The sequence below is a fragment of the Gopherus evgoodei genome, chromosome 1 (assembly GCF_007399415.2).
Source record: "Gopherus evgoodei ecotype Sinaloan lineage chromosome 1, rGopEvg1_v1.p, whole genome shotgun sequence".
NCBI classification, from domain to species: Eukaryota; Metazoa; Chordata; order Testudines; family Testudinidae; genus Gopherus; species Gopherus evgoodei.
The window spans coordinates 38848143-38992321 of record NC_044322.1 but is presented as its reverse complement, the minus strand read 5'-3'; the positions used below and the strand labels follow the sequence as shown (position 1 = coordinate 38992321).

The window sequence follows — 144179 nt, the reverse complement described above, 5'->3', positions numbered from 1 at the left end:
AGAGAGCTCAGGATAGAAGACTGAGTTTTTTATGTTTTGCACCTTTGTTGCAATAACGAGGTGCTGAATCACACACTACACCTGTCCCCTCCCTGCCCATTAATCCATCCCCTAGGATATTATTCCAACCTGAGTGCAATGTCAGAAAGCTGCCATTTTAAACTTGACCTGCCTCCAAAACAGAGTTCTTTCTTTCCCCTCAACAGGGGAACCGCCCTCCACCCACTCATGTCCCACTCAGAAATAACAGAGGCCTGAGCCATGGTGCAGTGGTATATTCAGTCCAGGACCCAAAACATGATTAAAATTCCAATATGTTGCCACCCTGCAGAGTTAGAAATGGCAGCTTGATATGCTCAAAAATTCACAGTGGGAGGCACAGTACTTGCTCTGTCCCTGGAAGCCGTTCACATATTGGATTTTAAAAGCATAATAGCTTTATGTATAGAAAAACTTGTGTATGTCACTTTTATTTAATTGGTTATTGTTTTTCTTCCCTGTAGCTTTGGGCTACTGCTCACTAAGGCAACCAACTTTATAGGCAGAGATATATTAAAAAAATCAAATATTTAATGCTCCAAAAATAGATTTTTGGTAATCTGTGGCATATGCAGAATAAGTGTTTGTTTGGCATAAAGGTTTTATCAGCACATGACTTGTGTTAATTGCATGCGGTTTCACTACTCAGAGGCAATGTGATAACGTCAAACTGACACTGATAAAACTGCACCCTGTTAGCTTGTACTCACTTATTCTTCATTTATTTTAATTTTATTTAGCATGTGTAGGTGTGTGGGTATTTATATATACATTATATATACATTATATGTACAAAACAAAAGTCCACATATATAGAGAGAGAAAGAGAGCAAGATTCTAGATAAAATCTAAAACCAATTGTATATTTCCACTAGTTTACATTGGCCTTGAGCAAATATGAGCAGTGATTTCTTCACTTCCAAGGGCCTGATTTTCCTAAACTTTTCTCCAGTGTTATTCCTTAAACTGTTGATTATATAAAACAGATTTCAAGATGTTATTTGCTACATATTAGAGAATAATTTGTTGTTGCCAATGAGATACAAAAATGTATACACTGCACCTGACTTGTCCAGCTGTGAACTGAAATTAGGAACTGGACACTATCCGGATAGAGGAAATAGACCACTTTATAAAGTAAGACTCAGGATAGGGGTAAGCATTTTCTAAAAGCGACATGTTTTTTAGTCTGTTTCAACCAGCGCTTTAGAAAAATGTCATTTACAAGTTTTTTAACAAGTTGATTCTCCCTTTGCAGGTCAACACAAACATTTCCAACTGTGATGGTGAACGATTTATAAAAATCAAATGATGTGAAAAATCTAAATCTGACCCTATTGGAGAAGTTGTGTCATTTGCTATGAGGCTTAGCATTCCCCAGATCAACTACCCCCCTTTGTCAAGACACTATTATGAACATTTCCCCTAATCCCATTTATTCACCACTGATGTGAATAACAGCAGGATCACTGGTAAATCCAGCCACTATTATTTTTATCTTATCGAAGGTACCGCATCACAGGACATAACCAAAATGGCTCACATGCACTGTGGAGGCCAAGAAGGTTTTGCCAACACTCATGCCTGAACTAAATATGGATTAAATTGCATCCTGCTAGCATAAAGTGTGCATTGTATAGCTTTGTTATGCAGTACACAACCCCTGCACTCTCTCAGATAAAGCGGCTCACATAAGCTTCAATAAGGAGTCTTTGTTTTGTCTTAAAAAAATAATAAAACAGTGTCTGAAATGGAATGTGCTGCAGGTAGTAAACTAAACTTCAGTTGCCAAAGTCAGCGAGAGAGAGAAAAAGGATTAATTTAATGCATGGGGATCGTTGCTTGGAGGGACTTCATAGGAATGCAAACCTAAGGCCCTCAAAGAGTTCACAACAAAGGGGAAATTTGTCCTATCTCAGACTCTTGCTAAAATGATTAGGATTGGATTAATAACCCAGTCTACCTTGCAGAAAAGATATGGACGTTGTTCTGCTTAAAAGCAACACAAGGAAGGAAAAGCATTTGGCTTTTTGTTTGGGTTTTGATGAGATTATTTTAGGTGGCTATCACAGAAACACTAATGACACGTTTCTGTTGTATTTGTGTTTGGGATTTGGAATGATCAAATAACTATGAAGTCTTTTACACTCAGACATTTTATCCTGTTTTGGGGATTTACTTCATTTTTACCTGCAAAAAGACAATATAAATACCTGCAAGAAAGCTGCTGCTGCTGCTGCTGCTTTTTTTTTCCTGGAGGAAAGTCTCTATTTTATTCTAGAACTGGTTAAAAAAAATCCCACTGCCACTGAGGCATTCAGCTTGCAAAAGCAAAGCTATCTTCTCAGCTGAAAGTAAAATGTTCAAAAGCAAACTAACATAACTAAATAAATAAACAGTGTGGCATGTGCTGCTTTGTGAACTTACAAGCTTCAAGTGATCTTTCAGTCCCCTCAACCCTGACCTTAGAAATACCCATACCTTTTAAATAGCCTTTTTAATCTGGCTTTTAAAAGAATTCGGATGATTTAGTTTGTGTTGGTTCTGCTTTGAACAGGGGATTGGACTAGATGACCTCCTGAGGTCTCTTCCTAATTGTCTATGATTCTAATGGAATTTAATGGAAGCATTGTATGCACACACTGAAGGAGACTTTTAGGTTCCTAGGGATGTAACTGTTCATCCTAGGGTGGCTGACTGTTTGTAGTTCATAGTCATGCATTTTGTTTTAATATCTATATTTTCAGACACTAAAGGCTAGCCAACCTCATCTAAGTTATGATCTTGCCTGCTGTAGCCTGCTATTTAAAATATTGTATTGACCATCTTAATATATACAAGAAAATAAGTGTTACACGGATGGCTGAAGCTGTGATATGATCTATACTGGCCACGATATGCAGAAGAGTTGTAACCAGTTAACCCTTTCCACTGCTGAAATCCAGAATGCTTTGTTGTTGGTTAATATTGAACAATCATTATTCTTCTGAAGGACAGGAAACAAAAAAATGTACTATGCCTGTACGCTCTTTTTGAAAATAATGGCCTGTCCTCTGACAATTGTTTTGTGTACAACGATGTGGCTATAATTCGTGCTTATTGAATTGCTTGTGTGTTTTCTATTTATATATTTTGATATGGCCTCCTCCCCCCATAGTATTTAAGTTAATCTTTGAGCACTGTAGTATCTTTCAGTATCTATGGAATTCTCAAAAAAAAGTGCCTTATGTCACCGGACCCACTATATTATTGTATTTCATTTTACCCTTTGAGCTCCTCTTCAGTTTCTCGTCCATCTCTCTCACTTCACCTTAAAGAATCCTCATCTTCTACCAGTTATTAATCCTTCTACACAAGACACCCAATCTACTGCGATGTGCCTTATTTTACCAAAGTCCCCTGACAGCTTCTCAACTCAACCTGCCTCTGGCCCCCTTCTAGCTACAGGATTTGTCTCTTTCCTTCCTCTCAGCTCCCAGCTTCTTCCTTCACTAACTACTCTACTGTTCTTGCCCATCCAACACAGAACTAGGGAGGACACAAGGTAGACACAAGACTAGAGAAGCACAGAGCAGAGGTTCCATCAGCAGGGAGGTAGATCAGGTTAAGACTTGTCCAGAATACATACCTACCGAGCCTGCCTCCTGTCACCACACACTGCATTGTGTTCTCTGTACCCAGCTCCTAGAAACAGTGAGTTTCCAGGTGTCATTTCTTTGGAAACTTGACAACAGGGCTCTATTATAAACGCTTTCTGTTTAAGTTGAGCTATTCCTGTCATAATTAGGAAGCATAGTGTGTGACTCACCTTAATCTCTGCCAGAAGCACTGATAATAAAAAGAGTCAAGTCTTCCAGCTCTAATGGTAAGATAAACATGGCACAATCTAGGTCTCTAGTGCTATTGAGCTTTCAGTTTTTTCTATTTGAAAATACATCCCAATAATTCCCTAATATAATTCCCTGAACCGGAGGCATTTAACAGCATATTACAATTCATATGTTTTAAGCCCAGAAGTGACTGTTTGATTATCTACTCTGACTTCTTCCATTTCACCAAGTGGTTTCTATAGTAAACCCATAACTTCTGGCTGAGCTAGAGCATCTCTTTTAGGCAGATATCCAGTCTTAACTTAAAGACTTCAAGTCACGGAGAATCTGCTACATCCCTTGGTAAATTGTTTCAGTATTTCATTACCCTCACTATTAATGCCATATTAGTGCCTCATTTCCTATCTGAATCTGTCTGAGTTCAACTTCCAGCCATTGGTTTTCACTGTGCCTTTGTCTGCTAGGTTAAAGAGCCCTCTAATATCGGGAATATTCTCCCCATGTAGCTACTGTTGGGCTGTGATCAAATTACTTCTTAACCTGCTCTTTGATAAGCTAAGCAGGTTGATTTTTTTAAGTCTTTCACAATAAGGCAGGTTTTCCAGATCTTGCTCTTTTCTGAAGTAGAAGAATGAGCTGAGGTCACGCTGGCTTGAGTAAGTCAGTTAATTGTGTTAGTCCAGTACCCCACAGACAAGAGTCCACCTAACAAAACACCCTATCATTCCTGGCACCCTTATTGGCATTCAGCTAAGAGAACAAGCATAGAGCTTAAACTCCACTCTGCAGGTCAGGAGTGAGGACACTAGCAGGGTAGCGTTGGGAAAACTTGCATTGTTACTGTCTTACTGTACCTGTTCCCTGGATAAATAGACTTTAACCTTCAACTCTGCCAAGCCCATGCTTTTCAAAAGCACATTTACAAAACTATATGTAAAAGTGTACTCCAGATAAATGGTCATTCACATGTCAATGCTTCATAGACTTAGAGAGTTCTAATCTGGCTTTATGATTTATGCATGACAGGTCTGCCAAGACAGGTGCATTGATAACAGGCTCTCTTAGTGAAAGAATTTCTTAAAACATGCAATTACAGAAGCCTCTGGGTAGGATTTGGGGTGTGTGAAGGAGATTTCCGATGAGACAGAGGGATTCACTTTTTAAACAGCCTATGCAAAAAACAGCGCAAGGACAAGTGTCCCCTGGGAAGTACATGTGAGCTAAAGTAGAAAAGTTCAGTGGATCTTCTTATCATCAGGGCCACTAACCTCATTCAACATTCTGCTCTTGTATTGTCCCTGACTCTGTTGCTCTGGAAGGTGTTATCATGTCTATCAAACTGGGGAGACGTTTAATTGTAATTATTTAACTATCAAGGATTGGCCAGTTCCTCCTAGAATGCTCACCATGCTCAAACATATCAAAGAGATCCATTTTTATTTTGTATATATTTAAAACAAACAAACAAACCACCAATAAGACATGTTCCTGAGTAACCAAAGCACTGCACGGATCTTGCTCTCAGCAATCTCGGTCCTGTCATGTCATTATTTGCTCCCTCACCCTCTGCCCCACTCCAAGACCACAGTTTAGACTGTAAACTCTTTGGGGCAGTCCATTCAAGTCCTGGCTTCTCTTCTGAGCCTGCTGAAAAGGATATATCATTTAGCTCAAAGCACCAATGGGATGAGGAGCTATGATATAACATGTCAACAGGGCTGTGAAAAACCTGCTGTTTTTGTTCAGCTTTGTTTTGTTTGTTTGTTTGTTTGTTTGTTTGTTTGTTTGTTTGTTTGTTTGTTTGTTTGTTTGTTTGTTTTTTAAACCAACCCAGAAGAGTTAATCTGGGACCTGGGGTTCCTTTCCACTTGCTCCAGTTTTTGAACCTATTTGTATGAACATATGAACATAATATGTATTTCAAAGATTTTTGGTGCTCAGAAGCATTAAGTTTCAATTTTTAATCTGTGAATGAAAACTTTAACTGTTCTAAAAACTTGTAAAGAAATTAATAAGACCAGCAAGTGTCTTTTATCCCTAATAAGATACAAACCGAAAAATTATAGAAATATTTAGGAAGTCAGAGAAGAGAAAGAGGTGGAACCATCTTTGAAGAGACCTTGGTGGATGAGTAGAATTGTGCACTATTAAGAAGGCTTGGTTTGCTAGCATCTAAAAAATTCTGGAAGGTGGGAAGGGCAGTTGAGCACATGTTTCTACATAAAACTAGTTAGTTTAACTTAACTTATTTTTCCACATCTTTCTGCACAGTGTTGAATTTAGTATGTTAATGTTTTTTATTTTGACTGCAGTAAATATGAAAGCTGCTGATCAAAACTGCAAGCAGGTAGCTGATGTTAAGTGAGCATCAAATATCACAGCAAATGTATCTAACTTAAGTTTTCTAAAACTGAAGGAAGTGGTAGGAAATATGGACTGAAAGAAAGCAAGAATTATTATCAAGTAAAATGTAAACAGCATCAAGAATTTTAGGCGACAAATTCCAAAGGTTTCATGCCAATGTCAAAAAGTGCAGGAACTTTGTTTCTTTGAATTCTTCAAGATCAAATGCATCTTTGGGTGATGTTGATGTGGAAGAGCAGAACTGTGATGGATTTGATGATCCAGTAAGAAGAACATTTTAGATTATGTGCACTTTGTATTTGAGGCATAAATATACTTGTGAAGTGATTAATATAATTTATATTTTATATTTCATTTAATAAAATCTTTGTGGGTTATGTGTGGGCGAATCAAAGGGGTTTTCCCTGGTGTATATCCAGTGTTCCCTCCTGTGATGTTGTGCTCCATATGTTTTATGGAAATATGTGTATAAGTGTGAATATGATGTAACTGGACTATGCTTCATTGCAAAAGGTCTTTTGTAAGGTATCATTACAAAGTTTCAAAGAGTCCTGTGCCACCATATAGACTAACAGACATATTGGAGCATAAGCTTTCGTGGGTGAACACCCACTTCGTCGGATGCATGAGGCATCCGACGAAGTGGGTATTCACCCACGAAAGCTTATGCTTCAATATTTTTGTTAGTCTATAAGGTGCCACAGGACTCTTTGTCACTTTTTACAGATTCAGACTAACACGGCTACCCCTCTGATACATTACAATGCTTATAATCTACTGAGTGTGTTCATCCTATTTGTATGAATGTATCATTCTCGTATCTGAAGCTAGAAATATGAAGTATTACTCTGAAGTCCTATTGTAATTATGCAAAGTGTGGGCCATTAATGGTGGTTTAGACTCTTGATGGCACCCATTGACCAGCACAATTGATTGTAAATGGCTCTGTTTACTTGTAAGTCTTCCTGTGTACATATGAGTTAGGGTGGAAAGAATGGAGGCTTGGGGTCTCACAGGACATGTGACCATGTCACCCGGTACTGGAATTCATCTTAAACCTGGTGCTTTTCCATTTAGAAGGAGGCTTGGGGAACCCAGAGAGACAAAAGATTCCTGCATTGTGCCAAAGCCCATAAAAGGGGGTGGAACAGAACAAAGGGGGCTGCCAGTCATGAGAAATCCCCTAATTACCATCTGAGCTGGAACTAACAAGAACTATACCAGGGGAAAGAGTTGGACCCAGACTAGGAAGGAGTCTAGTCTGTGAAAGAAGCTTATTGGAACATCTCTGAGGGTGAGATTTACCTGTATTCAGTTTCTTCATGTATTAGGCTTAGACTTGCATGTTTTATTTTGCTTGGTAACATACTTTGTTCTGTCTGTTATTACTTGAAATCACTTAAATCCTACTTTTTATACTTAATAAAATCACTTTTGTTTATTAATTAACCCAGAGTAAGTGATTAATACCTGGGGGAGCAAACAGCTGTGCATATCTCTCTATCAGTGTTATAGATGTCAGACACTTTATGAGTTTACCCTATATAAGCTTTACACAGAGTAAAACAGATTTATTTGGGCTTTGGATCCTATTGGGAGCTGGGTGTCTGGGTGCTGGAGATAGGTGACTTTCTGAGCAGTTTTTGGTTAAAATCTGCAGCTTTGGGGGTATGGACCAAACCTGGGTCTGTATTGCAGCAGACTAGCGTGCCTGGTTCAACAAGGCAGGGTTCTGGAGTCCCAAGCTGGCAGTGGAAAATGGGCTCAGAGGTAATTCCAGCATGTCAGGTGACAGCCTCAAGGGGGTTTCTGTGACTGAACCTGTCACACCTTTCTGAGTTCCACATCAATCTTGTGGCGGAACTTGGGGTGTAACCTGTTGGAAATCTTCTCTTTATGGAATACTGTATAAGGATGGTCTGCAGTCATGGCTCCTAGCTCACTGACCCCGAAGCGCTGGCCACTAAGAATGCCACTTTCATGGACAGGCGAGTCACAGCACATGTTGCCATAGGTTCAAAGAGTGGATCTGTGAGTGTTGAAAGGATAAAGTTGAGGTCTTATCAAGGTGTAGGTTTAATGACCAGTGGGAAAGTCCTGATCAAGTCCTTCATAAATTGCACTGTGTCTGGGTGTGTAAAGACGCAAAGGGAGTCTTTCTGCCAGAAAGAAGAAGTCACTAATCACTGCTAAGTGTATCCGCAGTGAACTAAGGACCAGACCTGACTTTTTAGGTAGACGAGATAGTTGAGGATAACTGAAATATCTACAGAATCTAGCACACGTTGGTGATGACATGCCCAGGCCAAGGAGCGCCACCACTTAGCCAGGCAGCAGGCTTTAGTAGAATCCTTTCTACTTTAGTTAAGGATTTCTTGAACAGGGGCGGAGCCTGAGCATTCTATTTTTGACACCCATTGAACTACAAGGCCGTGAGGGGGAGTGAGCCTAGATTGGGGGGCTTGATCTTTCCCCCCATCCTGAGTTAGAAGATCCTGAAATGGCTGGATCCTGATAGGTGGGCATGTGGACATCTTAGGACCCAGAGTTGTCTGGGTCAATCAAGTGCTAAGAGGAGGATGGATGGATCTTCCATAGCGCTTGCGATAGTAGGTGGATGGGAGGAAAGGCATATATGAGGCCATCTGTCCAGGGGAGCAGGAAAGTGTCATCCTGGGAACTGTGGCCTACAACTTCCCTGGAGCAATACGTGGGAAGCTTTTAATTTGTCTGGGATGCAAAAAGGTCCCATAGCAGAATTCCCCACTCTGTGAATATGTTGATTAGAACTGTGTTGTGGATCTCCCATTTGTAGTCTGCAGAGAAGCTTCTGTTTAACTTGTCTGCCAGGAAGTTGTGTACACCTGGGAAGTATGTGGCCTGTATCGTAAAGTGGTTTCTGGTGCAACAGTTCCAAAGTCTGACTGCTTCTAAGCAAAGGGGATGGGATCTCACTCCTCCCTGTTTGTTTATATACACCACTGTGGTGATATTGTTTGTTATTACTTGTACATGGAGGGAGTGTATGAGGAGAAGAAAGGCCTTGCAAGCAAGATGGGCTGCTGTCAGTTGAGCTTCCCACCCTGTAAGGGATGCTGGCCCTTGGTATGGGATGGGTGAAGAGAGTCCCCAACATGACTCTGTTTTGGTTGGACCACCAAGCAACTCCGATGAGAATTCTGGTGGGAACAGTCATGGTGGGAGTCGATGCAATTCCTGTTTGGTTGGTAGGTGAAGTGTAGCCAAGCTTAGAGGCACCACAAGTGAAGTCTGGTGAACAGCATCAGGCAGGTGCATGTGGCCTAACAGAGAGAGACACCCAGTGCACCGTAGTTCATGGTTTGCAGATGATGCAATAGATGAAATTGTACATCACATAAAATCTGTCTGTGGGAAGAAAGGCTCTCACAGAGACTGAGCCCAGCCATGCTCCTATAAAAATTATTATCCTTCTTGTTGACAAAATGGACTTTTCTGTATTTATGCAAACACCCAAGGTAACAAGAAGGTGCCGAAGACAATCTGTTGCTGATATGTCTTCCTGGTCAGAGTGGCCTACGAGGAGCCAGTTGTCCAGATATGGAAACACCATATAGCTTTGGCATTGCATCTGGGCTGCTACTACAATGAAAACTTTCATGAATAACCTGGGTGTCATAGAAGGCAGAGGAGAAAGTGGTCGGGCTCTTGGCCAACCATGATGTGCAAGAACTTCCTGTGAGCTGGGTGAATATTTATGTGGAAATTTGCATCCTTCATGTTGAGAGTCACGAACCACATGCCATCCTGAAGGGATGCATAATCATTCTGAACTTCATCTTTTGAAAAAAAATGTTAAGTTACTGAAGGTCAAGAATGGGTCTCCACCCTCCGTCTTATTGGGGAATTAGGAAATATGGGGAATAGAATCCTCTCCCTTGGTATTGAGGTGGGACTGTTTCTATCACCCTCTAGTGTAAAAGGTATTCCACCTCCTGTTGAAGAATCATTTGGTGAGAGTGGTTGCTGAAGGATAATTTCAAAGACCCAATTGCCTGTGGTGGTGTTATTCCAGATATGGGTGAAGAAAGTAAGATGGCCTCCAAAGGTGACAGGGGAAGAAGTAGGTGGCATCAGTGGCTGGTATACAGATCTTGACCTGCATGTCAAAAATGGCTCTTTGCCTACATTTGGGAGCAACTGGCAGTAGAGTTTGTAGCAGTAGAGGGAGCCAAGAAGCAGGACTTCTGAATTATCTGTCATTTGCACGGAGGCTCAGGTGGACGCTGGTAAAATGAGGAGTGTAAAAGATGTGGTTGTAGCTTAAAGGGCTGGCTCTGGTGTTTTCTCCTGGGGACTGGAGTGTAAATCCCCAGGGACTGCAGAGTGAATCTAGAGTCCTTAAGAGAGTGTAGGAACTCCTCTATCTTTTTATTAAAATGGTTGGACTTGTTGAAGGGGAGGTCATGGATGGCATTTTGGACCTTTCTAGGAAAGGCCAATCACTGGAGCCACGAGTCACTTTGCATGACCAGCTCTATGCCAGAGTTCTGGATGCTGTATCTGTGGACTCTACCACAGCCTGGAGAGTCACCTTTGCTACTAACTTCCCCTCGTCCATAAGGGACTGGAACTGGACTCAGTCTTCCATGAGAAGTTTGTCTCTAAAGTCCACAAGTCTGGCATATGTGTTAAAACTGTATGTTGTTATTAAAGCCTGGTAATTAGTTATGTGAAACTGAAGACCTGCTGAGGGGAAGACCTTCCTACCCAGGAGATCCAGTCTCTTTGAGCCCTTATTTGTTGGGGTGGATTTCTGGTAGTGCAACCAAGCTCTTTGCATTGTTGTCTATACCATCCAGTAGCTCCTTTGGCAGGAACAAAATAATGTCTTTCAGCTCTTTTTGGTGTAGGGCCACAAGATGCTGGTGTGTGCCAAACCACTCTGTCTGATTCTAATATGGCCTTTTTAATTGGGAGGGCCAAATTGCTTCATCCTAGCAGTTACAAAATGTCCAAGAACTGGTGTTGAGGGTCGTGGATCTCCTCTAATTGGATTCATAGATCATTAGTGACCCTTTGTAACAGCTTTCAGTACTGACAGTAATCATCTGGTGGAGAAGGTGATGAAGAAGTAACAGCGTCATCTGGAGATGACGAGGAAGCACCTATCGGAGCAGTTAATACCAGCAGAACCAGTTCCAGCTCTTCCTCCTTGTACATCAATGGTTCCAGCTGATGAGAGGGGGAGGAGCTGTAGGACTCCTGAAAGGGGTCCCAAGGGCCTCACTAAGGCCACAAGGAGGTATCCACTGGTAACAATGGTCCCCATGGGAATCGGTGCCAACAGTCCCTGGGGGCAGGATGGTTGTATGTGTAGGTACAGTAACTGTAGCCTCTTGGTTGTCTGTTGGGGCTTCTGTGGCTTCATGGAGATACTGGTGCTGCTCTGTCCTCTGACTCCTCCAATTGCAAGGACAGTCCCATTGGTAGTGGCAGTGTCATCAGTACCCGGGTGCTTCTTCCCGATGAGTTGTGATGGCACTTCTCTGAGACCTTGGTATGACAGCCTGTACCCCAGGGTCACCCCTTTTTACAAGACTAAGATAAACTTCATACAAAGTATGCCTTGTGAGGTATCATTTTAAAACTCATGATTTTCTGACCAATATTGTTCTGCTAAAATATGTGTGGCAACACTGAATGTAAGGTTATAGGATTCTGCTGTATATTACTAAAGAAATGTTCTGAGTCTGGGGAAGAGTCATAAACCAATTCCCCAGAGACAAAAATCTAGTCAACACCTCAGCCAGGTGTCAACAAAATCAAACAGACTAATAACCTGATTAAGTGGCCATTCTCTGGTAGGAAAGAGGATATAGGCAAAAATCTGCAGCTTGACAAAGAAACAACTGGGGCTTCCCATTCACATAGACTTTGTCTCCTGACTCTCAGCTAGCGATGATACTTAAAGAAGAGAAAGGACTATAAAAGGAATGAGGAGACACCCCAGATTATGCCTCCCTTTCTCTCTACCCATGACATCCACAATACCAGAAGAACAAAGGAAACAGCTTTGGACTGGAAGGGGGGATCCTGACTGAAAGGAATTCAGCCAGTAAGTCTGCTGTAATATGTAGCAAGAGAGGGTTGCTTTGAGCTTGTTAAGTTAAGTATTAGTTGCCCCCTTCTTTCATTTAATCAGTTCTGAATTTTATGCATCATTTACTTGTAATTACTTAAAATCTATTTTTATAGTTAATAAACTGGTTTTATTGTTTTATCTAAACCAGTGTGTTTGGACTGAAGTGTTTGGAAAACTCCATTTGAGATAACAGGATTTGTACAGATCATTTTCTATTAATAAAATGATAGACTTTATATATGATCTTGTATTGTCCAGGAGGAGAGATCTGAGCAGGACAAGACACGCATTTCTGGAGGGATGTCTGGAACTGGGAATTTGTTGGTGTCATTCTTCAGGGTAATTCATGAGTGGCTGGCTATGTCATGCATAACTGGAAGTAACTTACATGCTGGAGACTGTGTGTAAGGAGCCCAGAAGTGGTTATTCTCACAGCAAAAGACAGCCCCAAATTGGAGAACTGAAGGGACACAATTGTTCCTCAGTCCAGATTATACCCTGTGTACTGTCACAATCAGTAATGAGGCCTCCTCTGGAGTGAGGCTGTCCCAAAAGAGCCTAGGGGCAGAACAGAGTCGAAAGCGCAGATACAGGAGGAAAAAGTGGTTACTGACCTTTTTGTAACTGTTGTTCTTTGAGATGTGTTGTTCATTTCCATTCCAAGCAGGTGTGTGTGTACCACGTGCACGCCAGCTGGAAGATTTTCCCTTAGTAGCATCTGTAGGGTCGGCCCTGGTGTCCCCTGGAGTGGCGCCTCCATGGCGCCCTATATAGGTGCCCGCAGACCCTCCACCCTCTCAGCTCCTTCTTGACGGCACTCTGACAGGAGCTGGAGGGTGGGTATTGGAATTGACATGAACAACACATCTCGAAGAACAACAGTTACAAAAAGGTAAGTAACCGTTTTTTCTTCTTTGAGTGATTGTTCATGTGCACTCCAAGCAGGTGACTCACAAGCCTGAGTTTAGGTGATGGGGTTGGAGTTCACTGCAGATTGGAGCACCGCCCTGCCAAAGGCTGCATTGTTTCTGGCTGGTGCGTGATGGCATAGTGCAACATGAATGTGTGGATTGAGGACCACATGGCAGCCCTGCATATCTCTTGTGTCGGGATCTGAGCCAGGAATGCCGCAGAGGAGGTCTGTGCCCTTGTAGAGTGGGCGGGGCAGGCACCTTGGCCTGATTGTAGCATATGTGGATGCAAGCCGTGATCCATGAGGAGATACCCTGTGAAAAGAAGGGGAGCCTCTTCGTCCTGTCGGCCACAGCTACAAAGAGTTGGGTTGATTTCCTAAATGGTTTAGTTAGTTCAATATAGAATACTAGGGCCTGGTGAACATCCAGGGAATGCAGCCTAAGGTCTGCCTTGGAGGAATGTGGCTTAGGGTAGAATACAGGGAGAAAAATATCCTGACCCATGTGGAATTGGGAGACCACCTTCGGAAGGAACACTGGATGTGGCCTGAGTTGGACTTTGTCTTTGTGGAAGACAGTGTATGGAGGCTCAGATGTCAGCACTCTGAGCTCCAATACCCTCCTGGCTGAGGTGATAGCCACGAGGAATGTGACCTTATAGGAGAGAGATAGCAAAGAACACGTAGCCAGTAGCTCGAAAAGGGGCCCAATGAGGGTGGAGAAAACCAAATTAAGGTCCCAAGCCAGGACTGGTTATCGAGTATGTGGGAGCAACCTATCCAGGCCCTTGAGGAAGCGACAAACCAATGGGTTTGCGAAGACTGAACTACCTTCGACTCCTGGGTGGAATGCGGAGATGGCTGCCAAATGGACTCGAACCGAAGAGAGGGAAAGTCCCCACTGTCTCAGCTGGAGTAGGTAATCAAGGATGAGAGGGATTGGGGTGAGCAATGGAGCCTGTCCCTGCTGTTCAGCCCAGATGGAAAAACGTTTCCACTTGGCCATGTATGTGACCCTGGTGGAGGGTTTTCTGCTACTGAGGAGGACTTGCCTGACCTGCTGTGAGCATTGCATTTCCACCTGGTTTAGCCATTGAGCAACCAAGCTGTGAGATGGAGCAACTCCAGGTTCGGGTGGTGGAGGCGGCCCCGATCCTGCATGATCAGGTCCGGGAGTAGGAGCAACCTGAGGAGCGCCTGTATGGACATGTACAGCAGTGATGTGTACCAACACCAGCGTTATCAGTATGACTTGAGCGTGATCCCTGCATATCTTGAGGAGTGCCCTGTGGACCATGGAGATCGGAGGGAAGGCGTAAAGCAGGCCACCTTCCCATGAGAGGAGGAAGACATCCGTTAGAGACCCTGGACTGCGCCCCATGAGGGAACAGAACCGTCAACACCTCCTGTTGTCCCTCAAGGCAAACAGGTCTATCTGGCGATAACCCCAGAGATGAAAGATTGAGTGTGCCATGTCTCGGCGAAAGGACCACTCATGACCATGGAATGAGCAGCTGATGGCATTTTCCAGGCCGCTCTGCACCCCTGGGATGTAAGATGCCATTAAGTGAATTGCGTTCTGTATGCAAAAGTCCCATAACGAGAGGGCTTCCTGGCACAGGGGAGAGACACATGCACCCCCATTTTTGATATAGAACATCTCCGAGGTATTGTCCATGAGGACTGCAATGCACCTGCCTGCGAATTGATATTAGAAAGTGAGGCAGGCAAGGCGAGCAGACCATAGCTCCCTGATGTTGATGTGTAGGGAGAGGTCCTCTGGGGACCAAAGGCCTTGGGTCCTGAGATTCCGAGAAGCGCCCCCCATCCCAGATCCGATGCATCCGTCGCCAAGGAAAGGGATGGCTGAGGGCTGGCGAAGGGTACTCCCGCACAGATCACCTGCGGGTTGAGCCACCGCTGGAGGGAATCCAGCACCACTTCAGGAAGCATCACCACTGAGTCCAGCGCGGTCCTGGTTGGTCGGTACACAGTCACTAACCAAGACTAAAGAGGGCGCAGCCTGAGCCTGATGTGGCACACCATGTAGGTGCACACAGCCATATGTCCCAGCAACTTGAGGCAGTTCCTCACTGTGGTGGTCGGGAAACGGCAGAGACAGAGGAGGATGTTGGACATGGACCGAAACCTGGCTTCCAGTAGGTATGCTCTGGCCTGCGTCGAGTCCAGAACTGCCTCTATGAACTCTATCTGTTGGACAGGAAACAGGGTAGACTTGGCCTCCTTCAGCAGGAGACTGAGTTCAAGGAAGGTATCTCTGATAAAGACTACCTGAGCCTCCACCTGTGCCTTGGAGCGGCTCTTGATGAGCCAATCATCCAGGTAGGGAAACACCAGAATTCCGTGCTTGCGCAGGAAAGCTGCTACAACTGCCATGCACTTTGTGAAGACCCTTGGGGCCATTGACAGGCCAAAAGGCAGGACTGTGAACTGGAGATCGGTGTTGCCCACTACGAGCCTGAGATAACGTCTGTGCTGGGGAATGATTGCAATATGGAAGTACGCGTCCTTCAAGTCGAGGGCGGCGTACCAGTCTCCTGGATCCATGGAGGAGATGAGGGAGGACTGGGAGACCATACGGAACTTGAGCTTCTTTACAAACTTGTTCAGATGCCGCAAGTCCAGAATGGGTCTGAGGCCCCCTTTCAGCTTCAGTATTAGGAAATATCGGGAGTAAAACCCCCTGCCCCTGAGTTCCTGAGGAACTTCCTCCACTGCCCCCTACTATGAAGAGAGACTGCACTTCCTGAATTAAAAGTTGCTCATGAGAGGGGTCCCTGAAGAGGGACGGAGAGGGGGCCTGGTGGAGCAGGAGGGAGGAGAATTGGATAGAATATCCCCTCTCTACTATGTGGAGCACCCAACTGTCTGATGTGATTCAGAACCAGGCACGACAGAAGAGGGACAGATGTGACGAAAAGGTAGGGTTGGTAAGATCCAGAGTCTTGACTCGTAGGTCATCCTCAGCCGCACCATCAAATTTGGGGTCTAGGCCCCGACAGAGGCCGCGGCTGGCAGGACGACTGGCCGGAGGGCTGTTGTTGCCTCCTTCTGCCTTTTCTGCTTCACCTATGTGAGGGCCCCGGGCGTTTCTGGGGCTGGTACGGCCATGGAGCAGGCTGCGGCCTGAATTGCCTGCTTTGGGTAGCTGGGGTGTGCAGGCCTAGCGTGTGTAAGGTAGCCCTTGAGTACTTTAAGCTCTGGAGCCTCTTGTCTGTTTCTCGGAGAAGAGCATGGGCCCCTCAAAGGGGAGGTCTTGGATGGTCTGTTGGACCTCATGTGGAAGGCCTGAGACCTGAAGCCAGGCTCCTCGTCGCATGACCAGACCGGTTGCCAGCGTGCGGGAGGCTGTATCCACAGCATCCAGGGCCACTTGGAGGGATGCCCGGGAAATTAACTTCCCCTCCTCTATCAAAGTGGAAAATTCTGTTCGCGATTTCTGGGCACCTGATTGTTCTCTAGGGCCAGTGCCGCTGAAGTTCCTGCAACCTCCTCATCTGGAGAGGAAGAGGAGATCACCTGCAAAGGACCTTCCTCTGTACCCTCAGCCTCTGCAGGGTTCTGCGGCACACGGTACTCTGGTTGTGTCGCTGGTGCGGATGTAGGATGCGGCACCGCAGCCGGTACCGGGGTCAACACCGAACGATGAGGCGTGCTGGGTGGTGCCTGCGGCGTCAGAAACATGGTCCTTGTTGGTGCTGGAGTCTGACTAGGCAGTGCCAGGTTTTGTTGTGGCACACTCCTGTCGGACAGCAGTGGAGGCATTTGCGCAGGAGCCACCAACATCAAGGAGACTGATGCAGACCTGAAGCGCAGGCCGTGTGCCTGTCCCAGGGACTGATGGTAGGCTCAGGGAGTCCAGAACAGCCACTGGGAGGGAGGTTGCCACTGTTGCTGTCACTGTGCCAGGTAAGGTTGTTGGCTTGCCTGAGAAGCCAACCTCCTGCTCCTCGATTTACTGGAGTGGTAGGATTCCACCTCCGAGTCCGAGGTCTCCAAATAGGAGGACCCAGGGGGAGCAATACCCACTGTCACCGGGGAGCAGTGCCGCGAGGCCGGAGAGCGCACTCTCTGCGCCAGTGCTGCTGAAGCGGCATGGAGTGGGGACTGGGGCGACATCATGGCTGGCTTGCTCCTTGATTGGATCAGGGGTCGGGCTGTGTCTGGCGGCTCTTTTCACCGGTGTGGGGAGGCCGGCACCAGGAGGCTTAATAAGTCAGAGGCCACCTTGAATGCCTCTGGCGTCAATGGGGGACGCACATCCTTGCTGAGGTCCAGGGATCTAGACCGGTCTGGACTTGACTGCACCCCCAGCAGGGCGGGAGTCAATGGGACCTTGGGAGAGTGCAGTTGTAGCTCGGCTTGTCCCACTGCAGTTGTGGATGCCGCCGGCCTTTTAAGGTTCTGGTGAGGTGATCGGTCTCTTACCGGCATCTTCTTTTTCGCGGGCACCGGAGATGGTGATCAGTGCTGCATGGAGGCCAATTTTCTATGTCCCAAGTCTCTCCGGTGCTGGGACTTAGAGGTCTTAGACTGGGCCTCCTGTCTTGTTAGCAGTGCCGGAGCGCTGCGCACCGAGGATTAGGTGCTGGGCGCCACATTGGCAGGCTTAGGGTCCGAGTGTGGCCGTAAATCCGCCTCCATGAGGAGCACTCTGAGTCTCTGCTCTCTGTCCTTAAGAGTCCTGGGACGGAATCCCCTGCAGATACTGCACCGGTCTCTTTGATGGCTCTCCCCGAGGCACCTCAAGCAGGACGAATGTGGTGTCACTCTTCGGCATAAAATTCCCGCAGTCCTTGAAGAGTTTAAATGCTGGGGACCCGGGCATGTCTCACTGGGGTGATGAGTATTGTGATGGGGCAAGGCCAGATGGCTACAGTAAAGTACTGAGAAACAGGTATGTTAGCCCCAGGCTAAACAAATCCCTAGGACCCTGGTAACCAAATGGCAGTTGCTCCAGGTTAATCAAGGCACCTGGGGCCAATTAAGATCTTTCTAGAAGGCAGTAGAGATAGCTACTTTAATTAGAACACCTGCAGCCAATCAAGGCAGGCTAATCAGGGCACCTGGGTTTAAAAAGGAGCTAACTCCAGTCAGGCAGGGAGGAGCCAGAGGAGAAGGAGTGTGTGTGAGGAGCTGGGAGCAAGAAGGCAAGGAGCTGAGAGTGAGAGAGTGTACTGCTGGAGGATTGAGGAGGACAAGCGTTATCAGACACCAGGAGGAAGGTCCTGTGGTGAGGATAAAGAAGGTGTTTGGAGAAGGCCATGGGGAAGTAGCCCAGGGAGGTGTAGCTGTCACACAGCTGTTACAAGAGGCACTATAGACAGCTGAGATCCACAAGGCCCTGGGCTGGAACCCGGAGTAGAGGGCGGGCCCAGGTTCCTCCCAACTCCTGATCAGACACAGGAGGAGCTGACTCAGACTGTGGGTTCCACAAGAGGGGAAGATCACTGAAGTGAACAAATCCGCCAATAAGTGCAGGACCCGCTAAGGTAGAGGAGGAACTTTGCCACAGTATGTTGGGGGGGATGCCCCCCAACAACTATTAACTATCTACAACTAACACTAACTCTAAACTATGAGAGAGGAAACAACTATATACACTTAGATAAGACACTGCTAGGCTTACTGAAAGAGCGAGCAAAGTTCCAGCTAGCCGTCACCAGTGGTAAGAAGGAACTGAGGGGGTGGAGGGTCAGCGGGCCCCTATATAGGGCGCCATGGAGGCGCCACTCCAGGGGGTGCCAGGGCTGACACTACGGACACTGCTAAGGGAAAATCTTCTGGCTGGCATGCACGTGGCATGCACACACCTGCTTGGAATGCACATGAACAATCACTCGAAGAAGAATATATCCTTTGGTATTAGAAAGCTCTTCAAATGGTCTGGAGTACAGTGATTTCCAGCAGAAATGCCTGAAGGACTTGGCTTATCTGCCTCGGCCATATTCACACAGTCTCTGTGTGAATGAGGCAGTAAAGACAAAGAACCCAGCCCTGCACTCATGATGGTGCTGGTGAACATCACTCTCTCTGCTTCAGTACTGCAGTCATTGGAGGATCCCACTTTTAGTGTGCCTTGCCCTCCACTCTGGGGGTTCTCCTTTGGTTCCATCCAGGGTGTCTTAGTTGTTCTGAATCGGCTTGGGGAGAGAATACATTTCTTCTGGGCAGTCCTCTGTGGGGTTCTGCCCTGATGTCCATGAGCATGTCACTTACACTCATGGGGAGCACTGTGGGAAGAGTCCTTGGGCTTGGGTGTTTGAGGCTCTGAGCCAAGGCACGTGCTTGGAGGGCACTGCTGGTTGGCTCAGGTAGATGTACAGGTATGGGAAGGGGGGATGACTTTCCCCAGCAGGGCCTCATAGCTGCCTCCATCAGGAAACTTTTTCAATCAGAACTCTCAGGCCTCTTGCATTCTGGGAGGGAAGGATTTGGAAAGACTGCACTTTGCAGCGAGCTATGCCTCACCCAAACAGTACAGGCACTGTTGATGCTCGTTGCTGATGGAGAAGAAGCAAGGCAGGAGAGACAGTTTTTCAATCTGAAGACACGGGGCCTAGTCCCACGCCCCGGTGCACAGACACATGAGCAGGGAGCATGGGCCTCAATTGTCGGGGAGGGGAACACTTCTATACTATACACAATAACTACCCACCTAAGCTATAAAAAACTGTTTACCAAGATTTTACTTTACAGGTTATGCACAGAGAGAGGGAGGACATGCTTCTGACTCAGGCCTTGAAGCAGCGAGAAAGAACAGGAGAGGCCCCGCACTGCCTCTTATACCCACTGCCAGGAGGTGACTGTGCATGGGCTGGTCAATGGCCATGGCTTTGCAGCATGTCCAGACTCAGGTACAGGGGCGCATGCGCACCTACATGTGGAATACACGTAGGGACCAGCACTCAAAGAAGATCCCGTGGAGATTTTCAGATTGGGGAAAAAATCATAACCCTGTGTGGATGGCAAATGTAGCCAGGAACCTAGTGTCCAGCTCACCATTAGCAGCAGCAACTGTATCCAGGAGGGAGAAAAGGGCAAGATGAGGTCTCCTCCCTTTTATTTTAGTGTTAGTGGTGATGGAGGACTCAGGAATAGATAGCGGGGGGAGGAGATTGCAGCCCGGAGCTAGGGAGAGGACTGAATACAGGGGCAAACAAAAGGAGTGTAACAGGGTACTGGCCTTTTAGAGCCAGAGGAGGCAGTCTGGGAGGCCAGTTATCTTGCTTCAGGTGTCCAGAGAATGTGAATGAAGGCCAAGGGAGTACGCAGAATCGACATTGGCTGAGAGAAATATGGTCCAAGGAATAGTTAGTGTCTGGGAGGGTGAAGGGTTAGGAAAACCCAGGCCATTGTTCTGTTAAGGGCCCAAGACCAGTAACCTTGTAGACAGGACGGGTAAGGCTCCCTTCCCTCTCACAGTCCAGACAGCAGTTTTTGGTTATAGTCCCACCCAGGAAGTGTCAATGGAAGCAGATGATTGGATGGGTAAATTAAGAAGAAAACTCCAAGCCCAGTTATGGAGTGGCTTCTTAGCAGAAGAACTCAGCCGGGTCACAGTCCCCAGAAGGACTGTGAAACCCTTAAACTTAATGGGAGAGCTGCAGACTGGGGTGGACATGACTTGAATCGCCCAGCCTGGAGAAGGAAGGGCTGCGTGAACCCTGACTGTAAAGGAAAAGTTTGTAGGCTGAGAAAGTCAGGACTTGAATCATAGTCCCAAAAAGGAGGACTGTACAGCTCTGAATCTAATGGGGAGAGGCAAAGGGGAGGGAGAGGCTCTTTTTTTTTTTGGGAGATGGCAGCTGTGCAGTAAATTAGTTCCACAGTGGAGGGTCTGTTGTTCTGAAGATGTTGGGTGTGAGTAGATGTATTCCCAAAATGGAGACAGGGGACTGCAGTGGCACGTTATGACACAGAAGGGGCATATTCAGAAACTGAATCCTCAGGCCCTCTTAGAGGTCCAGAGATGCCTGGGCCACATCAAGCTTTTAAGGCCCCTAGCCATAATACAAATTAAAAATGATGACACATGTAAAGAAAATAAGGCACCAAAAAAAGAGAGATAATTTGAATAATTTTGTAGTTAACAAATGCTTTTCTGGTCTGATAGGGATGCACATAAAAAGAAGTCACAACTTATCAAATGCCAAAAAATTAACAAGGGTCTAAATTTGAGCCCTCCACCCCTACCCCCTTTGAGCACTGATTGGCCTTGTGCATCCTACACGGAGGAAGGGAACAGGACACTGGCAAAAGCAAAGGAAGGGGTCGGACAACAGCATGAGGAAAGGGAAGAACTGAAGAAAGAGGCACTGCTTTTCAAAGAAAGAAACGGAAATTCCGGGTAAGAGAGAGACAACTAGAGAAATGAGGGGGTAGAATGGTATTAAATGGCAGGAGAGGGGAGAAAAGGAATTAAAGACAAATATGCAAGTAAGCGCACACCTTTAGGGATGGTGGTTTGTGTGTATGCGCGTGCATGCTCATAAATGCTAATGCATTTCGTTTGCATCTTTTATAGACAACTCAGTCTGGCTGCAAGGGATGGCACAGCTCTGATGAGCACTTGGAATTTTGTTGGCTGCACTGGAGTACAGTTAAGTGACTGGAGAAAAATAACTGCAGTAAATGAGACAGGACTAAATTAAATTTACTAGAATTAAGAAATCACCCCTGAGGGTGAGGGAACATAGCCACTCCCAAATTATTTGGAGATTAGCCACTGAAAACAGCTTTAGCTATTGGCAACTCTAGATGGACCCGCCAACACAAGCAGGCTGGCTCTACTTTAGCGCTAATGCTTAGGCTTTTCAAGCTTATGAGCTCTCCTCACACCATGCTTTATTTAAGTTTAAAAATGAGGTTCACTTTTGAGCTTGGTTAGGGATCAAAAATCTCTCATTGGACTTCCCAATATCCCAATCCTTGACTCTACTATAAAGATGCTCATAAATTGGCAAGGGTATCACACCTGCAGGCTCATGTTCAGTTGGTCATCTAACATGACAGCTAAGTCCTTTTCTGAGTCACTACTTTCCAGAACAGTCCCTATGCCTCATGTAAATGTGTTGGGATTCCCTTAAATATCACACCAACTCTATGAAGTATTTGGATTTAAACAGATTACACTACAAAATCAATCTGTTAAGCTCACCAAATGATTCTCTCTCCACTTGGGACCAATACCCAATTTGAAGCATCATGCCTTCAATGGGTGATATCTTCAAGCTCCCACAACTTGAAGAATTAATAACTCTAATTTGAAGTAATATGTACTTCAAACTCTAATTTGAAGTAATATGTACTTCAAAATAATATTGGGCCAGATTATGCCATTTTCTAAAGCAGCACTCTACTCAAATCACTGGGGAAATCTGTTTAAAAGATTATTGCCTCATATGGTCCATCATTATAGTAATGAGTAATATTCACTGGTTGAAATCAACAAAGGAAGAACAATTCATGTAACAGTTTATTCACAAATAGAAAAAGTATTACAAAACAATTTATATAAGATTATAATTTACAGATTTTTTTTAAAAAAGTCCAATATGTAAAACAGGACTGAAAAAACTATGTGTTAGGCACACTGTCTAAATGTTTTGGTATTTGTTTTCTATTGGCATATACGTTGCTTGCATATACAATATAAACAAGACCAATTTGGTTAAATTAAGAAAAACTATTCAAAAATATATACACACTATACATATATATTTAAAGAGACTTATTCAGCAGTGTTTTGGTGTGGGGTGTTGGTTTTGGTTTTTTTGGGTTTTTTTTGTTTTTTACAATTTGCTCTTAAACGATAGGTCTCTCCATTAGAGGAACTAGTATATAGCTGCTAGCCAAAAATGATCAAAGTGTAAATTCCAATGGGAAACATACTTATTGGTGAACGATTCTGGCAAAGTTTCAGTACCATTTTAAAAGGAATTCCTGATGGCTAACATTTTAATCTCCACATCTATTCTAACAGTATTTTGCAATATAATGAAATGCATTTTGGATTTTTCTCTTTATGCAATATATACAAAAACAAATGTATGTTCATGCGGTAAATAGTAGAAAGTAATATTTTCATTTTCTCTAATGTATGAAAGTAACAAAAGGAATTTTGAACCACAGTTTTCTGATCTGAATAAATCTTTAGCAAATGTGTAGATTAACAATTGTACTGCAGGCACAACTGTGTAGCACAGTGAGACAGTGATCATATAGTAGCATTTACTGTATAAGTATTCATAAAAATGATTTCATCAGTAACCCTCCACCATCTTCTGGAACTCTTACTCATGATGAGTAGCTCTTACTCACACAAGTAGTCCCCTTGTCTTTTGCCAAAACATCTTGTTGCTTTGGCATTCAACACTGCATCTAATTATTCTTTTGCCAGTTCAAACTTCTGTTGGTGTGTGTCATCAGCAAGAGAGTTTTTCCTTTAAAGAAACTGAACGTTTGCATGGCAGTGAAGATACTGATAAATCCCCTTGCAGCAAGAAGGAACATTTATGGCAAATCTACAGCATTTTGCTGACTACTTTTATTGTGCCAAGACCACACGCAGTGGTTTATAGTACACTTATAAGAAGAGTTCAAAATCTCACAACTCAATCCTGCTGAATGTAGTTCTTAGTGCAGTTCACTGGAACTACAGGTAGTAAGCACAGTACCTGGTTAAACGCGTGTGCAGTTCAAACCCTAACATAAGATGCAAAGTTGGGGCTAAGTCATCTCTCTAGTATTTCAGGGAGAGGAACAACAGATGTTACACCAGTAAGATGATATGTTTAACTCCATTTAGTCATGTGCATAACTTGATGGTTCAATTAAGGTATATGTTTAAATAATTATTGTGAACTTGCTTCTCAGTGGGCTTTTTGGAAGAAGTGAATTTTTAAAAGATACTAAAATGAGGAGGGATAGTGGCTTAGATGAAATTTTAAAAATGAACCAGTAGAAGAAAAGGGACTAGGTCATCATGATATAACCCCTGAAACTCATCCATTACTATAGTAATAGTTTAGTTCTCACTCATGGTATGTTTACTGTAATTTGACATGACAATTTATTACAAAAATTATTTCAACATCTAAAAAGCATGTGTTATAACAAGTCCAATATGCTGACTCTTCCACATATTGAACATACCAAACAACAAATACAAAAAGGCCTATCTATGAGGCTGATTTTTATAAATCTAAAGCTAAATTAAGGCAAATCTTCTGGTTTAAAAAGAAGTGTGATGTTTTTAGGGCACTTCAATAACCCATATTATTGTAACATGCTAATTGCTTAGTTCCCATAGTTTTATTATGTATTACACTTTAGCTTAATGGCATCATTTTTATCAACAGATGATCATCACATAAATAGAAGTGTTATTTTTTTTACTCATTCTACAGAAGAAATTGTGAATGAACATTACATCTAGCCAGGGCAGATTCCTAACACATGATTAACTTTGCAAACAGAGTAACTGGCAAACTTCTGCTGCACATCTTCTGTCATTTGTAGCCATATTCAACAGATCAGTATAAAAACACTAATGTAATTCATTTTGTTATATTTACATAATCTTCTTAGGCTTTTCAAGCACCTTTGAGGCACAGAAGGTTGTTGTTTACAAGAGATGCAAAGTACAACAATAACAGATTCCAAGGCCAGAAGGGACCATTGTGATGATTTGGTCTGACCTCCTTTTTAACACAAGCCAGAGAACTTCCCCATAATAATTCCTATTGAACTACAGCAATTTTTTTGAATATCATGAATCCACCTCAGTCTTCTCTCAAGTTGCCCCTTGATGTTTCAGCTTACAGCTGCTATGGCTCAGATGCAACTTCCTGAAAGGTCCAAAATGCTGCCAATTTATTTCTGCTGTTTCTGAAATCATGTAACACTGAGGACCAGGCTGTGTTGAATTCACAAGTATTAACAGAGAGGCATTAGGGTAGCATTCAGTTCTAGTGCTGGCAGAAAAACTCCTTTTGGCTCCCTAAAAGAAAGTGACACAACAGTGGTTACACAAAATCACATAAAAACTGTATGTATTTCTCTACAAAATAAAACGTTAAAAACTTATCACTGATTTTACGGTCACCTACTGTAAAAACAACAAACAAAACAAATCACTAAGGCAGGCAAAAAACTGATGTGTCCTAAAAACAGTCACTTGTAAATTTAACCATACACTCACATAATTCCAAGCTCTGTTAAAAATCACTCTTCTTTGAAATGATTTTATTCTAATTATTATTTATTTGCATTGTAATAGTGCCGAGAGACCCACCCAAGATTGGAGCCCCATTTTGCTCAGTGCTCAAACACATACTAAAAAGCAGTCCCTCCTCAAAGAACATGCAGTGTAAATAGACTAGAATCACAGAATATCAGAGTTGGAAGGGACCTCAGGTTTCTGCCCCCATTGCTCCCCTTGGAAGGCTGTTCCAGAACTTCCCTCCTCTGATGGTTAGAAACTGTCATTAAATTTCTAGCTTAAACTTGATGTTCAGTTTATATCCATTTGTTCTTGTGTCTACATTGGTGCTTAACTTAAACAACTCCTCTCCCTCCGTGGTATTTATCCCTCTGATATATTTATAGAGCTATCGTGTCTCCCCTCAGCCTTTTTTGGGTTAGGCTAAACAAGCCAAGTATTTTTGGACATTGGAAACAATGTTATTCTTAGATATTATTCTTGAAGGGTTGGCACCAGAACTGGACAGTATTCCAGCAGCAGTCATACTGTGCAAAATATAGATGTAAAATAACCTCTCTATTCACACTCGAGATTCCCTAGTTTATGCATCCCAGGATCACATTAGCTCTTTTGGCCACAGTGTCACAATGGGAGCTCATATTCAGTTGCTTATCCACCATGAAAAGCAAATCTTCTTCAGAGTTACTGCTTCCCAGGACAGAGTCCCCTATCCTGTAAGTATAGCCTACTTTCTTTGTTCCTAGATATATAAATTTACATTTAAGCATATTAAAATGCATATTGTTTGTTTGCACCCAGTTTCCCAAGTGATCCAGATTATTCTGTATCAGTGACATGTCCTCTTCATTATTTATTACTCCCCCAATTTTTGTGTCATCTGCAAATTTGTCATTGATGGTTTTGTTTTTTTCCAGGTAACTGATAAAAATATTTAATAGTGTAAGGTCAAGAACCGATCCTTGCGGGACCCTTCTGGAAACACACCCACTCAGTGACGATTCACCATTTACAATTAGATTTTGAAACCTATCAGGTAGCCAGTTTTTAATCCATTTAATGTGTGTCATATCACTTTTATAATCAAAAAGTTGTGTAGTACCAAGTCAAACATCTCACAGAAGTCTAAATTTATTACATCAACACTATTACTTTTATCAATCAAACTTTTAATCTCATAAAAAAATATATCAAGTCAGTTTGACAGGATCTGTTTTCTATAAACCCATGTTGATTTGCACTAATTACATTAACAAAAAAGGAGGGTAATTGAGTTCTGGATCAGCTGCTCCATTATCCTGCCCAAGATCTACGTCAGGCTGACAGGCTATAATTATCCTGGTCATCCCACTGACTCTTTTAAAATACTGGCACAACATAAGCTTTTCTCCAGTCTTCTGGAACTTCCCCAGTGCTCCCAATGAAAATCAACATTAATGGTCCAGCGAGCTCCTAAGTCAGCTCTTTCAAAACTCTTGGATGCCAGTTTTCTGGACCTGCTAATTTAAAAATGTCTGACTTTAGTAGCTTCTGTTTAACATCCTTCAGAGATACTTGTGCAAAGGAAAGAGTGTTAGCATCACCATATGATGAGACTACATAATCTGTTTTTTCCACAAACACAGAACAGAAATATTTATTGAACAGTTCTGCTGTTTTTACATTATTATTGACAATTCTACCATTTCCATCTAGTAATGGACCAATACTATTGTCAGGATTCTTTTAGTTCCTAATACATTTAAAAAACTCCTTATTGTCCATAACTTTCCTGGCCAAAGAGTCCTCTTTGTTTCTCTTTGCTTCCCTTGTCAATTTTTTATAGTTCTGTCCAGCTTCAGGACATGTTTAAAATTATACTTAAATCTAAGTTTCTGAGACATAGGCTCTGATTTACAAAAGGTTTAAAAAACAGTTAAACAGACTTTGATAGGATTTGTTCTATACATTTCAAAAATATTCACATTCTTGTTAATTCCTAAACCTCTTTTATTTTTCTTTCAATAAATACAACAAATAAGTGTTCAGATTGAAGGGAAGAAGGTTAAAGAGAATCATTTTATAAGTGACGTGCAATTTTTAAAAGTAAGAGTAGGATTAGGTACTTTATGCTCCAAATGCCGTAAAATTGCTACTTTTCAGATACAGGGCACAGAGAGTATTCTAAAAGAAAAATGCCCATCCAGTGGTACTGTGAACTTTTGTGATCCTTACAATGCTCTAGCAGAGACAATAGTTTCTCCCCTCCCATCATTTTGACCTTGTTTACTACGTACATTACACAATATTAAAAGATGCAGATTAAATCAAATTGGTTAAATATTTTATTTGTCAACAGGGAGATGTGACTGGCATAAAAAGAAGTTTGATGATCTCATACCTTTGTTTCTTCTTTATGCAGTAGTGGATTCATAGACAAGGCTTTGTGTAGCCTTTCATACAGATGAACAATGACAAGTCTGCAATTCTTATTTCATAAGCAGGGGCTTCCTTTGAATTCCACCATACAATTATTAAACTAGTTTTTGCACGTAAATTTTCAAAACACTGAAAACTGTCAGTGCAACTTGTTCATGCTGTATACAAAGGCTCAAACCCTCCATTCTGATTCACACTATTGTTACGTTGTAGTATGGGGAAAATACCATACTTTTAAAATTCACATAATGCATTTAAATGTTTGAAGATTTTGCAGTTATATAATATAAATTACTCCACCAATTCTTCTACTTATATTTGCCTCAGTGTGGCTGGAGGTCTTATACATTCTTATCTTGGTCTCCCTCAGAATGTACCATTCTAACAACAGACAGGTTTTCTTATTATTATTTTTTTTTTACAGATATGTATCTTACCTTATTATCAGTCTGTGGGATGATTAACTGTTTCATCACACTCTGACACTGGCAGGTTTTCAGGAGCTGATGAGTTCTGAACTAATGAAACATCCACACATATGCTCTGTTTGGAAAGTTCAGTGGATTCTGCAAAGCTTCCAGCATGAAACTTAGCTGAAATAAGTACATCACTTAGATACTGGTCATTATCTGAATCTATATTGGCTGTATTTTCAACCTCTGGATCAAAGGAATTGATATCTCCTCCAGTCAGTTCTTGGTAAGATTCACAGAAAGAGATGCTGTCACAGCAAGCAGGGTTTTGCATAAGAGGCCAAGCATCTGAAAGGTCTCCACAGGCAGAGTGTGAAAGAGAACCGAGGAATGCAGGAATCATTTCTCCGACCGAATTTAAAGTCCTGCCAAGAGAAAAGAAACAGGTTTGAAAAAGTTTTCCAAAGACTATGACACTAGTAAGTGTTACATTATGAAAATTAAACAGGCTCACAGGGTGAGGGATAGCTCAGTGGTTTGAGCATTGGCCTTCTAAACCCAGGATTGTGAGTTCAATCCTTGAGGGGGCCATTTAGGGATCTGCGGCAAAAATCTGTCTGAGAATTGGTCCTGCTTTGAGAAGCGGGTTGGACTAGATGACCTCCTGAGGTCCCTTCCAACCCTGGTATTCTATGTTAAGCCAATACTCTGGAGGTAGCCATGTCCTGCTGGAGGAGAGGTCTGTTGGCCTGATCCTCAAATCTGAAGACAGCAGGGGCATTGGGAAGACAATGAAAGGTAGAGAGGATGTGCTGCTGGTTCCTCACACTCATTTGTACTCCTTAGTGACTCGCTTCTTCATTCCTTACAACCAACCTTCAAAATAGTATCTGATGTGACTAATAAGAAAGGTTTTGCTCTGATTTCTGTTTCTGCATTCAATATACATAATATTAGAGAACACTGATAGGTTATTTTTATTTTTAGAGGGACTACTTCCATCTTAGACAAAGAAAAAGAAACTGGAAGCAGTTTTCAGGTAAGTCACAGTCTAGGTCAGGTATTTTGAAGGTGACTATTACTGTGGTATCTAAGGGTACGCCTACACTGAAAACAAAACAAAACATGGCAATAAGTCTCAGAGTATGTCTACACTGTAATTAAAAACCCACAGCTGGCTCATGCCAACTGACTTGGGCTAATGGCGCTCGGGCTAAGGGGCTGCTTAATTGCCATGTAGACATTTGGGCTCAGGCTGCAGCCTGAGCTCTGTGACCCTCCCATCTCACAGGGTCCTAGAGCCCAGGCTCCAGTCCAAGCCTGAATGCCTACACTGCAATTAAACAGGAGCTTGGCCCAAGCCACACGAGCCCAAGTCAGTTGACACAGGCCAACTGAGGGTTTTTAATTACAGTGTAGACATACTGTCAGAACCCAGGTCAACTGACTCAAGTTTGTGGGACATGCATTACAGGACTGAAAAAAAGCCATGCAGACGTTCCTGCTCATGCAAGGCTGTAGGTTTCAGATCCCAGACTCCAGCTCAAGCAGGAATGTCTTCACAACTTTTATTAGCCCTGTAGCGTGAGCCTGAGTCAGCTGACCCGGACTCTGAGACTCTCTGCCACAGTTTTTCTTTTTGCAATGTAGTTGAAGGAAAGAGACTTTTCTGGGAAAAGAAATTGGGGCAAACCCCTACTCTTATGGAACCCACCAAGGGATCTTTTATATCCTGAGAGAGTAGACCGGACTTCTATTTTTAAAGTCTTAACCAAAGACCCCACACAAACTGCATGGAACTCAATTTGTCAGCAATGGAAGGATAAAGGGGCTGAGTCAACCTGGCACTTGAACATGTAGCTGCAGAATGCCTACATGTTTTAAATTTGATGCTTAGACTACTAAGCCATATTGTATCAAGGGCAGCTATTTAAAACCACCTCTAAATTTTTAGTCACATTTGACCACAGGAAAAAAACAGCTAAAGGTCGGTTAAAACCTCATATAGAAAACAATTCTGGTTAAAAAAATATTCAGTGTTAAAATCTACAGTTAGGAAATATCAGATGACATCAAAAGGTTTCTATTTTTCCTCACTGTATAGGATTTGTGATGCATAAATAACTGTACCACCACTGTATTTATATTTGGCCAGATGCAAAGTTGGCTAGGAGTAGATGAATAGTTAGTACTATGGGACTCATCAACATTACATTAATCCAGTACTGGACATTTGTACATAAATGATTAAACAAAATCTCATAGTAATCTCAAAAGTACTAGAACAGATCAGCCAATCTGGAGAGGAATTTAAAGTTTCTGAACCAAAAAAAATATAAACTGAGTTCATGGAGATTACAGGCCATACCACTGGCTTCCAGAATTCTGGTTCACTGTACTAACTGTTCCAGGCAAACCAGAGGCCTGAATGAGATTACACAACATCCTGCTAGCCCATCAGAGAATAGAGGGTCACCAAAAGGCTAAAGGCAGATTGGGAGAGGAGAGGAAAATCCATCTGGGGAGGAAATTAGGACACTCCCCCAGATAAGGTGTTACTTTATTTTATTTTATTAGTGTCCAAATTTAAGGCTTGGATCTTGTATAGTTTTTCTTCTGGGTGAAAATGCAGAATTTGTTTCACCATAATATGATTTTTTCATGAATCTGGCAAACAGGATTGCCAGCAGTTCAAAGTTTTTCATTAAGCTCCACTGGAACTTGTGCAGCCTGTATAAATATTAATTTGTCTAATGTGCAAAATAGTTAATACTCAACACACTCTAAAAAACTGTGTTACCTTTCATAAAGTGTAGTCTGAGAGTGGAAAGTGCAGCTGTGACTGCTGTGCTCCATGCTGCGGGTCTCGTCACAGCACAGTGATGGAATCAAATGAACTGGGCCTACACAAGAAAACGTTATTTTAATAGAGGTAAAACATGTCCTCAATTAATTCACAACAGGGCCATAAGTTTAAAGTCTGTATTATTGTAAACTTATCATTTTCCCCCAATTTTACATAAATTAATTCATGAAGATGTGAGATGTCATTGTAAAAAATGTGTTTTTTAATTATTCCAGTAAAACCCAATCTTTTAAAAGCTGAACCTCCCCTTCAGGAAAATGAAAGCATTTGTGTCCTCCTTCAGTCCCAAGGTGTGTTAGTAAGGGCCTACCACTACTTTAGTTCTTCATAATATGATACTTCCTCTCCTTTCTTACACGCTTTAATGAGGAGTAAAATAGCTAACAAATGCTGACATTTCAACTGTCAGCACTGGCATCTGAGTTAGCACCTCTTGAAAAGAATGGGTAGTCCTTTCCTCATAGCTATTGTTTTAGGTTTTATTTTGAGGTTTTTCTCCACAACAATAACATTAACAATAACTGAGAGACTTTACTTTCATTTCAGAAAAAAAAGAGTCTCTGGAGAAAAATTACAGGACTGCCCACGCACTCTCAGCTAGTCTTTTGTGCCTATCCTTTGGGAAACTGCACAAAATCATTAAAGACTGTTGCATTGCATAGAACCATCGGACTGGAAGAGCTCTCGAGAGGTCATCTGGTCCAGTCCTGAACTCATGGCAGGACTAAGTATTATCTAGACCATCCCTGACAGGTGTTTGTCAACCTGCTCTTAAAAATCTCCAATGATGGAGATTCCACAATCTTCCTAGGCAATTTACTTCAGCGTTTAACCATCCTGACAGTTAGGAATTTTTTCCTAATGTCCAACCTAAACAACACTCACGGCAATTTAAGCCCATTGCTTCTTGTAGTAGCCTCAGAGGTTAAGAAGAACAATTTTTCTCCTTTCTCCTTGTAATAATCTTTTATGTACTTGAAAACTGTTATCATGTCCCCTCTAAGTCTTTTCTTCTCTAGACTAAACAAACTCAATTTTTTCAATTTTCCCTCAGAGGTCATGTTTTCTAGGCCTTTAATCATTTTTTGTTGCTCTTCTCTGGACTTTCTCCAATTTGTCCACATCTTTCCTGAAATGTGGCACCCAGAACTGGACACAATACTCCAGTTGAGGCCTAATCAGCGCAGAGTAGAACAGAATTACTTCTCATGTCTTGCTTATAACACTACTGCCAATACAACCCAGAAAGATGTTTGCTTTTTTTGCAACTGTGTTACACTGTTGACACACATTTAACTTGTGATCCACTATGACCCCCCAAGATCCCTTTCAACAATACTCCTTCCTAGGCAGTCATTTCCCATTTTGAATCTGTGCAAGTGATTGTTCCTTCCTAAGTGGAATATTTTGCATTTGTTCTTATTGAATTTCATCCTATTTACTTCAGACCATTTCTCCAGTTTGTCCAGATCATTTTGGATTTTAATTGTATCCTCCAAAGCACCTGTAGCTTCTTATTGTCCACAAACTTTATAAGTATACTCTCTATGCCTTTATCTAATTCATCGATGAAGATATTGAACAGAACCAGACCCAGAACTGCTCTTTACAGGACCCAATTTGATATGCCCTTCTAGCTTGACTGTGAATCACTGATAATTACTCTCTGAGAATGGTTTTCCAACCAGTTATGCACCCATCAAATGGTAACTGCATTTAAGTTGTATTTCCCTAGAGCAGTGGTCCCCAACCTTTTCTGGATGACAAGCCACTGTGGCCGGTGGACAAGCATCTGCCAAAATGCCCCGAGAAGTGGCAACGTCAAGAGGCGTCACCGCCGAAAATCAGCGGCATTTTGGTGGCGACGCCTCTTAGTGATGCCGATTTTCGGCGGCATTTTGGTGGCAACGCCTCTTGATGACGATACTTTTTGGCGGCATTTCGGCGGATGCTTGTCCGTCAGCTAGTATGCAGGCGCATACAGATGCCCCAGTGGGCACCATGGCACCCGCGGGCACCGCACTGGGGACCTGTGCTCTAGTTTGTTTATGAGAAGGTCACGTGAGACAGTATCAAAAGCCTTACTAAAGTCAAGATATGCCACATCTACCTACTGCTTCCCACCATCCACAAGGCTTGTTACTTCAACATATGCACAATGGGCCACAGTTAAGGTTACTCATGCAGTAAAGAGGCAGGGCACTGAGCTGCCATGCTGTGGGTAGCAATTTAATATTGGTACAGGCCAGCAATAAATTACTATCCTTCTGAAGCAATCCTTGAACTGTGTGCTCTTTCTATCTTTCTTTTACACATTCATCCTTGGGCAGAGACCAATGTCTGTAAAATTTCAGTCTAAAATGGAAGGTTTTAGAAAACTCTGAGCCACTAGAAACAGGGGATAAGAGAGGAAATTATTATGCTGACACTATAATGGTAATTACAAATGTACACAGAAAAACAGATCTCTTAGTATGGTGTTAGATGATATAATCAGTACCATGTGGTGATATTAACTGTGTCTATACTGAGATTAGTTTACCACAGTTTAATAACTTTGAATGTTCAAGCCTCCTAGGGTAGGTTTACACTATAATTAAGATCCTACAGCTGGCCCATGCCAGCTGACTAAGGCTCATGAGTATCAGGCTAAGGGGCTCTTTAACTGCAATGTAGACATATGGGCTCAGGTGAGGTGGGAGGGTCCCAGAGCTCAGTGTGCAGCTCAAAGCCCCGTGAGCCCTAGTCAGCTGGCAAGGGCCAGCTGTGGGTGTCTTACTGCAGTGTAGACAAATTCTTAATGTAACCTTGAGATTAGGTTCACTGTGAAAATGCTGAAGTTCAGGTTGACTGATCACACACATCAATTTAAATCTCAAAGCCTGAGCTAACAGTACTTTTTAGGAGCAATAGGAAACAAACATGTCTAAACAGACCTGCAGAAGAGTTCTGTGGAAGCTCGAAAGCTTGTTTCTTTCACCAACAGAAGTTGGTCCAATAAAAGATATTACCTCACCCACCTTGTCTCTCACATGTCTGAACTGGCAGATTATTTACATGAAGGATCAGTTGACCCAAAACAATAAAACAAAACCTACCTCAACAGCTTCTGGAAAATTCTAGGCCTATAATGAGAAGGCCACTTTCTTTTAACACTTATAGTCAGTCCTAACCTTAAGAAAGACTGATAATGTCAAATGACCATGATTTAACTAAGAAACCAACCAAAGCAACTCGACTGCTAGATAAAAACAGCATTTCATGTGTTCCTGATGTTTAGACTTCTCATTTCCATAAGGACTTATGGAGACCTAACTTACCACATGTCTGTGATGCATCTCGTTGACACTGACAACATGTTCTGTGAGCATATTCATTAAGCTGGGGTCTATCAAAACACGACAGTTCAGAACCATTGTAAGGAATATCCAGTGATCTCATAGACCCTTCGAGTAAAATTGAAGAGAAAATGTATCAGTATGCTCTATTTGTTTTCATTCACAATTTTTTATACTTATGGAATATTTAACATTATAGTTCACAAAATGTTCACATTTCTAGTTTCATAGATGTTAGACCAGAAGGGCACCTTATGATCATGTGGTCTGATCTCTTGCATAACACAGGCCATTGTATTCTTGCACTGAGCCCAAGAAATTGTGGTTCAACTTGAATCTCTTCTAGAAAGACATCTGATCTTGATTTAAAGACTTCAAGTGATTAAGAATACATCCCTTTCCTTAGTAAGATCTTCCAATGGTTAATTACCTTCACTAGTAAAAATCTATGCAGTATTTTTCATTTGAATATTTTTAGCTTCAGCCACTGGATATTTATTTTGTCTTTATTTGCTAGATTACAGAGCCCTCTACTATAAGCAATCTTCACCCAATGTAGGTGCTTATAGACTATGGTGAAGTCACCTTTTAAATTTCACTAAAATAAGTTTAACAGATTGAACTCCTTAAAACTCATTAGAAGATCAGCCCTCAAATAAATCTGGCAGCTCTTCTATGAACCTTCTCCAATTTTTCAATGAGTGGCCTCACCAATACCATATATAGAGGTAATATCTCCCTGTTCCTACCTGATATTTCCTCTTTATACATCTAAGGATCATTTAAAGTCATTTTTATCTTAAAGATATTTTTAAAAATGAAGTCAAAATATCATGCTTTAAGTTTGCCCTTATTTTAATGTTAATTTTAAGCAATCTGAAAATATGGATGAAATGTTGACAAAAATTATTAATTAAAAACATAGCTGATTAAGGCATTTCATTCATCTTGAATATGTCTATAAATATGGATAAATCCTTAGTGACAAACTTGGCATTTTTTCTTCAATTATATAGTAATATTAGTACTGAAATTTTAAAGCGACAAGTCTCTCATTGCACATTTTGTACTATTTGAAACAAGCTTACATTCACATTATATTGCCAAAGGCTTGACAGATGCAAAGGGATCTGTTGTACTGCACAATCTTGTTACTCTTAAAACAAAAGAAAACAAAAATAGTTGGAAACTCACAGCTTTGCTTCTTCTCCATAAACTGTCTCTTACAGTAAATAACACAAAGGATGAGAAGCGCTAAGAGCACTGTGGCCAGTGCACTGCATATAACAGCCGCTAGAGCAGTATCCCGAGGACTGGAAGCAGTTGATGGGATCTTCACAAGATTCACCTTGATAGTACCTAAAATATAATTAAGTACATAGGTAAGGCATGCTGTGTGGACAGTTTAGGTACATGGAAAATCCAAGAAATATAACTAGAACAGGCTCTTAGCACAGAAAAAAAGGACTCTCCATCTTCTAATGTGTCAACAGCAAAGTTGTATAACTAATATTAATATAGCTTATCCTCAGTTATGTTACTTACCCTCAGTTATGCTGTCAGGTGCAGACACTTCTGCACAATCAGTTAAATGGGCGTATAATGATTTGTGGCTGCATACATATAGACACCCTGGTTGTCAGGGAAGATTGAACCAGGACCTTTAGCAACAAAACACAGGCCTTTGCGCTACAGGAAATCTGTCTAGCTTTGAGAATGTAGCTAATTGTATAGTTAAAGGGACCACCCACAAGCAGGAGTTACAGTCACACACTAGGCCATTTTTTTCATGCTCCCCTGTTAAGGAAACTTGTTGTGAGTTAGAGGTCAACAGGAATTCAAGTCCATTAGAAGCACCATTTTGTCCTAAACTTGGTTGCATATACACACAGGCACCAAGGCTGTCAGAAGGATCCGGATTTTCAACTGTGATGGGACTTTATGTACACATAGTGATGGTTTGTTATAAACAGATTACAATTCTTACAGCCACCATACTGACAATATCAGCCATCCTTTTGGTTTTGGGGGAAAATGAATATTTTTACATGGCAAAGAGAATAGGAGTTGACTAGTGTCAAAGAGGTCCAACTGCAATTATGGGAGGTATCTTATATATTGAGGATGTGCCAATTTTTGTTTTCATTTTTCATTAAATGCTTTCTTATAACTACTTTTAAAAGCTTTCTTACACTGACTTAGTTCAGATCAGCTTATCAGTTTCAGCGCACACTGGAATCTACATTAATTCCATAAACTTTCATGAGAAAAAAACAGCCCTTTGAGCTTTTATCTGACTGCAAGTTTTTAAAAAGTCCAACAAACCACATTTTATTAACTTATGAAAACATATAGAATATGCGAGTCCTGAAAACTTCCTTGGTTAAAACTGAAAGACTATAATTTCCTGAGAAATGATCCATAGTAATAATTTTCAGTTGGGAGATCAAGGCCTGCCAGAATATGATAAAATCACTAATCAAGTCTTACATGCAATAGGTTGTTATCCTAAGTTTGCGACATGATAATAAAAGAGAACAGGATCCTTAGGTTGTTTGAACTATCAAAGCATATTACTTTTAAAATACATTTTTCTAGACCAAGGCCTGATCTACACTTAAATGTTAGGTCAACATAGCTCTGGTACTCAGGGGTGTGAGTTTTTCACATCCCTGAGCACCATAGCTAGGCCAATCTAACCCCCAGGAGTAAATATGGCTAGTTCGATGGAAATTGTTTCTGTCGTCCAAGCTACTGCTGCTTAAGAAGGTGGATTATCTACCCCTTCCATCAATGTAGGAAGCAACTACCCAGCATATCAATGGCACCGTAGCTGTGCCGCTATAGCACCTGTAGCATAGGCATGGCCTGAGTATAGTATTTCCAATATACACATCAGTAGGGTTTGTGGACACCAAGTATTTTTTTTTTAAAAGAATCCCAGGTCCTCTTAGACTAGTCATATTAACAACTTTATTGGCCACAAAACAAATTGGTATTGCTATTAAATATTATGTTCATTCTGACCCACTGCAAGTCTGCAGAGAACATGCTTTTTGACTAAGAAAACCTCTAGGCAAACGGTTAATCGCAGGTTTCAAAAATTCCTTAAGGAGTGACCATTTTCTTGGGACTTCAGGAGGCTTGTAGTGAGTGATACATAAGGGAAGGAGAGAGGATTTGGCCAGAGTGTAGAGGGGGTCAGCTCAGGTGTCCTAGAACAGAGGTAAGGTTTTTAGTGGAGGATTAGCTACTGAAAGTCTGAAAATTAATTGTTTTCATATAGTTACAACATTCTAGCAGGCCTTGAGGCTGCATTAGGAGCTGCTAGTATGCATGTGTGTACTCATGCAAAGTGTCGCTGTAATCAGTGGGACTCTGCAGAGCAAAAGGGGCCATGCTGGGGGGGTCCCTGTGCAAGGCTAGGGTATAAGCCAAAATGTGGGCCTTTCTTGTACCATTGTGTCTTGCCAAAGGATAACAGGGTTTTTTTAAAAGTCATGTCTCAAAGCTCATGTCTATAAAGATGCTAAAGGAATGCTACTCCAGGAATTTTCCATGCTTACTGATTTTATATTTTGAAACTTTTTCATTGTACTGAAATTACAGTATTTTTATTATTATGGCACATGGTTTACCTATTGTTTAGATTTCAGATTATGGGATAAAGGCATTTTCCTTCATTACTTCAGAGCAGGGTTACAGAATGTTAGGAACCACTAGGAAAGGGATAGATAATAAGACAGAAAATATCATAATACCACTATATCCATGGTACACCCACACCTTGAATACTGTGTGCAAAAATGATATATTAGAATTGGGAAAAGATACAGAGAAGGGCAACAAAAATGAGGAGAGATTAAAAAGATAGAGCCTATTCATCTTGGAAAAGAGAAAACTAACTGAGGATATGATAAAATCATGAATGGTGTGGAGAAAGTGAATAAGAAGGTGCTATTTAGCCTTTCACATAACACAAGAACCAGGGGTCACACAATGAAATTAATACGTAACAGGTTTAAAATAAAAGGAAATACTTGTTCACACAACATACAATTAATCTGTGGAACTCATTGCCAGGGAATGTTGTGAAGACCAAAACTATACCTGGATTCCATAAAGAATTAGATAAGTTCATGGAGAACAGGTCCTTCAATGGCTATTAGCCAAGATTGTCAGGGATGTGACCCCATTCTCTGGGTGTCCCTAAATGTCTGACTGCCAGATGCTGGAACTGGATGACAGGAGCTGGATCACTTGATGATTGCTTTGTTCTGTTCATTCCCTCTGAAGCATCTAGCATTGGCCACTGTCAGAAGACAGACACTGGGCTAGATGGACCATTGGTCTGACCCAATATGGCCATTCTTATGTTCTTACATTCTTATTTGAGACCCACAAACTTAATGGCTCAGATTAAGTGAACCACTGAAGCATGTGATTACCTTTAAGCTTGTTATAGAACTTAAGTACATGCTTAAATGTTTTCTGGGATAGAGATGGATTTAATCGCATGCTTAAAGTTAAGCACATACTTAAGTGCTTTGCTGAACTGGTGCCAATATGTTGTTAAAATACAATAACTGGGGGAAAGCGGAGGGAAGACCCTACAGTGAGATTCTGAAAAGAACACAATGTTGTGCATTATTAAAAATAAACTTTAAAAAGGCACTTTATTTCAGTAAAAAAATATTGCATTTAGTTTTCAAACTCTCAGTTCCTGTATATTCTAGGACAGGAATCAGCAACCTTTGGCACACAGCTTGCGAGGGTAAGCCCCCTGGTGGGCCGGGCTGCTTTGTTTACTGCTGTGTCTGCAGCTTCGGCCAATCGCGGCTCTCATTGACCGTGGTTTGCCGCTCCAGGCCAATGGATGTGCTGGCTGTCACTTCCTGCAGCCCCCACTGGCCTGGAGTGGAGAACTGCGGCCAGTGGGAGCTGCAATTGGCTGAACCTGCGGATGCATCAGATAAACAAACCGGCCCAACCCACCAGGGTGCTTACCCTAGTGAGCCATGTGCCAAAGGTTGCCGATCCCTGTTCTAGGGCAAGAATTTTCAAGAATACTCTGAAACCAGAATATTAAGAGTGCCTCCTGCAGTGATTTCTAGAAGTAAGACTAAATACAAATTCTTCCCTGGATTAATGAATAATACAATGTAGGTAGAGATGTGTTTTAAAAACAAACAAACTTTTTGTTAATTCAAGATGATTAAACAGCAATATCTGTGGTAACACTAAACACACAAATCCCAGCTGTATCACTAAACAGTCTGCCAATAAACAAAACAGTTGAATTTTTCAGCCAATTTATACTAAGCAACCAAACACTGGACAAAAAGTAAAAACACCTCCTTTACCATTTACTTAGAAATGTGGCTTATTACGGTAACAGTATTCTGACAGGAATAAGAATAACAAAGTTTTCTGTAGCAGATTAACCATTCGAAACCAGAATTTGGGATTTGACATTCTATGTGCCTTCAGTGGATACAGTCATAACTCCTAGCACCAAGGGTACTAAGTTTCAGAATTCTACGCAGTGTATTCTGTTAGTCAGATACATTTTGAGTCAAATCACTGTTAACTAGTAGGCGCTGTATTGAGTAAACCAATGTTAATTATGGCTTCATTTAGAGCAAAATGGCACAGTGCGTGATGTGCTACATCTTAATGCTTAGGTTAAAACCCTGAATAGATAAAAATGAATTCAAATGTCTTAGCCCACATATTGGAATAACAAGGGTGTTGCTGATCAAGACAGAAACATTGGCATGACTATAAATAGAAGTTTCCACTTTAGCTGTCCATTCTATATTTGGTTCAAATGAGTGCTAATAACTTCAGTTTGAAAATAATTCAATTTGCAAATATTTAAAACATGAGTATGCTCATTTAAAGGAGAACAAACAAAACAAACAACACCCCTTCAAGCTCTCCTGCCCTACTCTCCAACAAACAGAAAAAACACAAAATTGATAATACATTACAAGTACTATAATGAGATAACATCTTTGGAAAAAAGAAATAATCCTGATCAGATTTCTGAACCTTCCCACAAATAAAAGATTGACTGCTTTCTCCTGATCTTTGAGTAAGAGGTAAGAAATGTTATTAAACATGACCAGAGACTGTGGTAAACACTGGAAAGACTGTCTCCTAACATCTGCAAAAGGACAGCCATTTGTGTGCATGGACTAGATCCAAAAGTTCATCATGTCAAACCACATTTTTCAAATACGCTCCAACTGCTGACTTTGAAGCATTTGTTTCCAAGTTGGTGCCCCACACAATTTTTCAAAGAAATGTACCAAGAACCCTTGGGGGTGGAAATACAACTATACATGTATTCATCATTTGTTGACAAATCTTGCAATACTTGTTTATAAATAGAAAGCTTTAGAACTTAATTTCTTCTTTTTCAAGCCCATTTCTACCACAATATATATTTTTAAATGACTCCAATTGTTGACAGAGTCAGTGTACAGATAGGAAACAGCATCTTCTTGGGTGCTATTTGAATATTACAAGATTTTTTTAAAAGGCTTTATATACTTAACCCTACCTAAACTGAAATAGGGACACAAAAATATGTCTTTCCACATGTAAATCTGGAACATCCAGGAAAATCCAGTGGCAAAGAGAATATATAATTGTTAATGTGGGTATAATGTTGGCAGCAATGACTTGTTTGGTATTTTGTGTTTCTAGGGGCTCATTTTGTATCTTCTGACATCTGAGGACATTTACTACCCATTTATTTTTTCAAGGACTGCCATATTTCCTTCATTTTGTTGCACAGCTTCCATCCCTTGAATCAAAGTCATGTCCTGTTTGCACAAGGACTTGGTAGGATGCCATGCAGAGCAGAAAAAGTTAGTTTTTTGACTTCAGATTTGGATTTGATTTGTACTTTGGGCCAAATTCTTTTCCTGAAACATTTTTATGAACAAGGATTGAATATTTTGGGATGGTTTTCTGTTCAGATCCAAATATGAACGATAGCCTTAAAGCTTAATGTAAATCCTTTCCAAAATGTATTCAAGGTATCCAATAACTTCTTCCTTTGAAAAGCTTGCCAATCTTACTCTATTTCTTGTACTCTGATATTAGGAAATTTATGTTTACTAGTGTTTAGTTTAATTATTTAAAATCTTGAATATATTAGAATAGGTTGAATATTAACGATTTAAAATTTGGCTGCAGCTAAGATAGAAATCAGAGGATCACACTCCACACTCAAATTTCAGAATATTCACCCTTTCCTTGAATTCTCTATTTCATGGTAGGATAATAGATTCAGATCCTGTACTTCAAAGTTCTAATTTCATAGAGGTCTGTAGTGCCCATATATATTTCTACAATGCATGCTTGTATTATCATGTGTGTGCAGACTAATAAGATTCCAAGTCTTAACAAAACTATAGACTGAAAAGCCTTCAGAAATCACAGATATTTATTTTGGTTGATAAAAATGTACACACTTGTTATGGTTTTAATTAGAAAAGATTTTTCTTGCAAAAACAAAAGGATACAGTATAAGCTAACTAGAACTGTACATGATGGATGGGCCTGATTCTGCATTCCTTACTCGAGTAATCCTCATACACAATCAAGAGGGTTGCTTGCATCAGAGGGCTAGATTGGCAACTTGATGTGCCAACCCTTTCCTGACACAGCTATTTCCTCCTTTGCACTGGCTCAACTGTACTGGCTGGCATGTGGAACGGAGGGATGGAACCAAAGCTTGCATGGACATATAGGATGGCTCATGACTGAGCCCAGAAAGATTACTCATAAGAGTTGCAAAATGCAGCACAACATTGTTACTGCAAAGGGTTGCAACAATTAGATTATTAACTATCAGTAATGTTCTATGCAAATGCTACTACTACTAATCTAATACTCATCATGCAAAGAGGAAAACATACTTCAAAAGGGACCTGTGCTTTTATTGTATTGCTTTAAATATTTTTGGCAACCACTGAAGACAGTAAAGGTGTTGTATAGTTTCCTCACTTCTGTCTATTAACAGGATATTTATTTCCTTAATTATCAATATCATAATACACTACACTTTCTTTAAAGTAATGGTTTACTCTTAATTTTTGTCCACTCTCCATCCAGATAGCTTTGTACAACAGATATTTTCTTGTATTTTAAATACAAATAGTTCAATCTATAAATATGACTGATGAATCTGAATGTCAGCTGTAGCTATGGCCTTTTCTCTCCCCAGATTTTTTTTTGTTTTTATTGACTCACCCATCTCAGATCAAAATGAAACTCTTGTGGTGTTCAGATAATTTAGCTCCTACAGAAAGCTGGAATTTCCCTGCCAAAACATTCCATCGCCGATCATTAGATTCAGTACAATTATTGAGCAAACAGGTCTTCCCTCTGCTTGGGCAGCATCTGAATTAAGATTTCTTTCCATGCAAGCTGAAATTCTCCAGATAAACAAAACTAGATTATTTGTAAGATTAGACTAATTAAAAAAGAGTGATCAAAATAAACCTGTATGAGGCATTTAATTTTTTTCAGACAAAAGTTAGTGTGAGGAACGATCACATGAAAATTCAAGAGATAGATCAGTTACTTCTGAGTTAAGAGAATAAAGCAAAAATAGGATACATGAATCCAGCAATTTTCAGATTTATCTTCACATGAATTTGAATGTAAGAATAAACACAAACACATAAAATGGCTGCTACCATATAACACATCCCTGTTGATCTCAGACATGCATGTACCTGTTCCTCCTTTGGTGGCCAAATTTTTACTTTTTATCTTGGGGATTCAGAGGCCTGAGAGCTGATGAATCTAAGGAAGAATAGTAAAAGGCCACTATGGCTCTACCAGGAACTTTGTAATGGCCTGAAAATCAATAAGGAATTATAAAAAAATGTTGAAACATAGACAAATTGCTAAGGAGGATGTCATAAATATAAAGGGAAGAGTAACCACCTTTCTGTATACAGTACTATAAAATCCCTCCTGGCCAGAAGCACAAAATCCTTTTACTCGTAAAGGGTTAAGAAACTCAGGTAACTTAGCTGGCACCTGACCAAAAGGACCAATAAGGGGACAAGATACTTTCAAATCTGGGGAAGGGGAAAAGGTTTTGTTTTGTCTGTTCTTTGTCTGTTCTGTGTGCTTCCCAGAGACAGATCAAGAAAGCAAGCAATCCAACTCCATCAGTATTAGTAAATACTAGCGAAGGAATGCGTTAGCTTACTTTTATTTTGGCTTGTGATTTCCTTTGTCTAAGAGGGAAGTTATACCTGGTTTTGTAACTTTAAAGTTTTGCCTAGAGGGGAGATTCTCTGTGTTCTTGAATCTTTTGTTATTCTGTAAAGTACTTACCATCCTGATTTTACAGAGGTAATTTTGTTACCTTTTCTTTAATTAAAATTCTTCTTTTAAGAACCTGATTGATTTTTCATTGTTTTAAGATCCAAGGGTTTGGGCCTGTGTTCACCTGTACCAATTGGTGAGGATATTATTCTCAAGCCTATCAAGGAAAAGGGGTATAGGGGCTGTGGGGGATATCTGTTGAAGGCAGGGCTCCAAGTGGCCCTCCCTAAATGTTTGTTTAAACCACTTGGTGGTGGCAGTGTTACCTAATCCAAGGTACAAGGAAAGATTTATGCCTTGGGGAGTTTTTAACCTAAGCTGATAGAAATAAGCTTATGGGTCTTCATACGGATCCCCACGTCTGTACCCTAAAGTTCAGAGTGGGGAGGGAACCCTGACAGAGGAGGACAAAATAATAGCACAAGCATGTAGAAACAAAATCAGAAAGCTTAAAGCGCAAAATTAGTTTCACCTAGCAAGGGACATCAAAAGCAATAAGAATAGGTTCTTTAAATACATTAGGAGCAAGAGAAAGATGAAGGAAAGTATAGGTCCTCTTTAGTAGGGAAGGACAGCTAATAACTGATTACATCAAGAAAAAAGAGGTGTTTAATGCAAGTGGATAGAGAGGAGGCAGTATATGTGATAAATCTTGATTTTAGTAAGCCTTTGAAACAGTCCCACATGACATCCTTATAAGCAAACTAGGGAAATATGATGTAGATGAAATAACTATAAAGTGGGTGCATAATTGGTTGAGCGACTACTCAATGAGTAGTTCTTAATGGTTTGCTGTCAAACTGGGAGGGAATTATTTAGCAAGGTTCCCACAGAGGTCAATACTGTGTCTGATATTATTCAATATCTGCAGGTGACACCAAGCTGGGAGGGATTGCAAGCACTTTAGAAGACAGAATTAAAATTCAAAGTAACCTTGACAAATTGGAGAATTGGTTTGAAATCAAACGCAAAACTTCAAAATGGGAAATAAATGGGTAGGTAGTAGTATTGCTGAAAAGGATTTGGGGATTATAATGGATAATAAATTGAATGAAAGTCAACAATGTTATGCAGCTGTTCAAAGGCTGATATTATTCTGGGGTTTATTAAGAAGAGTGTAGTATATAAAACATGGGAGGTAATTATCTTGCAGTACTCGGCACTGGTGAGGCCTCACCTGGAGTACTGAGTCCAATTGTGAGCACCACACTTAAGGAAAGATATTGACAATTGGAGAGAGTCCAGAGGAGAGCAACAAAAGTGATAAAAACATTCATAGAGCCTGACATATGAGGAAAGATTTAAAACAGGGCATGTTTAGTCTTGAGAAAAGAAGACTGAAGGGGAACCTGATAACAGTCTTCAAATAAGTTAAGGGCTCTTATAAAGAAGAAGTGACCAATTGTTCTCCATGTCCACTGAAGGTGGGACAAGCAGTAATGGGCTAACCTGCAGTAAAAGAGATCTAGGTTAGATATTACAAAAAAACTAACTAAATGTAGGGTATTTAAGCTCTGGAGTAGGATTCCAAAGGAGGCTGTGGTATCCCCATAATAGGAGATTATTAAAAGCAGGTTGGTATAGATTTGCCAGGGATGGTATAGATTTGTTTGGTCCTGCACAGCACAGGGGGCTGGGCTTGATCTTACTCCTCAAGATCTCTTCCAGCCCTATATTTCTCTGATTCTAGAAACAAAGTGGATTAATTAGATCTCTAAGAGGAATCAGATCCATGTTATTAATACTGCTATTATGCCAATAAAGTTTTGTACCTAGGCTGAAACTCTACATCATCATTCATGGCATCCTTAATTTTAACTGAATTAAGAAATGTTTGTTCTCAGTACACAAGCAGCTAAGTCATTCTTTCCCCCTTCCATTGTATTTTTAAAGATTATTCTAACATACAATAAAAAATCCAGACAAAAGCACCACACAATACACAGAAAACAACAATACCATAAAAGCAGCAAAGAATCCTGTGGCACCTTATAGACTAACAGACGTTTTGGAGCATGAGCTTTCGTGGGTGAATACCCACTTCCTCAGATCTGAGGAAGTGGGTATTCACCCACGAAAGCTCATGCTCCAAAACGTCTGTTAGTCTATAAGGTGCCACAGGATTCTTTGCTGCTTTTACAGATCCAGACTAACACGGCTACCCTCTGATACTTAACAATACCATATTAGGTGTACAAAAGGAATGGGTTTGACTAGTCAAATCAGTTACATGGATAGTTTTAAAATAGAAATAATATCATCAGGTCACTTCAGCAGGATGTTGTGAAGATAAATTCATTAATGATTTTGACGCCCTTGCATATTTTGGTGAAAGCAGCAAAGAAAAGCCCATAAAGAAGTTATTAATTTTGTATGCTGTGCAGGGTTTATATGGAGTATGGTAAGTAAAGCCTGGGGTCAAGCATGGAATGATGAAAATAAAAAGAAATATTGAATTACAGACTATTCTGTGCTCTCTGCCCACCCTGTGCACTAAATGAGGCAGAGGTCCTATAGAAAAAGACCATGTGATAATGGAATTAAAACTGTACTGTAATGCATATGTACACAGGAGCCAAATTAAGGGTCCATGGGCAAACTGAGTACTGGCATTTCCTAACCTTGGTGTCCTTCACTTTACAACCTTAATGTTCTTTGAATGTAGTTTAATTTTGTATATAATAATTTCATTAAATAACACTGGGAAATTTATTTGCTAAGTGGGTTGAATGGAAAAAGAAAAACAATCAATACAACATTATTTTTTCTCATAAAATTCCTCAATCTCCTGCAATTTTACGTCAAGGAATAAAAAAAGGTAAACTAAAGTATAAGAGGGGGAGAAGACTAAGTATGAGAAAGAACAATAAAATCACTATGGGTCAAATTTGCAATCTGCTTCAAACCCATCTCTAAATTTCCACATCACACATTTACATATATTTTTATTAGAACTATAAAAATATGTGTACATTAGTTTTGTGCATGTAAGATTATAGGCTGTTTTTTGAAAATGTGGTTCTACTTTTTTTTTGTAGTAAAAGCTGCATTTTCTGTCCTAGAAGAATTCATAGAATACTATTACAGTTACAGAAGGTTACACCCAAAATGGTCCTCACTAAAACATGGATATGCCAACAAAGTAAAAGGCAAAAATTAAGTGAACTTCAGCACTTAATCTCATTCACAATAATTTCCAAAATTTAAATCCACACTATCATGGCAATAATGTCTTCTACAAGGAGAAAGAAAAATGACAATGAAGAGAGGAAAAAGTGAGAGTGCATGCAGGTTCAAATTCAAGATATTTTTTAAAATAAGACACTAGAACAAAGAGATAATAGAATTTCCTATCAAAAACTTGTCTGAAACTGATATGAAGAAACTGAAATCTGGCAAGAGTGCTTTTAACTTCTTAAAATATATAACCCCTCTGGAAAAGTATTCCTCTTTTTTTTTCACACCTTTTGTCATAAACAGATAAAAAAAGTTAATAGCACAGAAGTACTTTATATCTCTCTAACTGTAAAGGGTTAACAAGTTCAGTAAGCCTGGCTGTCACCTGACCAGAGGACCAATCAGAGAACAGGATACTTTCAAATCTTGAGGGAGGGAAGCTTTTGTGTGTGCTGTTAGATTTTGGTTGTTGTTCACTCTGGGGGCTCAGAGGGATCAGATGTGCAACCAGGTTTCTCTCCAATCTCTCCAATACAGGTTCTTATAAGTTCAGACTAGTGAGTACTAGGTAGATAAAACGAGTTACGCTTATGGTTGTTTTCTTTATTTGCAAATGTGTATTTGGCTGAAAGGAGTTCAAATTTGTATTTTTGCTGAAAGGATTTTAATTTGTACTTGTATACTTAGGCTGGGAGGGTGTTCCCAGCGTCTATAGCTGAAAGACCCTGTACCTATTCCATTTTTTTTTAAATTTACAAAGATAATTTTTACTGTTTTTTCCTTCTTTAATTAAAAGCTTTTCTTGTTTAAGAACCTGATTGGTTTTTTTTATTCTGGTGAGACCCCAGGGGACTGGGTCTGGATTCACCAGGGAATTGGTGGGGAAAAAGGAGGGAAGGGAGAGAGAGGCTAATTTCTCTCTGTGTCAGGATTACTTTCTCTCTCAGGAAGAGTCTGGGAGAGGGAAAGAGGAGGGAGGAAGCTGAATTGTCCTCTGTGTTTTGTGATTCAAGGAGTTTGAATCACAGTGATCTTCCAGGGTAACCCAGGGAGGGGAAGCCTGGGAGAGGTAACAGTTGGGGAAAGGGTTTGCTTTCCATGTGTTAAGATCCAGAGGGTCTGGGTCTTGCGGGGTCCCCGGGCAAGGTTTTGAGGGGACCAGAGTGTACCAGGCACTGGAATTCCTGGTTGGTGGCAGCGCTACAGGTTCTAAGCTGGTAATTAAGCTTAGAGGAATTCATGCTGGTACCCCATCTTTTGGACGCTAAGGTTCTGGGTGGGGAATTGTACCATGACACCTTTAAAATGACTTTTTTCCTTTTCTCCCCAATAAAGCAAAAGGATGCAATCAAAGTGGCAAGGCAATGTTTACAAACCACAGGGGTCTTTGACAAATTTTTAATATTAATTTCGCAGGAATATAAAATGATTTTGTGATTTTCAAAAGAAAGTTGAATGTCTTGGTTAAATTAGTTTCCAACAATAGAGGCTACCACATTCTGCTATTTCAGTAAATCTTTATATTCTCATACTGAAATTCTCAGACAGAATTTCAATAATATAACAGAGCATTGGCCTTTTTCTGCAGCGTGAGCATTATTAAATTTTCAGGACCAGATTATGAAGCCTGTACTCACACGTTGCTGAGTAGTTCCACTCCTGCGAATAACTACTCACTGCTGTGAGAAATGGCCCACAATCTGACCTTCAATGTCTAGTACTATGTCCCACTAGGGATTCAGCTCTGGAATTATGCTCTTGCTGTCTGTTTGGGAAGAAATCTTTTAGAGAGCCCTTGCCCGTGGAACTAGTTCTAGTGAACCCCCAGGCCTCATTTTTAGCAATCTTCAGGACACAATATAGGGCTCGCTAAGCTTACTCATGGTACTCACTACTAAAGAAAGAGCTCTGCTTTCATTCTATATTCTTTACAATAAGAAGCTTATAACGCAAACAGTTTAAGCTTAATATACGTAATTAGAATATCTTATCAATAGAGATTAAAAAACTAAGTAATTCACACAACACTCCACTAAAGTAGTTATGCATTATCTTCAATTTACAGCTCAAGAAACTGAGGCATAGAAGTGAAGTGACTAACCCTATACCAGACAGTGAATCAGCGTCAGAGTTGACATTTGAAATGAGTATTTTCTGGCTCCCTATTTGTCACATTAATACCGATCCCTTTTTGTCCCTTTCTACTTTACACCATGTTAGCAAAATTGGCATTTTAAACAGCATTTGTAAATGAGGCCTTTATATGTGGTTGGTTAAAACTAATACTCTCAGGCTAACCACAGAATTGAAAAATTGTATCAAAACCTTTTCAATGGGGCAAACTTCTGAAATTAGGAATTGTTAAAAAAAACTGCACACAACCTTAACTACAGCATACTGATCAGATATTTTTCCAGATAACTGCAAATAAAACACCACACATCAAAATTCTACTGAAAAAATCTCTCTAATTTATTGTGATTCATGGGATAGTTAAATTTGATCAACGTGAAAGCCAGACTAAATAATAAGCATGTAGAGCCAATACCAGCAATCATGTTTTTTTAAATGACTTTTAGCTAGTGTAAGATTGCTCACAAATTAAGAATACTGTATTCTACAATCAAAGCAATTGCATTCATGAATGAATGTGAATTCTGTAGGTGGATTGAAGGGTAAGATACGTTAATAAGTAAACATACAAGAAAGAACACAGGCACTGATACTTATTCAATACAGGTCAATCACTGGCCCCTTCTCTGTAACTGAGGAATTTCAAGTTCATTTAAAGCTAGTGTAATTGAGTCAACCATCACCACCATTAAAGAGCAATGATTAAGTTAAATTTTTTGCAGACACACAGTACCTAAAACAAAAATTCAGAGTGCCTCTGGCAAAGAGGAATACTAATTATAGGATTGACTCATGAGATGAAAGGTTGCACAAGTCACTACTAGAAACAGAAACAGGTAAGCTATTTAGAAGAAATTATTGAAATTCTCATACTTGGCAGTTAAACAGACCATTTCATTTTGTAACTGTATTCATCCGTTGCAAGATTCAAAACTAAAATATCTGCATGCTGCTATATTTTTATATATGAACATAAATTAGAAATGCATACTGTAATTACAAAGTCTTGCTGTATGCCAAAGAAATTCTTAACCAAAGAAAAGAATGATCCTCCTAAAATGGGCTTTTATATTGCAAAAATAAAATTATATAGAGAGGCTTTCAAAGTATATTTGGTCACACACAGCTCTATTTATTTATTTAAACAAAACATGGTTTTAAAAATGGATATTTAAAGATTCACTGCATAGTGAAGCTTCTAGACTTCAGTTCCAAGAATTTAAAAGGAATCATAAAAGAAACACGTCATTAAGGCCCCAAACATCTGCAGGGAAGGATATGCAAGCTCAAAAATAGTTTTGTATTTCAAACTGAAGTTTCCACTGGGATTAGCAGACAGGATTGCCAGCTGGGAATTAGAACAAAGATATGAAACTTGGGCCCCTGCCCTATACATTACTGACTCGCTTTAACCTTTTGAATGCCAGACAAGCTCCATCAACAGCAGAAGAATCTTGTACTGGACATTCGTGAAGCAAACAGAATCCGACTCAATTTTTTTAAAGATTAGTTGACATTTCAATTTTGGCATGTATCACAATCTATACATTTATTGTTATTTCTGAGTAAATATTTCTTGTTAAATACTTTCAGATGGATTTGCTTAGGAGTTCTGTGTTCTTTATTAAATAAGTTCATGAATAAACACATTAGGAAGACAGATAAAAGAGGATTATACCTAATCAGTGTCAGTTTCATACAGGCAATGCTTAGCAGTGCAGTTCAATTTACTGAAATATTTTCAGCTTATGTTTATAGAATTTGCTTAAAATCTAATTAAGCTATTATCATGTACATTTAATATACATACATCTTTTCCTATCATTCCTGACTACTTTGATTTATGTATATAAACAAATACTTTATAAAACAGCATCTTCTCTTTCCTAACTTACTCCAGGATTTTACAGTTTGTAGTATGGAAACAACTGATGTCACATATACTACATCAGAAAATCACTGAATGATTATATTCTCCTTTTTTCTAACATTAGTTAGAAAAAACTTGGCATTAGTGATAACAGGGAAAGGAAACTTTACAATGATTTTACAGAGTTTTCATATTAAAATATTTCTGGTGGTACCTTGCAGATAGATAGTAGCTTAACATTATGAGATTTTTAAAAAAGAATAAATTATGGGTCTTTTTATTTGTCTTTTGGTTTTTGAGCTGTTAGTGTTCACATTTTCTAACTTTTCTCCAAAATCATAAGGGCTAAAAATGTACCTTAAAAAAGGTATTTAATTATAGACTCTAGAAGATGAAGCTCTAAGAACATCACCAAATAATGTGAGGCTCATGAAAAAATTTGAATTTACAATATTATATACATTGTTTTTAACAACTAACAACTACAACCACCACTCCCAGAAGCTACTGACAGCATCTTTATTAAGTCTTTCAAAAGTCAAACAGTTAAATAAAAAGCAAAAACAAAACAAAACCCTCAGTCCTTGCAATCCTAGCATTGGCTGAAGAGCTGGAAGCCACACGGGCATCTTTATGTCTTTGTCTGCAGAAACTCACAGTGTTGCCAACTCTCAAGATTTTGTCAGGAGTCTCATGATAATTATTGTTTTCCTTAAAGCCTCAGCTCATGGGGTCAAATGATATGTAATGTTTTCAGCCTTATTCTTAAAGAAAAAGTGAGTTTCTAGCCCTCATGGCTATGGAGAAAGCTTCAAAATTTGAACCTTAAAGGCTCAAAAAACAGAAGATAAATACAAAGAACATAATATCTATTATTTTTATAAAATCTCATGATTTTAAAGCCAATCTCATTATCTTTGATGACCTGATTCATGATTTTTGAACAGCTAGGGTTGGAAATACTGAGAAAGGGACTTCAAACCCACCTATATTAAAACTAAGCAAAGTGCTTTGAATTTACTTGGTAAAAGGTGCAATACATGTACAAAGTACAGTGTATTCCCCACTGAAGAGAATAAGGCTCCCTGGCTTAAATGCATGGGTGAAGATAATGCCTTGAGAACCCTTGCATGATCTAGACTGATGGCCATTGCATCACCTATACAATGAAAGCAAACCACAAATGATGAGAAGGAAAGGTAAACTGCAGTTGTTACCAAATGATCCTTGCAAAATACTCCAGAGGAGGAAAAAGTTCATTCCTTAAAAACAAAAAAAAGCTAATCTGCCAGGAGGAAAAATTCCTTCACAACTCCAGGCGTAAAGTCCCGTATAACGCTGTGCATTTAAGAAAGCGTTGATACGCTCAATCATCTAACCATCAAACAATCCTGACAGGTGTTTAACCCAACAAACATAATTCAGCCAAATCTAGAGAACACTAGAATTTAAAGGATGGGAACAGAGTGACAGGAAAAGTCTGGTTGTCAGCAAGAAAGCAGCTCCTCCCCTATCAACAGCTTACTATGGCCTCAGGCACATCTGCAGGGGTCAATCAGCATAATGGGTGGGATTCAAACCCACCAGTTCTGGAAAAGTCAGGCTTCTGACAGAATCCCATCTGTGTTAAATCACAGGATTACAGAAACTAGAGATGGAAAAGAGCTATTGGGTCTCTTGCCTGGATGGAAGAGGGCACTGGGGCAGAGTCACAGTAAAACATGATTTCTGAGGAAAGAGGAATGTTAAAATTAAAAAGGTGCTTTTTGATTGTTGCTTTTATTGATTTACAAACAAAGAAGTAATATTTTGGGATATTAAATGATCAGATGTTTTATAAATACAAAAACCTCTTTATGCTACAATTTTCTAAGCCATATTTCAGTCCAGAATGAACTTCCACAGTTGAAATCTAAAACCCCTGAAAAATAAGGGGGATATAATGGAAATGCTGATACAACCCTAATTATGGCCGTGTGTAAGGAATCAGTCTAATAAATCTTATTTTGCTAAGAATCACATATGTAATTACTACATGTGGTGAAAATGCAGGGTTTTTCAATTTGTTTGAAAATCAAAACAGGAAGGTGGGAGAGTGGAAGCACATCCTTCAGTAGATTGTACAGAAAGGAGAACTACAAAGAAAAACTCACAAATACCACATTTTGGTTGGCTCTGTATCTGCTTAATTCCATTGGCAAGGTCTATTCTACTGAATTATAATAATAAAAAATAATAATAATAATAGGAGATATACCTATCTCCTAGAACTGGAAGGGACCTTGAAAGGTCATTTAATCCAGCCCCCTGCCTTCACTAGCAGGACCAAATACTGATTTTTGCTCCTGATCCTGAAGTAGCCCCCTCAAGGATTGAACTCATGAGCCTGGGTTTAGCAGGCCAATGCTCAAACCACTGAGTTATGCCTCCCCCTAAATTATAAATTTAGCTGGCATGTACCACTACAGTCTTGTACTTCAATTTTAAGGACATTTTACAATATTTTAATAATAATAATTTTAAAATTTCAACATTTAAATGATACAGAATGAAAAAAGCAGAAAGCATGCACTCTAATGCAGACCTGCTCCAAAGTTACACTCTCCATTTCAACAGGATATTCTTCTCCCCCACCCTCCAATACGTGTCTGTGGCCATGCAGATGGATCTGGCTGCAATCTAGTCATTAAAAACCTTCTGATATATGTTCTACTATAAGAGCTTGGCCATATCCAGGCACCTACAGAAAACTAGGAATGGAAAATCCTGTTGTCCATCCTCTTGGTTATGCAGGATTGATCCATACAATACAGGGTTATTCAATAAAGCACAGTAAGTAATTAAACACCACAGATTCCTTTCGGAAACTATTTCTATCCAACAGGTATTAAAAATGCTCTGATTCTCCACTTAAGTTTTCATTTGTTTCATTATTCATACCCATGTTAATGGACTGTTCTAGCCTCTTTTCCTCTCTACAGGCGAGATTATCATTTCTCACTGGCATAGGTAGAAGGAAACATCTTGCTTGCTCTCTCCTTTCTCCTTGCCCTGTTTTTGATACACTGAGCATCAGTCGCGCTGGACCCCTGACAGCCTTTCAAAGAGATGAGATCAGCAGACCTAGGTAGGAGTTATTGCTGAGTGGTGCTGCACCTGTAGTGGAAGAGGGTGAGGGGAAGGGAAAGACAGAGCTACTGTCATAAACAGATAGCTAAGGGTTAATGTCTCTTTCACCTGGAAAGAAGTTCCTGAAACACCTGACCAGAGGACCAATCAGGAAACCAGACTTTTTTCAGATCTGGGTGGAGGGAAGTTTTGAGGGTGAGTCCTTTGTCTTGAATCTATCTCTCTCAGCTATGGGAGGATTTCTGTTTCCTGCTTTCTAATCTTCTGTTTCCAAGTTGTGAGTACAAATATAGTAAGACAGTAAGGTTTCTATTGTTTTCTTTGTATTTACATGGATATAGTTGCTGGAGTGCTTTAAATTGTATTCTTTTTGAATAAGGCTGTTTATTCATATTTCTTTTAAGCAATTGACCCTGTATTTGTCACCTTAATACAGAGAGACCATTTGTATGTATTTTTCTTTCAGCTCCACCTCTTTTTGTCTTTTTTCCAGTTGTCGCCTGTGTTCAGCTTCTTTGATTTGTCCTTCGGCCTTCATTTTTGTATTGGAAGGCATGGTTCCTGTTTTCTTGTGTTGGGGTGCCCTCTGGTGTTTGTTGTCTGAACTGCAGGCTCTGTTGCCTCCTGGCGTCTGCCTAGCAACAGTGTCTTTTTCCCTTTCTTCCTTTAGCTAGTCTTTTCAATGTAAAGTAAACCAGAAAAACCACTTTATTTGCATGTATATAGTGCTGGTATTTGCCTCCTAATGGGAGTGCTATTGTCTGACAAAAGACCCGAAATAGTCTCTTAATGGTTTCTTGCTTAATATGCAAGCCAAAACCTGCCAGAGAGAGCAGAAAAAAAAATTCTCTCTGGTTCCCTTTTAAAACCAAACTGTTTCTCTCTGCTAAAAAGCCCCTAGCAGAGAAAAGAAAAATATAATATTCCTACTGGCTTCTGGATTCTATTTTTCCCAACGCTGCCACTCATGTCAATAACCTAGTCCCAGATTTGGACCTTAGCGTCCAAAATATGGGGGTTAGCATGAAAACCTCCAAGCTTAGTTACCAGCTTGGACCTGGTACTGCTGCCATCACCCAAAAAATTAGAGTGTTTTGGGGCACTCTGGTCCCCCCAAAAACCTTCCCTGGGGACCCCAAGACCCAAATTCCTTGAGTCTCACAACAAAGGGAAATAAATCTTTTCCCTTCCCCCCTCCAGGTGCTCCTGGAGAGATACACAGAAGCAACCTCCGTGAATCTAAGCAGAGGGAGTCCACCCTCTCTAATTCCAGTCCTGGAAACAAAAGCACTTCCCTCTTCACCCAGAGGGAATGCAAAGTCAGGCTAGTAAATCTAACACACACAGATCTCCCCCTGACTTCTTCCTCCCACCAATTCCCTGGTGAGCTGCAGACTCAATTCCCTGGAGTTCCTCACTAAAGAAAAACTCCAACAGGTCTTAAACGAAAGCTTTATATAAAAAGGAAAGAAAAATACATACAAATGGTCTCTCTGTATTAAGGTGACAAATACAGGGTCAATTGCTTAAAAGAAATATGAATAAACAGCCTTATTCAAAAAGAATACAATTTAAAGCACTCCAGCAACTATATCCATGTAAATACAAAGAAAACAATAGAAACTTTACTGTCTTACTATATTTGTACTCACAAATTGGAAACAGAAGATTAGAAAGCAGGAAACAGAAATCCTCCCATAGCTGAGAGAGAGAGATTCAAGACAAAGGATTCACCCCCAAAACTTCCCTCCACCCAGATCTGAAAAAAGTCTGGTTTCCTGATTGGTCCTCTGGTCAGGTGTTTCAGGAACTTCTTTCCAGATGAAAGAGACATTAACCCTTAGCTATCTGTTTATGACACACCCCCCAGCTACACAAAGAAAAACATTGAATGGATTATTTGGGAAGAAGCAGAAAGCCTGGTTATCGCCCCAATCACCTACCCTACCCTCATTTACTACAAAAGAATACAGCAAAAAGTGAGGAGTTAGGACTGGTTAGGTGCTCAGATAAGCATTTAAACTGAAATACTAAACCTCATAGCGCCTTCACTACTTCACATCTAAAACTTTACTTTCAAGTCACTCCAGATATCCAATTCTTCCTAAATGACATCACTTTCATTTTTCAGCAGTAAATCTAAAGTATACAATATTTTATTATATGGTGTCTTATTTTTTCATGAATAGATAGGAGCATTGTCTTTTGATTTTAATCTTTAGAGATCTCTCCTGAGTACTGTTTGGATGACAGACCCAAGTAGTGCAGGTGAATGATTTTGTTACTCTAATAACGTGTTTGGGGTGGACAAGTGCAATATGTTAGAACATGATCTTGAGAAGTCATGGTAACTAATGTGACATTAAATATGACTTAGTGCTCCGTATTGACAGGGTCTTTTGTTTTTAACTCTGCAATGAATGAAAGTCAATGGGATTTGTGCTCCAAAGTCACTTTAAGCACTTCTGAAAATCCAACCAGACATTCCATCTGCACTGAGGATGGGATTTTATTAAACACTCAGCATAGGACCAACTCTGCTCTTATGGACATTAATGAAAGCAGAGACAGGCCAATGCTGAGATCTTCTGAAAATCCTATCCTCTGATTTCAACATCGAGTTATTCATCATCGCTGCTCAGGGCATGTACTAACTGATCATTTAGACATGGCAAATTGGGGTGTAAATCTATAGTGCTCCACTGTCCTGTGCACCAACTGTTTGTGTGGACCCCGCTGCCATGCATAAGTTCCCTAGTGCACAATGATGTACTTCTGTTTCACAATATATCAATGGGCATTAGGAAACTTTTAATGCATAGCAGCAGAGTTCACATGGACTCTGACAATATGTGGCAAACTGGAGTGCTATAGATTTACACCCCAGCGTATTGCACACTAGCTGATCATTTAGACGAGCCTTCAGTGTTGTGTTTTAACTTAATGTAATTTTACAGTGTGGACAAGCTCTCATTAGACACATACACGAGCACAAAATCCCTCTGTCCAAGTACTTTTCTTTGTGTACATGAGCCTATATGTCTAGAACGCTGTGTATTTGAAGCTCACTCAGCAAAATACGTTGTTTATGTACAAATACAAATCAATAGGCTAGATATGCACTAATACGCATAAAAGCAGAGACACTGCTTATTCCTCTAAAGGTACGTCTACACTTACAGTGGCATATAAAGTACAGACACAGCATGCTCAGCTAGGATGGGTATAAATAACAGAGTAGATGGCAAGGCACAGCTTAGGCAGGTAGAGTGCCCTACATGACGGAACCCTAAGATATATATTTTACACAGCTCTCTAAATGCCCAAGCTGTGCCTCCCACATTCATACTGCAACTTTTAGCCATGTAATGTCCCACTGTCTCCCTGCTATAGTGAAAGGCTCTAGCAGCTGGGAAAAGCTCTACTGGGGGGAGGCAGCATGCTTCAAGAAACCTGTTAAAACTGATGAAGATATTCAGATAACTAAAAGTGAACAGATTCAGATGAAAAGGATTTATAACTCAGAGTAGAAGCCAGATCCTGCAAACCCTTATTCTCATGAGTTAACATTAATCAAGTGAGTTGCCCCATTGATTTTAATGGCACCTACTCGCACAAATATCAGTTTTCAGCCTTGGGCTTTATTATTAGAGCTGGTTGGAAATTTTCTGAGGGAACATTTTTCTTTTGGAAAATCCTAATTTATCAATATCAGAACATTCTGTGGGAATGTTTCAGTTTTGACAAAATTCAGACAGAAACTTGGCTTATGGGGAGCCAGGATGGAAGTTCTGGTCTCCAATTCCAGGCTTGCAACTCCTCAGCAGCCCAGGCTTCCACGGTCCACAGTTTCAGACCAGCCTGCCAAGCACATTGCCAAGGAGGCAGGGCTCCCTGGATTACCCACAGAGTTCTGGAAATATTTTGGAAAAGGTTGAACCAAAATGTCATTTCAACTTTTTCAAATGAAATTTTGTAATTCCTATTCTGTAGGAAATTTCAGGATTTAAATTTTTGTTGGGTTTTGGAACTAAATTAAAAAAGTGCCTCAGAAAAGGAATTCCAGTTTCTGGAAAGCTTTTTGTTATCTATAGTATGTCTTAAATGATAAGTAATCTACATAATGAAGGACTAATGTCGTTAGTGGCATAGAAATGTGAAGTAATGAAAACCTACATCTAACTAAGTCTAAGTTAGTGGGGCACATGTGTATGAAAAAATAGATCACAGTGATAACCCTGGTCTAAGTCAGAGACTGTAGAAAATTATGGAAAGTTATAAAATATGCAATAATTCTTCTAAAATTTTCCCGATTTTGAAAAATATTTAAACATTTACAACACATAATAATGGTTACTCCCCGACTGCCTGGTCAGTGGAAAATTGAAGAGAAAAAGTCATCACCCTCTGCCTGTTTTTTTGTTTGAGGGAGCGGGCACCTGAAGCAAATAAGACAGGTAAACTGAAGGAGAGGAGAGGCCAGCTGTATTTAAATCAGATAACAGGCCAGAGGTACACCAGTCCTTACTGAAGCCAAGACAATGAAATCATTTAGAATTTCTAGGTCAAGCTATTTTTGATCTATGATGAGTAAAAGAAATGAAAGAGAGTCAAAAAGCTTTATGAGAGGTGAAAAACAACTTTCATCTCTCTGAAATATCTTGTTGAATTTGTCCCAGACTTCCTGAAAATGTTTTATTTTGGCATCAGGTCACATATGGAAAAATATTGGATGGGTTGATTTCATTTTGGCAAAAGTAGGGGTGGCAGGGCAGGGTGTGTGTCTTAAAATCAGTTTTATAATAGAAAGCAAGTCTCTTCATAATAAACTAATGCTAAAGTCTAATGAATATGTTAATGAAATTGTGCTATGAGTTCCCCTCTCTGATAACAATAAGTCTTTGTGAAGGCTTATAGAAAGTTGCAGCTTCTTTCTATCACAATTCTCTATGTGATGGCAAGGAGGGCTATGAAAAGAGGATGGTGGTGATATAATCTCAAATAACGAACAAAACTGAAAAAAAAATTGACATACAAGTTGCAATAAACCCAAAATAATTTCACCCTTTATACACTTTGGGGAGATATTTCACAGATTGAGCATTAACTGGTTTGCAACTAACTACACAGTTTTGCATAAAGTCCTACAGATAACTTTTCTGATCTCAACTTGACTTGTTTAAATGTCAGCTTTACTCTTAAACAAACAAACGTAAAAGCTCAGTACATTACTTGATATTTGACAAAAACATTCATTTGGAGGCTGAGAAAATTCAAACCACAAAATTCTGAAATGTTAAAAGAAAATGAGACCATAGGAAAGGAAATACCTTTATATAAACAGAGGGAATATTATGGAATTGCATGTCATCCAAACTATATCCTCATATTAAAACACTATAAATATGCTTGATGAAAGAGAATCAATGGGGAAAAAAACAGACAAAAATTCTGACATGAAAGGAAATTCCCTCCATGTCTAGTGGGAAAAGTAGAATCTTACAGAGCAGATCTGCAGCCAGCAAGCATTTTCCTTTTTAAAGTTTATTTTAAAAAAATATTTATTTTGTGATCCTGTAATTTTTCCATTTGGACTGTAACTTCCAGTTTTGATCATTACCCTTTTTGCTGCTGCCTGAGCAGTCGCTGATCTGATGTTACATTTCTTGCATATCTTAAACTACCATTACTTCAAACAAGAGTTTGCAAGATCTCATCCTTATGGTCCAATATTGCACAAATTTATGCATGTAAGTAAATTTATGTCAAATTCTTCCCTCCCTATACTAGTTGCACTTGTTGCCTTCTAACCCTGTGGAGGAAAGGCAGACTACCAAGATTTTTCCCTTAAATAGTGCTGTCCACTGGAGGAACTCAGAATACTTCATAAACATTGGCCCAGATTTGAAGTTATTTAGGTGTCTAATTCCTATTGATATCATTGGGAGTTAGGTGTTTCAATAATTTTGAGGGTCTGGGTCATTAAGCCTCCACATTCATGTGTGACAGCATTATTCCAGGGCTGTCAAGCGATTAAAAAAATAATCACAATTAATCGTGTAATTAAAAAAATTAATCGTGATTAATCGTGCTGTTAAACAATAATAGAATACCATTTATTTACATATTTTGGATGTTTTCTACATTTTCAAATATATTGATTTTAATTACAGAACAGAATACAAAATGTACAGTGCTCACTTTGTGTTTATTTTTTAATAAATATTTGCACTGTAAAAAACAAAAGAAATTGTATATATTTAATTCACCTAATACATGGACTGTAGTGCAACCAGCAGAAGGTTGATATTCTTTTTTTGGTGGTTCGGGTTATGTAGTTTCTGCATTTGAGTGTTGCTCTTTTAAGACTTCTGAAAGCATGCTCCACACCTTGTCTGTCTCAGATTTTGGACGGCACTTCATATTCTTAAATCTTGGGTTGAGTGCTGTAGCTATTTTTAGAAATCTCACATTGGTACCTTCTTTGCATTTTGTCAAATCTGCTCTGAAAGTGTTCTTAAAACGAACATGTGCTGGGTCATCATCCAAGACTGTTATAACATGAAATGTATGGCAGAATGCGGATAAAACAGAAGAGGAGACATACAATTCTGCCCCCAAGGAGTTCAGTCACAAATTTAATTACTGCATTATGCTTTTAACGAGCATCATCAGCATGGAAGCATGACCTCCAGAATGGTGGCCGATGCATGAAGGGGCATACAATGTTTAGCATATCCGGCATGCAAGTACCTTGCAACACTGGCTACAAAAGTGCCATGCCAATGTCTGTTCTCACTTTCAGGTGACACTGTAAGTAAGAAGCAGGCAGCACTATCTCCCGTAAATGTAAACAAACTTGTTTGTCTTAGCAATTGGCTGAATAAGACGTAGGACTGAGTGTACTTGTAGGCTCTAAAGTTTTATATTTGAGTGCAGTTATGTAGTAAAAAGATCTACCTTTGTAAGCTACACTTTCATGCTAGAGATTACACTATAGTACTTGTATGAGACGAATAGAAAAATACTATTTTTTATCATTTTTACAGTGCAAATATTTGTAATAAAAATAATATAAAGTGAGCACTGTACACTTTGCATTCTGTGTTATAACAGAAATCAATATATTTGAAAATGTAGAAAAACATTCAAAAATATTTAATAAATTTCAACTGGTATTCTATTGTTTAATGGTGCTATTAATCACGATTATTTTTTGAGTTAATCGCGTGAGTTAACTGCAATTAATTGACAGGCTTACATTATACCTGTTTTACAGATGGGGCAACTGATATATAGAAAGGTAACATGATTTGGACAAGATAACAAAAAGTCCTAAGAGCCTATAATAATAATATCTCTTAGCTCCTGTAGAGCACTTTTCATTAGTAGATCAGTATCTTTATTCCCATTTTACAGATGAGGAAACTGAGGCACGGGGATGTTAAGTGATTTGCCCAAGGCCACCTAGTAGATCAGAAAGAACAGAATCCACAACTCCTGACTCCAGCCATGTGCTTTAGCCACATGACTATTTTTTCTGTTAGAAATGAACCATTAGGGCCATGATTTTTAAAAAATGGGTTACTTAAAGCGAGGTTCCTAATTATATATTTTGATACCTAAATAAAATCGACCTAATTTCCAAAAGTGCTGAACACTTGACATGTTCCACCAAAATCAACTAAAATACAGAGTGCTCAGAAGTTCTGAAAAATCAGACCACTGAAAATAGTCTTAGAACTTAGGGACACAAAATGTGTTTGGGGTGTGTGTGTGTGAAATGCTTTAGGGGAAAAAAAAACATACTGCGCATATTTTACACACAGCAATGAATAACTAGCAAAGTTGATTCCTCCAGACATATCAGGTCCCCAGATGGTGCTTTGCATTTGACTCTAGATGGTGCTGTGCATTTTGATGGATTTGTTAAGCTTTTAAAGCATTATACAAAGTTGTTGCCATCTGTACGTTAATCTGTTTGCTATGATGTGGTGTGCAAATTTAAATTGTAAGCATCAACCACAATCACAGTTTTGCTTTTGCTGTTATTACTATGGATTGTTGACTCTGTTTGAATCAATGCTTACTGTTTTTAATATTTAGTGAGAGATGCATTTTTTTATTGGTATATGCACTTATGTGGCAGGAGGGCCAACAAGTACTACAGACACAAGGAAGGGGAACGTGATGAAATAAGTTTGAGAACCACTGATCTATGATGATTTAACTTGACATTAGCTTGGGTGTTTAAATTAAATAACTTCTTGTCACAGTGCATAATATGTGGACTTTCATATTACAAATTTATATTCCATATTTTTTACCTCTAATAGTAGTTCTAGACTTGAAGAGGATAAATAACTCTACAGGATTGCATGGTTCAGTTTGTTTCCTCACACACCATGGAAACAATCAAAGAAGTTGCTTAAATAAAATCTCTGTAGAAACCACCCCTTGTACTATCAAGAAATTATCAATGCTTGACACACACATTGTTTAGTTTGACATTATGACCCTCTATGTATATTTACATACGTAAAAGAGGCATAAATCTACCGGCACAAAGAAACTTAACATTTTCATTCTTAATTTAAAAATGGTTCCTACACTGTAGTTGCTCTAGATATTTATCAGAAGTACAAACGCATGAACATTTAGAAACCAGGAGAAAACTAATATGCTATAATAAAATGAAAAGTGAACTTAGAAATAAAGCTCAGTGGAGGTGGCCAAAAGGCATAAGATATTCATGAGGGTATAAAACATTTCAGTAGGATAAAATTAGACATCAGCATATCAGCATTGTAATGCTTTCATTATTATCTAAAAACCTATTTATTTATATTTTACATGCAGGGATTTATGGTTTGACTCTCACTTCTCACCCATAGAAGGTTACCATGTCTGCAGATCAACAGAACTCAGATCAAAAATCAAACACAAGTGTTTATGTTTTGCATTTATAACACTCAGTGGTGTACTTGCTTAAGGTTTCATTTACTTTTACTCTTTGTGTTTTTATGTATGATGTATTTCATGTATTCCAATGTTTCATACAGAAAAATAAATGTTTTTTAAATTAAAATTTAGCCTTAGCCTTTGGAACCATTCTGGTATTTCTGAACATGTCCAAATTACAATCACAAATTATTAAAACAAAAAACAGATCTTCAAATCTGGGCACACAAAACCTGGTTACTTTGTGTGCCTGGATCAGAAGATCAAAACTGGTTTAGTGTTATCCAAATGGCAAAATATATATGCCAGAATTTTATTCCAGAATTGGTTTAAAGCAGAAAAATGAAATTAAGTATATCAGGTTTCACGTATACAATGGAGCATGATAAGGATGGATCCCTGTGTGGAGTAGTGCTCCACAGATTTCAGTGGAGGTCCACCAGCAGAGATCTCATTGCAGGATCAGGTTCACACAGTTCAAATATCATAAGCAGTGCTGCGCTTCACAACCTTGCCTGGCATAAGACAGTGAACCTATCAAAGGTTAAATTTCTTTATACTATCTTTCTTTGCTCCTTATTATCCACATTCATTCTGGATTAAGAAAAAAAGTAAAGAGAACGTTCCACAAGTTCCAAAGTTGAGATAGAGTAAATGTGCATAAAGATTCTTCCATTCTGAAAGTTTCCACTGGTTTGAGAGCTATTCCCTATACTTAAGATGAGTACTGCCGCTGGAACCAGTAATATCTCTAAAAAAGAAAATGTAAGTAAAACAATTGAATATATATAAAAATTAGTGCCTCTGTTAGGTCTAACTGAAGGTATACATCCAATACATGTAATACTACACTCTTCAGTTGTAGACACTTCCACCACTGTGAATTATTCAACAAAACATTTCTGATTCACTGAAGTAAAAGATGCAATTGTCTTGGAACCTGCAGATGCTAGCTTCTCAAGCTTGATTCAGAGTTGGGTCTCATCTCAACCTTCCCCTGCTCCTTTCTTAAAGGTGCAGGAAGGGGCTACTGCAGAGAATGAAGCAGAACTTCTTAGGAGCAGGTAAAAGCACCCAGAAATGTGGCTCTTTTAATACAGCAATCACCAAACAGTGACTAAATAGCAACTTCATTCTGAGTACAATTGTAAGATGTTTTAAACCGGAATTTCCTATGAGCTGCAGAAAGTGTTCCTGGAAGTTAAACAATTCTAGACATGCTTCACAGGGAGTGGAGTTATGCTGTATACCCATAACTGACAGTTCTGGTTCTGTCTCTTGAATTGTACAGTAGAAAGAGAATCCTCAGTAGGAAAAGTCCAGATGGCTAAGGAAGACAAGCAATTTTCTTCTCAAATTAAGCTTTGATTTGACTGTACCTTTTGGTTTGTTGAATTTGTTGGTTTATTGCTAATGACTAATCCAAAGTACACGATCCCCTCCAGGCTCTCAACTCATGCACTGTGATATAGTGATGGTATTCAAAATATGGAAATAACCCCTTTTCCAGGAACAACTTCATCTGAAGCTGCCTGATTCCTAGAACTATCCCTATGGCAGAGTTCCCTTATTATGATGACTTTCCCCCCATCATATCTTTCTGGGGCTGGCCCTTTAAATGTACCAGAGCCAAAGAAATCCAGTCCTAAAGATGCCATTTTAGAACGGATTGCTGCATCTTTCTCTCCTTTATATCTTGTAAAACCTTGCTATTTTTTTTCTTTTCTGGTTGCTAAGGAGATGGCACATTCTGACAAGTATAGTTTTTGAAGTGTGTTCTGAAACATCCGCTTGTAATGGGTAAATCTCAGATTAAGGATCCATGAATAATAAAATATAATACATAAACTGCATTATCAGGATAGGAGTCGGTTTTATCATCGGCATACTGTACATCTGTTCTTTATATTCCTTACCTCCTCCTTTCATCTCAATTCTTTAAGAGCTCTGTTAGATTGTATCAGCTAAAGTTTTAATAGCTGTATGTGTAGGGAAGTAGAGGGTACATCTGTTTCTGTGCCCTTTTTAAACTCAGCAGAGACTAATAATCCCACTGGTGGTTATGCAAATCCTTACCTTAGAATTTGTTTGAATTATATTTGAGAAAACTATTTCAAGACTATTATTAAAGTTTGTACAGTCATCTGATGTTTCATCAGCTTCAGAATTATTGAGTCAATTTCTTCTTGGGCTAGTAGACAAGAAATTACTATTAAATATAACAGATCAGTAAATGGCAATTAAGGCCTTTTTATATCTAATTAATGCATTTGTATCTTGTAACTTAAAAAAAATTAGAATAAATTGACTTGAAATCTTCAAGCTGTACGTGTAAATAATCTATATAACTAGGTCTCCTATTCCTCTTCTATTTAGTCTGACTTTTATATCCCCTTGGGTTTTGCCTTAAATTACACTGAAAGCTCCTCAGGTCATATATTGTCTTTTGCTATGCATTTGTACAGCATATGCTGGGCCCTCATAGGGGCTCTAATGCAATACAAAATAATTTAATGATAATAAAAAAACCCATATATTAATTCTTAAAGGAGTATTCACTATGCTCTTTCCAGAATTAGACATATATGTACTCAATTCTGTATGCTATTCTCCAGTGACTGATTCTTCTCCAATATGTCTTCTTCTTTTGTAATCCTCATCCAAATTAGCTTTTTGTTCCTTGATTGCAATCAATCAAAATATATGATAAATTCTTCACAGTTAAACAGATTTACTATTTGAAAATTCTTAAATAATTAGCTTAAAATATACAGATTCATACAGATTTCAAGGCCAGAATGGATCACTGTGATGAGCCTCTTTATTGGTAAATGCATTGGTATTAGTGGGGAAAACACTGTTTTTGATTTTTCCAAAATGTTTCTTTTGTTTACCTGCTTACCCCCAATTCTAAATATTTAAATATGAAATTCAATTAAGACAAGTGCAAAGTACTACACTTAGGAAGGAAAAATCAAATGCAGAAATACATGACAGTGAATAATTTGCTAAGAAGTAGTATGCAGACAAGGATCTGGAGGTTATATTGGACCACAAATTAAATATGAATCAACAATGTGATGAAGTGGCAGAAAAGCTAATATTATTCTGAGTTGTATTAAGTGTTTTATCTAAGTCACAGGAAGTAATTGTTCTGCTTACTCTACTTGGCACTGGTGAAGCCTCAGCTGGAGTACTGTAGCCAGTTTTGGACACCACACTTTTAAGAACGGTGTTCACAAATTGGAGAGAGTCCAGAGGACAGCAACAAAAATGTTGAAAAATTTAGAAAACCTGACCTATGAGGAAAGATTAAAAAAACCTGGGCATTATTAGTTTTGAGAAAAGAAGACTGCGGGGGATAGGGACGTGACAATAGTCTTCAAATATGTTAAGGCCTGTTATTAAGAGGATGGTGATAAGACGGTTACTCACCTTTGTAACTGCTGTTCTTTGAGATGTGTTGCTCATATCCATTCCAATTAGGTGTGCGCGCGCCGCGTGCACGTTCGTCGGAAGATTTTTACCCTAGCAACACTCGGTGGGTTGGCTGGGTGCCTCCTGGAGTGGCGCTGCTATGGCACCGGACATAAACCCCTGCTGACTGAACCGCCCTTCATTTCTTTCTTGCTGGCTTCTCCGACAGAGGGGAAGGAGGGCGGGTTTGGAATGGATATGAGCAACACATCTCGAAGAACAACAGTTACAAAGGTGAGTAACCGTCTTTTCTTCTTTGAGTGCTTGCTCATAACAATTCCAATTAGGTGATTCCCAAGCCTTACCTAGACGGTAGGGTCGGAGTGAGATGTTGCAGAATGCAAAACTGCTGAGCCAAAGGCTGCATCATCTCTGGACTGTTGAACCAGAGCATAATGAGAGGCAAAAGTGTGGACTGAGGACCAGGTAGCTGCGCGACATATCTCCTGGATGGGTACATGAGCCAGGAAGGTGGCAGATGAAACCTGAGCCCTGGTAGAATGTGTGGTGAGGTGGCTCAATGGAACATGAGTCAAGTCATAACAAGTACGGATGCACGCTGTCACCCAAGAGGAGATCCTCTGGGAGGAGACAGGTAGGCCCTTCATTTGGTCTGCCACCGCGACGAAGAGTTGGGGTGTTTTCCGAAAGGGTTTTGTCCCCTCGATATAAAATGCGAGTGCTCTATGGACGTCTAGGGAGTGCAATTGTTACTCCCGTCGTGATGAGTGTGGCTTCGGGAAGAAGACCGGAAGGAAGATATCCTGGTTGACATGAAAGGCCGAAACCACTTTAGGAAGGAACGCCAGGTGTGGTAGCAACTGCACCTTGTCCTTGTGAAACACAGAATAGGGTGGGTCCACCGTGAGAGCCCGAAGCTCGGAGACTCGTCTGGCCGATGTAATGGCTACGAGGAAAGCTGTCTTCCAGGACAGGTATAGTAGCGAGCAGGTTGCTAACAGCTCAAATGGGGCAGACATGAGTCTGGTTAGAACCAGGTTGAAGTCCCAGGTTGGGGCGGGACATCGTACTTGGGGGTATAGGCTCTCCAAGCCCTTGAGGAACCTAGAAACCATAGGGTGCGAGAACACGGAGTGGCCACTCTCCCCTGGGTGGAAGGTAGAGATGGCAGCCAAGTGTACCCTCAATGATGATATTGCTAGGTCCTGCTGTTTGAGAGACCAGAGGTAGTCCAAAATGGTGGGGATCGAGACCTCGGTGGGAGTTACATTCTGCGTTTCGCACCAGCAGGAGAAACGCTTCCACTTGGCCAGATACGTTGACTGAGTGGAAGGTTTCCTGCTACCCAGGAGTACTTGTTGTACTGAGGCAGAGGAACGTTAACTCTGACTGGCTTAACCACGCAGCAGCCATGCTGTGAGGTTAAGGAACTGCAGGTGTGGGTGGTGAAGTCTGCCGTGGTCCTGAGTTATGAGGTCTGGGTGAAGAGGTAGGCTAATTGGGTTGTCTATCGACAGGTTGAGCAACATAGTGTACCAGTGCTGCCTGGGCCATGCTAGAGCGATTATGATCAAGCGAGCTCCATCCCTGTGGAGCTTTAGCAGGACCCTGTGAACCAGGGGGAACAGTGGAAAGCTGTAAAGCAGCTGGCTTGTCCACGGCATCAGGAAAGCATCCGAGATCGAGCCCGGGGAGAGGCCTTAGAAGGAGCAGAACATCTGGCATTTCCTGTTCTCGCAGGAAGCGAAGAGGTCTACACGGGGAAATCCCCACTTCCGGAAAACAGAAAATAATGTCCGGACGAATCGACCACTCGTGAGACAGGAAGGATCTGCTGAGTCGATCCTCCAGAGTGTTCCGAACCCCTAGGAGAAAGGACGCTACTAGGTCTATCGAGTGGGCTATACAAAAGTCCCAGAGTTGGATGGCCTCCTGACAAAGGGAGGAGGACCGTGCCCCTCCTTGCTTGTTTATGTAATACATGGCCATTGTGTTGTCTGTGAACACTGAGACACAACGGCCTTGCAAGTGCTGTTGAAACGCCTGGCACGCAAGGCGGACTGCTCTCAGCTCTCGGACACTGATGTGCAAGGCCAGCTCCTGAGATGACCAAAGGCCTTGAGTGCGAAGATGACCGAGGTGAGCACCCCAGCTGACAGATGATGTGTCTGTTGTCAGGGACAAAGAAGGCTGGGGTGGATGGAACGGCATCCCTGCACACACCAAGGAAGGCGTCAGCCACCAGTCGAGGGAGCCTAGGATGCTCAGGGGAATGGTGACTATCATGTCTATGGCGTCTCTGCCCGGATGGTATACTGAGTTGAGCCAAGATTGGAGGGGACGGAGGCGTAGCCTGGCGTGTTTGGTTACAAACGTGCAGGCAGCCATGTGACCCAGGAGACCGAGACAACTGCGAGCCAAAGTTGTTGGGAAGTTCTGTAGGCTTTGGATAATTGCTACCATCGCTTGAAACCGAGTCGGTGGTAAGCAGGCTCTGGCGAGATTGGAGTTCAGGATGGCCCCATGAAGTCTATCCTCTGTGTGGGAACTAGAGTGGATTTCTCTGTATTGATCATCAAGCCTAGACATATGAATAGGTTCTTGACAATGCCCACATGATGGGTGGCTTGTGTCTCGGAGGTCCCTCGGATGAGCCAATTGTCCAGATACGGAAAGACGTGTATCCTGCGGCAGCGGAGGGAGGCGCCAACTACAGCCATGCAATTTGTGAATACTCTCGGGGCTGCAGAGAGGCCAAACGGTAGGACCGTAAACTGGAAATGCTGACAGTTGGCTACAAACTGGAGGTACCGCCTGTGTGGAGGATAAATGGCGATGTGAAAATACGCGTACTTCATGTCGACGACGGCATACCAGTCTCCGGGATCCAAGGATGGGATGATGGTCCCCAGGGATACCATGCGGAACTTCAAGTTTATCATGAATTTGTTGAGTTCTCGCAGACTAGGATAGGTCTGAGACCTCCCTTCACCTTGGGGATTAGGAAATAGCGGGAGTAGAACCGCTTCCCCCTTTCATCTTCTGATACTTCCTCTATGACTCCCATGGCAATGAGCGTTCGCACCTCTTGTAAGAGGAATTGCTCGTGAGAGGGGTCCCTGAAGAGGGACAAGGGTAGGGGGGGAAGAAGGGGGTGAAATAAACTGGAGATGGTACCCAAGTTCCACCGTGCACAGGACCCAATGATCTGAAGTTAGCTGGGACCACGCCGGGAGGAAAAGGGAGAAGCGGTTGGAAAAAGGAGGGAAAGGATCCTGGAAAGTAACTGGTACACCATCCTCGGGCGCACCTTCAAAAGTTTGGCTTTGGCCCGTAGGCAGTTTGGAGGAACCCTGATTTTGGCCCCCTTGGGGTCCAGACTGCCGTCTACGATTGCCTCGGCCGCGCTTTCTGCCGAAGTCCTGTCTTGGTCTAGGCGGGGGTTAACGGGGGTGAGGCTGGGGACGGAAGGACCTGCGCTGAGTCACCAGGGTGTGCATCCGGAGGGAGCGCATGATGACCCTGTTGTCCTTAAGGCTCTGCAGCCTGGGGTCAGTCTTTTCAGAGACTAGGCCTTGACCGTCAAAGGGCAGGTCCAGTATGGTGGTTTGTAACTCAGGTGGAAGGCCTGACACCTGAAGCCATGATATTTGCCTCATGGCGACACCTGAAGCCAGGGTCCTGGCTGCGGAGTCATCTGTGTCCAGGGAGGCCTGGAGAGAAGTTCTCGCCACCTTCTTCCCTTCCTCCAAAAGGTCAGCAAACTCTGGGTGGGAGTCTTAGGGAATGAAGTCCTTGAATTTCTCAACCGCCATACCAGCTAGGCAGGGCTTGCTGGTTTGCCACCCTGAGTTGGAGGCCCCCAGTAGAGTATACCTTGCGGTCCAATAAGTCCATGCGCCTAGCCTCCTTTGACTTTGGAGCAGGAGCTTGCTGCCCATGGCATTCCCTTTCATTGATTGAATGCATGACAAGGGAGCAGGGAGGAGGGTGCATGTACAGGTACTCATACTCCTTAGAAGGTACCATGTACTTCCGCTCAGCTCCCCTGGCCGTGGGCGTAATAGATGCTGGAGATTGCCAGATGGTATCAGTGTTTGCTTGGATCGTACGGATGAACGGGCAAGGCCACTCTTGTGGGGGTGTCAGCTGACAGGATATCCACCACCGGGTCTTCTACCTGAAGATTCATATTCAGGGCCACCCGCCTCAGGAGGTCCTGATGTGCCTGCAGGTCAATTGGAGGAGGGCCCGAGGAGGATGTCCCTGCCACCGCTTCACTTGGAGAGGAGGAAAAGGAAAGGCCAGGGACAAGAGGGTCCTGCATGGGCTCCTGTTTATGAGTAACGTCAGGCTCAGGTGGAAATTGAGAGACTGTCGGCTGAATGAGAGCCTCCTCTGTACCCATGGGAGGGGGGCGGCTGACCGTTGCCTCCGGCACCCGGTGTTCCAATGGTGCAGAGTGGGATGGCACTGGAGGCGCACCTTGGGCTCGATGGTATGCCCAAGGTGTCCAGAATGACCACTGATGGGGTCCCTGTTCCTGGGCCTGGGTCTCCTGGAAGACACGGCCAGGCACATCTGAGTCACAGTCCTGTCCAGAGGAAGCACTGTCCGTGTGAGATGACACAGATGTGTGACGAGATGGCCAAGGAGGAGCTGAAAAATGCTGGGAAGGGTCTCCATCTCTAAACGACCTCTCCCTGCGTAGCACCAGAGAGCAGTACCAGGTGCCATACCAGTACCGGGAATGAGACCGGGACCTGCGACCGGAGAGGTGCCAGGAGGTTGACCAGGATCTGGAGGCTTGACGTCTGGAGCGGCTGAGAGAGGTGCAGTGCCGGGAAAGGTACTGGGAGCTGGATCGGTGCCGAGAGTATCGGGACGGCAAACGGGACGCTAAGCAGTGCTGTGAGTGCGACCGGTACCGAGATGGAGAGCGGTGCCAGGACTGCAAGTGGCATCGGGACCGGGATCGGCGACAGGACCGAGAGTGCCGGTGGGACTGTGATCGTGATCGGTGCCTCTCAACGGTGCTGACAGAGGGTGGCCTCAGCAGGGCAGGCTTGCCTGTTGATTGAATGACCCTCACCGGCGGTGCCGGGGGTTGAGGCAGTGCGGACTCTGTCAGCGCGATTAGCTCCCTCGCCGTAAAAAAGGTCTCCAGCGTGGAGGGAACTGTGAGCTCAACCACAGCATGCGCTGGGGAGCTTTCAGGCACCGGACTCGACGGCCCTTGCGGGACTGGAATCGACGGTGTCGAAGCTGTCAGTGCCGCGGCAGGTGTCGGTGCCGGGCGGTCCAGCTTTGGCAGGTGCTCCAACTGCGGTGCAGGTGGCACGGAAGCCGCCAGAGTCTTATGCTTCTTAACCCATGGAGAGAGGGAATGGTGCCGAGCAGACGATGGTGCTGGCGACGGTCGGTGCCGAGGGGCCTTAGCGGTACCAGCTCAATCCGGTGCCAAAGAGATGCTTTTGCCTGATGCGGACTGTCCAGTGCTCGGTGCCGAGGGCGGAGGAGTGAGAGCTGCCTCCATCAAGAGCTGTTTCAGATGAAAGTCCCACTCCTTCTTCGTCCTGGACTTAAAGGCCTTACAGATCCGGCACTTATCCAAGAGGTGGGATTCCCTGAGGCCCTTAAGGCAAGAGTCATGGGGATCTCCCATTGGTATCGGCCTGTGGCAGGTCGAGCACGGTTTGAAGCCCGGTAAACCGGGCATGGGCCTCGGTACCAGGTGCGGGGAAGGGGCTAATCCCCGAACCCCTCTCAACTATATACACTAACTATAACAAAGAATGAATAAAACTAACTATAACTATATACACGAGAATTAATAAAAGAACTACGAGTAGCTAGGGAAGTGGAGACCAGCTAAGCGGCGCTCCACTGTTCCAACGACCGACACGGGAGTAAGAAGGAACTGAAGGGCCGTTGGGTTGGCAGGGGTATATATTCGGCACCACGGTGGCGCCACTCTAGGGGGCGACCCAGCCGACCCACCAAGTGTTGCTAGAGTAAAAATCTTCCGACGAACGTGCACATAGCGCACGCATACCTAATTGGAATCGATATGAGCAAGCACTCGAAGAATAATTGTTCTCCAGGTCCACTGAAGGTAGGATAAGTAATCACCTTAGTCTGTAGCAAGGGAGACTGAGGTTAGATATTAGGAAAAATGTTCTAACTTCAGGGATAGTTAATTACTGTAATAGGTTACCAAGGGCAGTTGTAGAATCCTCATCATTGGAAGTTTTTAAGAAAAGGTCACAGAAACACCTGTCAGGTCTAGTTATACTGCATAGACCAGTGTTTCTCAACGACTGGTCTGTGGACGGGCACCCAGGGCCGGCTGTAGGTTTTTTGCCACTCCAAGCGAAAATAAACAACAAACAAAAAAACCCCTCTGAGAGTGCAAGTGCTGCCCCTAAAATTGTGCTGCCCCAATTATGTGCTTGGTTTACTGGCATCCAGGGGCGGCTCCAGGCACCAGCGCAGCAAGCGCATGCCTGGAGTGGTGTTATAAACAGATAGTTAAGGTTTAATGTCTCTTTTACCTGTAAAGGGTTAAGAAGCTCAGTGAACCTGGCTGACACCTGACCAGAGGACCAATAGGGGGACAAGATACTTTCAAATCTTGGTGGAGGGAAGTCTTTGTTTGTGTTGTTTGTTTTGTTCGTTGTTCGCTCTTGGGAAAAAGACTCTCCAACCAGACTCTCCAAATGTTTCTGAATCAGTCTTTCATGTTTCAAACTTGTAAGTAGCCAGGCAAGGCGGATTAGTCTTATGTTTGTTTTCTTTCAACTTGTGAATGCTTTTCCTTTTGCTGGATGGATTTTTACCTCTGTTTGCTGTAACTTTGAATCTCAGGCTGGAGGGGGGGGCGGGGGTGGGAGGCCCTCTAGGCTATATGAATCTGAGAACCCTGTAAGCATTTTCCATCCTGATTTTACAGAGATAATTTTTACTTTTTCTTTCTTTAAATTAAAAGCTTTCTTTTTTAAGAACCTGACTGATTTTTTTCTTTGTTTTAAGACCCAAGGGGATTGGGTCTGAACTCATCAGGGATTGGTGGGGGGAAAGGAGAGGGGGAAGGGTAATTCCTCTTTGTTTTAAGATCCAAGGAGTTTGGATCAGTGTAGCCTCTCAGGGTAACCCAGGGAGGGGAAAGTCTGGGGGTCGAAAAGAGGGGGAAGACTAATTTCTCCTTGTGTTCAGATCCAAGGGGTTTGGGTCTTGGGTTCCCCAGGGAAGGTTTTGGGGGAACAGGAAATGTGCCAAACATTATATTTTTGGCTGGTGGCAGCGTTATCAGATCTAAGCTAGGAATTAAGCTTAGAAGGGCCCATGCAGGTCCCCACTTTTTGGACGCTAAAATTCAAAGTGGGGGAAAATCCTTGACAGGTGGCCTGCCGGTTGCTGTGAGGGCAGCAGGCAGGCGGCTTTCAGCAGCGTGTCTGCGAGAGGTCTGCTGGTCCCGTGGCTTCGGCGGCAATTCGGCGGTGGGGAAGCCGATGGTGTGGGGTCGGCGGACCTTCCACAGATATGCTGCCAAATCCGTGTGACCCCGCCTGCCTGCCATGCTTGGGGCAGCAAAAAACATAGAGCTACCCCTGCTGGTGCCTAGAGCTGGTCCTGCCGGCACCAGTCCCTGAGATCTGCCTGACACACTTTAGGACACAACAAGCCAGTCCCTGGTATCAAAAAGGTTGAGAAACACTGAAGTAGATGACCTCTTGAGGTCTCTTCCAACCCTGTATTTCTGTGATTCTACTAATGCCTAAAAAGTGTATACTTATATTTCCACTAAAGAGCTGTTTCCAAAGCATCAGCCAATCTTCTAGACTGATACAACATACAAGCACCTGTGAGTACCCTCAATTTTCATTTACTGTAATGAAGCTTTCTTCATCTTGCAGACATTATATGGTTTTGGCTAAGCCTCAGACAACTACCCCTCATCCAGGACTAGAGCTATATAAAACACCAACACAGTGAAATAAATGAATATATAGATTTGAATATTAGCATACTGAAAGCATCATGACTCATACTTCTTCATACAACTCCTAATGGTCCCACATTAAACATGAGGTGTAACAAGTAAACCCAAATAAGAGGATGACTGATTTCCCAGAAAAGGGAGAGATCCTTCAGAACTGACTCTCTCTGGGTAGTTTTTCAGTGAACACTAAAATAGGTGCATTGAATTAAGTACATGTGTGTTTCATCTCTCTCAAAGTTGGAGTGTGATTGCCTATACTATTATGAGAATAGTTTGGAAACTCAAACACAATGAAGCTTCCTAAGGCAAAATTTTATCCTTTGAAAAGAAGTAAGAGATGGAAATTAATGTTTTGGCATAACTTTCCTTTTACTTGTTAATTATCAAACTTCTATTTTCAACCAAGAATTCTATCCCTTGCAAAATACACACAAGTACATCTTCTAATGATCCTGAAATAAAGTTACAATAAATATGGCATTCAGAAATTATTTCTAAAAACTTGACCCAGATGATAAAGCTGGGTTTGTGAAGAAGAAAGCTCTTATTCAAACACGTTTATCCGCAGAGATGGAAAAAACAGGTAAAGCAAAGTAAAATGCCTTTTTGGTAAATGTTCTCAGTTTTTCAAGTCTGTCCCAGTCTGACAGCTCCTCTTCAAAATGGAAGACTCCAGTAGGATTGTTCAGTTGTATGCTTTATTTGATACAATTTGTTTTCTTTGGGTATGTCCACAGCTGATGTTAAAGTGCTGCCACGTCGCGGCTCCAGTGCTGGGAGAGACCGCTCCGAGCACTGTAAAAAATCCCACCTCCGTGAAGGGAATAGCTACTAGCACTGGGAGCGTGGCTACCAGTGCTGTAGCACTATCTACACTGTCACTTTACAGTGCTGAAACTTGCATTGCTCAGGGGGATGTTTTTTCACACCTCTGAGCGAAGAAAGTTTCAGCGCTGTAAGTGGCAGTGTAGACAAGCCCTTAGTTTTTCCTTTATTTCCTATTTGATGAGACCAAGACTAGCTGCAAGTATCTCACTTACTCTGTCATAATTTCATTGCTGGACATGGACAAGTCAGGGTTAGACTTGCATCTACTTTCCCCTTTCCAGCCTATAGTGTCATTTGTTTGTGTTTGACACTAAGTCTCTAGCACAGGCAGATGAAGAGTACCAGTTACCAGGAATAAATACATTGTAACTATGTCTGCACTTCAGTTTAGAAAGTGAATGCGTATAGCCATAGCACAAATACACCAAGCACTCCTAATCTAATGTTTGACTGCTGCACCAAAATGTAGAGGAGGTTATATATAATTTATTTGAGCTCAGTATTTTAAAATATGGTTATATCTATGTACATTTAATTTTTTATTATGCCAAATTACACAGAGAATTCATTGTTCTCCCTTGAAAGTTTACACAAAGGTGATAATTCTCCTGGCCTTTAACACTCTTTACTTCTCCATTATAGAACGCTTTCAACTTCATCTTTAACAATCCACTACTTGTTTTTCCATGAGTAAATATTTAAACCAAATTTCTGTTTTAAAATGTCTGCAGAAAGACAGAAGATAAAAGCAAGAACTTAGATTTATAGCTAACTAGGTAATAATCAACTGCTCCCCATACACAGAGGTCCTCGTCAATGGCTCATACTTACTATGAACCTTTAGCCCAGGAAGTTCATGCCCTTATGGTAGTGTTCATAAGCAAATAAAAACTTGACAAAGCACCTCACAAGACAGTTAATTTATTGGAGCAAGACATTCAAACTTTTACTTTTCCTCTATAACAGCTCAACTGAGTTAGTTGCACAAATATTTGTCATTCTATTTCACACTGAAAGAAAAAGGGATTAAGGAGTGATAGAGCATTAGATATCTAAAAGCCAAATAGTACTTAGGATTGGGGGAAAGCGCATTTTCATGTTTTGTCATTTATGTTTCTCAACACTACTGTGTTTTCTACTTAAGACTCAAAAGAGAGACTTTTCCCCTCTTTAATGTTACATGAACCCTACAAGACATCAGTTTATTCACTTCTTCTTTGAGAATTCCCTATCAGTCCCTTATATAGAAAGCCTTCTGGGCTGCTTTGAGGACTGGAGTCAAGACTTTCCTAAAGCAAGAAAGCTCATGTCAGAGACCAGTGAAGATCAGACTACTCAACCCCTTAGTTCACATATCATACCAGAAATATTGCACTGAGTGAAGAATTTCCATTAAATAACTGACCATTTTATATTACACATATATAGACAAAGTTAAAATTAAAATGTGCTAAACAATTGTCCTAAGAATTGTGCATTGGTATACACTTAGTCCTTGTTTCAAATCATGCTTAGTAGCTATGGACTTTTTAAAAAAACTTTCCTTTGATTTTTCCATGGAAAAAAATACGGTATCTGCATAAGTATTCTGTTCTTATTATAATACCATTAAACATGATTAACTGTGTATCTACACTAAATTTCGCTAGAATTTCCCAAGTTACTGCCACCAGCTCAGTTCCAATAGTGGTAAAAGCAGTAATGCACTCAGCACATAGTCAACTTGTGGAACTCATTGACAGGGGATAAATGTGAAGGCTAAAAGTATAACTGGGTTCAAAAAATAATTAACTAAGTTCGTGGAGAATAGGTCCATCAATGACTCTTAGCACGACCACTGTCAGATAACATAATACTTGGCTTATGTGGACCATGGGCCTGACCCAGGATGACCATGCTTATGTTCTTAAAAGTGCTACTGTTGACAAGAATGAATCAAGGTCTGGAAAATCTTGATTTGGTGAGACATTTAAGAATCTCATTCTACATAGTTTATCCAATAGAACACTGACATGACTATCACAGTTTAGCACATATATAGAGAGATTTCTGATAGCAGATGGCTCTTTAACAGATAGTGATGACAAATTCCAGTTCCTGGAAGGTGAAGCTTGACAAATTCACCTAGATGAATAAACTACTACTTAATTTGCATTGTGCTTTTCACCAGCAGATATACATGGCATCTTACCTCTAAAGCTAATATTACTCCTGTAAGCACAAATTCCTATAAAATCCATAGAGAGTCTGGATATCAGATCTCAAGACCCTTCAAGAATTTTTCTTGTAGATCTAAGGACATCTGAGTTTGGAGGCCATGGCCCTGTAGGCCTCCAAACCCTTCCCATTAAGGTACATAAATCACGAACTTCTTGGATAGCTTTTCAATTTTCATGGCTGTTTCATGGGAGGAATGATATAACCCTATATTTCAATCATTGTAGACTGCAGAACAGAGGGAATCTAGAATTCCGGAGTGAAACACAAAATTCAACCTTCATTTATGTAACTGATTTAAATACACTTTTATTGGTGCATTTTGAGTTCCCAAAGGAACGTTGGACACTTATTTGCTACATAAGAGATGATTGAGAAATTTATTTTTATGTGTGATAAGGAAAGGAAAAGTGTTTTCTTTTCCCAATTATGTAAAATTTTATTTCAGAAGGTTCACCAAAATGTGAGGACTCTATCCACTTCATTCACACACTGAAATGTGACACTGAATTTGTTGTGAATAGTTACAATATAGCAAAAGCTTTTTCTTTCTTCATGTTTTCTCCATTTCTACACCTGACTCCATTTAAGGAATTATGTGCAATGAAGAATGTGAGAGTCTTATGAGGTATCAATTATATTTATTTCCAAATATTGGCTTTTTTTAAAGCAAATTGTAAAATGCAATTTTACTGTGAATTTAAGATAAAAAATGGTAACATACATACAGGGCCGGCGCAAGGATATTTTGCACCCTAGGCAGAACTTCCACCTTGTGCTCCCCCTCCTCTTCCCTTCCCCCTGGAGCACCGCTTATTATCAACTTTCAAAAATGAATACAGTGGAGGGGTAGGTTCTAAGGTCAGCGCGTAAGAGGAAAATCGTGTATAATGAAAATGACCATAAAGTACAGTGCACACAGAATACACTGTATACACTAGAACAGGGGTCCTCAACTTATGGTACACATGCCAAAGGTGGCACGCAAGCCAATTTTTTTTAATGACAAGCTGCGGGTCCGGCCACCGCTGAGCCCACTACCAGCCTGGGGTTCCATTAGACTTGCTTTCCATGGGATCTTACCTATCAACTCCCTAAGTTTGCTAAAGTCTGCCTTCTTGAACTCCATTATCTTTATTGTGCAGTTTCATTCCTTAGAATCCTGTATGCTATCATTTCATGAAAACTTTCACCCAAGCTGCTTTCCACTTTGAAATTCTCAACCAGTTCCTCTCTATTTGTCAAAATCAAATCTAGAACAGCCTCTTCCCTAGTAGCTTTCTCCACTTTCTGAAATAAAAAATTGTCTCTGAGACATTACAAGAACTTGTTGGATAATCTGTGCCCTAATATATTATTTTCCCAATAGATGTCCTGGTAGTTGAAGTCTGTCATCACCATCAAGTCCTGCGCTTTGGATGATTTGTTAGTTGTTTATAAAAAGCCTCATCCACCTCTTCCTCCTAGTTAGGTGGTCTGTAGTAGATCACTGCCATGACATCACCCTTGGTTTTTATCTGTTATTTACTTAGAAAGTCCTTTCTAAGCTACTTCTGGTAACTGCAGTGACATACTATAACAACACATTGTTTTCAAAGATGTTTAGTTAGTACAAATAAAGGATTTTTAATAGGTTTAGTCAAGAGCTATTTAAGCTTCAGTTGCAAATTCTCATAACTTGCCACAGGAAACATGAGAAACAAGTAACTGCACTGGTTCCTCACGTTATTTTGTTGAAGACCATCAACCTTGAGCTGATGGAATAAAAAAATCTCTAGTTAAGATTTGGGCTCACTCCTGCAGGTGTGCCAAAGAAAGCACTCTTCTCTGCAATTTGGCTTTCTGCCCACTAAGGACCAGTATAAGTCTACCTAATTTGTCTACCTTAGGCTCCATCTGTAGACTCAAACCCTATTCTTTAATGAAAGGCTAAAGCTGTGTTAACTAAACAATTCAGAGTTGTTTCAAAAAGGACCGATCTTGATTCTTTCACCATCTGCGAGAATTAACATTTCCAGAAGCTTGTGAACATTCACGAATTAAGCTATTATATTTACTTTTTTAATCTTTCAACTAAAAGGGCTTGATTTTGAAGGGAAATTCTTGCCTATTTTGTGGCCCTAAACAAACAATGCGGAAAATGTATATGAATGGCTAGCTGCAGTCTGAGCTCAAGGAAGACAGAGCTGTTCATTTCTCTCACCTGCCTCAAAGTTCTTCAGGAAGCAGAATTATTGTTTCCGTATCCTACCTTCTCATAGGAACGGACTAGGTGGGAAGATAGGAAAGATTGCACAACATGACTGCTGCAGTTAGAATTACTCAGCTGCGAAGCTGGGATGTTAATACTATTGCAGACTTCATTTCAGAAGGCTGTTATGTTTTTCTTTTGTATCACAAGGGCACATTACAAAAATAGTTTAGGGGTCAGTTTTAATTCTGGCCTTTATTTCCTTGAGGTAAGAAGTTTATCTACCAACTTATTTATTCAGTACCAAATTATACCTTGAAATATGCTGTGCAAGGTGGTTCAAGGTGGTTACTCCAGGTAAGTCAGAGCAGAATTTATTCCTTGGTGTAAAAACTGTACATATACTTATCAAATGCTCAACACTACAAAACTAGCTGGAAAAGGTCCAATTTCCTTTCTAGACATACATCACAATTGGAAAAGGTCCAATTTCCTTTCTAGATATACATCATAATTGGAGGGGAAATATTACAACTTAATAACTTGCTTACTTTATTCTTGCTATTGTAGAAATCTGATTTAATAGTTTCAAATTTTGTAATCTCAAATAAAAATTGAATTATTCTGACTCAAAGTCATGTAATATACTGCTCTGAATCCATGGCAGAAATCCAGGAGAAGTCAGATTTTAAAAACTTTTGCCTTCAAAGATGTTGCCTGAATATCTGGTTTAGTCAGGAAAAATGACTTAGACTGACGTATTTTACAACAGAAGTCGCTAAAATCTGAGTGGCAACATAATTCATTTGGAAAATTTTCACAAAGTAATCAATTTAAATCTGACCTCTCTGTCCTCATCCTCAAAGGAAAAGTGCACAATAGTTTCAAGAGATGAGCTTGGAAGCTTAAATTCATAACTTTTGCTGGACAATAAAAATCACAGACTGAAAATCTATATTTATGGCTCTCCACCCCCAGCTATTTTTTCCTGCTTTCCTCCCATGAGTGGAGAGGTGTTAACTGTACACTTCACCTTGAATGGTACTTTGAAATATGTGTTAACTACTTAAGCTAAACAATCTGTTCCCACCTTGTATTAGTTGTGACATGCTGAGTGCATTTCCCAGACCTCAAGAAGAGCTCTGTGTAAACTGGAAAGCTTGTCTCTCTCACAAGTATCATTTGATCCAATAGAAAACATTACCTCACCCACCTTGTCTTTCTATTCACACAATAAACTTGATTCAGCATTTCACTTTTTTATAAGGCTAGGTCTACACTATGGACCTTACAGTGGAACAGGTGTACCGCTGCAGCTGCGCTGATGTAAGGTCTTCCATGAAACCACTCTATGCCGACGGGAGAGAGCTCTCCCACTGGCATAATTAAACCACTCCCAACGAGTGGTGGTAGCTATGTTGCCGGGAGAGCGTATCCCACCAACATAGCACTGTCCACAGCAGTGCTTTTGTTGGTGAAACTTGTGTCAGTCAGGGATGTGTTTTTCCACACCCCCGATGACAAAAGTTTTGCCCACAAAAGTGGTAGTGTAGACAAAGCCTAAGACTTAAGATAAAAATTATTTTGCAATCAATATTTTTTCTTTGGGTACAAATCTACTACTTTTTCATTTTTGAATTAGACTGAATGAAAGTATGAAGAATGTTTTAAGAAATCTGGCAAGTTTTGTTTTTCTGGAAATGGTGTAAAGAAGAGGATATCGAAGAACTTCAGACACTTGTCAATTTGTTTTGCAAACACAGTAGTTATGTTCCTTATTCAGTTTTGAAAGATTTCTTGATTATTTATTTAAATGCAAAGGATAAGAGAAGGTTACTTACCCTGTGCAGTAACTGAGGTTCTTTGAGATGTGCGTCCCTGTGGGAGTTCCACTTCAGGTGTTGGTGCATCCCTGTGCCTTTGATCAGAGAATTTCAGCAGCACTGAGTGTCTGAGTCATGCATGTGTGGTCCCTGTCTTGCGGTGCCACCGGCACCTCATCTAGTGCACATGTAACCTGATCTCTTTAGTTTCTTCTCTACCGTAGAGTCCAGGATTGAACTCCAAAGTAGATGGGTGGGGGGGCGTAGTGGAGCATCCACAGGGACAACGCATCATGGAGAACCTCAGTTACTGTATAGGGTGAGTAACCATCTCTAAGTCTTCGAGTGATGTCCTCTGGATACTCCACTTCAGATGACTGTAGAGCAGTGTCCCACTTTGGATGGAAGGAGCTTCTGAGTTGCATGAGTGAGTGAAGATAACACTATTAGTCCTAGCGGTGCATCTGAGCCTAAGCTCTATACAATTGCATAGTATTTTGTGAACATATGTTCAGAGGCCCGGATAGCAGCTCTACATATGTCTATGTGTGGAACATTGTTCAGAAAGGCTACTGAAGTTGCTATCAATCTGGTAGCATGAGTTCTGATCCCAGATAGGGGTTGCAGTTCTTTTGCCGGTAACAGAGATGAATGATAGTCTTTGTGTGGAGATTGTGGATCCTTTAGAATGTTCTGTAGTGGAAATGAAAAGTCTTCGGGATTTTCTGAAAGGCTTAGTTCTCTCAAAGTAGAATGCTAATGCATGTCTGATGCCCAAAGTATGTATTGCGGAGTCCTGTGCACTCCTGTGTGGTTTGGGAAAGAATGTTGGGAGATGGATTGGCTGATTTATGTGGAAGAACGAAGATATTTTAGGTATAAATTTGGGATGTGGTTTTAGGGTGACCTTGTCCTTGGAAAAAAACGGTATAAGGTGGGTGGGCCATCAGAGCCCATAGCTCACCCACATGGCAGGCTAATGCAATAGCTACTAAAAATGCCACCTTCATTGAGAGGTGTGTTAGAGAGCATGTCACTAACGGTTCAAACAAGGGCCTGGTGATGCACTGTAACACAAGGTTTAGTTATGGTGGCATGGGTGAGCATATTTCGGGGTAAACATTCTGAATGCCCATAAGGAAGCTTTTGGTAATTGGGTACACAAACAACCATGTCCCGTCGATCTTATGGTGGAAGGTGGTAATAGCAGCTAAATATACTTCGATCGAATGAATGGATTGTCTAGACTGTTTCAGCTCCAGGATGTAGTCCAGTATCAATGGCAGAGGTGTGGAAACTGGAGGAATTCATTTGTCTTGGCACCATATGGAGAACTTCTTCCATTTCTAAAGGTAAGTACTGCGCGTGGTTGATCTTCTTTTATTTAGTAATACGTGTTTAACCTGTCCTGAACAGGCTAGTTCATCATGATGGAACCATGTAGGAGCCACGCCTTCAGGTGAAGACTCTCCAGATTTAGATGGTGTTTCTGTCTGGAGTTCTGTGATAGAAGGTCCTGCTGGAGTGGAAGAATGCGTATTGCATATACTGCATCCGCATCAGGTACGAGTACCAAGTCTGTATGGGCCATGTTGGGGCTATCAGTATGACTTTTGCTTTGTCAAACCTATTTTGTGTATCATCCTTGATAACAGTGGTATCCATGAGAATGCATATAGAAATGCTGCTTCCCATTTTGGTTTGTCTTCTCTTGGTTGCAGGCATGTAAATTCCCAGGGTACAGAGGGTTGTGTGGGAGTCTTTCATCGCATGGAAGACTTCATCTGTCTTTGCAGGAACAGTTTCTATTCATCAAACAGGAGGCCCTCCACAGTGGACTGTATCTCCCCAGGAAAGCCCCAAAAATGGAGCCTGGATGCCTGGTGCATAACGACCACAGTGGCTGTGGATCTTGCCACTGAGTCTTCCATGTCTAAGGCTGCCTGTAATGGGGTTCTGGTCACAAGCTGTCCTTCGGATATAAAAGATTTAAAATGGCCTGTTTTGTCCTCCGGGACAGTGTTAATAAAGTCCATAAATTTTGAGTAGCTGCTCTGCTCATATTTTGCTAATAGGCCCATGTAGTTGGCAAGCCAAAATTGCAAAGTTGCTGAGGAACAGACCTTGTGGTCGAAAAGGTCTAAGCATTTCCACTCTTTGCAATTAGGCATGGACCTGTATTGTTGCTATCTACCGTGGTGGCTGATGGCATCAACTACGAGATAATTTGGTGCAGGGTGGGAAAATCCATACCTTTTGAAGGTACATAATATTTTTTGTCATCTCTCTTAAAGGTAGGTAGTATGATGGCAAAAGTCTGCCAAACTGTTTTGGCTGGTTCCATTAGTGCATTATTGATTGGGAGTGATATTTTGGATATCCTACAAATCTCAACTTCCAACAACTTATATTGTGCCTCTGAGACTTGCTCAAGAGGGATGAGTTATGGGTAGCAAATATATAGTGTCTTGTTCTAGAGCCTCTTCCCATTCCTCAGCTATGTCTTCAGTGGGTTCTGACTGTGCAGGCACTGATGATGATGGTGGAAATATAATCCCCTCCCTATAGGGGCTATGGGGCTGCTGTGATGCCTTTTATAAGTGGCCCATGGGTCCCAGTAAGGCCAGTGTGTTGTGAACAGCATAGGTGGGCCCATCCATGGGTGGCTATACCATGGGTGCAAGTCTTATCCATAATAAGACCTACGTTGTAGAGGTCCAGGTGTTGGCATTGGCTGGGTGGGGGAAGAGTGTCTTGAAGAGAAAACACCATCTTCCACATCCTCCTCCTCCTCACTGGACAGAGGAGAGGCTAGCGGTGAATCAGATATTTCTCATACTACGTGCACTGGAGAACCGTCAGTGCCAAAGAGTGGTGATTCCGGTATCAACAAGACTAAAAGGTCTTTATGATGAAGAAAGTGTTGCACTGCTGGTGGTTTCATTGTTGATGTATTTGGCACTATAGGTTTTGGTGCGCATGGTAAAGTTGTCATCGCTGATTGCGTTGTTGCGGATGTGGTCATCAGTGTCACTGTGGCTAGTAAAATAGGCGGTAGTGGCATCACCTGTGGTGAAGGTCTGAGTGCTGCTTCCTTAAGCAGTGTTGACAATGCTGTGGTGGAGGAGGTAGGCAGGCTTGCTCTTGCCTCTCAACTCCAAGTCAGTGTGCCTGAGATTGGCAGAGGCCACGGTGTGGGCAGTGCTGAAGGATCCCAGTGTCTCACAGGTACTCAGCTGTGGAGTGGTCAGTACTGAGGAAAGAGACTGAGCCTGAGACTATTTATTTTTGGTCAACTCTCTCTGAGAAGTTGCCGCTCTTTTTCTGGTTGACTTTTTAGAAAAATAAGCCTTCCTCTGTGATGAGGGTGAGGTCTCCAGGGACCTTTGTCTTGAAGTGGTTTTCTGGCCAGGGTCTTCAGCTGGATGCAGGGACTCTTCCATGAGAATGAGTTTGAGACATAAGTCTCTGTTCCTTCTAGCGCAAGAATTTAGGTTGCAGCAGTGGGCATATTTCTGAGGGATGTACGACTCATGAAACAGTGGACAGACTGTCCAACACTGGCATGGTGTTCTGGGATGAAAGGCAGTGCTTGAATTCTGGTGAGCCAGGCATAACTTGAATAACTGTGGTTTACCTGTAAGAGTGAGCCCTAACGAATCTAAGGAAAAAGTTTGGTTTAGTTTTTTTGGTTTTATTTAAGGGCTAGAGTAACGGGGAAGAGAGGGTAAGTACCTAACTATTAAACTAAACTACTCTAGATAAACTAGTTCAACATGAAATGAGCTAACTATAACACTGCTGGTAACTCAGTCTCAGGCTGACAGTTGAGAAGGAACAGAAGGGGTCACATTGTGCATACTAGATGAGACACCAATGGCACCGCGAGATGGGGACTGTGTAAACACAACCCAGACGGTCCCTGCTGCTGAAATTCTCTGATTGAAGGTGCAGGGACACACCCACACCTGAAATGGAGCACCCACAGTTTGAAGAAGAACCCAATATTTACAGAAAGAGACAAAAAAAATTAAGTCACCCATGTTTTGTTGCAGAATTGGGCTGAATCAACTGGGTTTTGTCATAATAGAACACAGCAACTGCACTGAAACAAAGATGTTTATTTTCTTGGTAGCAAAGCTGATTAAAGAGAAAGCAAGTGGGTCAATTTCAGCAATGAAAGGACACTTAGCTGAGCTTTCTAGATAAAAGTAGGAAAAAATGTACAAGGCCAAAAGTCGGTCCTGTTCTAATTTGAACACAATGAGCACTTACAGTGAGGTTCATAGGGAGGAGGGGGATCTCCACAAGGAACACACTCCATGTCTTGAAAGCCGCCAAGCTTCGTCTTCCTGTAAAATCTAGAAGATAAAAGAACAGCTTGTAAGTATTACTTTTTTATTACAGTAGAATCTTAATTCCTAGGGGAATTTTGCACTACTGTGCATGTGCAGAATTCATGTCCCCACAGATTTTTTTTCTCTCCATGGAAAATACATTCTGCCAGAGAGGTGTTGCAGCTACTCCTTTCACCCACCAGGAGCTATTATGGCACCAGAACAGAGGCAACTTGCTTAGCCAATCCCAGAGAGAGACAGGGAGAGGCTGCATTCCTCACAGCACTCTGCCCGCGGGACCAGATGAGGAGACATGGAATATTGGGGCAGAGGGGTACAGGACAGATAGAGCAAGGCACATGGGGCTGTTAGGGGGTCAGCCTGGGAATCAGAAGGACTAGTAGAGGTGCAGAGACACATATGGAAGGGGCACATGTGGTTGACTGAATGGGGGAGGCTAGGTGTCAACCAGGATCTGCATGGGAGAGGCTTCCCAACTCCCTAATAATTACTCCCCTGCCCAAAATAAACCTGTTCCATACTTCTCCCACTCATATCCAACAACCCTCCTGGTTCACTTCCCAGCTCCTGCCTAGCAATTACTTCCCTCTGCCTCAGTCCTCAGATCCTCCGTTATCCCTGACTCCCCCAAGCCTTTGCACTGCTTCTGAGGGGTACGGGAAATATATTTCTGTATTGAAGTTTAACTGAATTATTACTCAAAGTTCTGTATTAATATGCCTACTAAGGAATTTATTTGTCAAAAAACATTTCCTGAATCTTTTTTTTTTGTCTGTATTGTTACAGATATACTTGATGTCAAGTATTTTGAAATAAATTAGCAAAATAATTGAAACTGGTGTGATTATACTGTGCTATTTTGACAAAAAAAATCAGAATTTTACAGCATTTTAAAATATTGTGTGCAGAATTTTTAATTTTTGGCAAAGAACTGTTTGGCTCAGAATTGGAGGACTGCTTACAATATGGCTAGTTTATAGTTATGTAGAATGACATCTGAAAAGTATTCAAAAATTTTTTTTAAATGGTTACTAACCTTTCCATGACTGTTATTCTGTGAAATGTGTTGCTCACGTCCATTCCCATGTAGGGATATATATGCCACATGCAGTGTTACTGGAAGGTTATTCACTCAGAGGTATCTGTTGGGTCAGACTGGCTCTGGCGCCCCTTGGAATCAAGCATGGTGCTGTATATAGGAGCCAGCCACCCCCTCATTCCTTCTTGCCAACAACTCTGACAGAGTGGTAGAAGGGCAGGTTTGGTAATGGACAGGGTCAACATATCTTGAAGAACAATGGTTATGGAAAGGTTACTAACAGTTTTTGATTCGAGTGCTTGCTCATATCCATTCCCATATAGGTGATTTCCAAGCAAATGCAGGAGATGGGTTCAGAGTCAACGACAAGTAGACTGTAGCACTGCTCTGCCAAATCCAGTATAATTTGTAGCCTGTTGCATGATTGCATAGTGGGTTGCAAAGATATGGACTGAAGACCACGTTGCCGCTCTACAGATATCCTGAATGGGAACATGTGCCACAAATACCACTGAAGACGCTTGCACCATTGTAGAGTGTGCCAACAATGCTGGAGCAGGGACTTTCGCCAGGTCAAGAAGTAATCCATGATGAAATTCTTTGAGCCGATACAGGGAGGCCCTTCATCCTATCAGCCACTGCCATGAAGAGAAGAGTAGTCTTCCTAAACAAGCTGGTCCTATCTATGAAGAAGGCCAGCGCTCCTCTAGTGAGTGGAACCTCTGCTCCTGGCTACTGGCAGGTGGCTTCAGGAAGAAGACAGGGAGGAAAGTGTCCTAGTTATTGTGGAGCTGCGATACTACCTTTGGGAGAAAGGCTGCGTGGGAGTGCAGCTGGACTTCATCCTTGAAGAAAACCATGTAGGGTGGTTCTGAAGTAAGGGCCTTAATTTCTGAGACTCTCCTGGCCACGGTGAAGGCCATGAGGAAGACCATCTTCCATGACAAGTAGAGCAAAGAGCATGTCGCCAAGGGCTCAAAGGTTCCCTCTGTGAGTCTCGAGGGAAACAAGTTAAGGTCTCAAAGTGGGATTGGCTCTCTCAAGTGCAGGTACAGCTTGTCCAGTCCTTTAAGAAAGTGGCTACAGAGTGCGTTAGCAAAGATAAACCTGCTGCTCATGCTTGGGTGGAAGGCTGAGATAGCTGCAAGGTGCACGCTAATTAAAGACACCGACAGCCCTTGCTGCTTTAGATGTAACGAATAGTCCAGAATACATGGTATTGTAATTTGCATGTGCAAGATCACCTTCTGTCTTGCCGATTGAAAATCTTTTCCATTTCACCAGGTAGGTGGCCCTGGTGGATGCTTTCTGCTACCTAACAGAAATTCCTGTACTGGACCTGAGGATGCTGACTTCAAAGGATTCAGCCTTGGAGCTTCCAAGCCATCAGGTGAAGGGACTCATGGCTCAGATGAAGGAGACATCGACGGCTGTGGTCTCCTGAATGGAACGCCTGCGCAAACCACCTCTGTGGGCAACCACCAAATGAGAGTGTTGAAGTGTGAGCACTTTGTCCAGTCAGTCCTGGCCTGGCTGGTACACTGTTGCTAGCCAGGCCTGAAGCAGTCTGAGTTTCAAACTCATGTGCTTTACCACATATGTGCACAATGCCATGTGCCCCAAGAACTTCGGGCAGCTCCTCGCAGTGGTAGTGAGATGTTTCCTGAAGTTCTCTGTGTTTGAGCTCAGTGTCTGGAACCTGGCTTCTGGTAAGAAGGTCTTGGCCTGGACAGAGTCAAGAATGGCCCCTATGAACTCAAGCCTTTAAATGGAGATAAGGGTCGACTTTTGTGCATTCAGCAACAAGCCTAACCTCTGGAAGGTTGACAATATTAACTGAATGTGTGCTTCCATTCTCTGGACCTGCCTCTGATCTGCCAGTCACCGAGGCAGGGATACACCTGTACTCTTCGTTTTCTCAGGAAGGCAGCAACTACCACCAGGCACTTTGTGAAGACCTGAGGGGCCGCTGATAGGCCAAAGGGTAAGAGTGCCCACACTGTGGCCTCTGCCAATCTCAGGCACACTGACGTGAAGTCGAGAGGAAAGAGCAAGCCTATCTCCTCCACCACAGCATTGTCAACACTGCTTAAGGAAGCAGCACTCAGACCTTCAACATAGGTGATGCCACTACCGCCTATTTTACTAGCTACAGTGGCATTGATGACCTGTCCCACAATGAACCACACGAATTGTCTGGGGTCTGGGACTAAGGATATGTGCAAATATGCGTCCCTCAGGTAGAGGGTGACATACCAGTCTTCTGGATCTAAAGAGGGGATAATGGAGGCCAGGGAGACCACGTGGTACTTCAGCTACTTCATGAATTTGTTGAGGTTTCGCAGATCCAGAATAAATCTGAAATTGCCTTTGGGGATTAGGAAATATTGGGAGTAAACCTCCTACCCCTTAACTTCAGAAGAACCTCCTCTATTGCTACCACTTGCAGGAGCGTTTGCACCTCCTGAATTAGAAGTTGCTTGAGAGAAGGGTCCCTGAAGAGGGACAGGGAGGGAGGGTGAGAAGGAGGGGAAGAACTGAATTCCAGAGTGTATCCTAGTCCTATCATGTGTAGCACCCAGCAGTCTGAGGTGATATGGGCCCATGCCCTGATAAAAGTGGGACAGCCGGTCCACTAAGATAGTGGATCCAGGTATAGTTCAGATATGCCATCCTTGGGTACACCTTCAAAATGCCTTCTTGGAGCTAGCTGACTGTCTGGTGGGCACAGATCCCTGGGGTCAAGAAAGGTTGGAGAGGAGGCCTCCTCTTGTAATTACTGCCTTGCTTCCTACTATAGTCCTGCCTCGCTTGTGACTGGTAGAACCGAGGTAATGGCTGTGGCTTGAAATGTTTTCTCAATGGGGCCAGGTGTGCAGATCCAAAGATTTCAGCCATGAAGTCCTTCAAGCTGTGCAGTGTAGCATCTGTTCACTAAGAAAATAGCACTGTGCCTTCAAAAGGCAGGTCTTGCATAGTCTGAGGCACCTCATGAGGGAGGCCCAAGGCCTGTAGCCAAGAGGCTCTTTGCAAAACAACTGCTGAGATGGCTACGTCCAGAGCTGCCTGCAGGGACGCCTTGGCCACCACCCTGCCCTCCTTGACCAAGGCTGAGAATTCTGCTCTGGACTCCTGGGGTAATAACTTTGTCATTGCTCCCCAGTATTAAAATCGTATCGGCTAAGGAGCACCTGCTGATTTGCAACGTGAAGCTGGAGCCCCCTTGTAGCATAGATCTTCCTGCCAAGGAGGTCCAGCTTTTTGGCATCCTTCGGGGTAGGATCCCATTGCCTCTGTCACTCTCGCTCATTTGCTGCTGAGACTACTAGGTACCCAGGACGGGGGTGAGTGTAAAGATATTCAAAACCCTTCAGTGGGACAAAATATTTTTTCTCCACCCTCTTTGCCGTAGGTTGCACAGAGGATGGAGTCTATCATACACTTAGATTGGTTCTAAAATGGCACTATTTGGGGTAGGGCTACCCTGGATGGACCTGATGGTTCCAAAGTATGCACCAGGGAGTGGGAGGTCTATGCAACTTCCTTCACCTGTATCCACAGGTTTGGATGACCCTCTTTAGCAGCTCCTGATGGACCTTGTGGTCATCTCAAGTGAGTGCCCTTGAGGTTTCCATGCCCGCCTTGTCCAGTGAGGAGGAAAGAGGATCCTAGGATCAGTACCAGTCTTTGTTCTTATCTGTTTGCTTCTAACGGGTCCCTCAATACCTTCCCTGAAGCACGGTACCTGGCTCAGTGCCTTGGTCCAGTCCCTGCATTGCTAGAGGAGGTGGTTGTGGTGGGGCTCTTGTCTCTGAGGCCACCCAATATGACCTCCTTGACTGAGGTCCTTGGACCTGATGAAAAACCCACAGAGTCCAAAAGGGCCATTGCACTGGCATTTGCCATTATGCTGGCCAGCCTGTAGGTGTGAATCCTTGGTTAATATAATCCATTCAGTACTGTTGGCACAACTGTTTCTGGCTCCTTCTTGAGGAATAGGACTTAGGCTCTGAGTCTGATGCCAAGGATTCACTACCCAGAGACCTGGGAGGGGAGGTGCCGGATGGTGCCAGCAAGCAGCGCTGGGGTAGGGGAGACCTATGCTGCTGCCTCATTGCCAACTTCCCTTTGGACGGCACCTGGGGCATCAGTATCATGATTGTCCTTGCCTCCAGTGCTGCCTTGTGTCTAGATGGTGATACCAGGAGGAACATCAGATCCTGTCTCGCCTGGAATGTCTTAGTTGTGGACAGGAGCGCCAGCCCTGCACTCCTATGGCTCTTTGACGGGGGAAACCCAATAGCACTGGACTTGACAGCTCCCTCTCTGGTCTGGAGTCAATGGTGCCACAGCAGCAGTCATTGAGCCAGAGTGGCCCTGGATGGGTCTAACTCTTCCAGAATCCTTATGACTGGCAGGCTTTGGGGTAGAGGAGCACCCCCGTCTGTTCTACGCTGTTTCTTGCACAGTACTAGAAAATGGGAGCAGTGCTGCTCTCCTGCACTGACTTCCTTTACACTGATGAACTGTGGAAGTGCTGGGAGTCATGTGACACTGAGGAGGAGTCTCCTCTTGATGCCGAGGAGGCCAGGCTGTGGTGTCTGTCCCTCACAGAAGCTGGCACACTCCTCACAGAGGCAGAGGTACTTGGTGCCAAGTCAGGGTGACCTGGCTCTGGGGGATGAAGAGCCCACATCGATCAGGAGGAACTTCAGTCTCTGCTTCCTTTCCTTTTGAGTCCAGGGCTTAAAACCTCTACAGATCCTGCAACAATCATGCAGGTGGGATTCACCCAAACACTTGGGTTGAGTGGGGATCACTGAGAGGCACAGGCTTGTGGCAAGTCTCATATGACTTAAAACACAGAGACTGAGGCATGCCCCGATGCCGGGGTGGGAAAGCATGGTCCTACTCTATACTAACAACTATTAACTAACTGCAAACACGAACTACTAAAATTTTACAGCTATTTACAGGAAAAAGTACAAAGAAGTCCACTGTGGAGAGAACTTGCAGAGCAAGAATGAGCAGTTCCGGTGATTGTCACAGGTGGAAAGAAGGAAGTGAGGAGGCGACAGGCTCCTATATACAGCGCCATGAAGGCGTGACTCCAGGGGGCACTGGAGCTGACACAACAGATACCACTCAGGGAAAAACCGTTCAGCAATGGCGTAGGTGGTGTGTGCACACATACATGTGAATGGACATGTGCAAGCACTTGAAGAAGAACATGCTACCCTGCAAAACCTTCAGAAAAGCAAGATGATTCTCTCAAACACAATTCTGTTGTGAACTGTACAAGAAGTGAACTAGGAGAATGTTTATGTTACAAAACTCATCAGAGAATGAATATGAAGTAGCCAAGTCATCCCATGATCCATGTTTCACCCTCACTCCATTCCCTTTTGTGCTGTCACTCATATCATATTTAAATTCTGGACTGTAAGCTTTTGGGGGTAGGGACCTGTCTATTTATTTATGAGGCATTTAGCACATCTGTGGGCATGATACAAATAAAGCATGATAAATCTACAACTTGAATCTGTCACTCATATTAGAGTTTATTCGCAAACAAGCTAAATAAAGCAAGGTGAGGCAATACACAAGGTTGAAACATAGGGCATGAGGAGTAAGTCAGATGGCTATAAGGAGGAGAAAATGAACAAAAAAATAAACAAAGAAAAAACTCCTGAACAAACAAATCAATAAACTACCCCCAAAAATATAAAACCCAAACACCACAACCCATACAGAGATATGACCTTGAAAAGAGAGAAGAGTCAAGACTTCATGAACTTTGCTACTGATTTTGTTTGTGCACAATGCTCAGATGCTAGCTGTGGTGATGGGCATCAGGATACAATTTTAAAACAGATAAGAGAAGTAGCAGAGGATAAATGAGGACTTCTTAATATGCTTTTGAGAATTAGGTTTTAAAATAACCTGTGCCAGAGTATAACAGCCTACAACACCTCACCAACTTATTTAGTTTTGTTTTGAGCCTTGTACTAGGTTTGAATCATGTAAATTGTGGTTTCTTCAAGGCAACTTCTTGGATTAAATGTTTACTTTGATGTGACTAGCATATTTATGATCTATCTAAAATAACACAAAGTATTGATTGTACTGGCACCAGGTTGGTGATAATGTGATTGCCTACAAATCAGACAAATTTTTATATTTAAAAAACCCATTATCGATGCACCCATTAAAATAAAATATATCAACAGCTCAACAAACTAGAGGAAGCACACATTAGATAGAATAGAAGGATGTTAAAAGCCAGTATGCAACTGCAATACAGACCATTGCTGAGATGCAAAACTCAATTCTCTTTAACCATAGACTAAACCACTTAGCTAGTTATGCTTTATATAGTCTTTAAAATTAGTCATTTTTTGTCATGCTTAATTCCCCTCTTCATTTTCTCTATTGAATACATCTCATATTATTTAAACAAACTGGAATTGTTGTTGCTTAGGCATTGCTAAGTGTTCCCAGAGGAAGAAAACTCAGAGGAGACAGAGTAGGGATAGAGGTAAAAGTTTGAACACTCTCTCAAAGGCACAGGTCCAAAAGGTGCTAAAAATGCCTGTAGTCGGTATGGGTACGTGTGAAAACCTAATTAGGACCCCTTTAGTGATGGAATAAAATACATGACTCATAGGTAGGACAATAATCTGAATTGCTATACAATTGCCAAGAAGGAATAAAATGTTGACTTAGACCTTGGCACTTATTTATTGTATTTATTATGGTAATGCCTAGGGTCACCAATCATCGATCAGGATCCTGACGTACTAGGTGTTGTAAAAACAAATCACAAAAACAGACCGTCACAGAGAATTTACAATCTAATTTTACAAATGGATGAGATGGATTGATAGTGCAGGACTAACAAGATGAGACAAACTCAGCAAGGTCTGTGAAATAACCATAAGTCTCAGTTTGTCACTTGTTTAGTTAAAAGGAGATTTGCAACACTGATGCAATATTGATGAATTGATCTGTTCAGTTATTTGACCAATCATCAGTGAATTCTGTCCAAATCCCTTAATGTTCAACAGTTGACAACCCCCAAGATCACGCTCACTGATCCATCAATTTAGTGTAAGAATAAGGAGGACTGAGCACAAGCACACCACCAGTCTTGAGTTAAAGATATTAAATAAGAATAATCAAGGCTGGGCAGTGGCCTTGAGGTAGTGGGGATAAACAAACAAGTATTTTGACCAGTGATGAAGAAAATAAATCATATGTTTATAAATTTGTGACCAACAGTCCTAACAATCTTCTACACCTAACAGTAGCTATAGACTCAATCTGTACACCATAAGAAATAGCACTGTGATCCTGCAAAGACTTATACATGCACTCAGCTTTACACACTGAGTAACTGCATTGATCTCAGTGGAACTACTCACAGTGGGTAAACCTGAGCATGTAAACAAGTCTTCAGAGGATCAGAGCCTAAATGATTAACATTCTCAGTTGCTATAATGACCACTTATAACTTACCAAACTTCACTCCAGACACTGCCTCAAGCTATACTGTATTGGGGTCCAGGAAATCAGGCACAAACAAGATGGGCTCCAACCCAAGTCACTAAAGTTAACAGGACTCTTTCAACTCATTTCAAGGGATCAGATCTCATAAGCATAATTCAATTTCTCACTGTTGTGGCCATTATTTTTCAATACTCTGTCATTTTTTCATTCTTTGTTGCTATAGACTGAAAACTTCTTGGGAAGGGAATCTGTAGTTTATTACTTTGTAAAGCACAATGCATATAGATATAAATAGTAAGTTTTACTCCTTCTTGGTAAGATTTTCAAATGGGTACTCTAGCTGAATAACACAACCTACTCAAGTCCCATAGAAATCCTATTTCTAGAGACCATGAGAATTAGAACTAGAAATGAGTACACCTCTACCCTGCTATAACACGGTTGTGGGGAGCCAAAAATCCCTACCGCGTTATAGCTGAAATCCCGTTATATTGGGGTAGGGACGTCAGGGCTCTGGTGGTGATTTAAAGGGTCCAGGGCTCCCCGCAGCAGCTGGAGCCCCGGACCCTTTAAAGGAAGGCCTGAGCCCTGCTGCCGCAGCGGCAGGACTCCAGCAGTGATTTAAAGGACCCGGGGCTCCCCGCAGCAGCCGGTGCCCTGGAACTTTTAAAGTGTCGCCAGAGCCCCGCTGCTACTGCACTATACACGAACCTGTGTTATATTGGGTTGCATTACAGCGGGGTAGAGGTGTATTAACTTTCGATCAGGATAAGAAAATATAAAGATTTAGTTCTCTCTCACTTACATTAAACCATTGCAGGTAATTCACAGCACACGGTGTAAATGATATCAATATTAGTGACTATAAGCATTCATAGGACCAAATTGTGCCTTTTGTGGTAGGTGACATCCCATTCAAAGTCAGGAACATAGCATTCACACTGAACATAGAATTTAGCTCCCTATTACCAAATCTTAGGATGTAAAAACCTTATTAAACAAATTTAATATTTTTCAGAAGTAAAAAATATATTCATAAATATCCCAGTGATAATGAGACGTATAAGGGTTAACCCACAAATGAAGTTTCAAGATTAAAGAGGTTTCATCAGAATTTAGAAAATATTTTCACTTCAGTGTTGGGGTGATAATACATTTATAATAATTTTTAAATTGGTTTGGAGAGGTAAGAGGAAGAAGTCAAATTGGAACGTATTTACGGTTTGGAAATGTCTAATCAGATGTTGAGTTCTTTAAGAAGTAACAACAGTAATAATAATACTTAGCATTTTATGGCACTTTATGTATTCAAAGCACTGTACAGACATTGATAATATTATTATCCCGATTTTACAAGTAGGAAAATAGATAGATAAGTGAAGTAATTTGCACTAAATTGTTGACAGAGTCAGAATTAGTACTCTGGGTTTTCTGACTCCCAGTTATGTACTCGTTTCTCCAGATCACACAAACAAGTAAATATTAATGCAACTTGTTTTAAATTTTGTATTTCAAGTTTCATCTACAGAAAATGACTCACCCTGGTAAGCAGTCTCCACACACTGCATTGCTGGTGGCAGAACAGTTGGACTTCTGAAAACGGTTAACTACTGCACAATCCAGACAAAGTTTGCACTTCTGAAATCCCCAGTCCTCCTTGAATCTGTTTAGCCTGCATGTCATGCACTGTGCATCCTTGCCATATCCAAAGCCGCATTCCTGAAGGGATTAACAAGCAATAGCAAGCTATTCAAACATTGAATGTGTGAATAAGGAAAGACTTCTGGGAGTGTAATTATTACTGAGAGTTGGTCTTTCTAGAGACAAAAGCCATCTTCTCGGTAAGTTCAAATGTGTCTTCCACTGCTAATAATCTCCCTTGCTTCTATAAGTAATATTGAGTCATCCACTTTATTTGAGAAACCACTGAGCATTTCAATGATAATGGTCTTCAGGGACTCCAACTGCTTCATTACTAGCAGCTTATGGTAGAATTATCGAGCTATCTGTTTTTTAATTAAGCTGGTCATGCGAATGTGCAGAACCCGGGACAAATGCAGTATTTGGGCACTTATTCATTTACGAAAACAGGAAAGGAACACTTTGATATTAAGGTGCATATGTAAGGTGAACAAAGTTAATTGCTGAAGAGAGGATAAATCTTCAAAGGTTTAAAAGCTCTGTTGGCAAATACAACATAGGGCTGGTTAATGGACACAGAGAACAAGGGCTTGAAATGTTCATTACCCACTAAGAATTTTAGTAATTTAACTATCTCCTATTTAACCAATAGTTGCCAACACAGTTCTAGAGTTCTGGAAAATCTGCAAGACCTTTGTGAATCAGGAGAAGGTAATGACATTTATTAAATCTGAATATTGCAAGAGCTTGTCACTTACCCCAACAACTAATTAGTGCAAATAAATTAGCTTTTATTTTCCACAATTTTGAGAAATATTTTTGAGCGGGTAGGAATACAAAAATAAAGATGATACGGAAATGTAGGTTATAGCAGAAGTAGCAAGGCCTTTGTGAATCAGGAGATGGTGATGACATTTATTAAATCTGAATATTGCAAGAGCTCGTCACTTACCCCAACAACTAATTAGTGCAAATAAATTAGCTTTTATTTTCCACAATTTTGAGAAATATTTTTGAGCGGGTAGGAATACAAAAATAAAGATGATATGGAAATGTAGGTTATAGCAGAAGTAACAAAGGTCTAGAGAATTATGGAATGATGTCCAAATGAGGAAAGATTTAAAAGATTAGTACTACTTAAATGTCAAGAGGAAATGAACAAGAGGCATAAAATGAGGAGTAAAGAGAAGGTAATTCAGATGTGCCCATTTTCCCTCTCTCATGCTACATGAAGAAACAGACACAAAGTAAAATTGAAAGGCAACAAATGTAATCCAATAATCTGTGGAATTCACTCCCACAAGATATTATCAAGGTAGAGAGCTTATTCAAATTTTAAAAAGGATTTGACATTTATATAAAAATAACCAGTTACATGAGCTAAGATAAAAATGTATATGGCATAAGAAGTCTCATACTTTAGGACATAACGCTTTTATTGCCTCAAGTTAGGAAGGCACTAACTTGCCTCACAGGCATGTTATTGCAAAACTGTGCTTTAGGCATTTTAAAGCATCTTCAGAAGCATCTGGTACTGACCGCTATTGGAGACAGGGTAGAGAACAGAACAGATTACAGGTCTAAACTGATATGACAATTTCTATATAAGAGCATTTTATTAATATAGGCTCTTATCCACAATTGTTTCTGGCTCTCCCCAACTTCTTTGTGGGCAGTAGTTCTCCTAAAGAAGAGTAGTAGGAAATGAGGGTTTCACAACACTGAGGAACTCGGAACAAAACTTACTGCTGTCACTAGATGAATTAAACTAGAGTTGATTCTGTGCTGTTTTTCGTTCTGGGGGATGTAAGAACAATCTACAAAATGAAATCCTTCCATCCCAAGCAGTCACATCCTCTTAGCCACACCTGGATACCTCCTCAAAGGGACAGCAACTACTATAGCACACAGGTGATGCTTTCCCAAACACCCCCTTTTCTCCTTAGGCATGGGGAGACCATCAATAGAATGCCCTCAGCCCATACAAGTTTTAAAGACATGACAAAGGCTCAAACTATTTTGAGAGAGAGAAACAGATATTGTAAATGCACAACACTAAAAAACCCACCCCCTCTCCCAAAAAAATCCCTACTTACCTGTTTTGTAACTATTGTTCTTCAAAGATGTGTTGCACATTCCATTTCATTGGTGATGTGTGCATGCTCAGGGCACTGAAGCAGTCTGTGCACTGGGTATGCATGTGCCTACAGTGTAATGGACATGTGCAATCACTTGAAAAACTGCACATTTATAAAGATTTTTAGTCGCAAACTAAAGGCCAGATTGTGCAAAAAGAGAGAGAAAAAAAGGCTGTGCTCCCCTAGAAAAACATTGGTGAATGAAAAATGGAATCCTTAGCACCAACCACCTAGACTGCCTGCAAACCTGGGCTGTGGTCACTAGCAGAGACACTGCGGAAGATTAGAGGATTCTGACTATTTTTTCTACCTCACAAGAGATTTTTGTACAACAGCTCAAGACATTGAACAAGCCCTCATTTTCCCATTCTGTAGCAAAATTACGAGATCTGCCACAGAACTTTTCTTCAGCTTGCACGGAAGGGTACAGATGGACACACAGATATACACACATATCTATACAGGATATAAACTGTATATTGTGTATTCATGTCATTTTATGTACCTATTTATTGTGCAGCTAAACAGAATTTTGCACAAACAGCTGTTAAAATAATGTTATTTATATTGCAAAATCAAGCACTCAAAAGTTGTGAAATTCCACATTTAAGGTTGCATGGGCAACCATAGTTCTTGTTTATCCAGCCTTGCACTGAATGAGGGGGAAAAACAGTATGTGATCATGTAATTGAAAGACTGTTTCAAAATGCATACACACAAGGGGCACAATTTCAGACATTCACACAACTTTCAATATGGCATTTTCCATCTGGCTTTCTTCTCTCTCTTCTGACCACAGAGTTGAAGTAGATCCTGCACTGGAGAGAGGGTGGGGTATATAAATGGACCAACTGGGGCAATGTGCAGATAGTGGCCCTGATTGCTGTTAGTGCTTCTACAGAACTTTTCAAAAGGTTCCCACAGATTTCCAAAGGCCTTAGTCACAAGCTATGTGTACATCAGTTACTCCTGAAGGCATTCTGCGCCAATAAAAAAAAATCTGTACACAATATTTTAAAATTCTTCAAATTTTATTTGTCAAATGAATGTGGAGGCTCCAGCAAGGCATTGGGGAGCACAGACCACTGGCTGCACAGAGGTGGGAGATCACTGTGCAGCTCCCTCCTGGGACATGGACTCAGTGGTGAGGCTGCACCCAACCCTGACACAGCACAAGGACTGGGCCTGCCCCAGAAACACTCTCGGGCCCTGCCCTCCATGCCAGGTGCACCAGGTGTGGGCAGGCAGGCTCAGCAAGGCAAGATCCAAGTGTGGAGAGGCTCAGTGTGGGAGGATGCATGTGTGGGTTGAGACGGTTCTGTGCGGGTCAACCTGGGTACAGGCAGCTCAATGAGGGATCTGGATGCGTGGGGGATCTGGATGCGTACGGGCTTATTGGGGGTTTCTGGGTGCAACCGTAATGGGACTCTGCCAGGGGGTCCAGGTGAAGGTGGTTGGGGCTCAGCAGGGAGGAGTGGCTTTGGGGGGGGGGATAACTTGGTAGACGAGTGTGGGGAGCTCAGTGGGAGGATCCAGATGCTGGGGGAGTGGGGCGCAGTGAGGGTGGCGATCCAGGTACAGCTGGCTGGGGCTCAGTGAGGCGTTGGGGTGGTTCAGACGCAAGGGGAGTGGGGCTCAGCAGGGGGGATTCTGGGTGTGGGTGGGTGAGGCTTGGCGGGAGGGTCTGGGTATGAGGGGGTCTGGATGCACGTGAGTTGTGCAAATGGGGGAGCAGCTCCCCATACAGGGATCCCACCCCTGGCAGCTGAGGAGCAATGGGTGTAGGAAGCGGTGAGAGGGGATGGGAGAGATTGTAGAGCTTTCTGCAGCTGGGGGAGAGATCTGGGGATGGGTCTGGACCGGCCCCAGACGCTGTGCAGCGGAAGAGGAAGTCCCATCCTCCCCATCCCAGCTAGGACTAGCAGCTGAGCCAGATGCCGGGTAGGAGCCTCCAGCCGGGTCTACCCCAGTCCTGCCCCCTTCCCCACAGTGATTTACCTGTATACCGGCTGCCCTGGGCACCCAAAACGTACTTCTGTGGAGGGTCGCATGACTGCTCTTGTGGCTTCTCTTTGCTTTCCCGTCAGAAAGTCATTTTCTGATGGAGAAGCAAAGAAATCTGCAGGGGACATAAATTCTGTGCATGCGCAGTGGCGTAGAATTCCCCCAGGAGTAACCAGTGGGTCCACAGAATCATACTTCAGTAGTATTTGTTAGAAGTGTTTGGGCCCAGTACAAGATAAACAAGGTCTCTTCCCCAAGGAGCATATAATCAACAAATATTAATAAGTAGATATAAATATGATTTTAAATTGTGCCAAACAACAAAAAACCCTCAATGAAAATGCAAAGTTAAAGCAGGTAGGACAGCAGGACAGGAGAGTGGTGTATCCAAAAATTACAAGTATTGAGAATATCAATTCATACACTAGTATAAGATATCTGCAATTGTAAGTTAAAGGTGGACTGCTAGCTTCACCTGAGAATTTTCTTTGTCACTTATCAAACACAGTATAAGAGCAGTTTGTGTTAAAAAAAGGAAAATCTCTGTAAGAAGTGAATTGGTGTGATCAACAATGATTATCTAATTACTAATTATTAAAATTAACCCATTCTTATCTCTCATAAGAATATGTATGTTATGCTAAAGCTGGTTGTGGCAGTCGAGTTAAGATTGTGTTGGGTTTGCAGCTCAAAGAGAGTTTTAAACTTTTATTTTGAACAAGTTTCACAAGAATGCAAAATACTCTTTGAATATTTCATGGTGGTTTGCTGAAAAACTGGTTGGTACAGAGAGAATATGTATTCTGAAATCATTTTTGGTAGTTTTTCTTATTGGATTGTCTCACTTTTTTTCAGATCCCCTTTGCAAGAGATCTGAAGTACACCTCTACCTCGATATAACACGACCTGATATAACACTAATTTGGATATAACGCGGTAAAGCAGCGCTCGGGGGGGGGGGGGCTGCGCACTTTGGTGGATCAAAACAAGTTCAATATCATGCGATTTCACCTATAATACGGTAAGATTTTTTGGCTCCCGAGGACAGCATTATATCAGGGTAGAGGTGTACAATGGGCACTGGGCTTTGTTCCACATATTGCTCCTTGCATGCCAGTTCCAGCAGTAGCAGTTACACTTAGCTAGCCTTTGTCTATATACTTTTTTGTCATGTTTTAAAAATAAATGAAATTGTGTGCGAAGACAAACCTGCCACATTTGAAGTTACATGTCTGCTAGTGAAAAACCTCTGCAGTCACTGAATAAGCTCCAGTAAGTCAATACAGAGAAGGAGAGTCCTTCACTCAAACCTCTGTAGCCTATGGGAAAGTTCCCTGAGCTGTAAAACAGGAGAACATGGGTTTAAATCTTACCTCTGTTAACTTGGGGATATAGACAACTTGTTTTTATTAGGGGGGGCTAGAGTTAAAAAAATAATAGCTGTTGAATTTCCCTTTATTTAGTAGTTTTGTATCGTGACTAAATCTGTCCACTTTGAATAAAGTGAGATAAACAACTATGTTCCACAGTCAGTGTTTCCTTTATTTAGTAATGGAATCCCAAATTTTTTGAGGAGGGCTAAAGCCTCTCCCCCAGTTGGCTATGCTCACATAGCTGTTCTTTATATTCTCATGCACTTCAGCACACACTTATTACTGGACAAGGTCACAAACCTGAACAACAGAAAGCAATCAAGTTTGAGCTGCTGCACGCAACCCCTCCCTAATTTTTCAAATAGGTTAACAAAGGGTATGTCTACACTGCAATAAAAAACCTGTGGCACTGAGTCTCAGAGCTTGGGTCAGATGGGTCAAGTTTGGGCTGCAGGGCTAAAAACTGCACATAAGACATTCAGGCTCAGGCTAGACCCTGGGCTGAGAGACCCTCCTCCCTTGCTGAATCCCAGACCAAGCCCGAATATCTACACTGCAGTTTTATGGTCCCACAGTCCAAGCCCTAGTTCAGCTAACCCAGCCCAGGCACAGCCACAGCCACAGCCACAGCCAGGGCCGGCTTTAGGCCGATTCAGCCGATTCCCAGGAATTGGGCCCCGCGCCGAGAGCGGGAGCCCCAGCCGGAGCGCGGCAAGCCGCCCTGCAGCTCCGCTCTCCTGGCTGGACCCCAGCCAGAGCGCGGCAAGCAGCCCCACTCTCCCGGCTGGAGCCCTGGCCGGAGCGAGGCAAACCATCCCGCAGCCCCGCTCTCCCGGCTGGAGCCCCGGCCGGAGCGCGGCAAGCCGCCCCGCAGCCCTGCTCTCCCGGCTGGAGCCCTGGCCGGAGTGCGGCAAGCAGCCCCGCTCTCCCGGCTGGAGCCCCGGCCGGAGCGCGGCAAGCCGCCCCGCAGCCCTGCTCTCCCGGCTGGAGCCCTGGCCGGAGTGCGGCAAGCAGCCCCGCTCTCCCGGCTGGAGCCGCGGCTGGAGCGCGGCAAGCCGCCCTGCAGCCCCACTCTCCTGGCTGCAGCCCCGGGCCCTTTAAATAGCCCCCATAGCCCTGGGATAGCGGGGGGTGCCGGGGGCTATTTAAAGGGCCAGGGCTCCAGCGGCCTCTGCCACCCCGTCCTTTAAATAGCCACCGGAGCCCCGCTGCCCCCATGTATTCTCCAGGGCTCTCGCTGCTATTTAAAAGGTCTGGGGTGGGGTAGAAGCAGGGGAGCCCCAGGCCCTTTAAATAACCCCCAGAGCCCTGGGATAGCGGGAGGCTTGGGGGCTATTTAAAGGGCCGGGGCTCCAGCTGCCTCTGCTGCACCCCCTGCCCTGCCCTCAGCCAGCTCTGCACTCTGTGCCCACAGCCAGCCCCTGCCAAACCCACTGCCCTGTCTCCAGCCACCCCCTGCCACACACCCCTATGGCCCTGCCCAAAGCCAGCCAGCCCCCACACACCCCTGCCCACATCAGCCCTGCACACCCTGCCCACACCCAGCCCCAAACCCCCTGCCCTGTCTCCAGCCAACCCCGCTGCACTCCCCTGCCTGAAGCCAGCCAGTTCTGCACTCCTCTGTCTCCAGCCCTCCCAACCCCTGCTGCATCCCCCTGCGGCCCTGCCTGAAGCCAGCCCACCCCACACACCCCTGTCTCCAGCCAGCCCTGCACCCCTTGCCCAGTCTGCAGCTAGACCCTACCTCCAGTCAGCCCCTGCCCTGCCTCCAACCAGCCCCATGTCCACTGCTGCCCTGCAGTTCCCAGGGCAGTAACCCTGCACACCTGCTTCAATGAGGGGGGCAGGGAGCAGCTGGGACCCACACATGTGCACACCCACAGGGAGTGGCAGGGACCCACACATGTGAAATGGTGGTCATTAATAAGCAATCAACAGCATATATGATGCAATGTACATAATATATAATTGTATTATTTATATAGTTATGGAAAGTAAATAATACATGGAAGAAATGAAAGGCTTTTTTTTACACTTTTTTTTTTTTTTTTTTAGTCACCCCTGCCAGGGCCCCGCTGAAAATGTTCGAATTGGGCCCTGCATTTCCTAAAGCCGGCCCTGGCCACAGCCATACTGCAGATCCTTTATCTCAGTGTAGACATACCCAGAGAGATTATGCCAGCCAGTCAGGAACAGAACAACAGTCTCTATCAGACAAACATACATTTTATCCACTCAGTTAAATACTTTCCAAACAGAACATTGAAAGCTCAAAGTCAGTTTCTAACAACTAACGTTACACTCTTCTCATAGAGCCAGAGACAGAATCAAGAGTTCCTCATCACAATTACACTATTACTGACTAGTAAATAGTTGGGCAGCCCAGTCAGAAAGTGTGTATCAAGTCCTCCTCTAGTGATTGGTTTGAAAAGAGATGAGCAACTACTTCTGGAAGCTCAGGTGACAGGGTCCTCATCTAGGCTCAAACCCTGATGTTGACTTCTCTGGGGAGAGATAGTTTACAGTTGCTTGTGGTTCACACAGCAAGAGGACATCTTTAAAACAGGTCTTGTACCCAAAAACCATGGTAATCTGTAAATCATGGTGTGAATCTCCAAAATACACGCATTTGTTATGCATTTTGATTTCACACAATGGCAGGCTAAAAGATTGAGAGGTATGCTTCACACTGGAAGGAACAGAGTACAGAGAGTAAGGAGGAGCAAATTAGACAAGTGGAGGAAGGGCAAGCCCCATGCTGCTGCAGTTGCTCCTGGCAGATTCCAGATATCAATGAGAGGCTACTGCATGTTTTCAGGAAGTGAGAGATGACAGACTCTTTTATAGGGCTTCCCTCCACCTAACAGGTTATGCTGGCACTGCAAAATATGGTGGGTTTCTCTTGGTGCACTTACTTTCAGTAACCTCTAAGCAGGGATAAAATGTTTTAGACCAGTGGTCCCCAACCTTTTCCAGGTGGTGGGCGCCAGATGACGAGCCATCAAGGACCATGGCCGGCAGACAAGCATCCACCGAAATTCTGCCGAGAAGCGGCAACGTCAAGAAGTGTCGCTGCCGAAATGCCATTGAAAATCAGCGGCATTTCGGCGGTGACGCCTCTTGGTGATGCCGCTTTTGGGTGGCATTTCAGCAACAGTGCCTCTTGATGATGCCGCTTTTCGGAGGCATTTTGGCAGATGCTTGTCTGCTGGCCAGTATGTGGTGCACATAGATGCCCCGAGGGCCCACTGCGTTGGGAACCACTGTTTTAGACAAAAAAAACTTGCTGAGGCATTTTGCAGCCTCTCGTGTTCTTTAGGAGAGTTGATAAAGCCTGGAGCAGCTTCAGCAATGCAGTTTTTCCCAGCTGAAGTGCAACTCCCCTTCACCCTGAGGTACACCAACTCCATATAAAAAAAGCCCTAGGAAATTAACACAAACAAACTACATTTTGTGACAGTTAAGTTTGCACCAGGACACACCCCATTTACATAAAACCTGAAAAGCTTGGAAATCAGAAGTTAAAGTCTGCCACATTCCTTGCTACTTTCATATTGCGTACAACACTGCTAATAACCCACTCCCATAAAGCTTTCACTTTCATCTGCAACATCCAAAAATACAATACGTGTTCCAGCTTCATCAAACTTGTGCTGTATCGCAAAGTCTTAACCGGGATCTTAGCAATGATAAAAGAGATTAATTTCCCAAATACTTGGAATGTGTGACAATCAGATGTGCTGATTTGTTGTTAAAAGAGTGTATAAGATTGCAGTTTCTTTTGAGTTACAGTGCAAGTTTGATAATGACAGTGTATGTAGTGCTTTTTAATGCAAGTGAAAGTCATATGGGAGTGTTGGAGTGAGTGAGTAATTGACAATATTGTAGACAATATGGAGGTGGCAAGGATTACAGGAGACTTTTCCTTTAACTCCTGATTTTCATAGTTTTAATGTTCTGGGTGGAAGGGCTATGTCCTAACGCAATCTTCACTGTCACTAAATGTACTTTTTGTTTGAATTAATGGTGACTTTTCATAATCTGAATAATCTAAATGACTAGGTTTATTTAAAAAATTAAGGTAGGACAAGGAAGGGGTCTTATCTTCTGAGTGCTTCCATCTTTCTCTTTTAGCATGCTGTAGAGGGTTCTCCCAACATAAGGAGTGTGGAATTTTTAGGCATTACTATCTCCAACAAGGTGAAGAGGAGCCAAACGTTGGCATGAACTCTTTGCTGACAGGAACAACATTTTCAGCCAGAGTGGTATCTAATCATTGGACCACACAACTACTACCTCCATCAACTGTAAACTTCTCCAGCTTGACTATATGCACACTACTTGTACAACAGCAGAGCTCATCACCATCAAACAACTTGTTCAGTTGTGTAATGCTTTGTTCCCTGTTTGGAGATCATTAATCAAAAGTAAATGGCAAATTAATATTTAAATAATGGAAAACTGCATATAGCAAACAGTTCCTTTTCAAAAGGCAAGTTACAATCACCTCAGATAAAGGAAAACATCTGTTTTTGTCTTTCAGAATAAGGCTTTGAAGTGTTTGGTAGGAGCAAGATAATACTTCAGGTGTTTAAATGTTTCACAAAAAATAAAGTGAGAAAGAGAAGGATGGATGGATAGAAAACAAAAAGAGAAATGAGTAAATAATATTGGTTGATGTGGCTAATAAGTGAAACAATTCGACTTTATATAGTAGTTCATACTAAATTTAAAATGTTAGTATTGTCATGAAGGATCCTGTAGGAACATTTATTTATAATTGTTAATAGATAATTAAAAAGGAAAAAAAATCAAAGGATTTTAGAATAACGTTATTTTCTTCCTGCCCCAAAAGAATAATTAATAATCATAATAACATTATTGTGAAAGAGATCTTAACAAAACTGAAGAAATGGTGCTCATTCTGTGCAATAACTGGTTCTTTGAGATGCGTCCCCCGATAAGTGCGCCATTCTAAATGTGCTTGAGTGTCCTGTGCCTTTGTTTGGAGATTTCTCATTGCAGTGTCCGTTTGGCCTGCATATGCATGTTAGTCAGTTTCGTGCTCCATGCTGTTATATAGCACTGCACAGGCAAACCACGTTCAGTTTCTTGTCTGCCACAAAGCTCCATAGCAGAGAACTCCAAAGCAGAGGGGAAGAAGGGCAGCCTCTACAAGGGCACATTATCTTGAAGAACCACAGTTACTGAACGATGTGGGTAACCATTTCTTCGAGTAGTGTCCCTATGGGTGCTCCACTCTTGGTGACTACTGAGCAGTTCCCTTTAAGGTGAAGGGGGCTTCAGATTGAGTCCAGTATTGAATAAAGTATTGTCAAGCCAAATGCAGCATCAGAAGCTAAGTCATGAATTACTGCACAGTGGTCAGCAAAAGTATGTACAAAGGTCCAAGTTGCAGCATTACATATTTCAATGACGGGAACGTTTTTGAGAAAGACTCTAGAAGTGGAAATAGATCTTGTAGAGCGAGTTCGTATGTCCCAGGTTTTTGGAGATTAAAAATTTGGTAGCAACAGCTAATGCAGTTGGATATCCACTTGGAAAGTCTTTGTTTAGAGTTTGCAGACCCTTTTGCATACCCAATGGCAGACGCAGTATGCAATGGCATACTGTCTGCCATTGAGACAAATAATTTGGGAATCTTTTTGTAAGGTTTAGTCCTGTTAAGATAGAAGGCCAGGGCTTTCCCGACTTAAAGCATGTGAACAATGCCTCCTCTTTATCGAAGTGAGATTTAGAGTGAAAGATCAGGAGGTGGATGGGTTGGTTAATATGGAACTCAGAAGATATTTTTGGTAAAAACTTGGGGTGTAGTTATAATGTGACCTTCTCTTTGAAAAAATATTGTGACAAGGAGGTAGGCTTCTCACTCCTCCATCAACAAATGGAGAAGTTGGAAGGCAGCCAATGGTTCAAACAGAAATCTTGTATGATATTCAAAAAACAGATTGAGGTCCCAAATTGGAGCAGGATGTTTGACTGGTGAAAAGAGATTTACGAGCCCCCCTGAGGAACCTGATCACCATTGGGTGGGCAAATATGGAATAACCTTTTATTGCGGAATAGAAAGCTATGATGGCTGCCTGGTGGATTCTAATGAATCTCAGTGACAGCCCCAGGTTTTTTAGTCTAGGATGTAGGCCAGTATATTTGACAGCAATGAGGTTGCTGGTGGAATGTGTTTGAGGTCACACCAACAAACAATATTCATCCATTTTTCTAAGTAAGTGTAGCTTGGAGATGGTTTTCTGGTGTATAACAACACTCTTTTTACTTTCTCCAAATAGATCCTCTCTAATCCCGTGAACCATCGGTCAGCCATGCTTTGAGGTGAAGAACCCCAAGACTGGGGTGAAGGATCTTTCCACCTTCCTGAGATAGGAGATGAGGAGTAGCCTGGAGAGTGATGGGTAAGGAAAGAGCCAGATATATCAGGTAAGGAAACCATGTTTGTCTGGGCTAGGTTGGGACTATAAGAATAACTAACTAACTATCTCTTTGTCCTTTTTTATTTTGAGTAGAACTTTGGCTATTAGAAGCCTGTGGGGGAAACATGTACAGTAGACCCAATGACTATTGCAGGTAAAAGGCATCCCCCAAAGATCGGTGACCCAGCCCACCTCTGGATCAGAACTGAGCACATTTCTTGTTTATCACCATGACAAACAGGTCTATTTGAGGTGTGCCTCACTGCTGTAATATGTGGTGAAGTATAATGGAATCTATCTCACATTCATGATCTTGAGAAAAGCGCCTCTTGAGTGTGTCCACAGTCACGTTCTGAACTCCTGGGAAGTAAGCTGCTGTAATGATAATCTGAATGCATATGCACCAATTCCAAAGTCTCGGCACAGAGGGAGTGCTATCTTGCCCCTCCTTGTTGGTTGATTAGTGGTAGAAACTGGAGATGGGCATATCTGACTGCACTGAGTTCCTGGATGTTGATGTGCAGAGTGTTATCCTGCGATGTCGATCTGCCCTGGGCTGTGGGAGTGTCCAGATGCATTCCCCATTCCAACAGGGATGCATCTATCATTATAATTGCTGGAGGAGGGCAAGTGAAAGGGACTCCTGCACAAATATTGTGAGAGTTCCACCAATTGAGAGATTCCTTTATGAAGATGGGTGTGGAAAGTAGTGTAGTTAGACTGTGTGTGTTCAGTGACTAAACGGTCCTGAGCCACCCCGAAGGCATCAGACTCACAGTTTTGCATGGTCCGTAACGAAAGTACTAGCTGCTATATGTCCCAATAGCTGAAGACAGTTCTGGCCCATAGTTTGGATTGTATTGACTATGTTGAATAGGGCCATGAATCTGTGCATTGGGAGGTAGGCTCTTGCCGCTATTGAATTGAAATGAGCTCTTATGAATTCAAAGTTTTGCACAGGGGGTAAGGTGGATTTTTGAATGTTCAGTTGCAGGCCCAATTGGAGAAGAAGGTCTATGACCTTGCAAGTACTGGAGATCATCATCTCCAGATGAAGTGTGAGCAGCATTCTTAGGTATTGAGTAAGAAGTGGTTGTACTCTTCTTGCTGCCTCACTCTGTTCATGGTACTGATGACCTCTTGGACCCTAGGACTTTATAGTCTTAGGTTTAGCCATGCCCTTGGTACCAGAGGAACCAGCAGCCTCATGGGTACTAGGTCAGAGAGCATTTCAAAGGGTGGACCTGTGAATGTTGACAGGACAAAGTAGAGATCCCATTGAGGCACAGATATAATGACCAGTGGCAAAGTCCTGATCAAGCACGTCATAAGTCTCACAGTAGCCAGGTATGTAAAGACAATTGTCCCTCTGCTGGAGGAAGGTATTAATTGCTATTAAGTGTACTTGCAGCAAATTAAGGGCTAGACCTGAAGTTTTTAAGAAGATGAGATAGTCTAGGATAACTGGAATACCTATGGCATCCAGTGATTGTTGGTGGTGACATGCCCAGGCCAAAGCGCGCCACCATTTAGCCAGGTGGTAGGCTCCAGTAAAATCCTTTCTATCTTGGTTAAGGATTTCCTGAACAGGTGTGAAACCTGAACATTCTATTTTCGACACCCATCCAAATACTGGAATGAGCCAAGGTTGGGGTGCTTGATCATGGGGTGCTTGATTCCACTTGAGTTAGGAGCCTGAAATGTTGTGGATCCTGATAGGTGAGCACATAGGCATCACTGGGAGTTCCATGAACCAGATATATCTGGGCCAGTTGGGTCCTAGGACGATGGTGATGGCTCTGTTGCAACAGATCTTCCATAGAAGTTGCAGTAGTAGAGAGATGGGAGGAAAGGCGTATCTGAGACTGTCCATCCGAGGAAGCAGGAGAGTGTCGCCCTGGGAATCATGGCCTATGGCTTCCCTGGGGCAATACATGGGAAGCTCTTTATTCATCTGGGATGCAAAGAGGTCCCATAGCAGAGTTCCCCATTGTGTGAATATGTTAGTTAGAACTGTGATGTGGATCTCCCATTTGTGGTCTGAAGATAACCTTCTGCTTAACTTGTCTACCAGGGTGTTATGTACACTCGGGAGATATGCGGCCTGTATCGTAATGTTATTTCTGATGAACCAGTTCCAAAGTCTGACTGCTTCTAGACATAGGAGACAGGCTCTTGCTCCTCCCTATTTATATACAGAAAGTTTATGGTCCAGGTACCCTGAGCAACGTGGTAGTCCACGTGAGTGTCCCACTCCATAAGGGAGGAGTCTGTCAGGATGGTGGCCCTTGGGCTGAAACATGTCCCCACCAGGATTTTGCTTGAGTTGGACCACCAAGCAAGGGAGGTGAGAACTCTGGTGGGAACAGTCATGGTGGGAGCCAATACGATTCCTGTTTCATCATAAGGTGGAGTGTAGCCAAGTTTGAAGGCACCATAAGTAAAGTCTGGCGAATGACATAACGTAGGTGCATGTGACCTAACAGAGGAACACTGGCACACCACAGTTTGTAGTTTGTGGGTGATGCAAGGGATCAAGTTGCACATCACATAAAATCTGTCTATGCAGAGAAAGGTTCTTGCAGAGGCTGAATGCCACCATTCTCCTACAAAAGTTATTGTCATAGTGGGTGACAAAATGAACTTCCCTGCATTTATGCAACAGCTAAGGTAGCAAGAAGGTACGAAAAAGAACCTGCTCCTGCTATGACTTCCTAGTGAGATTGGCCTACCAGGAGCCAGTCACCCAGGTATGAAAACACCATATAGCTCTGATGTCGCATCTGGGTTGCTACTACAGTGAGAACTTTTTGTGCAGGTATGTAACAAGACTAAAGGGGAGGATGTGAAACTAGTAGTGCTCTTGGCCAACCATGAGTAAAAGAATAAAAATAAGCTATAAGCAGTTTTAAAAGGTGGTTTTACATACACGGTGTAGTAATTTTTGTTAATACTGAGAGCTACAATTCTATTTAAAAAGGGACAACTTAAAATCACATTTGTCTCATTTTTTTCCCCCAAACCTACTATTTTTACAAGCTAAACTACAATTACCGAAGCTCAGATTAGAGGAGAAAAAAAGTTTTTTTTCGAGTTTGCTTACTCAGTACATTTGAAAGCACAGTGTAGAGTCAGTTCTATAATTGCTCCTGTACTATTGTATAGTTGCTACCGCTTGACCATAGATAAGGATTGCAATTGAGTTTCCATATTTAATTCTGATTTTGGCTTCACTCTGAAAATCATGAAAAGACTATATTAGTCTTTATATGGTGTGGCAGAGGTCTGACCTGGTCTCCGTGGGTTCCGTGCTTCCAGGCGGTTTATGCTAGCCTCAGAGGCTCACTGCAACTTTCCATGTAGCACTTCTCTCTCTAGGGCCAGGATTACAGTCTACTGAGCTCTTATCATCATAAGCCAGAAAGGAGGTTGGTGAGAGAACTGCCACAGTCTCTGTTGTTCTTATGGGCTTATTCAAGAACAGTTTAGCCTCCTGTCCTGACAGGGGCGTGTCTTCTCCTCCCAGGAGGTGTTTCCGTAGTGGCGGGTTAGTAGGAACTCGGGCCCACCCTCTACTCTGGGTTCCGGCCCAGGAACCTTAATGGCAGCGGCTGTTGGCAGCCAACCTTTCACTGCCAGAGCTGCTACACTTCCCTGGGCCACTTTCCCACAGCTCTCCCGCTTCTCTCTGTCTCAACACCTTCTTCACCCCTACCTTAGGGCTCCCTTCCAGTTGCTTGAGGGCTTCTTCATTACCCAGCCATTCAGCTGCACTTCCTTTCCTCTGGCTCCCTTTTCCTTTCCCCAGCCTGACCAGGGTGAACCTTTTTACAGTATCAGAGGGGCCTTAATTAGAGTCAGTGTTCATATTAGCTTAACAGCCTCACTTGACTCTTTGCAGGCTAATTGGAGTCATGTGTCCACCCTAGCATGGAGCAGCCCTTGCTTTGGTCAGTCAGGGAACGGAAAACTGCTTTTCCAGTGGCCAGCATATCTGCCTTTTACTACTCTGCTGTACCGAACTGGCTTGGGTCTATCACAATGGGTAAGGTTACAGCTAGGTGCAGAGTAGCATACCTTTTCTACCAAATTTGAAGTATATTGGAAAAGAAACTGCACTCTAAAATCAAAGATGTTTAACAGAATTCAATAAGTGTAATATGTTTTTGCCATTTCATAGATCACCCCACCACTGTAAAACTCTACTTTACTGGACTCCTCTTATTAAGATCTATGGCACAGCATCAAAGGTTATTTAATTAAAGTTAAATCTTATTGAGGAAAATAGAAAGGAGCATAAACTCTGGCAACAGAAGTGTAAAATATAATTAGGAAGGCCAAAAAAGAATTTGAAGAACAGCTAGCCAAAGACTCAAAAAGTAATAGCAAAATTATTTATATCAGAAGCAGGAAGCCTGCTAGGGTCATTGAACAATCAAGATGTCAGAGGAGCAGTCAAGGAGGATAAGGCCCCTATGGAGAAACTAAATAAATTCTTTGCATTGGTCTTCACGGCTAAGGATGAGAGGGGGATTCCCCAACCTAACCTGTTCTTTTTAGGTGACAAATCTGAGATACTGTCTCAGATTGAGATGTCATTAGAGGAGGTTTTGAAACAAACTGATAAATTTAACAGTAATAAGTTATCAGGACCAGATGGTATTCACCCAAGAGTTCTGAAGAAACTCAACTATGAAATTGCAGAACTACTAATTGTGGTATGTAACTTATCTTTTAAATCAATTTCTGTACTAGATGATTGGAAGATAGCTAATGTGATGAAAATTTCTTAAAAAGGCTTCAGAGGTGATCCTGACAATTACAGGCCAGTAAGCCTAAACTTCAGTACTGGGCAAATTGGTTGAAACTATAGTAATGAAAAGAATTGTCAGACACATAGAGGAACACAATTTGTTGGGGAAGAGTCAACATGGCTTTTGGAAAAGAGAAATCATGCCTCACCAATCTACTAGAATTCTTTGAGGAGGTCAACAAGCATGTGCACAAAGGTGATCCAATGGATATAGTGAACTTCAGTTTTCAGAAAGCCTTTGACAAAGCACCTCACCAAAGGCTCTTAAGCAAAGTAAACAGTCATGGGATATGAGGGATGTTCCTCTGATGGATCATTAACTGGTTAAAAGATAGGATATGAAGGGTAGGAATAAATGGTCAGTTTTCAGATTGGAGAGAGGTAAATAGTGGTGTCTCCCAGGGGTCTGTACTGAGACCAGTACTGTTCAACATATTCATAAATGATCTAGAAAAAGGAGTAAATAGCAAGGAGGCAAAATTTGCAGCTGATAGAAAACTCCTCAGGATAGTTAAGTCCAAAGAAGACTGTGAAGAGTTACCAAGTGACTTCACAAAATTGGGTGACTGGGCAACAAAATGAAATTCAGTGCTGATAAATGCAAAGTAATGCACACTGGAAAACATAATCCCAATTATACATATAAAATGATGGGATCTAAATTAGCTGTTATACCTCAAGAAAGATCTTGGAGTCATTGTGGATAGTTCTCTGAAAACATCCACTCAATGTGCAGCAGCAGTAAAAAAAAGCAAATAGAATGTTGTGAATCATTAGCAAAGGGATAGACAATAAGACATAAAATATCATATTGCCTCTATATAAATCCACGGGGCATCGACATCTTGAATACTGGGTGCAGATCCAGTCACTCCATCTCAAAAAAGAAATACTGGAATTGGAAAAAGTACAGAAAAGGGCAACAAAAATGATTAGGGGTATGGAACAGCTTCCACATGAGGAGAGATTAATAAGACTGAGGCTTTTCAGCTTGGAACAGAGATGACTAAGGGGGGATATGATAGAGGTCTATAAAATCATGACTGGTGTGGAGAAAGTAAATAAGGAAGCGTTATTTACTCCTTCATGGAACACAAGATCTAGGGGGTCACCAAATGAAATTAATAGGCAGCAGGTTTAAAACAAACAAAAGGAAGTATTTCTTCAGACAACACATTGAACTCTTTGACTGAGGATATTGTGAAGGCCAAGACTATAACAGGGATAAAGAAACAACTAGATATGTTCCCGGAGGATAGATCCATCAATGGCTATTAGCCAGAATGGGCAGGGATGGTGTCCGAAGTCTCAGTTTGCCAGAAGCTGGGAATGGGCGACAGGGGATGGATCACTGGATGGTTACCTATTCTGTTCATTTCCTCTGAAGCACCTGCCACTGGCCACTGTCGGAAGACAAGATACTGAGCTAGACAGACCTTTGGTCTGACCCAGTATGAGTATTTTTATGAGTCAGTGAGCTAATTTTGGCTCATCACTCCAGAAATAAGGTTGGGAAGCAGCTGTCAGCCAGTGGTGGTGGCCAGCACGACCCTGCCACCTGTGCCGCTTCCTGCAGCTCCCATTGGCCGGGAATGGCAAACTGCCGCCACTGGGAGCTGTGGGCGGCCGTGCCAATGTAAACAAACTGTCTTGCAGCCTGCCAGCGGATTACCCTGATGAACTGCATGGGACCCGCAGGCTACAGGTTGCCCACCACTGGTGTAACCACTGCACTTGGTTATGTCATTGTAAATGGCCTCCAGGAAATGTCCCACAATGCCCATCCTGACTGCTATGGTCAGCATTCTGCTGCCCTGCACCCAGCTACACAGCTTCTGCCCCTCCCACTTTAAAGGCCCTGGAATTTTTGGACTTCCCACTTCCTGTTTACTTGGCATGGAGAGCTCACATCTCATCTTACCAGCTGATCATGGCAACTCTACACTGCAAATACTCCCACGCTTGGAGCACACCTGAGTTGTTGGATTTGCTGGTGCTGTGGGGAGAGAAGGCTGTGCAGTCCCAGCTCCACTCCAGCTGTAGGAACTTCAATACCTAAGTCAGATTTCTTGTGACTTGTTGGATAAGGGTTATGAATAGGACACACATCAGTACTGTGCAAAGATGAAGGAGATGAGGCAGGCATACCAGAAGGCAAAGTAGTCAAACACTGCTCTGGAGCTGTGCCGAAGACCTGCTTCTTCTATAAGGAGATGGATGCTGTCTTTGGCAGCAACTCCACCTCCACTGCCATGGATATGTCGGTAGGGCTGGAGACAATGGACTCAACTCCAAGGATGAAGTCATGGACGAGGAGGTCAAGTAGGAGGATGATACGGAGCACACGGGAGGGTCGTCTGGTAGTGCGATGAGTCTAGAGGGGTCTAGCTAGTCCCAGCGGTCCATCTCTGGTATGCATGATGCAGGAGAGGGGAGTTTTGGTAAGTGATCTTTTTGAGTTGTTGCTGCTTGGTTATATGAGGTAGAGCTGTCCTTTGCTTTGTTTTATGATAGAAGTGGGTGAAGGGATAGAAATGTAGAAGACTAGCTGTGTTTGCCTGTGCTTCACATTCCCCTTTGCAGCTATGCAGTGCGATGGAACAGTGCGTAAATGCACACCAAGACTGCATGGGAATCCTCCAGAGAGATCTCTAGGAAACACTCCCGGAGGTATTCACCAATCCTCTGCTGAAGGCTTCTTGGCAGAGCTACTTTGTTCCTTCCCCCATTGTAGGAAACTTTCCCATGCCAATCAGCAATCACTTGTGCAGGGATCAAAGCAGCACCCTGGTGAGCAGCATAGGCACCCGATCTGAAGCTACACTCATGTAGGAGATGCACCTTTAAATCCTTGCTTACCCTCAAGAACGAGATATCAGTTTCACTGACCTCCGCCTGTGGAAAATGGTGGCAGAATTTACAATATTGACCCTAGTTGCCTACAGTGATCCCCTTAAAAAACAGAGATTCTTTGCCCTGTGTTGAATATCTCCTCAGCCCCTGGGCCGAACTCACCATGTTTAGGGAATTCATCGAGCTATATACTTGCCAAGGGACAGTGAGAAAATGGTTACTATTTTAAAAAGGTGCATTTTGCTATAATGATTCAATGCTGTGCATGCACTAACGATCATGCTTCTATTTACTGTTTCTTGTGCTTCTGCAGATGTGGCCTTCAGAGGAACTGCCTACACACTGGTAGAGTGCCTCTGCCTGATAAGGAAGCAACCAAGGAGAACAGAGGACATGTTTTGAGAGGTTCTTCAATCCTCAGAGGCCGAAAAACAAGAATGCAGGTCATTGAGAGAGACTTTTATTTTAAAGTATAAAATAGACAGGTAGGAAAGAAAGGAAAATCAGGAGGGAATTTTAATGGACCAGGAATGGATGATAAAAGTGCTGGAGGGGCAAACAGAGATGTTGAAATCTGAGATCAATCCTGCAAACATTTTCTCACACAGGGTCCTACTTCAATAAGACTACTCACATGAGTAAGGATTTGCAAGACCATGCACTAAAGCACACTGTCTCATGTGCTATATATACACATACACACAGGGAAATTCTTATTACAGTTGCTAGAACAGAGCTGAAAGAGGTTCCACATGGCCCCTGCTCCAAGATAAATCCTGGGAGATGGGGAATGCTGGCTAATCAGCATCCCTTCCCCAGCTGGCCAATTGATGCCAGAGACTCCCGGGGAAGGTGGGGGAGGAGCTGCCCGATGTCCCTCAGTGGGTCTCTCCCTTTCTCACTGCTGGGACTGTTCTCTTTCACCACTGGCCCCATCAAGTTCCTCCACCCCGTGAGGCAGGTGGCTGGATATTGCAGCTGAATGCACTGGAAAATGGAAGCATCGAGGCAGCACTGTTGGAGGAACTGAGGCAGCACTGCCGGGGGAACTCAACGCATAGTGACACTGGAACTCAGGGACTGTGAACATCTCACGGACAGTGCTCTAAATCAATAATCAATTGCAAATTAAGATTCAGGTACACCAGTACGCACTACTTGCTTTGTGTTATCATGAAAAGCAGCTATAAATATGCTTTAACCAGCTAGTGGAACCTGGCTGCTTTATGTTGTTTTCATGTACGGGTGAATTCACCTTTAAAAATTAAATTTTTAAAACATGCTTTACGATTTATAACGTATCTTCAAATCCATTGGAAATATCACATGGTAGCACGCTCTTTAAACAACAAACTCGGTGTTTGTATTAAATTTTTAAAAACTAAGGAAATTCCCAGAGAAAAAGGATCCTAAAAATGGAGTTAGGTTGATAGTATTCATCAGTAATTCACAAGTAAAAAAATATTATAGAGATATTGTAACTATCCCACAATCAAGCATTGGAAACCCAGATACAAGGTTACACTTGAAAAAAATCCAAATGTGTTGAGATAAGAAATGCACAGGTAAGCAGGGCTTTAGAGCTGTGCTCTGGCTCCGCTTCAGCTCCAGGCAAAAACCTGCAGCTCCACTGCTATGGAGCTGCTCTGCGCTCCAGCTCCGGGCTCCACTCCAAAGCCCTACAGGTAAGGCACCCAAACGCTCTTATGTGCTAGTGCTGTGAGGGAGAAAAAAAATGAAAAAAATTCTAATGTCTTTAAAATCAGTGTAGTGTTTATGGTTCCTGATTAAATTGCCATAATCATTGCTGTTTGGGTATTGCATCACTATTTTCTGAACCATATAGGCTTGGGTTACATACAGGAACTAAAAGTTACATACCTGTAAAAAAGGATACATGTGTACAACAAGCTGAATCCATAAAAGTTCTTTCATGCATAAGCTGATATTGATTATTTTAACCATACACATAAACATATTTGTGAAAAACAATAATCATGAAAAGGTCACTTGACAGTATATCCCATACCTTTGACAGCTCCATTCCAGGTCCACACTGTTTGCAGAGGATACAGTTTCCAGCATGGTCCCTGAACTCTTGCTCTCTACAATCCCCCGTCTCACAAATTACTTTACTTAACTTAAAAAAACCAAAAAGCAAATAGTTAAAAAAACATTAGCAATAATGCTTTACAGTTAATCTGGACATTTACATCAAATAATTGATTTTAAACACTATACAATCTTATACAATTAATTAAAATACAATGTATAATTATATCTACTTTAACCCAACACAAATCTTACTACTTAATATTATTTACAAATGATATTAAAATAATAACTTCTTATTTTAAATTCACTTTGAGAAAAGGTCTTTTCTCTAAACATGATGGTTCAGTTATTCCATCTCCCTAAAAATATCTTTCTAGAATATGGCCAAAATTTTCAAATATGGGTGTGTAACGTTGGGCTTCTAAATACATATTGCCTAAATAATATGCCTAAATAAACGGCCTGATTTTCAAAAGTGCTCAACACCCAGCAGCACCCACTGACTTCAATAGGATTTGTGGGTGACTGGTACTTTTGAGGGGAAAAAAAAAGTCAGGCAACTTATTTAGGTGTTTAAATATGGTTTTAGATCCTAACTTCAGGCACCCATTTTTGAAAATGTTGGCCTATATTTTTATACCTCTATTTTTTTCTAAATTGCAAGAGTGGGTTTCAGTTATTTGAACCATCTGTATATCTGGGTTTTGTAATCTGGGAAAAAGAATAGAATCTGTATATTTAAGTATCCATTTTAAAAGAGATTTTCAATGGCACCCAGAGTTTAGGATGAACACTTAAAAAGATTATTTTTTTTAAATTTGCACTAATAGTCACACAATTAGTTTCTTGCTTAATACATTAAATATACATAGAGATCCAATTTCTATTTTCCATGATTTCTGAGTACAGCTTCTGACCAAGCTAGAAACTACAGCTTTGATGCTGCAATCTGCACCACAACCAGAAACACCAATATAGAGTCTCAGTAAAATCAGTGGGACCCTGCAAGAGATGCAAGGGTCTCCATAAGCAAATCCTAGTGCAGCATCAAACTCAGTACATTTACCATTCTGTCTCAAGCACACACACACTTTTTTGATTAAATGACTAAGGCCCAGTTACTCACTTTCATCAAAAGCACATTCTGGAAGATGATGTTGGTAGTCAGTCTAGTTCCAAGTGGAAGGGCATTGACATCACATCACAGTTGCCACTAATATATCACCCTGTTTGGTAGTTTCAGTAGTAAGACCAAAGCATGAATCTGCTAGGGAGACTGAACTACCTTCATTCTTATAGATTGTCTCTCTGGGTCAGAGTTTAGGCACACTGATATGGCAATGGAAGCTTGCATTGTTGCCAATTGTGCTGTTGCTGTTTTCTACATAAATAACGAGTACTTGACTCCTAAGCCTTAAATCTGGCACCTTGCACTGAGAGATGATCAATGATATACTCATGCGTAACCCTGGGGATCTTGCTCCAACTTCAGAAGTCAATTGACTGTCATGTTGCACAAGCACTATATTCATATATGTTTTATTCTGCCCAATCAAAACATCCTTCTTGTGGGTATATTCAGAGAGAGGTGGATTTTTGAGGGGCAGAAGAATGAGATGGAAAGATGTGTCACATGTAATTTGACTAGAGTAACTTTTAAACTGGAAGAATGTATAACTAATTGTCATTGACTTAAATTGATATTTTCAAAATATTGCATTCTGTATATTAATAGTTGTATTAAATATATATAAATTACTCCACCTCACTAATTTATGCAAGTATTTTTCCAACATTCATCATGAAGAAAAGGAAGTTCTCATTATTTACTTACCAAATACACTAATAGTAGTATAAGTATCTTCACTATTTTATCTTGTCTTTGTAATCCTTCACTGCCCATATCTTAGATTTAAACCTCTCTCCCTTCTGAAGAACTAAATCAAAAGAAAAAAGGAAAGTATTTGAAATCCCCAGGTTGGACAACGAGTTTACTTTGAATGTACTATTTATGTAAAATATAGTATTATATTATACTTTGGTGTGCTGAAATAGATATTTTTCAACATTGCTCAAATGTTTCAGATAAATAATTCCTAAAACCCAAAATAATGACTACCTAATTTACAAATTGTGGATTTTTTGTTTGTTTTTAAAACAAATGGGTATCTAGACAAAAGGCAATATATCATTTCAATTTCTATGCAAATTTTTCCATTCACTTCAATAAATACTCAGAACATGCACAGAACAATACAATCTTGCTGTTCAGCTGCGACTGGAGAACATCAAGACTCACTGACAGAACTGTTTTCCAATCCATGAAGTTGACTTGAAGTCTGCTGCATACCTGGAAGATGCCAAGTAATTATAGGAAAATAGACATATAAACCAGTCTATTGATTCGGGGGCCTGATCCAAAAATCTATTGAAGTCAATGGGATTTGTTCAGTGGACTGCATCACATTCTAAGCAAATATTCTATGAAATTCAGAATAAATGATCAATTTGGTCACATCAACCAGCTCTGTCCACATATCTATTCAAGTGACACCATCATAGGACCTAATCACATCCGCCACGCCATCAGGGGCTCATTCACCTGCACATCTACCAATGTGATATATGCCATCATGTGCCAGCAATGCCCTTCTGCCATGTACATTGGCCAAACCGGACAGTCTCTATGCAAAAGAATAAATGGACACAAATCTGACATCAGGAATCATAACATTCAAAAACCAGTGGGAGAACACTTCAACCTCTCTAACCACTCAGTGACAGACTTGAAGGTGGCAATTTTGCAACAAAAAAACTTCAAAACCAGACTCCAAAGAGAGACTGCTGAACTCAAATTAATATGCAAATTAGATACAATTAACTCAGGCCTAAACAGAGACTGGGAATGGTTGGGTCATTACACTAATTGAATCTATTTCCCTATGTTAAGTTCTCCTCACACCTTCTATGGGTCATCTTAATTATCACTTCAAAAGTTTTTTTCTCCTGCTGATGATAGCTAATCTCAATTGATTAGACTCTTCCTGTTGGTATGCCTACTTCCATCTTTTCATGTTCTCTGTATGTATAAATATCTCTCGTCTGTGTGTTCCATTCTATGCATCCGAAGAAGTGAGCTGTAGCTCATGAAAGCTCATGCTGAAATAAATTTGTTAGTCTCTAAGGTGCCACAAGTACTCCTGTTCTTTTTGTATATAATTTGTTATTCTGTAAATACAAATGAGCAAGAATTCAATACTAATTTGCCTTTCTTACTCTAGCACACTGTAACATTATTCCTTTTCACTTATCTGAAATGGAAATTAATAGAAAGCTTTAAACTAAATTATGTTTAAAAGGAAAATTATTGTGATTCAGTGTGGTTTTGCATTTAGGAGTAGAAATGAGTGACAAATGAGAGGAGAGAGGACAAACTACAGATGAAGGAGTTCTGAAAATCAGGAATAGTTGCAAAGTATGTGTTACAATACTAAACTGTCAATTAAAACAACTTTTGTTTTTGGGGAAACAGTTTAATAACACAGGTGTAATAAAGCATTTGAAAAAAATGTATGTACATTAAAAGTTATTTGTATACCAATGTTAGGAGTTTGGGTAACAAGAATTGGAAATTCCCATGGAAGAGAAGAAATCTGATATATTTGGTATTACTGCAACCTGGCAGGATGATTTGCATGATTGGAATATTAAAAATCACTACGTATGGCCTGCTCAGGAAGGAAATAGTGGGTAAAAGAGGTGTGTGTGAGGGGGGACTTTACTTTAAAGACACCATTACCTGTTTTAGAGTTATTGATAATTCAGAATCACAAGATCTTGAATGCATATGTATAAATGTGCTAACTAACAAAGCCCAAGAGGGAGTACTGGTAGGAGTCTGTTATAGACCATTACATTAAACCAGAAAATAGGATGAGATACTCCTTAAGCACCTGTCTGTAATATGTGGAAACTAATACTGTGTTATGATGGACTTCAATATGGGAAACATAAGCAGAATGTCTCACGTAGCCGGTAGTAAGATATCATTCAAGTTTCTGAACATTATAGATTTTAATTTTCTAACACAAGAGATATTACACGCAACATGAGGTAACGACTGTGGACCTCATTATGACGGACAAAGATGAATTAATCACTGAACTAGAAGTTGGTGGTTGCCTAGAGATCAAGGATCATTCTCTGATTACACTCAATACAGGCAAACAGAGGACTGGCTCAGTATAAATACCTAGTGCTTCAAAAGGGCTAATTTCCCAAACCAATGAAAATTATGAGCAAAATTCATTGGGAGGAAAAATGTACACAGAAAAAAAATGAATGAAAATTGGAAGTTCTTAAAGAAGTTTATTAAATGGCCAAAAAGCCATGATTCCACAATCAAGACAATATTGGCTAAAAGTCTAACCTGGTTCCAAAGTAAAGTGAAAGTTGTGTAGGGTTGCCAACCCTCCAGGATTGTTCTGGAGTCTCCAGGAATTAAAGATTAATCTTTCCTTAAAGATTATGTTGCATATGAAACCTCCAGGAATATATTCAACCAAAATTGGCCACCCTAGATGTGACAGATATGGCAATTTCTTCCAATATCCTTGAAAAACTTTATTGAATTAAGTTTAAGTAACTTTGAAGTCCATTGCATTAAATGCAAAAGTTATGTATTGTTATGGGCTGGGATTGTATGCAACTTCATTAGGTGGGAAGATGTGATGATGTGAGCCCTGAAAAGTGGTATGAACGTCAAAGGATTACACTGAATAATGTACCAGATGAGAACTGACTTTTGGGACAGTGTCAAGTAGTTTGCCTGGAGAATCTCCAACGGCAGCTGAAAGCAAATCCCTAACCTACACAACCCCAACCTACACAACCCAGTCTTTTGAAACTATGTTCTCAGGAGAGGACTACTATCTGCTGATTACTTGTTCCTGGAGTCTCAAGATCAAAGGCCCAAGCTTCATAAAAGGAAGAGTAATCTATTCATGGGTGTGCTATTTCTGAGCTAAAGCTGTTATCAACTGGTAACCACAGGAAAACCCATTGATGGGGTTTGAAGGACTGACGCCTACAAGAGCCCTTGTTGAAGTTGGCAGGAAATCTCTAGTAAGCTTATTAACATGCCTGTAGTTTCTTTGATTAAAAGCATTACAGAGAAAATATTAAAAACAGTTTAGGAATAAGTGTGCTTGCCTATAAAGAGCTGTGTGGTAACCTGTTAATGCAATTAAGCTGTGCATACACTTTAGAGAGAATGTAAAACACAGATGCTAGCCTGTTTACGTAGTCTGGTTTGCCAAGGATATCACAGTACAAGCAAGGAACTGTGCAGCCTGAAAACATTCCATCAGGAGGAAGAGTGACATGGATTTCCTCCCAAGAGAGGTGACAGCTGAGGAGCCCAGAGCCAAGAGTAGGTGCCCTCAAGAGAGTAGGGAGGGGAAATAAAGGTGCACTTGCCCTGAACTGTAACAAAGGTATCAATTAGAAGAGTAATGTGTAACAAATGCAAAGAGGGGAAAATAGATAGCAATCAATATAAACTAGAAATTATGAGGTGTTGCAAATTGATATGGGAAGCTGAAGCCATCAGGGGAAAAACATGGCTGGTAGGACTAAGGACAATAAGGAGTTTTCTTTAAGTATAATAGGAACAAAAGAAATCCTAACAATGGTATAGGACAGCAAGGAATCCTGTGGCACCTTATAGATTAACAGACGTTTTGGAGCATGAGCTTTTGTGGGTGAATACCCACTTCCTCAGATGGTATAGGACAATTACTAGTCGGAGATGGTAGATCTGTTAATAGTGATGCAGAAATGGCAAAAGTGTTCAATAAATATTTCTGCTCCATATTTGGAAAGAAGCAGAATGATATAAGGACACCATATTAGGATGACAAAGGATATGAGGATTACAGTTCATTAGTAACTCAGGAGGATGTTTACATCTATGAGGGATAAACATTTTTAAATCAGCAGGCTTGGATAATTTGAACCCAAGAGTTCTAAAAGAGTTGGCTGAAGAAATCTCTGGCTGACAATGTTATTTTTTAATAAATCTTGAAATACCAGGGAAATTCCAGAAGACTGAAAGAGTGATAATTTTGTGCCAATATTCAAAATGTGTAATGGATACAAACCGAATAACTGAAGGCTGGTTATCCTGATGTCGATTCCAGGCAAAAAAAATGGAAACGCTGATACAAGAATTAATTTATAAAGCATTAAAGAGAGGCATATAATTAATGCCAGTCAACCTGGCATTACGGAAAATAGTACTTGTCAAACAAACCTTTTTAAATCTTTGATGAGATCACAGGTATGGCTGATAAAGTAACTGCAAGAAATATACTTAGATATTTAACTTAGTACCACACATTTTGATTAAAAACAAACAAACAGGAATTTATAATAAGAATAGAGCAGAGTACATAAAAAAAACCAAGATTTAAAAAAAAAATAAAGTAAAAAAATCAGATTTTTTTATTTTATTCAAATTATCTTAAATTTTTCTTTTTTAAAGTAAACCTACTGAAAATGAAATCTGAATTTAATACAAAATATGTTAAGGTCTAAACTTGTTATAATCTCTTAAAACATTTTAATAACAAATAAATACGATGAATCCATGAGTATCTATCAAAAACTTTGAGTTAAATGCTGCTTTTCTATATAAAGTAAGAATCAGGTGAAAAACATCTAACTTTTGAGGTCAAGTTTTATAAATATGGCACAATAGGTCATGTATTGTATTAAGGACTTATTTGGTTTAATAAAAATAAATTTTATATGCTGCTGTGTATGTTTAAATTCCAGTTACCATCCTAATAGAGCTTGACATAAATCATGAACAAAAATTTAATTATCTAGGATATAACCAATATATATTTCAACATTTTCTAACATAGTAAGATGACCAATTAATAAGAATCTGAAAATATTAAGCTATATAATTGCTTAAATAAATGTATATAGTTATAGTGTACCCTCCTAGGTAACAAAATAAAGGCAGTACAAACGAGAAAGTTTATTTAAATTGAGGCTTTCCACTTGCTGATTTAAATCTCCTTGATTTAAATCAATCCACCCTGGAATAGAGCATATGTTAAATTCTGTTTTGAGAAAATGCGTACTTTTGTCTAAGTTTTATTTCATTGTGAAAATAGATCTGTGAAATGTCAAAACAGAAGTTTAATAATGTAAAATTGTTGTTTTGATAACTATTTTCACACTTCTATATAAAATGACCCATATAAATGATCTTGCTAAAGTGTACTAAAAAAATTACCCAAAATATGAAGCTATGGCATAATCTAAACAGTCTGGATATTTTTTCAGAGCAAGTCACTTAAATTCTTCTTTATTTTTTCCATAACTTAAGAACAGCTTGATTTATTAGCTACCAGATGTAACACTTGCTACAGGTAATAGTTTTACTGCAATAAAACTATATTAACTTTGTGAAATGAAGCCCCATTCATACTATACATTTTTTCCAATATGCAATAACCTGAAACTTTAATAGTGTTAAAATCAGTTGGCAAACATGTAATTTATTAAAACTAGTGCTGAAACAAAGCCAGTGATATATATACATTTTGACTATTATAACGTTATACTGCAATCACAAGTGGATTAAAAACAAATATCAAAAGATGGCAAAGACCGATCATCAGTACAGAAAACTCTATTCTAAAGACTGACAGTAACCTTTCCTTTCTGATACATTCCTATATCTTAGCTTTTGGAGTCACACGGTGTTCCTTGTAAAATTATCCTATTACAGAATATTGTTTGTAGATTTTTAGAACCTAAGAAGCATACAGAGGTGAACACTGTATTAAATTGACACATTTTTGTTGGTTTAAGTGTAGAAATGTTTCTCTTATTGCAACTGTGAAATATTTTCTATTGAAAAAATCTACCAGCTTTATAACTCTGTTGCCAAAATCAACACCTTCAAACATCAGGAGTTCCAAAATGTTACAACTCAGAATCAAGTTCCAAAAAGCAAGTGTTTTTGAACTGGCATCTAACTATCAGACTTTCACAACTCATCTACATGTTTTGCTGTACCATATGTTGACTGTTCAGTTTGTAAATAATGTTGCCAATCTCCCAGTTTTTCTCAGCTTTAAAAATGAAAAATTATCAAAAGGGTATCTGGGTTTAAGCTCTAAATAAATATCAGAACTTGCAAAAGAAACTTGTGAACATCTGGTTCTTAAACTTCAGGGACACTCAGTCAGGCTTAATCGGTGCAAAAGGTATTCAAATCCTTTCAGCAGAGATGTATGACTGTGGTTTTATATCATGCAATTATTTAAATTATTGTCCCAATTCCACTAAAACAAAATCCCAGGAGAGATAACAGCTATTATACATAAGAAGCAGAATGATCAGTGTACAACATAAGACTTCTGTACCTAGAGTAGAGTAAAAAAAAAATTCACTCTTCATGCTGAAATGTAGATAAAAATAATCCCAGTGGTTGAAGTACACTAATAACTGACTCACCGAAAGCAAGTCTTGAAAGAAACATAACTGTGCCAGCTGCATGTTTCCTGTTTCTGTCTCAAACTTGAAAGTGCTGCTTAAAAAGTAGACATTGCAGTGCTTAATAATAAGTTGCCATTGGGCAAATTTGTTCTCTCTTGGCATCAACTTGGCATTACGTTGATGTCAGCTGGACACTAGCCAATTATTCTGTGTATTCAAAGTAACAAGTAGCTAATGGATGTTTCTCCAAGTATTGAGTGAGTGTCTTCAGATATTAGTTCAATAAATTTAGAGATTTTCCCACCTTCCACAGATACCACGACTACTTAGAAATCTACCCAATTGAGTTTTTTTTATTTATGAAAATAAGGACATTTGAAAATGATGGCGCATGTTACTGATGTAAAAAAGTAATTCCATGTACAGATGCACAGTGATATATTAACCCAAACTATATTAGGAAATGTGAACAAAGGTCATAGACTCCACTCAATTTGTAAAAGACCATATATGGTCCATTATATATGCACATACCTCCTCATATGTGGTGAGTGTGAGATCATAAAATAAATTAAAGAGCCATGTGATTAATTTATAATGCACATTAGACCAGGGATTGGCAACCTTTGGCATGCGGTCTGCAGGTTCGGCTGATCGTGGCTCCCACTGGCCACGGTTCGCCATCCCGGGCCAATGGGAGCTGCAGGAAGCGGCTTGGGCTGAGGGATGTGTTGGCCATCTCTTCCCACCGCCTGCATTGGCCTGGAGCGGTGAACCGCAGCCAGTGGGAGTCGCAATTGGCCAAACCTGTGGACGCAGCAGGTAAACAAACCAGCCTGGCCCACCAGGGTGCTTATCGTGGCAAGCGCATGCCAAAGGTTGCCAATCCCTGCATTAGACTGTCTCGCCTGCCCTCTGTTCAATAATCCCTTGTCATTCAGAATTTAACATTCAGCTCTTAATCTTTCACAGAAATAGCTCTTCCTTCTCCTCCTAAATGTAGAATTTTACCAGGAAAAACATACCAGCCTGCATCTCAGGATTGGCAAGATTAAGTTGCGACCCAGTAACAGGTTTTCCATAAGTGTCATGATTTTTAAGCCGCTGCTTCATGGCTTGGGAGGCCCGGTAAAGGAGATTTTATATCACAGGAATGGGAAGAGTCCCAGCTTCCCAGTTGGCTCATAATTCACAGATTTGCCAAATGTCACACACTCCACTTGACACTCATACATGCAGGCTATTCCTCATGCATTCCCAAAGCCCAGAATGAGTGTCATCCATTCTGCTGCTGGGTTCTGGGCAAGAAGTTTGGGCTGCAGTTTATCCTGCCTGCCACCACAGACCACTATAACACCTGCTCAGCAGGCAGCTTCTCTGCCTCCACTTCCGACCGCTCTCTACTCTCTATGCCAGTTCTCAGCCACAGGGCGCAAAGGAGGTGGCATTAGCAGAATCAGTGCCTTACAGACAGTAAAGGTGAGCAAGGGGAAGGGGCTTAGGATCAAAGGGAGAAGCAGGACCTCTTGTGGGGACAAGGGCTAATGGACAAAAGATAGGGACACAAACTAATAGGAGGGAAGGGACTAATGGAGCTTGCACCACTGTATAACCCCTCCCCCTCTTTGTTTCCTCCCACACAGCAACATCACTTCCCCCAAGACACCCCTGGTTACCTCTGGCTCCCCACAAGTCTTTCCTCACTTATTATGAAGTGATACTTCTGGGGGAGTTCCGCGTCCCTGTGTGTGCGCAGAATTAATGGCCCTGAAGATTTCTTTGCTTCCCTGCAGAAAAATGACTTCTGATGGGGAAGCAAAGGGAAGCCACAAGAGCAGCAGTGGTAAAGTAGTGGCAGTGCAGGCAGGTTGGTTCAGGCACCCGGAGCAGCCAGTAAAAATGTAAAACACTGCTGGTGGGGGAGGATGGACAGTTGTGCATGTGAGAGAGAGAGAGAGAGACTCTGTCTGCCTCGTCCGCAATTGTGTCACACTCATTGTGGAGGGGTCGGGCTTCAGGGTGTTTCTGAGCAGGTAGGAATGGGACAAACTCTGTCCCCTCAGGCAGAGGGTATGCTCCTGGGGGAATTCTGTGCCACTGCGCAATTCAGAATTTTACAGAAATTAATGTTGTACATGCAGAATTTCCTTTCCCCCACAGTAAAAAGCTGCAGTGCTGCTAGGTGCCACTGGACCCACTAGAGCAGCAGCTCGCACACAGAAGACACTGCTTGGGAGAGAGAGAGGGAGCTAGAGGATTCCTGGCAGCTGCAGTTCCCAGCATGCCCTGAGGGAAGGAGAGGGCGGCACAGGAAACTCCATGCAAGCCTGGTACTGAGCATTAGGCTGTTTCCCTAAGGAGGGGGGCTTGTGTCTGGGCGGGGGGGCATGGCTGGACTCGGGTGGAGAGGGAGTGATGCGGCTGAGTATGATGGTAAGGAGGTTTGGGTGAACTGGCTGGGTGGGAGCTATGGCTGGCCTCTGTGGGGTGAGGGGTTGTGGGTGTCTGGCTCCCCGACTGGGCTGGGGTCAAAAGGGGAAGAGAAGCAGAAACTGTGTTGTCATACGGGTTTCTTTAACTCTCTATTCTTGGGGGGAATGTTGTGTGTCTGTATTGTTACAAAGATACTCGCTGACAGGTATTTTTAAATAAATTACCAAAATAATTGAAACTGGTGTGGTTATGTAGTGTTATTTTGACAAAGAAAATTTGCAGATTTTTGCAGCATTTTAAAATGTGTGCAGAATTTTTATTTTTTTGGTGCAGAATGCCCCCTGGAGTAAAGTGTGCAAGGAATAAGGTCCTGCCTGGCTGAACCTACCCTCTCTACTCCAGGGAAGTCTGTGTGGGAAATCTGCTGCTTATCCAATATCATTCACCACCACTAAATCAACACTTTAGAATTGCATAAAATGTCACACATGGAACTACACAAAACTTGGCAGCCATGCATTCACTTCTGCCTCTGTAAAGGCCTGGGATATCAGATCTTAAAATTGTCACATTACAATGTCTAGAAAAGCTAATTTAGTCCATTTTTTAGAGGTTTTTCACATAAATTGTGAGGTATTTTCTCCCTCAGAGCACTGTATTCTTGGACTCATAGTTAACAAAGGCACAGGTTAAAAAAAAGGCCATAATTTTTAAAACTTTCTAAAAGTGTTCCTAAAACAGGATTTATCTGTCATGTAATATTTGCAGAATTGTGGTTAGGTATGGCATAAAGGTTTTATCAGCATGAGTTGAGTCAGAACTGTACCGTTCATCCTTGGCTTTGCTACTTGTGAGTGATGTGTACCAAATACATGCTGATCAAACTATTATACTAGCTCATCATCCAGGACTAACACAAATTATTCTTTTAAGGAAATCATTCAGTGAGAAAAGCACAAAATGGTGAAGCGTTGTCTATCACTACATCAAGAGAGAGATTTTACAGGGCCAGACCTTTACTCAGAAAAACAGTCCCAATTCCACTGAAGTCTATTGAACTACTTATGTGAGTAATAAGTAATAACATGTTTCAGGATCAGGCCTATAGCATGTAATATTGCTGCATGTTTAACTTATCTTACTCTTCAATTTCTAAAATAAATTACTTTTCTGAGTAAAATCTCATATTAGAACTTCAATTGTAGATACCTATGAATGTGTTTCAGTACAATAAAAATGGAAATGTCTATATGATAGTCTTGCATTCCATTTATATTACTATACACTGCTGGTTCTTCTATCAAGATTGCTTCAGAAGTGTCCTGCTCTATTAACTACTCAATATTTAACCTTATGATTATTGTACCTGTCTAAAAAATTACAAGACCTGCTTTTATGTATTACTGGACTTTCAAAAGATCCTACTGTGTTACTTTTAACCAGGCCATTTTTGAGAGGTTTGGGATACGCTGAGAACTGGGCTAGTATGATCAGTCTTCTCCTATACTGGGACTGAAACTGGAAAACATAGAATAAAGGGAATCAGTCATACTTAAAAAACTGATGTAAGGTAAGGGGGGGAAAATCAGTAAAATTAAATTATCTCCTTAGTCAACAATCCAAACCGCTCACATTTTTAAAGTAGTACAGTAAATCATTTACTAATGGAGTACAACTCTCTGAAATAAAATGCGATAAATAATCATACAAAAATAAACTTACTCCCACTTCTATAAACCTTGTTTATACAATGAAAAGCTTCCTGTTTATATATGAAGTTGTCTTAAAATGTGATAAAAGTGAAACTGTACTTGAGTAAGATTACCTAGCAATTACCCAGCCTGTTCACAGACCTGAATAAATGTATTGTTTTGCTCATATTTAACCCAACTGAACCCTATTGTTAATACAATAAAACCATCCATGTCAAAGATTTACTGTACAGTAAATGTAGAAATGTTAAACAAGTATCAATTGTCAGGACTGTACATTCATTTTGACTGAGCTAAAGCTTTATCTCCAAGGACAGATTAAATATTTTTTATGTCTGTCTCTTTAAATAACCAAAGGGTTTTCAAAAGAGCACAGTTGTGAATTTTTAACTTCCAACTCCCACCCAGCCTAAATAGACTGTGCCAGTTTCTGTTCTATTATCGCTTGCCCCAAAATTATTTCAAGTAAATAGTAATGTATTAAAGTTTTACAAACAAAGCATAATCATGAAAAGTAAGACACGTCTTTCAGGAACATTTTGCTTTCAGTACCTCTCTCAGGCTGATCAAAACCCTTTTGTCCGCTCTGGAAGAGAAGTAGCTCTTAGCTGTTAAGATCTGCAGAGCTACGCTCATAGCTACCACAGATGATCTATCACGAGCTTTTATTTTGCTTGGCATCTTTCACATACATTCTGCAGCGCTTTTGGATACGAGCTAGGAGGGGGCAGAGCTCGATGCATTATGGAACAGATGAAATGAAGTGAAATAAACAAAAAGAGCATGTTTCGTGAGGAAGGCTGTTTCCATCACTTCCAGTACTGCCTCCCCTTGCAATGCAAGTGCTGCTGTTGGTGCCGCAGCGCAGGCAGGTTGATGGCAGCAGCATGATGCGGGACGCAGGGAGGGGGAAGGCATCGGGACACGCCAGGGGCTCTTGGGACTGCTCCTAGCAGCAACTGACCCCGGGCAAGGCCATTCTCGGGGGAGCTGGAGAGTCTTTCAACACTCTCCGCTCGCAGCCCTTTGCCCCCCGCTACAACCTACTACCCCACCCAGCCGCAGCCCCTCCCCAGGCCTCCTACCGGCCCCCAGTCCCCACCCGCCGCCCCTGCTCCTACCTGCCCGAGCCGCCGCCGCCTCCTGTTCCCAAGCGTTCCGCTCCCCGGCTACCCGCGAGGGTCCCGCACGGACTCAGCCGCCTGCGGCCAGCGCTCTCTCCGCTCTCCCGTAGCCTAGGCAACAGGCCGCCGCTTCCCCTCCCTCCCCTCGCGGGCTGGACTCGAGGACGCTCAGGTGACCCAGGGCAGCCAATCGGCCACCCGGGCGCCACGTGACGTCTCAGGAGCAGGCGCTCCGGGGCGCATACCAGCGCTGCCGAGGTAGGAGGGTGAAGCTGCGAGGGCCAGGCCAGGGCGGCGGCGGCTGGGCAGGCTCCGGCGGGTTTCTCTTGAGTCACTTTCCGCACGTGCGTTTCAGCCAAGAACGCTGCGCAGCGCCGCGTGGGGGGGCTCTTGGCGCGGCGCCTCGTTTTGGTGTGGAGGCGCCTCATGGGGCAGCGCGCGGGCAGGAGAGGGGCGATGCTGGGCCCCCAGTGTCGGTCGGGTGACGGACTTGGGAGCCTGTCAGGTCTGGCCGTTCTCCGCCTGCCCCAGGAGTCCTGACGGCACGGCCGCTGGGCTGGAGGCCTGGCTGGCGGTGCGGCCCGTCGGAGGGGGAAAGTGGCGGCGCCAGGTGAAGCGGCACAAGAAACATTCCGGCGCATTGGGCGAGGCGCGTCTAATCAAACCACCAGGGACTCGGGTAGCAAAATGATCCCGAGGTTTCCCTGCTCGTGAGCGTGACCCGTTTTGTGAGATCCCCAGGGGTGGAGCCCAGCCCTTAGCTCCTGAGAGTCCGGTGATGAGGCTGGATGATTTACTGGTGTATTTTCACCCAACTCTTCAACACTAGGATTCCCACGTGCTGCCTCGCATGCTGGTAACTGTTGATTTAGCAACAGCTGATTGGGCTTCGGGGGCTGCAGCTGCATGGAGCAAACTTAGTATAAATCCCCCAGGTGCTGTGTCCATCCCTCACTAAAAATACTGATTGCTTCAAGAGAGCAGTGGGCCAGGAAAAGATGTATCCACCTCATAGTTCTTCCTTCACACAGTGCCACTTCCTTTTCCTCCTTCCCATATTTTTTTATTTTTCTCTTTTCCTCCTTTTTATTTTTCTGTATCCTGAAATAATAATTTAAAATCCTACAGAATTCAAGCAGTTATCACTGCAGTGGAAGAACATCAAAATACACTGCTAAATGGAAGCCAGCCCCTGGCATGCAATATTCCTTTTACAGGTAAACTAGAAGAGCCTGATTCTCCTTTCACTTACCCTAGTGTAAATCCATAACTATTGAAGTCAGTGGCATTGTATCTAAGGCAGGGGTGGCCAACCTGTGGCTCTGGAGAAGTTAATAGGTGGCTCTTTGTATAGGCACTGACTCCAGGCTGGAGCTACAGGTGCGAACTTTCCAGTGTGCTTGGGGGGGTGTTCACAGCTTAACCCTTGGCTCTGCCATAGGCCCTGCCCCCACTCCACCTGTTCCTATCACTTCCCTTGAGCCTGCCATGCCCTCGCTCCTCCCCCTCCCCACAGAGCCTCCTGCACACCATGAAACAGCTGATTAGGAGGGGAGGAAGGCGGAGGGGAGGAAGGCAGAGGAGGTGCTGATCGGCAGGGCTGCCAGAGGGTAGGTGTTGCTGAGACAGTGGGAACGGGGAGGGGAGAGATGGTGGGGGAGCTGCTGATGTATTACTGTGGCTCTTTTGCAATTTACATTGGTAAATTCTGGCTCCTCCTCAGGCTCAGGATGGCTACCCTTGACCTAAGGTGAAACAGGCTGAGATGAGAATCCAGCCCAAAGACTTTCTCTGCCAGTATTTGATTTCAAAGTTCTTTGTTTCTAATGAACCAGTTGATGAAATTACTAAAACTTAGCAGAGGGTGAATAACAAATTCATTGGAAATGAACTTGGAAGTTATGAATCAAAAAGTCAATGAGTAATAGGAATTTTAGATAGCTAATTGCCATCTTTCCGTAATAAGGGATTTTTCAAATCCTCCAAAACAGATGGTAATAGTGCCTACCTCTTTTTTACGGATGCAGTGTAGTTGTAACCGTGTTGGCTCCAGGATATTAGCGAGATAAGGTGGGTGAAATAATATCTTTTATTGAACTAACTTCTCTTGATGAGGGGGGCAAGCTTTTGAGTTTCTTTCCCAGACCTGAAGAAGAGCTCTGTGCTTGAAAGCTTCTCTCTCTCACCAGCAGAAGTTGGTCCAATAAAAGATGTTACCTCACCCACCTTAGCTTTTATTTAGCAGTTTTCATCCATAGAACTCAAACTTTAGAGCTTTATAATGGCATAAAAAGAGAGTTCTCTTTCACTAATCATGCAACTCATGATAAAAAGAGAATGTAACGTTCAATTGGGTCATAGGAGGCAAATGGTTCCAACAAGAATAAGTAGTTTATACATTTTTAAAATGTACTTGAACAATTGTATAATTTATTAATGGGGAAAAGTGTCTAATGAGGAATACTTTATTTTAGTGCTCTTGACAAAGGGAACACTGTAGGATACTGGAATTTTTATAAAGAGTGACATACTATATAGTACAACCCTAGTACATCTGTTGTGAGTGACAGCTGTTGTGGCGCACTGAGAATTCTACATCCTTCTGCTATCTACAGACAGCTGTTAAAAGTATGTTATCTATTTTGTGTTGACACCTGTAAAACCAGTAAATATTTGTTTCTCTCTGTGGAGTCACTGAGAGTTACTCCTAAGCATCTGAGATTCAGATATTTATTTCAAAGTAATATAATTTTAGATATCACTGATTTTTTTCTTATGAACCTAAAATGGATGAGTCAATTCCATGTAAATTGTGATTTTTGAAAATTGGAAACATTATTTTAAATGAGGTGATGTTTGATCTCTGTTTTAAAAAATGCTAGTTCCTTTTTAGGACTTGGCAAAAATTATAAAAGCAGATTTGTGTTGTTGGGAAGGCACAAGAGAAACAGTTGGGAAGTAATTTAGGTTGACCCTTTTGATAGGGCAAAGTTGCATGACATATCTGTTGTGAAAGCAGGAGTTATACAGATACCAATTTCCTATTGCGGCACATCTCAAAGATTAAGATAGATCTACCCTTGTTATGACAGCTGTTGGAAATCGATGTCAGCATAGCCTTACAATGTCTTTTGATATTCTTAGCTATTACAAATCTCAGAATGTTTGATGTCTAAAACAATCTGTGAAAATGGATCAGTAATGTTAACCAAGAACTGCTGAAGCCTGTTTAATAAGTAATATTTACATGAGTCCTCTTCTAGCCAGATTTGCTTAAAAAAAGCAATGTGAACTCTTTGTGCAGTTTAAAGCTGAGGATTAATCCATGTTTATACTGTGTTTTGTAAATGTAAAGCCCTAAAAATGCCAAGTATTATTATTATTATTATTATTAAATCTTTAAAAGCCAGATCCATGAAAGGCTAAATTAATATAGCATTGCTTTTTAAACTAACAAAATACCTAATTTTTTTCTTGTATTTTGATATCTCCCACTGTGCTCTCACTTTTTAGTGCTCGTTTTGCTGTATGCAGGCATTATATTTCAAGCCATTTAAACTGGAAAAGGATCTATGTTTAACAATTGGGCAAGATTACTTAAAATCCCTGGAATCTCTTGGCAATGTTAGGGCCAGAATACTGCAGTGGTTACTTACGTTGAGTCAGTATTATTCCCATTAGTAGTCCTGTTGACTTCAGTAAGTTACTCACTTATGAAAATGTTTGCAGGATCAGGCCCTTACGATGACATTTTACTTATGTTTGGCTCATAATACACTGAAATAACTATTTTGATTTCTGATGTGAACTAAAGCCAGTGAAATACAGTAGTTTTTTCTACATTTTTCTTACTACTTGACAGCAAATAGCAGATTTAGAAACAGTTTCTCCCAAAAGTAATAGGTAGAACAAGTCAATAAAATAACAAAAAGTTGAGAAAATGATGATCAAGAAAAGATGTCTGCTCAGCAGAATAAAACAGGGAACACATCTTTAAGCACACCAAAAATAATCTGTTGAGACAATAATTGTTTTTTCTAAATAACATACTACATTTTTATCCTAGCTGTGCCTTTTAAAAATGCCTTTTCTTGACCACATATTATTCATACAGTGCTAATTGCCTTTCTTATAATGTAATAGATTCACATTCCTTTTTAGAGAGACTAATTGGTGCTGTGGGAAGTTAATTAGTTGAAATCAGGCCTGGTTGATCCAGGACTGACTTATTAGAATCTCTGGGTATTTGAAAAAATTAAAATGTGCTTTATAAACACAGTCTAGAATAGCTGGTTGTTTTTTAGTTTGGAATGAAATGAAGTTTGCAAATGAAGCCTGCCTGCATATCTTTAAAATGTGCTGATAATTTTATCTTTTCTTACCTAAGTTTATCCAGGATGGGGAAGATATTTTTACATGTTGTTGTAGTTGTATATACATTTCTAGTAAAGTATAAAGACTTCTGTTTGATGTTTAATAGGTTGATAAACTGTTACTGTTGTTTTTAGCACCCTTTTTGCTGAATATTCAGTATATCATGGTTTGTGTCAGCTCTGTTTGTCGTCTGCAGTTTTGTAGTAAAATGCTTAAAGTTTAAGGTATTCAGATAGATATTCAGGGCCAGATTTTCAAAAATGCTCAGCACTTGGATGCTGAACTCCTTTGAAAATCTGGCCTTTCATTAGATTCATAAATCAGAGCTCAGCTCCATTTAAAAATCTGGTTCCAACTGTGGGTGCCGAGCATGTGAAAACTTGACTTGACCTCATCTAAAATTCTGTCCCTTAAATATGCTAGTGCATGTTATATAATTCTTAAATACCATGAGTGGATATTCCTCAACCATATTATAGGAATTGGTGGTAGTTTTTAAAAAACACACAGTGACTAAATTTAAACATGATTTTGGAGAGCTGAATATAAAACATTAGGGATGAAATCCTGGCTGCATTGACTTCAGTGGCAAAACTCCCATTGATTTCATTAGTGCCAGGATTTCATTATGGGAGTGCTTAAGGATTTTTTAATATTTTATTAAAAATGACTTAAAGGAAGCTAATATCAGACCGAGGTGTTATTTGTATGAGTAAGTATGTGAGTGACTCTATATAATTTTACTAATTTTAAATGCTAAAATGAATGACTTTGCACTTGTGTCAATACATTTACAAATCAACATATTATTTATAGTTAAAACATACCTTCTGTTTCAAAACGTATCCTGAGTCCACAGTTATTACAATTAAAAGTATTGCTAAGAGAATGAATTATATATAGACCTAGCAAATGGCCTAGGAGGAGGTGGGAGAATAAAGTATAGATGATATGCAAGAGACATAATTAATCTATTCTTACATTAATGAAAAGAAAAACTGTAATACACTTCTAAGTCCCACAACCTTTGTATTAAATAAATATAAATTGACAAAGCTAAAGACACAGACTATAAACCCTACAGCATAAAATGGTATACACCAAGAATATTAGTTGAAATTAATTTAATCTTGTTTAGATCTCTGATTTTGTATCTCTTAGGTAGCCTGCCCTCAATAAAACTTTGCATAATAGATTTTCCAAATAAAAATGCTGCATCAGCTACTTACTGCGTTCCTACATAGGTCTGTGTCTTTTAAACTGTGTACATTTCAATCGAGATTTGCAAAATTTTTCGTTCTATTATAAACCACCATTGTCAGTTTTTTGAAAAAACCTGCAGTAAAAGATAGCAATGAAATACTAAATACAGTACCTGCTATATGCTGAAGCTTTTCCAAATGCCAGCCTTTCTGCAAATTAATCCACACTGCCAGAGCTTCTGTATTAACTGCTTTTAACTTACCTCCTTTAAAAAAAAAAAATGTATGTCAGCACAAGTCCAGACGAAACTCCAAATCCAGGAAAATAAAATTAACCATGCAGATCAAAGGCAGAGGAGCACTGAGACCAAATGCTTGTAATCTGATCAGTGATCAGTTGCCATACATCAAAGGGAGTGCTTTGGAGAGGAAAAAGTTCTCTTTTCAGCAGGTAGTTTTACACTTAAATTCTACCTTCCACTCCTCAGTCTTGTGTTTAAAAATGGATCACTTTAGTTCTCCCCTGCCCTCTCCCTTTTTTTGTGATAGCAGAATGTACATGATTCTTACTTACATGCTTAGAGTTGAGTGGCTGGATTCAGTTCCCAAGCTATGTTGTGAATTGTGTGTTGGAAGCTGTTCTTAGTGCCAGCGGGTTCTGCTTTATCCCTTTCATCTCACTGAACTACAGATCCCATGACATCATTCAATGCTGTGGGACTGGTTAGAGAGCTATAATACAGCCTGTGGGGGAATACAGCTAAAGAGCAACAAAAGTTTGCATGATTTCTAACCATGTTGGTGCATTGAGACACACAAGTCTCATTTCAAAGTTCATCTGTAAGTTTCCTCCCAAGAAGAGAAAAGGAATCCTAGATGTTTTTTTGTATGATAAGATTCCTGATAATTTTCAAATGAGGGTATTTAATAGCATCACCCTTGAAAAAACCCACAATTTTCTGCAAAGGCCTGGTTGTCAAACACCGATTTATTTACAGATGCTAAGCAATTACAAAAACACAACAAAAAACCGCTTACACATTACTGGTGATGGAAAAGCTTCATGGAAAATGTCTTAAAATTTTTTAACAACTTTTTAACAGCTGAAACTCCAAGTTGAGAAGAACTTCCATCCTATTGTGAATTACCATTTAACTTCTTTGATTGGTAGCGATAGGACCAGCGCTGATTCCTGGGTTCTCTTCTTCACTGCCAATTATTGTTTGGTGTTGTGCAAGTCATTTAACCACTCAGGGCCTGATTCAACTGTGCCTCATGGCTCCTTTATGTAAAGGAGCCCAAAAGTTGCCATAAGTGTCCCCGCAAGAAATTCTCTGGATATAGGGGCAGTTGCTGGCAGGTATACAATCAAAGTAGTTATCTTTACACCTTCAGCGCAGGGAGGCTTGTTAGGGGATGGAGGGCTATAACCAGGGCTTTTCTGCACCCTGGTTATTTCTAGCTTCTGGAATGGTCCATAGGGACCATTGACAGCCAGGTGAAAGTAGGGCTATGTGTACACTAGGAATGTTACAGTGGTGCAGCAGTCACTGCTGTAATGTAGACACTTATTACAGCAATAGAAGAGGTTCTTCCTTGATGTAGTAAATCCACCTCTCCCATGAGGTGGTAGCTAGGTCAATGAAAGAAGTCTTCTCTTGACCTAGTGGTGTCTGCACCAGGGCTCAGGTCAGTGTGGCACTAAGCTCCCCTGTATTCACACCCTACACACTATTGTAATATTTGTGCAAAACATGCCTTGTGAGGTATCATTTGAAAACTAGTAACTCACTGATCATGAATATTCTTGTGATGTATGTATGCGATGTGGTATTAAGCACATGGTGGAATTACACCTAAAGTGTGTGTAAACAAGGTATGTCAGGGAGTTGTTAAACAGGTCTAACCAAAGGATGTTTGTTTTCCTCAATTTACATTTAAGCAGTAAACAGACCCATCAAGGTAACAAAGGGTAGAGGCAAACCTCACACTAACAAGCAGAGAAGACAGTATAGTGTATACATACAGCAGGAGAGAGAATCTCAGTCTGGCTCTTACTTTTAAAATAATCCATTTCAAAGGTTTACTGGTCTGTAAAGATATAGGGGGGAGGGGTGATTGGTGACTGAACCTCAAGTGATAGGTAATTGAATCAACTGATTATATACAATATTACTGTATTGTAGATGCGTATCGTTAGTTTTCAGAAAAGACCTTACTCATGATACACTGGCATAAGAATGGCCATACTGGGTCAGACCAAAGATCCATCTAGCCCAGTGTCCTGTTTTCTAAGAGTGGCCAATACCAGGTGCCCCAGAGGGAATGAAAAGACCAGGTAATCATCAAGTGATCCACCCCTGTTTCCCATTCCCAGCTTCTGTTGATTAATATCATTATGAAATGTATATATTAACACTATATAAAGAATTATGGATAGTTCTTAATATTAGGCTGTATAGTTTGCCTGGACAGGAAGGAATGTCATAGCTATTTACCTGTCTCCTGTGTAAATTAGGCATAGAGCAATTGAAAATAATGGAAGCCTACAGGGAGGGAAGAACAGTATGAAGTCACCCTGTCCCTTGAAGCAAAGTCATTGAACTTTGGAAGATATAATCATGGAAAGAAATAAGAGTCTTGCAAGCTGAGAAAGATTGGTCCTTGAACCAAGGGGGAGGGGGATTTGAAGTCTCTGGAGCTGAGAATAGATGAGAAACCTGGTTAGGCCAAGATCTTTCACCTAAGATGACAAAGGAAGCCAGCATCTTGTACTTCTCTGGAAGATTCTGACTAGGGAAAAGTCAGTCATGGCTGGGAATAAGAATGACTGGTGAGAAACCATCCTGAACAAAGTCTGTATCTGGCTAGATTAAATTTTAGACTTTTAGAAGCATACAGTAGTTCCTTGCTTAACATTGTAGTTCCTGAAAAGTGCTACTTTAAGCAAACGATGTTAAGTGAATCGAATTTCCCAATTAAATGTGGGGAAGGGGGATTAGGTTCCAGGGAATATTTTTTTTTTGCCAGACAAAAGATTATATATATAATCCACACACACACAGAGTATAAGTTTTAAACAAACAATTGAATACTGCACACAGCAATGATGATTGTGAAGCTTGGTTCAGGTGGTAGAGTCAGAGGGTGGAAGAGAGTGAGATATTTCCAAGGGAATGCCTTACTGCTAAATGACGAACTAGCACTCAGCTGAGCCCTCAAGGCTTAACATGTTGTTAACGTAGCCTCACACACTACAGGCGAGCACGAATGGAGGGAGGAGAGACAGCATGACAGAGAAACAGACACACACACCCTGTGTGTGAGAGAGATGTGCATTGCCCCTTTAAGTACGCTGACCCGACTCTTAACTACACTGCCCTTTTATGTAGATCAGCAAGTTGAGACACAGGCTGCTGCCAGCACGCTCCCTCTGTCCTGAGCCCTGTCATGTCCGTTTCTCCCCTTCCCCCGCCCTTCCCCCGCCCTAGTTGATGGGGTAAAGGAGCAGGGGGGAAGGGGACACCCTGACATTAGCAGCTTTCTTCTCCCCCCCCCCCCGCACAGCAAGGAGGAGGCTCCTGGGAGCAGCTCTGAGGCAGAAGGCAGGAGCAGCACAGGGCAGTGGTGGGAGGGACAGCTAAACTGCCGGCAATTGATAGCCTGCTGGGCGGCTGCCGCACAGGGAACTTAGGAGAGTGGGGAGCTGATCGAGAGCTGACGGTCCACCCCTGGTTCCAAGCCCCCACCAGCTAGCTCCAACAGGCTGCTCTTTCTGCAAGCAGTGGACAAAGAGGCGCCTGCCAAACAATTTTATAAGGGAGCATTGTGTAGCTTTAAATGAGCATGTTCTCTAATTGATCAGCAATGTAACAACTTTAACCAGGATGACTTTAAGTGAGGAGTTATTGTATTTTGTTTGATTTTACTTATACTTGAACTCACTTAATCTGATGTATATTTTGTTAATAAATTTATATTTTAACCATAAACCAAGTTAATAAGCTGTCATGCTTTTTGTGACATTTTCTCTGAACTGTCCAGGAAAAGGCTGGACATTGCAGATCACCTGGTTTTGGGGAAATTCAGGACTGGGAGTGTGTTGGGATCACCTTGCTGGTTGTAACCAAAGCTGGTGGAAGCCAGAGGGGGGCTGTAAACAGGCTGCTGGGGTCAGAGCTGCTGAACCAGGATTGTCTAGCACACAGACATTCAGGGTGTGATCTGCATGCAGTTCAAAATACTGCCTGGATCTGTGCTGGGGGTTGAACTGATCCCTAACAAGCTTCAAAACAGTGGAGATATAAAAGTGACAAACTGAAGGTCACCATCCCGTGGTCCCTTAGCCAAGGACAACTTTGGCCTACGGATGAATTCAGCCCTCTGTGCTTCACTGTAACCTCCTGTAAAATAGATATAATATATAGGGGGGTTGTTTGTATTGTATCCAGCGCTGCTGCTGGTTGTCTCAATGTACCAGTTTCCTAGATTTTGCCAATTGTACCACATGCTCAGAGGCACGTGCTCAGAGGCTCAGTGTTTGTAGGCACGTGAGGCATGATGTTTGGTGGGTTCTGATAAACACTTTGAGCAAACGAAGATTCCTTTACCAGAGCTGCCAAAAATAAAAGGTGAATCTAACTTAGACACAATTATCTTAATGTTTAGAACAAAAGATAAGTCAGCAGTTCCTAACACAGTTCCTAGAGCAGTCCAGTACCAGAGTAGTAAGGTAAGAGCCTTGTCAGGACCTTCCCCCCATCCTGGATGCAAGGTGTTAAGGAGTAAGTCTGTACAGCTCTTGCCATTCTCAGCCTACAAGCTGCCTGGCCTCTCCCAAGCCAGCTACCAGGCTGCTGTTTTCTGCTTTCACACAGCCTCAAATCTCTCCTTCACCTGTCCCCTGTGACTTCAGTCTGTTCTTCCTTTTCTATACTTGAGTATTTAGGAGCCCTCTACTGGCTGAATGTTGAAGTGGAAATAATCTATTGCATACTGAACGGTCAGGCTCATTACAACAGTAATTAACATTTACGAAGTGCTTTGAGAGCCCCCTATGAAAGATGTTATAGAAACATGAAGTTCTGTTGTTTGGATGTAGATGGTCCAAAATAATATTTTAACATGCCAGTTGGGCTCTTTGATGATGTGTATAGTAATTGAGATACTAAGGAAAGTATGATGTAAATTTGCAAGGTATGATGTCACTGTCCGAGACAGATACAAGTTCGAGTAAATATTTGATAGAGGAAAATCAAAACATGACAGATTGAAATTTCAAACCATGTGGCTGTTTATTAAAGGGGATAAGTTACAACTTCGACCGGGGAGAGGCAATTTATCAACTAGAAATACTACCAGAATAAAACCATACACAACTTAAAACAGTCTATTTACATCCAACAATAAGAAACCAAATGATTTATAATCAACTGCTCACTAAAATCCAGAGCAGATACACAAAACTAAGTAAACTGTACACACATTAACCAAATGCTGTAAAATACACCAAACAACCACAATAGCAATCAATACAACAATTTGACTCTCATATACTATATACACAACTTTGCAACAAGTAAGGGAAGGAAAAAAGGGAAGAGGCTAAGTAAACAGAATATTTACAGAAATTAAAATGCACATACCACATTCCAAGCGCAGCTGACCAGCAGTATAGACACCGAGAGCATGACGAATTGGTGAGAAGTAATCCAAAAAACAAATGAAATGACACAACACGAGCCGGCAAAATCCGGAGGAGACCCTGGCTGAAAGGGTGATCAGGCCTTTCAGCTAACACACGGATACTCCTGCCGTTTTTGGCGCGAGACATAGTTTTATTTGAAGACTCTTACTCGTGTCAGCGTCTGATTGGTCCCTAGCTGGTGCCCTTTACGTAAACAGGATCTGCACCCGGCACACTAGGGGCTGCACACGGCACGCTTGTAGCACACGGCCCTGCAGTAGTATGCGGCACACAAGTGGCACACGGCCCGCTAATGGCACACGGCCCTATACTGACCTTTTGATCAGATGGCAGGTTCGAGAATAGGCACACGGCACTATAATGTAGCACACCGCACCATAGGATAGCACATGACACTGCGGTGTTGCACATGGTACCAATGTGACCTTTTTACTGACAATTGGCCATACAGATGCCATGTTTGAGCATAGGTTTACGGTTGCGACAGTCACAGCTATGAATCAGCTCCTAAAGAATACATTACTGGAAAAACTGTAAGCAAACTGGAAGTCACTGCACCTTTGTCTAATTTCCACTTTCTGCTCTTCTTTAAATACAATTACCAGAATTGCTCGCTCCTATTTTAACCTTCATTTATACCCTTCTCCCTACATACACACATTTCTTCTTTCAGGAACATCAGCTGATGACAATTCCATTGCATGTCTCCATAACAAAACTGGAACTGCCAGCATTGAAATGAAGTGGGAGGATGAGGTATAGAGAGTGGAAAGAACCCTCACAGTTCACTTCAAAGGGTTTTCTTTTAGAAGCAATGATTGTTTGCAAAAGGTAACACCTTTAGTTCTCTTGGATTTAAATAAAAGTAAAGATTAAAAGGTTTGTTCTTTGTTCTCTGTTTCATAAGCTTTACAAAGACAGGAAGGTTAAGGGTTGTAATCTTAAATTACTACTAAGAATAATTGTAGTTTGCACATACAGAGCATTTTTTCTACGTGGAGTCCAACAGTCTGAGAAACCATATTCTGCTGATTCCTCATACTGGATCAGCAGCTATTATTAACTAATAATAAGAATATTTTGCATTTATATATTCTTTTCATCTAAATATCTCAAAATACTTTTCAAAAGTCAGTAAACATTACCATCCCCATTGTGCGCAAGGAGAAACCAATATGTACAGAGGATAAGTGA

At 41.5% G+C, this 144179-nt stretch overlaps 1 protein-coding gene across 4 annotated transcripts; it reads right to left on the bottom strand.

Annotated features, from left to right (window-relative positions):
* Positions 1–23062: 23062 nt before the first annotated feature.
* Positions 23063–138100, bottom strand: TNFRSF19 (TNF receptor superfamily member 19). Of its 4 annotated transcripts, XM_030562128.1 has the most exons (11): positions 137853–138100; positions 137452–137544; positions 119748–119850; positions 117888–117998; positions 96128–96306; positions 85957–86042; positions 35747–35911; positions 34535–34660; positions 31149–31251; positions 28373–28773; positions 23063–25295 (listed from the first exon to the last, which is right to left on the bottom strand). In XM_030562128.1, the coding sequence occupies exons 3-10, from the start codon at positions 119814–119816 to the stop codon at positions 28380–28382; spliced, it is 1233 nt and encodes a 410-aa protein (XP_030417988.1). In that variant the 5' UTR covers positions 119817–119850; positions 137452–137544; positions 137853–138100; the 3' UTR covers positions 23063–25295; positions 28373–28379. The 4 variants fall into 4 exon arrangements, with proteins under 4 accessions (XP_030417988.1, XP_030418009.1, XP_030418002.1 ...); XM_030562149.1 differs by lacking the exon at positions 137452–137544 and having other exon boundaries at positions 137853–137927; XM_030562142.1 differs by lacking the exons at positions 137452–137544; positions 137853–138100 and adding an exon at positions 137306–137416.
* Between the last annotated feature and the right edge of the window lie 6079 nt (positions 138101–144179).

What these genes read in the sequence shown, in the direction of transcription:
- TNFRSF19 (XM_030562128.1), bottom strand. Translation starts at nt 119,816, where the DNA reads ATGGGCAGTGAAGGATTACAAAGACAAGATAAAATAGTGAAGATACTT. An exon ending in TACTACTATTAGTGTATTTG is followed by an intron (nt 117,999 to 119,747) that starts GTAAGTAAATAA and finishes GGTTTTTTTAAG; the next exon opens with TTAAGTAAAGTAATTTGTGA. An exon ending in TGTGGAGACTGCTTACCAGG is followed by an intron (nt 86,043 to 96,127) that starts GTGAGTCATTTT and finishes TTTATCTTCTAG; the next exon opens with ATTTTACAGGAAGACGAAGC.